A 102,025-nucleotide genomic window follows, 5' to 3' on the forward strand; every position below is an offset into this window, starting at 1 on the left:
CCCCCCGCACATACTCACCCCTCCACCACCCCTCCACCCTCCATATATCCCCTCCACACCCTCACCACCCACCCCTCTTCCAAGTATCAGAGCCCTGTATGGCCACCAGCCTTCCCCATCTCTTCACCCTGCAGGCCACATGCTGCCCATGGCCCTACGGGCTCACCAGACAGCTGTGTGCACTTCTCTGGCACCATTCCATCCCTCTGCCTCTCCCGCCCGCCACCGGACCAGTCTCTGATCCATCCATGCGTCCAACAAACACTGACTGACCAGGCACGTGGCCCCCGGCACTGCAGGCGCAAGGCTGTGCTCTCAGGAGCTTCCATGCCGACAGCGAGGGAACTGTCAGCTGAGTGGGGTGGGCACCCAATCTGAGGTAAGGGGCGGTGGTGTGTCGGGAGGTGGGGGGTATGGAAGCTTCTTGGCAGGGCAGGGGGCAAGTGGCAGGTCCTGAGCGAGGTGGGGCAGGATGCCAAGAGGAGGGCCGAAGGCAGGAGGGGAAACGGTACCAGAGACAGTCCCACAACAGACCTGATAAGTGCCTGCTGTATACCAGGAGTCGGGACCCCAAGGAAGAAGCCAAGGGCTGCCTTGGGACAGCTGGGTCTGGGGGTGAGGAAAGGGTCTGCCTCTGCATCCAGGGCTCCTGTCGCCTGCGTCTGCCTACACCTGGAGGGGTAGGGGCTGCACCAAAGTCAGGAGCTGGAGTGAGGGAGAGGTGGCACAGACACCCCCACCCCTCACCCCTCCAGGGCTGCAGCCTAGGGCTCCCTAGGGCTCTGGGAAGGCCCAGGCTGGACAGGCCTGAGCAGGCATCCTGTTCTACCTGCCCCAGCAGATGGCGGGCCAGGGCTGACATCCTCACCTGGCTTGGCCATGGCTGCCCAGCTGGACTCTGGCCCCGAGCTAGAGCCCAGCCCCCACCGCTGCTTTTCATGCCTGGCCGTGAAGGAGAGATTCTCGTTGAAGGTGCCCACCCAACATGGACCTCAACGGTGCTGGTTCAGGAAAGCTCCCTCCCCTTAGGCATCAGTCCCTGCTGCTCTGGGTCCTCCCAGGCTCTGGCACCAGGCCAGTGGAACCAGCTCAGGGAGGCTGTGAGGATGAGGAAGTGCCATCCCCTGGGCCAGCCCTGTGCCCCCCTCAACTGGGGGTCTGCAGGCAGTGGGAGGTGGCCCTCGGGCTCAGGAGTCAAGCGAGACCCTGTCACTTGCCAACAGGGTGGGTGAGGAGGGCTCTGCCTCAGTGCCACATCCCCTGGGCAGACATGGTACCTGACCCAGGGTCTTGACTCCTTTCACACCTGAGAACACAGAGACCAGGCCCCCACTGGCTCTCAGTCCATGGGGGTCAGTGGCCCTGGCCTCTGAGAGCCACACTCAGAGCTGCGTCGGGTGGAGGGTGGACACCCGGGTCCTCCCTATGCTGCACCTGGGCTGGAGTTGCAAATTCTCATGACCATGGGAGCACCCTGGTGGCTGCATAATGGATACCTGGCAGAGTTACTGCTTGTAGCCCTAGGTCCTGGGCCCAGCTGAGACGGAGCTGGAAAAATTGGAGTTTAAACCAAGGATGAATCCAAAGCACCATCCTCTGCCTGTACTGAGACTTGGCCAAGGTCCCCAGGAGAGCAGAGTGAGCCATGAGCCCTGGGGTAGGAAATGAGGTCCTGGCAAATCCCGGGGGTCCAGCTGAACCCCACCCCTTCATGAGCATGGGGAAGGGGGCAGGAAGGCCTCTCCCTCACTCGCATGCTCTCTGGGCATCTCATTTGTGCCCACGAGGTTCCCCAGGCCACAGAGCCTTTCCCTGGGGAGAAGGGGGCCCTGGGACCCTGGGTGGGCTCCCAGGCACCTGACCACCACCCTCCTGGCTGTGGAGCGCACCAGCCTTTTCACCCCTGGGGAGGGCAGGGCCTGAGAAAGAAGGGTAGGCCACATCAAGGCTCTTGGTGTCGCAGCTGTGCTTGACCCTGGGGCCCCCACCCTAGCCAGAATGCCTTGCCCATGCAGCAGAGATAGTGTGCGACTGAGACACAGATAAACTTGCCCGCCCCAGGACCTGATTAACAGCAAATCCCAGGAAGTCCCCGCCCCATCCTGAAACCCCATCTGCAGCCTGTCTCGGCCTGGGCAGTGACCCCGCCCATCCGGGCAGGCCTGGCCCCGGAGGCCACCACCACTGGCACACACACGTTGCCCCTCCCTGGGGCCCCAGCTTTCTCCACCCACTTTAGTGGGGAGCTGACTGAGGGGTCCTGGAGCTGCCCCTGCCCCCAGGGCCTTCCCCACCTGACTTGTCTGTGACTGGGCCAGAGCCAGTGAAGCAGCAGGTCCCTGGGTGAGGGGTCAGTGAGGGGGCTGACATGATTTCTCATGAAGGTGGGACAGGGAAAAGTCAGCCCACCCCGGAGGCCCCCAAGGAGGAGAGAGGTCCCTGGAGACACTGGGGACAACAGGAAAGGCAGCTAGGGCATGAGGACCTCCCTATTTCCTTTCCTTAAGCAAGGCGGCCCGCCTTCCCACCCTCTGGTCATGTCCTGGGGCCCCATGGCAGCATCTCTGGCTCAGATGGGAGGTCAGGGTAGGAAAAGCCAGGGGACATCAGGGTGGGCGGCTGGAAGAGAGTCAGGCCCCCGGGGCATGTGGGGTCAGCAGCGTGGGCACCAGGGCCTTCAGATGCTCAGCCAGCCTGGAGAACAGATAGGTACACCGAGGCAAAGGGGCCTTGGCTGTGGTCACCTGCAGGTCAGTGGCAGAACTAGAGGCTGCACAGAAGGGTAAGGAGAGTGGAGGCAGACACCCCTGGCCATGGCGGGGGGAGGGGGATCGCGAGCCTGGCCCCAGGACAGGAGGCTGGCTGGGCTGCAGTGGCCACAAAGTGTGGGCAGGAGTGGCCCTCAGTTGGCTGGGGGGGGGCAGCGTGGTGCCATCGGGCAGATGACTCAATCACAGGCGAGCTTTGTCGCTGGGCGCTTGCCCGCCTGCCCGATCCTCCACCCGGCCCAGCCGCAGGCCGCACGCCCCCACCCCCCCCACCCCCGCCCCAGCCAGCTCCTAGCAACCTGCAGCCAAGCGTGGGCAAATGTGAGGAGGGCTGGGGGCTCCTTGCCACAGGGCCTGGGAACGGTGCAGGGGTGGCCGTGGGGTGCGGCTGGGGCGGATCCATCCCAGGCCGGGCTTGGGGGATGCCTGCCCAGCCTGGCCCGTGCCAGCCCCGGAGGAGCGCATCCTGGGAGTGGCTCCGGGCTGGCACCCTGGCAGAGGAGGCGCCAGGGCTGGGGGCCGGGGGTTTTGTATGCTGCAGGCCCCCTTCTCTTCCTGGGCCCCCACCCGGCCGATCCTGTCAGAGCCTTAGAAAGTGAGACAAAGGCCCGGGAGGCCCCGGGAGGGCCAGGACAACGGCAGGAGATGGGGTTTTAATGACCCGACTATAACAGCGGGAGTGGAGGCGGCTCCTTAACCCTGTCGGGGCCTTGCCCTGGGGCCGCCCACCCCCAGCCAGGCCCCCATCACTGACCCTTTAAGATGAGGAACGAACAGAAAACCTTGTCTCCGAAGACACAGGGCCAGGGACCAGGGGCCAGGGTCCCCAACGCCTCCACCCAGACACCTGTGCCCCAGGCCCCTGCCAGAGGCACTGGGTGAGGCTGAGGCCCCGTGTAGCAGACGGGTCCCTCGTCCCTTCCCCTCTGCGTTTGCAAGCTTCCTGCGTCCTGACCTCGGACTCGGAGCTGAAACCCCGGGGGGAGTCACCTGCAGCGTGGGAACACGGGGGCTCTGCCACCCCTCCCCAGTTCCTTCTCAGAGCTCTTCCTCACACAGAGGGGGGTGTGGAGCCCCTAGTGGGCCGCAGAGTGTGGCAGAGATGCTGGAGGTGACAGCCACCTGCTCACTTCCTCGTTCAGGCCTCCAGTGGAAGGTGCCCCCAGCACCCTGCCCACTGCCCTGCCCTCGTTTTTAGTCCTTCCTGCTCCCAGACCCTGGGGTTCTCAGAGGCACCACCCGCCCTTCTATATCCCTCGCCCATCCCATCCCCCACAAACCGTCTCCCACCCCTGCCTCAAGGTGCAGAATTGGGCCTGGGCCTGTCATCAGCTGCGGCCTTGGACTTGCCATGTGACCTTGGCGAGCCCCTGAGTGCCCTGAGCCTCACTTTTCTGGAGGGCCAGGTGTCCAGGGACCTAGAGCAGAAGTGGAGCCGCAGATGGAAGTTTTCAGCCACACAGGACAATCCACAGAGACCGCCGAGGGTGGGGGCCGGGAGTGAGCAGCCCCCCAGGAGCCCAGCACGCTACGGTTGTTCTTTTTTTTCTTTTTTCTTTTTTTAAAGATTCTATTTATTTATTTGACAGAGAGAGACACAGCGAGAGAGGGAACACAAGCAGGGGGAGCGGGAGAGGGAGAAGCAGGCTTCCCGCGGAGCAGGAAGCTTGATGTGGGGCTCGATCCCAGGACCCTGGGGTCATGACCTGAGCCGAAGGCAGATGCTTAATGACTGAGCCAGCCAGGCGCCCCACCAGGGTTCTTCTTGAGGGCAGCGGGGGGCGGAGGCATCCCTGGGAGCACCAGACAGGGCCCCCCCCACAGGTGCCAGCTCTCTGTGGAGGAGGGCCTGCTTCGTGGCCTGAGCCTGCGCATTCCATCCCGCACCAGCGCCACACTCCGGTCTGGGGTGAGGACAGGGGCCGAGGTCACAGACCCCAGCACACGGAGAAGGACATGGTTTCAGCTACTGCCATAGAGCCAGCTTCTCCCGCTGGGCTCAGGACGGGGTTCCCGGCCGGGGGTTGGGGGGGCAGAGGCCAGGCCCCTCTGCAGGGTCACCTCTGCTGCTGGACCTCAGTTCTGACACAGCCCACCACCCACGTCTCTCCAGGAAGCCTCCGCCGAACACACTGTGGGGCCAGGTGGACGCAGGGAGACCAGCGAGGGGCACCCGGGATGGCCCACAGAGTGTGGGTGAGGCCAGCCAATGGGGTGTCCAGGTGGTTGGAAGGTGGACAGACTCAAAGAGGACTCAGGGACTGGGCCTGAGAGCCGGTCAGGTACAGAGCTGCCAGTGCTTGAGCTGGGCAGTGAATGGGGGTCGGGAACAAAGTGTGACCCCGTCAGGTTCAGGCCATCCGGTCAAGATGCCCACTGGCTGCGTCCAAGTGCAGACACACATTCGTATGTTCATGGGCATTCCCTCTGTGTGTGCACCAGTCCAGAGCTGGGTGGGTGTGCGTGGCAGGGGCTGACGCTGAGGCATGCAGTGTGTGTCCACGCGTGGCGGCAGCCGCCCCCCGCCACCCCCCAGAGCGGTCAGAGTGCCGGTCCTCCCCTGGGACCCCCGAGTTGGGTCCACACAGCGCGCCCGCCCTCGGGACATTGAGCTTCAGATGGGCTCGAGGTCCCCACGCCCTCTTACAGGCACCTTCCTTCTCAGGGTGGGGGTCCTGGGAAGGCCACTCAATGAGCGTCCCCTGAATGGAGCCATGTCCTGGCCTTGGGCAAGCTGTCCTCAACCCGGGAGCCTCCAAATCGGATGGTGTTACCGTGACTTGCCTGTGTCCTGTCTCCTCCGAGCAACCTGTGCTCCCAGGAGGGGAACAGAAAGGAAGAAATGAAACAGCCCCTGCAGGGGCCGCCCCGGCCTGCTCACCTGCGGACCGGGCCGGCCAAGGTGGGGGCGGTGGCCGCGGGCTGCCGCAGCACAAACAGCACAGCTTGTTTTCACCCACGGGGTGCCAGAGGGTTTCCAAAAGTCTTAATAAGGAACGTGGCCGGGGCGGGAGCGTGGCGGCTGGGCTGTGAATGGCGCCTGTGAGCGCCGGAGAAAGGCCGTCCTCCGCGGCCAGCCAGGGGGGCCTGGGATAAATGGCCCCAGTCATGCCGCCGGCCTGGCCCAGCGCGAGTGTGCTAAGTTGAAGCTATAAATTACCCGGCCGAGGCCAGCGCCACCGCAGCGCGGGCGGGGTGGTGGGGGGGGCGCGGGCGTCCGTAAATCGGCCCTTTCACCACTGGAGGCCGCGCACGAAAGAAAAACTTTGTTTTATTAAAGCAACATCAGGGTTGTGGCCGCCCGGCTGGGAGGCGCCAACAGCAGGGCCGGGCACTGGGCAGGCAGGGGGGGCTCCAGCCGCATCCCAGGGCCTCAGAAAAAGGCCCCGTCAGGAGGGACCAGCTCCAGCCATGGGGGCCAGGGTCGCTCCTCCACCATGACTGGCCGACCCGCACTGCAGTCTCTCTGGGTGGCTCCACCCTGGTGCCCCACACATGGCCTGGGCCCCTACAGACCCCCCCCAAGCCAGCCTGTGTCCACCCCCCGAGCGGGGCTCCTGGGTGACCCACCTCCATCCCCAAGAGCTGCATCTTCCCTTCCGTGTCTGGCTGCGCAATGGCCAGTCTGGGAGCAGAGAAGGAGTGGACGTGAAGACCCAGGCCCTGTATTGGCCCCTAGTGGGGTCAGGGCGCTCTCTGCTGTGGGGCCACAGCCCCAGGCCAGCCCTCAGGAGCAGCGCCCTGCCAAGGCTTCCACTGACTCCCGGTTATCCCAGCCTCAGGGTCACAGGAGGCTGGCAGGGCAGCGGGGGGAAGGGTCTTTAAGAGTTGCCTAGGATAATTTTTAGACAATTAAAGTGGAAATGAATGGGGGCCTATCTCTATTCCTCCCACGGATGGCCAGCAGTAGCCTCTAGTGTCCCACAGACCCCGGCATGGTGAGTGGGTGGAAATTCTGGGGCCTGTGAGTGCGGGTTCTTGCCACATATCGACCCCCAAAGGAAGCCCCCCGGTGGCCCCCAGCCCTGCCCCTGAGCCTTGCCCCTGCAGGGGCTCCCCTGGAGCAAGGTCCTCTGCCGACCACCTCTGCGCCCACCAGCCTCCTCCAGAGCCTCCCCAGAGCACCCCAGCCCCGTGAACCACAGTGGGGGCTGCAGCCCAAGGCCCACCCTCCCTCCCCTCGCATGGCTGCCAGAGGACGGGGCTGTGCGGTTTCTCCCGCACCTGAGTCCCCCAGCAGGGTAGGTGCTGGTAGTAAGACCTCAGGCAGCAAATCAGGCAAGCAAGAGCTTGCTTGGGGCAGACGGTCATCTGGCTTCTCTGTTGCAGGCGCCATTGGCTTTGGACGGCGCCCTCTGGACTTTCCAGATGCCTCAGCTGAAGCTGGGGCCTGTAGGTCAGGGTGACGACCCCCTCTGGGCCCAGAGCCCATCTGCCCCCATGTCCCCATCAGGCTGGAGTGTTCTTCTGCTTCAGCCAGGTGCCCACACTCCTTAACTCCCCATGTGGACTCAGACACACAGGCTCCCCAGCTGTTGAAAGGGATCCCCAGCGGTCACAAATGACTGATGCCAACCCCTTGGGGCACCAATAAACCACATCTGCCCTCCAACCTGGGTGGGAGGCCCTGCGAGCAAGACTGGCCGGGGGTGGGGCTGGCCTCCTGCCTGGACACAGATCGCAGTGCCTGGAACAGACCCGATACTGGGGTCCAGGTAGCGAGGGGATTTTGGAGGCATCAGGCAGGGAGGGCACCGGGAGGAGGGCCCTCCTGGGTTGAGACCTGAAGGACAAGAAGGAGCCAAGCCTGAGTGGCCCTGAAGTATGGGGTGTCTGGGGGCCCAGTGGCTGGAGCGGATGGAGCGACGGGGAGGGGGGCAGGAAACAGAGGGCCAGGGCACAGGGCACCAGGGGTTCTGGCCTCATGGGCAGAGCAGGCACCTGAGCCTTGGCCCAGAAGCCACAGAGCCACTGCAGAAGCAGAGTGGCACCTGGATACAAGAGGGAGGGCACAGGTGGGGCAGCACAAGCCCCGGGGTGGCACTGGGGTCGGGGTCAATCCTGGGGGAGGGCTGAAATCCCAGGCCCTTGGACTCAGCCTCCTGGCCCCTCAGCCTGCCCTGGGGCTCCTCCTTGCCGCGATGGGCAGACCCAAGCATGGGCCAGGGTGCCTGGGAGGTGCCTGGGCCCCCTGGGATCATCCTGCTCCCAGCCCGCCACCCAGGAGATGAAAGGCCCTGCCTTGGCCCTGCCCTGTTCGGGCCCCCACAGTGCCCTTTGAAGGCTGTGGGAATGCCCGCAGGGCAGATGGGGGCCAGGCACTGGGAGGGGGGCTGCTGGTGTTGTGGCGCTGGCCGAAAGGGCCTCCTGGCTCAGCTCAGGCCACCTTCCCAAGGCCACACTGTCATGGCCTTGCTCTGTCAGAGATGCCAGGGGGCACCATCCTTGACCGGCCACAAAGGGCAAGGCCTGTGACCATGCCTCAGTCTCCCCATAGGTACTGCCAGTAGAGACAGAACATGAGGAAGCAAGACTCCTGCCCACTCACCCTTGCAGTGTCGGCCTCGTGGAGGACAATGGCCCAAGGAAAAGCAGGCCTCCCAGGCCCCTCTGTAACCTCTACTCTCGGGGCTACCACCTCCAGAGCCCGGGTGTGGAGCTTGGTCCCTGCCCTCTTGTGGCCAGGACTAACTTCGGAGGAGGTGCGCTACCCTGGGGTGGGGGTGGAGGGGTGGGCAGCCTCCGCCATCACTCCGCTCAGCTCAGGCTGGGAACCCCTCTGGCCTGACCCCAGCTGCCATCTGGGATGGAGGACAGACTCGAGAACCTGACAGCGGGGGCGGGGCCTGTTGCTCCCCGGGGCTGGGCTGCGGCTGGAATGTTTGCGTTCGCTGTTTGCCTGAGGGGGGTGGTGCCCGCTGGGTGGGGGGGGGGCCTCCTGGGGAGCCCCTCCGGGCTCCTAGGGCCCCAGGCCCAGCTGAGTCTACAGCTCAGTCAGCTGGGGTGGGGGAGGGACCCTCTGAGTCGGATGGGGAATTCCAGGGCCGGTTTGGACACAAAAGGGTCCTTCCTGCCTCCAGCCGGCCCCCTCGCCTCTTCAGGGACCCTCTGTCCCCTGGACCGGGAGACCCCAGCCCAAATAGTTGCTCAACCGGCTCCTCCCCCGCCCAGCCCTCCCGGTCCCGGGGCTTCCCAGCCCGGCTCGGAGATTATGCAAATCCCCGGCGGCTCCTTAATTAAATCCCTAACGAGGCGCTGGGGCCGGGCCAGAGGCGGCGCTGAAAGCCGGGGTCACGCTCCGGAGGGGCCCGGCCCGTCTGCGACGTGAGGGCCCCCCGCGCCCCTCCCAGGCCTGGGAACCGCCGCGCAGCCGGAGGGGGCGACTGGGCCGGCCCTCCCTTGCCCTGCCGGCCCCCCGACTCCCAACGGGGAGGCTGGACCCCAGCCCCACCCGGCGACTCCGCCCCGGGCCTCAGTCTCCCCGGCTGGGACGGCCGGCGCCCGCGCACCTGCGCCGGGTCCTGCGGGCTCGGGGTCCCGGGGGCGGGGGCCGCCGGGGTCGGGGGCGTGGCGGACGGGGGCAGCGGCCCCCAGCGCCCCGCGCTCCCCTTTCAGACGCGGGTTGTTGGGCCAACAGCCCGGCCGGCCGCCTGAAAGGCCGGGATTAGCGCACATTAGCGGCCCTTTGAGCGGCGCCCGGGGCGCCCCCTTCCGCCGGCCCCGCCCCGCACAGGCCGGACCGCAGGCGGGGGGCAGGGGGAGGGGAGGGCCCGGCTGGCCGGCGGCGGGCCAGATTCCCCCCTCCGGGTGTCAGGCCTCAGGTCAGGGCTTTAGCCCAGTGTGGAGCCCAGGGGGGGCGGCCGGCACCGAGGCGGGCGGGGGCGCCTCTGTTCCGTGGGGTCTGGACGCCCAGCCTGCGGAGGGGCCTCCCGCCCCCAGAGCCAGGGCAGACCCCGCTGCCGGGAAGCCCTTGTCCCCCGCCTCTCCCACGGCTTCCAGGGGGGTGACCTGGGGAGAGCCCCAGCCCCTTTTGGTCCAAAGTGCCCTCCGCGTGGGCAGCGGGGGTGCTGCCTGCTGGACTTGGCTGGCTTGGCGCAGGGTCCCTCAGGCGCCACGCAGCGCCCCCTAAAAGGACCGCAGCGCTGTTCCCGCGCCCACCTCCAGCCCTAGCTTCTAACCTCACGGATCCAAGCATCTCTTCCTCCCAGCAGCCTGCCTGGATTTTCCCAAACTGAGCTCCACGCCTCTGGGTCTCCAAAACTTTCTTCTTCTCCTGGAACCCCTGGCTCAAAGATGACCTGGGTGATCCGTCCCCCAGCGCTCAGCTAGAGGCTCACCCTTTTCTCTCAAAATGATCCTTGAGTCCTGGGACCAGGGAGGAGGCTACGGATGGGAGAAGCCCCAGGCCCCACCTGGGCTCCGGGACAGTACCGTTGCTGAGTGCCGTCGGCCCGCCACACCCTGTCCCAGACACCTGACCCGGACTGAATGGGGACACTGAGGGACCGGGTGGGGAAGCAGCCAGCAGTCGGGGTCAGCCCCGACACCCAGGGCCCCCTTCTCGCTCTCACCCAGCCACCTGCCTGTCCGGGGCTGCCGCTGGCCCTGGGGCCTCTGCCCAGCACGACCAGGGCCTGGACGGGTCCGGCTCACACCCACCTGCCGCCAGGACCCACATGTGTATAGGCACATGCTCGCACATGCACGCACAGGCACCGCAGCAGGGCCCCCACCCTGGGAAGAGTAAATACCTTCTCCAGAGGAGGGAACCGGCCTGTCTCCTGAGAGAAAAAATGTGGCCAAACCAGACCCAGGAGGCCTGTGGGCCCCTCTCCTGCTACCACCCTGGAGTCACGATGGCCTCTCAAGTTTGGTGGTAAAACATTGACAGCCCCCTCCTGCACAGACCTGGTTCCCACATGGGCGGGTGTCGTGGGGGAGCGTGGGGCTGGGCAGGTCTGTAGGACACCGCAGGTGCTAGTGTGTGCGAGTGCACTCGAGGGGAGGGCCCCTGGGAGCTGCCCCTGCCCCCTGCCCGGAGGAGGGACGCTCAGGGCCTGTAAAGGCCCCCAGGGCTGCCCCATCTGCTCGTGGGATCCTGCCTAAAAGAAAGAAGCTGCCTTGCCCATGGGCCCACAGCTCTGCTGCCTGAGTCCCCTCACGCCCCCTCCCCCCGCCTCCCGCCACCCCCCGGGGCCCAGATGGCTCAGGACCAACTGCAGACAACCATGGGGCCTCTGGGCCTTAGGGGAGAGCCCCTGGCTGTCGGGGGCCCAGAACAGAGCCTCCCTGGGTCCTGGGCCCCACTGGGGTCACGAGTCCAGGAGCCCTGCCTTTGCTGGCTTTGGGAGGTCGTGACTGCCTCTCACCCCTTTGCCTCTGGAAAGGCAGGAGAGGGGCAGGTCCAGAACCCTCCCCTGCCCAGGGGCCCCCACCCGCCTGGCCGGGACAAGGACCGGCCAGGCCAGATCCTATGACTCTGGAGAAACCACACGGAGCCTGGGGTTTGCATCGGGAAACCCGATCAACTAATGACAGGGTTGGCGTGGGGGTGACCGGCGGAGGGCCCCACCACGGGCCTATCAGCAGCAGAGGACCCCCATTCCCTCCACGTCCCACTGGCCGCAGATGCCAGAAGCCAGGCCTCAAGGCCTCCTGCACCATCCTCCACTGTGTGTTTGCCCTGGTTGGGCCCCCAGCCTCTCACTCAGCCTGGCCACCAAACCCCCTTGGCCAGCCCATACCAGGCCCCCCTGCCCTGAGGACCTTTGGAGCTTCTGGAACTGCTCTTCTGGAAGCAACCCCAAGAAGGGTGTCAGGCCAAGGGGAGGCTGTGCCCCCACATTGTCACCTGCACCCTTCCCTGGGCCAGTCTGGCCCCGCTGTCCCAGGCCTCCAGGCTGCAGGCCTCCCAGGTGAAGGCCTGGGAACTCAGGTGAAGTCAGGAGCTACAAAGGGCCGCGAGGGTCCTGCAGCCACTGGACCCTGTGGACGTGCCCATGGGGACCACCCATGTACATGCGTGGGCTCAGCCCAAGCCTCCTGGCGCCCTGTGGGGGCTGCCCCTCTGTTGGGGTCCAGTGTCCAGCACCGAGGCAAGGCTATAGGCAGCTCCTGGGGGGCCTGAGGCGGCAGCAGGCCTGCGGGATCCCCAGGGTCCTGGAATGGCCCGCACACCCGTGCCCCCACTCAGGAGGAGAAGCTGAGGTGGGCCCTGGCACTCGGCCTGTGCCCTGGGCGCTGCGGCAGTGCGGATGGAAAGCCAGCCGGGTGAGCACAGGTGGCCTCCCAGGACTCCCGGACGCAGGACGCACGCTGCAGGTCCAGCCAGGGCGGGCACCAGAGCCTCCCTCTGTCGCCACAGCCCAGGCGGGCAGCTTTAATTACCACTCGCTGGGCCCACTGAGCCGAGATAATCTGGGCCCGCTGCGGGCGGCTCAGGGAGGTGCCCCCTCCCCCCACGGCCCGGGCACAGGGTCCCCAGGTTCTCACGTCCTGCCGGCCCCAATTAAAGCGAGCTCGGCAGGGCTGCCGCCGCACTAATGAGCTCCATGGGCTGCTGGGCTCCGCGCCAGGGGGGCGCAGGAGCGGCGGGATGGGGGAAGGGGAGAGTTGGCTTGGGTGGGGGGACTGGGGACCATTCCAGAGCGGAGACCCAAGGGCCTTCCCTTCTCTGTGTCTACCTGCCCAGTGGAGCTCTGAGACACCCCCCATGAAGGAGAGACATCTGACTGCGGGGAGGCCCTCTGTCCGCGCAAAGCCCCCCACCGCCCACACTCAGAAGTCAAGACATCCTCACGCCGGGCTGGAGCCAGGCAGGGGCCCCGGGCCGGAGGGCGAGTGGTGGGTGCCGCAGGGGTGGGTGGTGGGGCAGAGGCAGCAGGGAGGTGTGTGTGCAGGCGGCTGGCTTGAGACACAGGGGGCTCCCTCTCAGCCCTTCTCCCTCAGAGCACGAGCCCAGGGCCCCGGGGGAGAGAAGTGAGGGGTTGATGGGGGGAGGCCCTAGGGAGCTCTAGAGGGTGGGTGTCAGGACCAAGGGAGTCTGCCAGAAACTTCTGAGGCCAACCTGGGACGCTCAGCTCAGACTAAATGGAGCAGCCCTGGGAGGTCCCTGGGGGGACTCTGGGCTTTGCAGACCTCCCCCAACCCAGGGTTTCAGATCACTTGGGAGCTAGGGTCTGAGCAGGGCACACAGGACTCAGTTGGCAGAGGGGGATGGGGCGGGGCAGGCAGCGATGGCTGGCTGGGGCGTTTGGGGTCAGGGTTACCAGGAGTGGTCCCCACTCTGTCTGCCCATCCTGCACCACCTTCCCCTCTTTGGAGGCCGGGCTGGGTGTGCAGACCCCCTGAGGGGCTGGGACTGCAGTCCACCAGATGGGGGGCTCTCGGTGCTGGGGCCTCGAGGGTCCACTGGGGCCTCTGGATCTGCCTTGGGGTGCAGCTGCCACTCCCACAGTCCACTCTAGTTACAGACTACGTGAGGCCCTGGACTTTGAAGGGGGAACAGGGGCCTTGGCAGGCAGACGTCCAGAGAGGAGCAACAGTGTGTAGGGGGCTTGGCTGGGAGCTGAGGCCGCGGCTTCCTGGCCAGCCTTGCATGTTGGGCTCCCCACCCCGCTGACCTGACCCCTGAGGGGAACCCCCGGGGGGCCAGGGCCTGATCAGCCTGACCCTCCATGCACACGCTGTGCACACGTGTGTGGACATGGGGCCCCGGGACAAGCACAGGCCTCAGGCCCGGCCCCCCTCAGGCTCAGGGCTCAGTGAATATTTGTGGTTGCAGCCGGGGAAGAGGCTGACAGCGCAGAGTGATCTGGAGGCTGTGCGGTGACCCAGTTTACTGGAAAAGCCGGAGCCCGGCGGAGGGTTTGGCCAAAGCCAGCTCTGGGTCCTACAGAGGTATGGGCACTCTGACACATGTTCCCAGAGATCCAGCGAAGGCAAGGGATCTTGGGACAGGCCAGCCCATCTCCCAGGGTGGGAAACACAGGCTGGAGGAGGGTGCCCATGCCCACTGCCCACAGGGCCAGGTGGGGGGTCCCGGGAGCCAGACTGGGGAGCTGGGCTGGGCCTGGGCTGTGGGCAGGGGCCAAGCCTGTGTCAGTCCGGCGGCCGCGCTGTAGCTGGGCCAGCCACCCTTGGACTCCTTCCACCTTTTCTGCTCTGGTTACTTCATTTGACCCCGGGTTTGAGGCCAGGCGGATGCAGGGGCAGTTCGTGTTCTCGGAGGCAGGGGACCCCCTTGGCCCCCAAGTCTGCTCCATCCTTGCCCCTTGCCCCTCCCAGGAGCCTCCCCGCCCTGCCGTCCACTTGGGGCACGGGATTTTGGCGCTCTGGGGGCAGGGAGGTGCGTGGCAGCCCCGCACGAGCCAAGGGCAGTTTGAGCCTCTGAGAGAAGCTGATGGGAAGGGGGGCAGGCTTCTCATTTCCACCCACCCCTCCCTTGGGGCCTGCCCCTTCGTACCCGCCTCCCTGCGCGGCTGGAGCCTGGAGCCAGCCCTTGTCCCCTGCACAGCCGGTGAGCGCCGAAGGTGCTATCTGTGACCGCCGCAGAATGAGTCCGTCGCACCCAGGGCAGGTGTCGGCGCCTGGGACGGAGCCAATTGGAAATCCAACCCTACCCCCCCACCCCTACCCGCTGCAGACCTGGCAGGCCTTCCCCTGAGATGAGAGATTAGCAGGACCCTTGTCCCAGCCCCTCCCAGATCGATCTGCCCTGGATAAGGTGGGTTCCAGGACGAGACGGGAGCAGGGGGAGAGGGGGCAGGACACAGTACAACAGGACGGGAGGGGGCCCTCCTTGCTTGGTCTCCCAGTACCCGATTTCTGGGAGGCCTAATCTCACATCCCAGCTCCCTTCCTGCTCAGGTGGCAGCGAGATCTGGGTCAGGACGGGGGCCGGGAACAGCGGTGCACCCCGGTGTGGGCTTACTGCTCTCACACCACCCTCCCTCGGGCACCCTGGGCCCACACGGTCCCCAGGGCGTGACCACGACAGGCCAGCTTACACACTGCTTGCGGGGCCTCTCCCCACCCGTAGCTCCCCCTGGGGGCCTCCAGGGTCCCGTGCGCCCTGCTGCCCACCCAGCTGTGCTTCTTCACCGAGCACACACATCCTCATTTCTCGGGCCGCGGCCTGGCTGGGTCTGCTCTGGGAAGCCCCTGGCTCCAGACCCTGCCCCTCCTAGCCCTCACTGCTTGTGAGGGGGGCTCCCAGGGGTTCCATGGTGGGTAGAAGGCTGCGTCCCTGCCAGGAATGCCCATCTGCTCTGATCCCCCATAGCTGAGTGTGGGCAGTGGGGTGCTGGGCCCTAGGAAGGGGGCGAGGTGGACATGGGAGGGACTCAACTTTCTGGAGGCTTAAAACCCACCCAGAGGCTCAGTCTGTTCTCCACCCCCAGGCACAGCCCTCCCTGGGCCAGGCAGCCTGAAGCTCTCCGCGTGACCTCTAGAACAGCTCTCCATCCATGCTCTCTCCACAGCCCTCCCACTGGCCACCGGGTCCAGCCACCGTGCTGCTGACCTCGACAACATCAGCACCTTCCTTGCTGCCCCGCCTCCTGTTTCTCTGAGTCACACAGCTGACGATGACCACCTCCCTCTGCAGCCTCGGTCCAGGCTGGGCTCTCACTGGGGGGCTTTCTGCCAGTGAGGCCTTCTGCTTGGGGAGCCTCTCCCTTGTTCTCACTTCATCCCCACATCTTGGGGATTTGCCTGCAAGACCTGGGCCATTCACGCACCTGCTACCCTTCTGTCCGCCTAGCTGGGCCACATACACAGTGGGCGCTTTCTGAACACCACCCTGGACCGACCAGAGGCCACTCCTGGACTCGGCTGGCCTTCCCAGACCTGCCCCCTTGGGCTCAGGGCAGCCTCCATGGCCACTGAGTCTGGGCTGTGGGTCCCATTGGCTTTTGTCAGTCATTTCCAGTCCCTGGCATCACCCAGGCCCCAGAATAAGGCCAGAAAAGAGGCGGCGTGGGACCCAAAGGTGGCCCACCATCCAGCTCCGACATCCCCCAGGACCCCATCCCACTTGGACTCTGTCCCCAGGTGCTGGCCTGAGCACATCAAAACCACACAGCTTTGTCTTTAGGAAGGCATGTCCTGGGCCACGTCAGAGAGTGGCCTGAGGCCGTGGCCTGTGGTGTCGGGTGGAGCGGTGCGGACTGGGCAGGGGAAGGCTCACGGCAGGACCCCAGGGGCTCCCTGGGGCCCCATGCAGGTCACCCAAGGGACGATGCCCACTTTCCGCCGTGACCTCTCAGCTTGAGGCCTGAGATGGGCTGGCAGTCACCTTGGCTAACAGCCCCACGTGTCAACTTGTCGTACAGCAGACGCTCCCCAGGAGGACAGACTGCTGAGCACTCAGGTCCGGGGACACTGGCCGATGAGAGGCCGAGTGAGGCACCCACAGCCCCAGAGCTCAGCCCCTGTGGGCTTTGGTTAGGTCAGTCAACCTCGGCCTCACAGGATGTCCCCAGAGGGAGCTAACATTTGGGACTTAACTGCAGGCTCCCGGCTGGTGCCAGTCTGAGTCCTGAGCTGTGTCTGCACCTGGGGCTGTCAGCGCCCTTTGCGAGATGGCCCCCTCCCCTGGGGCGAGTCCAGCCGGGGCCCCAGGGACCCGGTGCGCCGCATGCCGGGCCCCGGGCAGAAGGGCTCCCCCACGGCTTCCTGCCCCAGCTTCGAAGACAGCAGTCACCGTGGGGGCCACCTGCAACCAGATGAGCACAGTCAACCACAAGTGGACAAGATTGAGAAGCGGCCACTGGACAGACAGCCCGGACCAGCGCCAGCTGCCCTCACGCTCCGCCAGGCGGGCCACCGACGCCCCCGCCTCCTGACTCTTGGTCTCTTCCGCCCACGAGTGGGCTGTATGTGGTCTGAGGCCGGGGCCGGCTGGAGCAGCGCCTAAGATGAGGCGGCAGGTGCTGGGTCAGGGCGGCTCACCAAGGGCCCAGGCCGTGCGCGGGAGGGAACGTGCGCCTGCCCCAGCCTACGAGCTGCCCTTCTCTGCCCATTTCTCCCTCCAGCCACAAACACCTCCATCAGGAAGCCCTCGGGGAAAAAGACCGCCTCCGTGACCCGTGATCCAGCTCGGTGTGGTGGCCTCCAAGGCCCTCCCCCAGTATCGGCCCCGAGGGTAAGCCTCACAGGGCAGGGGTGGGGTAGTGTCCTGACCTCGAGGGACCTCACCCCACGAAGGATCAGACAGCCTAACCCCGAATCCTTCGCCCTCTGAACACGCTCTCATCTGTGTCCCACGTGCGGTGAGCCGTCCACAGACCCACGCCGCTGTCTGCGAGACCCACCAGAACTGACCTCCTGCCGCTCCCGCTGGGACCCTGCGCTCACCCTCCTCCCTCACAGCCTGTGGAAAGCCTTACTCAGGCCCTGTCCCCCCGCCCCCCGCCCGCCTTGGCCAGGCCCCCAGGGCTCGCCTTGGTAAGGCTTCACAGCCACCCCCTGGCTGGCCTCCGGCCTCTGCCCCCTTCAGTCTCCTCACGTCCTCAGACTTGCCAGCAGGGCCCAGCCTCAGGGGTCTTGCCGGGGCTGTTCCCTGGGCCCGAGGCACTGTTCCCTGCACATCAGGGTCATGTGGCCTCAGCGTTTGCTCGGTGCCCCCTCTCCCCACCCCCCACCCCGCTCTGGGGGCCAGGTCTGGGCTTACTGGGAGCTTCCAGGATGATGTCAGAGATCTTGCTGGCCACGGGAGCTAGAACTTTGCTCTTCTTCATTCCCCCGTAGGGCTTCTAGGGCTGGGGGGCTGGGTCTGTGTCCCCTGCCCATGGGTGTTTGTGGCCTAGGGTGAGAATGCTCAGGGTCCCCCTCCCCCCGGCTGGCCGTCCCCCCCCCCCACCTCCGGCCTGGACCACAGCCCCCACCCCCACAGACACACACACTAGACTTTCCTCAAACACAACCCCATTTCCATTTGTACCACACTGATTGTCTGTGAGGACAAAGGCCCCTTTCAGGGACGTCAGAGGTTCAGCAAATAAATAAATGAATGAAGTCTCCCAGAGGAAGAGGTGGTGGGAAGGGGCCGGGCTGGGGGGGGGGCAGACTGGCATCCTCCCGTCAGCTGTCCTGGCCCCTGGAGGGCACCCAGCCTAGGGCCAGAGAGGGTGGCCCGGGGGCCAGGGGACATGCCTGCCCAGCCTGGGGGCCTTGAGCTGCCCTGGGGAGGGTTCGGGACAATGAGGCCCAGAATCAGCAGCCTCACACTGAGGGCTCCCACAGAGGCTTGCGGGGCTCGGTCTGGTGTTGGGTTTGTCCCCCAGTGCACCGTGGGCCCTCTGCGGGGGAGAGGATCAGAGACCCCAAGCCCGGGTGATGGGAGGCGGCAAGCCTGCCATGTGGTCCCCTGTGCTCCTGCAAGCCAGATCCCACCCTCACTGTGGACCTTCCTGGGCTCCCAGCTTGGACCCCCAGTCAACTCAGCCTCCTGGCGGATCTGAGCTCCTCAAAAGGCAAGCAGGATTTGGGGGCCCCCACATGCTGCTTTCCAGGGTCCCCTGATCCTGAGATCCCCAGCTCTGGGAATTCCCTCTGCCCAGGTCAGGCCTTCCCGAGGGCTCTGCGCTCCCCCCGGCCGAGGCCTAAGGAGCCCACAGAGGTCAGCGAAGCCCCCACCTCAGCTTCCTCTGTCGGCACCCCCAGACTCAAGGATGCAGAGACCACACCAAACCCCAAGGGTATGGCCCTGAGCCCCCCGCGGTCCGGCCCTGGCCCTCTGATGCCCCTGCAGTGGGGATCCAGGAAGGGTACTTCACAGAGGGGCCTGGCCCAGCCCGTCATGGAGACACTCAGGGTCCCCCAGGAAAGTAGATTCCAGGCAGTCCCAGCCCTGGCAGGGACCTTGTAGGGGGTCCTGCTGTATGGCCCTCCAGCACAGACAGAACCAGAGCTGGGCAGCCAGTAGAGAAGGATGGAGGGGTCCAGGAGGGCTGCCTGGAGGAAGGGGCTGGAGGAAAGGGCTCCAGGAGAGAAGGGGCTGGCCTGCTTGATTGGCTGCTGCCCCAGTCCAGGCCTGGTCCAGCCCCCAGGGCAGTGCTGACTCCTGGCTATTCTGGGGACAACAATGGCCGGCATTTAAATTCCAATTGAGTCGGCCTGAGTGGCCTCGGGCGTGAGAACGGGAGCCCCCACCCCCAGCCTGAGCCCCGCCCGCCACATTCCTGCCTCCCCGGAGATGGCCATGGCCAGGCCGTCGCCAGGGGGCCGGGAATGCAGCACTCAATGGCCAGGGACAAGGGCCCATTGAGCAGTGACGGGCGGGATTGAGCTGTCATCAGCCCTCCGGCTCAGGATCCCCCTCCTCCGTCCCACCCGCCCCCCAGGGTTTCCAATGTCAGCTGCTGGGGGGACCCTGTTCAGGCCTTCCTGGGCCCAGAGCAGGCACAGGGCGGGCCTGGGTCCTCTGGACTGACCAACTGACCCCATGGCCTCTGTCCTCTCATCCCTCCGCTCCTCAGCTAAACCGAAATCGGCTGGCGTCTCGCTCCTGCCCGGAGCCCTTGGCGCGACCCAGCGCCCGCAGGAACTGAAGGCTGCGCCCCCCCCCAGCCGGGCCTGCTGACCTCGGCCTCCCCTCGCCCACCCCTGCTCTCCACCTCCCCCCGCCTGCCCTGTGGCCCCCGCCCTGTCACCCGCTCTCATCCAGACCTACCTTCTCCCCCTGTGCGTTCTTCACCATCCACACCGTCAGCCCCACCGAGGCGGGATCCCGTCTGTCCCGTGCCTGGCCGTCAGGGGCTCCGCAAGGATGCAGGCAATCAGGGTTTTAATGCCAGCAAGCACGGCCAGGACCTGTCCCCCGCACCCCAAACGGGGCACAGTGCCCTCACGGCAGCCCCGTTGGAGCGATGAAGGTGGTATGGAGGCAGGTCTGTCCTGCCCCATGTGGGCCCCAAAGGCAGGGGCCCATCCCATGAGGCAGCCCGGGGCCCAAGAACTTGACCCCCTCCTTGGATTTCTCCTCTGCCCACGGAGACAGCCACGGGGCGGCGGCTGGACTACGCAGTGCGCGTTGGTGTCTAGCCTCACCTGGACAGGACCCTGGGCTTTGCTGCCCTCTGTGGCAAAGCACAGCCCCTCCTCCCCTCAGGTCATGTCAGCGGCCCCGTCTCGGGCCAGGAGGGCAGGATGTCAGGCGGGATGCCAGGGAACCTGAGCCCGGGGAGGGTAGTCCCAGGGGGCAGTGGGTGCCTGGGAGGCACAAAGCCCTGGGTGCCAGGGCCCCCACCTGGGAGAGAACTCGGGGAAGGGAGAGGGCTGGCTCAGTGCCCATGGGCAGCAGGTTGTCCCCATGAGGACACCTCCTTCTGTCCTGCTTGGGAAGATGAGCTCACCCGCCTGTCTCCTGGGTGCACCGGGGGCTGGCTGAGAGGGCGGGAGAGAGGCGGGGGGGGGGGCATCCTTGGCCAGGGTGGACAGCCTGCCAGGGCTGCCATACATCCCAAGCAGGCATGGCAGCCCACCTCCCCCAGACAGGGGCCGGGGAACCCCAGACAAGTGAGGTGTCGTGGTGCTGGGGGCCAGGTCTGGGCTTACTGGGAGCTTCCAGGGCTGTGCTCTAGAGGGCAGGAACTCGGTGCGTGGGGTGCCTGTGAGCCCCCGGTGCCATGAGAACGGCCGGGCATACCACGGGCACTAGGAAGATAGTTGTGCACTGAATGCACGCACGCTTCGTGATGTGGAGCCGAGGCTCGCTCACGGCACTCTCCACCCTCACCCTGCACAGGCAGTCCAGCGGGGGCCCAGGCCCCTCGAGTAGGACTCTCCTCACTGGCCTCGCAGAGGCGGGGACCCCTCGTTCACTTCATTTTTGAGGGGAAGCCCTGGGCCAGCTGGTCTAGAGAGCGGGGGGTGTGGAGCCCACAGGAGGCTGGGCCACCAAGAAGTCACCCCCCCAGGGCCCCCCATCTCCCACACTCATCGGGCCGGGTGGGAGCATGGGTGGTGGCTGGGCCTCGGCGGTCGAAGGCCCACACGCCCCAAGCCCACCTGCTGCCCAGCTGCCTCAGGGCCTCCCAGGCTCCCCATTGCCAAGGGGTCACTCCTCCTCCCAGACACCTCCAGGCACGTGTCCAGGCTGGAGCTGGGGTTTAGGGTGCCCTGGGGGGAGGTGGTCCTGAGACGCCCCTGCCCACGGCCGAGAGTGGCGGCACCTAAGGAGCCGTGAGGGGTATGCTGGGGTGCTGGGAGGTGGAGGGGCAGAGCTCCAGGGAGAGGGAGCCTCCCGCAAAGTCCCCAGGGTAGAGACGAACCCTGTGTCTGAGGCCTGGCCAGCAGGAGGGCGGCCTGAGAGCTTGCTCTGTGAGCCCCACGGGTGCTGAGCCTCAGCCTGGAGCCCGGGAGTCGCTAGGCTCCTGAGCCGACTTCAGCAGGGCCCTTGGCGGCCTGGGGAGGCGGGGTGGAGGGGCGGGCCCGGGCTCAGGCGCGAGGAGACTTGCCATGTCTGTGGTAGGTGGCTCTGGGAAGAGACAGTAGCCAACAGGGCTGGGCCCAACCAAGAAGTGCCACCCCAGCCATGGCCCCACCTTACGCCCAGGCCTGGGCCAGCTCCTTGCGCCCCAGATGACCTGGCTTGGTGCCCCTCCGCTCTCCCTTGCCTGGAGTGAAATCCAGGCCTCAGCGGCTCTCCCCTCCGGGGCACAGCGGTAGGCTGGGGGCCACAGGGGCCGAGGGGCACACTGTCTTCCCAGCTGACCCCTCCTGTGCTGCTCTTCCCTGGACCTGGAGAGCCACGGCAGCGTCTGCTCGCTCTCTTTGCCCTGGCTTCCAGGGAGCTCAAGAGCACTAACTACCCGTCCCTACGTTCTGGAGTGTTTCTGTTTTCTTAGCCTCAGTAAATCTAGTGTGAAAAAGCTGTGTCTTCTCAGCAGCTGAGAGCTCACACCCGCACAGCAGAAGTGTCTGGTGCCTACTTCCCAGGGATAGGGATGCGTTTTCCTTCCATCCGTGCCCCCAGGCCCAGATGGGGCAGGGGCCCCAGCAGAGCCCCCTCCTATACCTACAGCCCCGGCCCTGGTCAGAACCAGCCCCTGAGAGGTGGGCTGGGGCCCAGGTTGTCAGGCAAAGCTTGTTCTCAGGCCCCAGGGAGGGCTTGGATCCCACTGGGCCCCCAAGGGCATCAACCCACATAAACACACACCTCTCCCACCTGCACCTCCCTTGTCAAGGACCTGGGGACTAACCTGAGCCCCAAGATGCCTCCCAGGTGGAAGGGGCGTCCTGAGCAGGGGTGAATTCCCTGTTCCTCAAGGGCTCGAGCTGACACCATCCATGTCCAAGACGCCGACAGGGTTGAGACGGCAGGTGCTGGGCTCCGTGAAGGGTCACGCCCCGAGTGGGGAGTGGGACCGTGGCAAAGCCCCAACACCGGGCATCCCACGTGTCTAGCCAAGGTCTGCCTGCCTAGATGCTCCAAGAGGGCGGGGCCCTGGGTTTGGGGGAGCTGGCTGGGGGCTCGGCGGGCCTGGGGCCTGGCAGGCGTCCCCGGGAAGGACGGCTGTGTTCAGGCCAGTGTCAGTGGGCCGCAGTGCTCCTCGAGGGCCGCTAATCCTGCCCGCCTGGCAGGACAGATGCGTCCTTGCTGGCAGGTCCGGGCTCCAGCTGGCCGCCGCACACGGCCCGGATGTAGGGTGCCTTGGCCAGGGACTGGTGCACATCCTGGGGCCTCTGGGAGTCCCGCTGGAGCGGAGAGTGAGCCGGGCGCTCACCCTGCGCCAGCCAGCTGTCCTCAGGACACACTCACTGCCCCGGCAGCCCCCGCAGCGTCCCACACAGCTGTTCCGAGCCTGGGCAGCCGAGTCCTCTTCTGGGGACGCAGGTCTTGACTCTCAAGGGACAGAATCCTCCTAGCCCATCTTGAAACTCCCTCCATTAGCCCCAGAGCCCCTCCATGAATGTGGGCTTGGGCTGGGGCTCAGGGGGCTCAGCTGGTCCCCTTGGCTTGGATGAGGGGACCCCAGTGGTCCAGGACTGTGGACAGAACCTTTGGGAGCAGGGCTAGAGACCTGGGGGATGGTAGGGGGACTGGCTGAGACCTCCATCGCAGAACAGACCCCCTTCCAGGGCCAGCCTTGGTGAACTGAAGCCCGGGACCCAGATTTGGCCAGCCTGTGGTGGGGCCAGCTGTGTGGTGAGGGCCACTTCTCTGGCCATAGCAGGAGAGGGAGGGCTGGGGTTGACCAGGGATGTCTGCCACACGGCAGGCTGGCACATGGTGGCCTGCACACCATAGGGGTGACCCCCAGCTCTAACACCCCTGAGACCTCAAGACCCCACCCCAGGGAGCCTTGGTCTTGCTGGCCCAGGGTCTGTGCGTCAGCTAGGCTGCTAGTGGTGGGTGAGTCCTGCCTGGGCCTCGGGGCCTCGGACGCTGCCCCCTCCAGCGTCTTGGTAGAGGACGGTGGCTAGGGTCTGACTTCATGGGGGTGACTCCTTCAGGGCTGGAGAGAACAGAGTTGAACCGCAGGGGCTGTGGGAAGGGTCTGCGGCAGGCCCCTCCCCTGCACGTCCCAGGCACTCTGATGAAGACCCAGTCTCCAGCCACCTCATGCATCGAGTGGCACCCTTACTGTCCCTGTTCTACAAACATGCCCAAGACCACGCAGTCAGGGCCAGCCGAGCTGGGACCCCTGCACCCAGTGCCTTCTGGGCTGGGACCACTCCTGAGCCGGGGAGGGTGGGGTCCGGGCGGGGGCTCTGGGCAGCCCGGGGTGAAGACACCGAAGCCCTGGGAGCACGGGCACATTTGGAGGTCAGGAAAGCAGAGGGGTCGCAGGAAAGGGGCAGGGGGCTTGCCTCGCTCCCCACTCCTGAGGGTCGTCTTCAGGTGCGGAGGGCCAGGCAGGCTGGGGAGAGCCTGAGTGGGGAGGCCTCCGGGGAGTGGGCCGGCCCCCATCGAGTCTCCACCTGCCCGACCCCGCCGGATTTCTGGCGCTACCAGTTCTGTGAGCTCGCGGCAGCATAGGGCCCCGGAACCCTTTAAGCTCTTTACAAGGAGAACATGCTGTCCGGGCCGCGTGTGCGTGCGTGCATGTGCTGGACAGGGTTGAGGCAGGGTGGGGACGTGGGAATGAAGAAATGGTTAAGGCTCTACCAGCTCCTGGTTTCAGAGATCAGCTGTTTCCACCAGCCCTCAGCGGGGTGGACGCAGCAAGGGGGCATGAGAGGGGCGTGAGAGGGGACGGCCCCCCAGCCCAGTGTGCTGTGTGAAAGGCCTCACTCTTCTGTGCCCAGCCACTCTTGACTGTGAAGGCAGAAGGCAGCCCACGAATGGTCGGGGAATGGAGGGGATGTCTGGTGGCAGTTGGGGGGTACCGCCACAGCCCTTCCTCCTCTGTACCCCCACCCTCTGTGGGCTGGGCCTACACCACCACCAGTAGGATAAACCTTGAGCACTAATGAGTCCCATTACTGAATGCCTGGAAGCTTCTCAGAAGCTGCAAAGGGGACGAGGGCACACCGTCCGTGCAAGTCGGGGGTAGGGTGCCTGGGAGGGCAGCTAATGAAGACAAGCGGCATGCATGCAGAGGAGGAGTGGCTGTTCTTGATTTGCTGTGTGCCCCAGGGCAGGCGGCTAACCTCTCTGAATCAAAGCAGATTCCTCATCTGTCTACTTGAGACCATTCCTCTCTTTAGCCCCAAGACCCAAGGGGCTGGGAGAGGGAGCCCTTTCCTAGCTGCCCAGGGTTGGCCAGGATCCCCAGGCGACCCAGCTTTTGTGGGCTAGCCTGGGACATGGACTAGTCTGGAGTCCACACTGGCCAAAGGTTTCCCTCAGCCAGGTCAGGTCCCCGGGGTGGGGGGGAGTGGGGGCCACCCAGAGCCCTGAGCAGAGACTGTCAGCTGAAGCCTCTGACCCTGTTCCTGCCCCCAAGTCATGAACACGTGAGCACACATGCACACATGGAAAAGTGTGCACCCAGGCTTGGCCTGGGCCCAGGGTGTGCTGGGATCTGAAGCCCCTGCCTTCGCTAGGTGCGTGCTAGGGCGGGTGTGGGGAGCCTGCCCAGCCTTGCTCTGACCCAGTTTTCCAGCACTGGCAGTGGAGGCTCGTAGAACTTCTCCTCAGCAACGTGGGTGCCCTGGGCCCGTGGCATCCTGTTGGGGTTAGCCAGCTAGCTCGGGGCTGAGGCACAGGCTGCTGCCTGGGGACACACATGTGCGCAGACATGGGCTTGTCTCAAAGGTGTGTCCCCATGTGCCCCGCCTGCTGGGAGTAGGCAATCCTCCCAGGAGGTCGGCTGCTTCCGGGACCCCCTATATCCTGCCCACCTCCCCTTCTACCTCGGGATGAACCAACACATCATCCAAAGACCAAGCCCTGTGGCCCTCCATTCCCACCCGACCTGGCAGAGAGCTTCCCTGCTGCCCCTTCCTGGAAATCAGCCGGGGCCTATCTGCAGACCAGAGTCCAGGGAGGTCACGGATTTGGGGCTGCTAAGCCCATGGAGCCACAGGGGCTGGGAAGGCCTCAGGAGATGCCCCAGAGGAGGGGCGAGAGGGAGGGTCTGCGGGCAGGGGGGCTGCAGGAGTCTTGCCAGGGCAAGGGCTGCTGGGAGCGGGGGGAGGAGTGAGTGTGGAAGGGTGGCATGGAGCCCTGGCCTGCCTGAGAAGCCCCCTTGATCTGCACTGAGGCGGCACCCCCCCCAAGATAACCTGGACCTGGGAGCCACAGTCTCCTGCCCGAGCCGCCCTGCCCCCCCCCCCAACTGAGCTGGCCTCAGACCCTGGCCCAGGCGGTGGGAGGCTGGGAGGCTGGGGCAGGCGTGGCGCCCCATGAAGCAGGCCTGGTGGCAGGGAGGGGAGCTGGGCGTGCCCCTTCCCGGGGGAACTGCCTGGTCCCCGTCCTGGTCCCCCAGCCTGGTTGCATCCGCCCTCTCTGGCCCCGCGGGCCTGGCAGGGCACACCTCTCCCGCCTCCCTGAGAGACTCCCACTGCCTTCACCCTGAGCCTGGGGGCCCCAGGAAACCCCTCCCTGGCTGTGGCCCCTAGACCTGAGTTAGATTCTGGTGTGGGCACAGGTGTGGACACAGCTCTGTGTGGGACGGTAAGCCCGCTGCCCGGGCACCCTCTCCGGGACAGCTCCCTCTGCCTGGGTGGTAGTCAGCGTCCCCCGCCCAGGGGGCTATCCCAAACACGCCCCTGTCCCTGCTGGGCAGGCCAACTGGACAATAAAGTTGTCAGAAGCCTTGGGCCATGGGGAAGGCAGGCAGGCGTGGCAGGGGAGGGAGACTTGGGGAGGCCTTGCAAAGACATCTCTATTAGGGGGCCGCAAACCCTGCCCCGCTGCACGGCCTCCCAGGACTGGGCGAGCATGGGCAGAGGTGGCCCTCTGACTCGAGGCAGGCAGGGGACTCGCTGTCCATCAGGGCCCACGGGCAGGGCAGGCCCATTAGGCAGAGGAGCAAACTGAGGCTGGGAGCTGCATGGTGAGGGCAGTCCCTCTCTGAGAAACCCCCTGAGGCGCCGGTACCCTAGGTCTCCCCCCGAGTGGGAGTGCCCTGAGCATGTAGTTGCTGAGATAGGCCCCTTGTGAGGTGCTTCACGATGCTGTGCCTCGGTTTCCCCATCTGTAAAATGGTGCATTGCTGAATGCATTGGGCAACTTTTCAGTTTCAACAGACAGGCCTCCCGCCTGAGTTCAGCATGTGTCCAGGCTGGGCTGCTGCGGCAGCAGGACGGCACACTCACTCCCGTCCCTGGGCTTCCACGGGGGCAAGGTTTCCAGAAGCTCAGGGTCTGGGGGACCCACCCAAGCCCCGATCTCCTGGGAGGTTTCCTGCAGGAGTGTTAGCTTCAACCATCATCCTGCAGGGACTGGCAAGACCCCACATGAACCATACAGCCTCTCTCCTTCAAGGCCTAACAGCTGGGCATGGGGAGAAGCCCTTGATGGGCGAGCTGCTCCCCATCTCTCCTTCCCCGGGGCTGCAGAGGGTGGGGGTACGCTGCCGTAGGGCCCTGGATCAGCAGAGGCCAGCCAGGCCTTTCCTCCCAGAATCCCCAGAGCCAGGCCCCCTTCTCCAGGAAGCCTAGGGCCCCCACAGGCCCCCTTCCTCCCCATGTCTGCTCTGAGCACTTTCCTAGGGCCACCTCCTTCCTCCCAACCAGCCTCCACCGAGGTGCTGTCAGAACCCCTTTACAGATGGGAGACTGAGGCCCGTGCCCAAGACCACAGAACAGGGAGCAGTGGCGCTTGGGCAGATCCAGGACTCTGCCTCAGATGCCCGTCTCTGACCTTCCAGCGCCTAGCCCATCCCTGGGCCAAGCGTGGCGGCAGCCTCCAGCCCCCCTGCCCACAGCGTTGGCGACAGCCGGGGTTCCGAGCCGGCCACTAGGGAAGCCTGGAGTGGGGGCCGGGCCCCCATGCCTCATTCTCTTGGGCAGAAGGCCTGGGCAGTGGGGCCGGGGTGGGGCTGGGGATCGTGGCTCATGATGGGCCTGAGTCTGGCTGGGGGGTGCACGAGGAATAGAGGGCTCCCAACAGTGGCTGCTTGGTGAGCCAGCAGCAGGGGAAGGCCCAGTGTGGGGGCCAGGAGCGGGCACTCCTTCCAGGTCCTAGGTGCTTGCTTGAGGCTGGGGGGTCTGGCCTGCTCTGTGGGCTCCCTAAATGCCCAGAGAACACCCCACCCTTCCCCAGCTCCGTGGAAGTCTCCCCAGGGCAGGGCAGCTGCGCCCGGTCATTGCATACCAGGTCAGGCCACCTGAGCTTTCGTGCCTCGGTTTCCCCACCTGTCAAGGGGGGCTGATGATGGAGCCAGTCCCACAGGATGCAAGTTGCCCCAGTGCAAGCTCTGGGGGTACCCTGGCCCCAGCCTGGGCTGGACAGTGTCTACAGTCTCCAGCTAGCAGAGGTGGAGGCCTCCCCTGCCCACTGGACCCAGCTGGCCACTCTGACCTCGCCGGCTCTGGCTGGAAGCATGGCCGAGGTTTGTCCACGGGTGACCTGTGCAGAGACCAGCAGGGGCCAAGGGCCAGGGATAGAGGCCCTGAGGAGGGACTTTGGCTGAGGCTCAGGGCAGAGCTGGAAGGGGCTTCCTAGAGCAGGTGACACTCACCAGGAAGGGCCAGCAGCACCCAGGGGAAGGGGCGTTCCATCAGGGAGGGTGGAGGCCGCCCAGGAGGGAGGAGGGTGTGGCTGGGGTTGGCCCAGCGGCCCCTGAGGCCTGGATTCCTAATTCAGCCGGAGCCGGGCTTGTTTATTCTTGGCAGGAAGGCGGGTGGGGGGGTGGGGGGAGTGAAGACTTTTCAAAAAATAATAATAATAAAAACGCTCATTTAGAAGGCTCCCAAGACGTGCTGAACTCCAAAAGGGTCTTGGAAAAAATGCTGAGAAGGTTTAAGTGTAAATGGACCCAAAACACCATAATTAAATTTCCCTTAAATTTACCAGAGTTTGGGGTCAAAGAAAAAATAAAACTTAGGGAAAATACACTTGAGGTTTTAGGCAAATGCCAAGTGCTTAGAAAAATAGATTTCTGAGCTGCTCAGCGGCTACCGGCCTGGCCCCCGCCAGCCCCAGGAGGTGGGGAGGCCTTAACCCGGCCAGGGCCAGCTCTGGCCACTTCTCCCCGGCCCAGCCCCCCTGGGGCCCCTCCCCAGCCAGGCGCCCCGCCCACACCAGCTCCCTCCTGCCCCTCACCCCGGCCTGGGTCGGAGCCCAGCAGAAGCTTGAGCTCTCATCTCCCCCTCGGCAGCTCCCTGCCACCGCTTTCCTGCAACTACAGACGGCCCTGTTCTCCTTTCTTTGCTCATCTGGGAGCAATTACACTTTCCAAACCTAAAGTCAGGATTTGAGGTCTGGGGTCTGCGCGAACCAAGGAGTAAAGAGGCCAGAACGTCTGGACCGGGGTGTTACAGCACATCCCAGGAGACAGCCTCCCAACAGCGCATGATTATGGTGTTGCCCTCTTTGCTCAGCCTGCCAGGAAGCTCAGAGCGAAAATTAAGGCTCTCGTACAGCAGCTAGTGTTGGCCAACGGATTTTGGAATACTATCACTTCTCCATGTTCTTTAGAATTCCATTTCTGTTGTAATGAGCAAATCAACTGTGCTTTTTATTTTAATCCTCCTCAAATTTTCTGAGTACAAATTTAAAAAGCGGAGATTACCCCCGACCCATAGCAGCTGTGGCCTCTCTCAAATCTGTTTTTCTTTCTTTGGGGGAAGGAGGTCAGCTCAGCCCAGCTGGACTATGGAGAGGTACCTCCTGCTCCATCCTGTGGTCCCTGGGGCCCACCTCATGTGTGCCCTGCTGGCAGGCAGGGGTAGCAGTAGTTTCCGAGAAGGTGGAGATGTGTGTTGGGAGATGGAGAGCTCCCAGGGGGAGGTCAAGCAGTGCCCCGGGGGGGGTCCCCTGGGCCTCCCAGAGAAGGTGAACTAGGCCGAGACGTGAAGCTCCCTTGGGGCCTCAGTTTCCCCCATCAAAGTACTCAGCCCAGTGGCAGGGCAGAGAGAAGCTTCCAGCAGCAGCTGCATCTCTAGGCCAGGCACTCGGTCCCAGGGGTAGCCGAGCAGGAGGCTCTGACCAGGGGCTCTCCACGCCCTGGCTTCCAGGCCCAGCGCCGGCCTCAATGGGCATCTAGTGGGTGCTGCGGAAGCCACGGCCTACCAGGAGCGCTGTGGATAGCAGGCAGGATGTGAATTCAAGTCCGCGCTAGGCAGGGCGAGGTGAGGAGTGGCTGCAGGGCCCGCGGCTCACAACCTGCCTTATACCCAGGGCACTCTGCAGCCTGGCCCCCCTCCCACAGCATCCCTCCCTGCTCGCACCTGCACAGGCCCCAGCAAGCCGGGCTGCCTGGCTCTGACTCACTGACCAGGCTGGGCTGGGCCAGGCTGCCCACCAGCCCCCGACTCTCGCCCGAGGCCTCCTACACTCACCTTCACTGGGGACCTCCATGGCTGTGGGCCTTGGGAGAAGGGTGGCTGTGCGGGGGGAAGGGGCAGGGAGGCAGGCAGGGAAGCCTGAAGGGAGTGGAGCCACCCTAGGACCCCTACAACCCCACACTGACCCTCTGCAGGCTCTCCATGCCCACTGCACCTGCTCCCTGCCTGAGGCGCCCCAAGGGGGCCTCCCTCATGGGGTCCAGGAGGAATGGGTCTCAGGGCAAATGCTCCATCAGGAGAGCCGTGGTGACACAGTGGCGACTAATGGCTAATTTTTAGAAAGTGTCACTGAGATGTTGGGAAACGCAGCCCAGATGGCGACATGAGTAACAGGCTTAGTGTCAAGGCAAGCCCCTGCGAACGGTTGACTTGGAAAGAACAGTTGTGAACAATACAATTATTTTTTCAATGATAATAAAAGAGGCCTTCAAGCAATGTCCTCCCCTGGTGGCGACGGTGGGGTGAACTGACCCATTCCTTTGGTGCTGGCAACGGGCGGTGCTGGGGCCTTTTGGAAGCAATTTGGCAGAATCTGCGGAGAGACACAAGGACGTCCTGTTCTTGGACCTGAATGCCACCAGACATTCAGGAGAGGTCCGCGGAGAGGCCATAAGGAGGAGACCCCTTCAGACTGCATGCCACTGAAGGAACCAGCTACCGCAAGGTGTGTAGACAGCAGAATAAGAGATCCACATCCTGACCCCCCGGAACTGGGAATGTGACCTCACTCTTTGTGGTGTCAGTAAATTAAGCTCTTGGGATGATCTTGGATTAGCTGGGTGGGTCCTACATCCAATGGCAAGTGTTCCTCTAAGGGATGGAAGAGGAAAAGGCTGTGTGACCATGGACGCAGAGCGGGGAGCAGTGACTCCGCCACGAGCCCAGGAGCACCTGGAGCCTCAGAGGCAGGAAGAGGCAGGAAGGACCCTCCCCTGGAGCCTCAGAGGGAGCAGGGCTCTGCCCACACCTTGATTTCCGACTTCTGGCCTCCGGGACCGTGAGATACTACATTTCAGCCAACCGGTTTGTGATCATTTGTTACAGCAGCCTTCAGAAAGGAATACGGAGCATGAAGCACCCAGGGGTCAACCCAAGCCTGGCGTTGGAGGAAGAGGGGGACACGCTCCCGCAGGCCTGAGGAAGAGGGAGCTGGGCGGAGGTGCGAGGGCCCCTCCCCCCAGCAACCTCGCCTCTTGCTAGTGCTGCCCAGTGGCCAAATTCACACCGGGGCTGGACAGGAGAGTGCCCCTGATGCCGAGTAGGGTCAGGCTTGTTGGGACAGATAGAAGCATGTAGAGGCCACCAACACGGACCTACAATCCCCGTGGGCACTTCGGCCAAGGGAACAGCCCTGGGAGGCAAAAAGCAAGAACGGTTACTCACAGGATGGAGGGATGCCCACCTCTCAGAGACCAGGGGATGCAGGACGTTTTTCTCAGGGGCCCACGGGGGAACTGTGGGCCCCCTCCTGGGGGAGGACCTGCAGGGGACAAAACACTCGTTTCCCAGGCCTCGGAAGGGCCCTCTGAGAAGCGTCAGGCGCCAGGGACCGGTCCTACCCCCTGTCCCACTCCAAGCTGACTCCTGCCCCGCCTGCCGGTTCCGTCCACAAAGCAACCCGGAGGAAAACCCAGTGCAGTCCACACAGACGAACAGGGCCCACGGGGCCAACAACCCACACCCATCCTTGTATGTTAAGCAACTGATTCATTAAGTGACTGGTTAGGGGCGCCCAGGTGGCTCAGTCGGTTGAGTGTCCGACTCTTGGTTTCAGTTCAGGTCATGGTCTCAGGGTCGTGGGGCTCCGCGCTCAGCATGGAGTCGGCTGGAGAGTCCCTCTCCCTCTGCCCCTCCTCTGCTCATGCACATTCTCTCTCTCATATATATAGGATAAATAAATCTTTCAAAAAAAGTAACCGATTACTTAAGGAACTGGCTAATAGATTAGAGCTGTGCCTGCTGCTGTGGCCCCTGGGGTGATATCCCGGGAGGGGACCCAGGTGGGGGCAACCTGGGCTGTGCACTGGAGGGGTTAGGGGTTGGACAGCTCCGCTGAGGTTCAGGGGCCCAGGGCCGGCACAGGGGCGAGGGATTAACTAGAGCAAGCAATGAGAGCCGCAGGCAGCGCAAATGATGATCTGTCAGGTAGGCCCACAGGGGTCGCATGACGGCCCTTCTAGGGCCCTGAAGTCTGGCCTCAGAGGCTGGGTTGTCTCCAGGTTGGCGTCTTTATTTATTTATTTATTTTAAGATTTTATTTATTTATTTATTAAGATTTTATTTATTTTTTGACAGAGAGAGACAGCGAGAGAGGGAACACAAGCAGGGGGAGCGGGAGAGGGCGAAGCTGGCTCCCCGCTGAGCTGGGAGCCCGATGCGGGGCTCCATCCCAGGACCCTGGGATCATGACCTGAGCCGAAGGGAGACACTTAACCTACTGAGCCACCCAGGCGCCCCCAGGTTGGCGTCTTTAAAACACAGGCTGCCCCTGGAGCTGTGGGGGTGGTGCCAGCGCCCAGTCACAGAGGGGCTTTCATTGCCCATTTTCCTGATGAGCATACAGAGTCCCAGAAGGGAGGTGGTCCAGAGGCACTTGGGTGGGGCAGGCCAGAGCCATGCCTAAGTGTCTCCCCTCCCCTCTCTGGTGCCCCTCTGGGTTTGCCTGAAAGTAGAAGTGCCGTCTTCCTCGTGAAGGGGGTCACAGGAGGCGTAGTCACATGGGGTCTTCTCCAGCTCAGATCTGTCCCACCCAGCAGTGCCCCAGGACCTGTCACAACTCCACCAGCTCAAGCTCTGCCATCAGCTACCCTCATCCTTCCCCAGAGCCCGAGGGTTGGTGTCCCCTCTCTGAGGCCCCCACCCCTGCTCTCCATTGTGGTGCCTGGCCAGCACCCAATCTCCAAACTTGTCTCCTCCTGGAGGATTGCCAGTAACTCGGGCAGCTTAGCTACAATGGGATGCAGTTCGCTGTATTTCAGCCGCAGGCAGACAGGCAGAGACGCCCCTCACTGCCGGGCCTTTGCACACACAGTGCCCCCCGCCTTGATGCGCTCCTGGGCTTGTCCACCTGAGGACTGGCTGCTCACACCTGAGTTCAGCTTGGGCAGCTCCTTCTCCGTGAAACCTCTCTGACAGGCTTCACCCACCGAGACGCTCCCCTTCTACGTCCCCGCGTTCCGTGGCTTGAGGCCCTGATCGGAGGTCGGATGGCACCTGGGACTGCGAGGCCCGCAACTAGAGGTCCGCGCTCGGCCCCTCTGCGCGCCCGCCGGGCCCAGCGGGGCGACTGGGGGCCTCGCGCGTACGGCCCCGGCTCCCACGCCCTCCGAGACCGCCCGGCGCCCCCGCCCGGCCTCGCCCCCTCTAATCCCCTCCGCGGGCAGGGGCCAGGCGAGCCGCGGCCCCGCCTCCGGGCCGCCCCAGGGGAGGGGCGTGTCCCGCGCCCGGCGAGTCGGGGCGGGCGTGGCCGGGCCGGGGCGGGGCCGGGGGCGTGGCGGCAGCGGGCCAGCCCCCACTGGCTGCCGCGCGCCGGGCCGCCCGGGCTCAGTGCGCGCTGGCGGCGGCGGCGGTGGTGCGGACAGCTGGCGCCGCGCAGTCGTGCTCCGCCGGGCGCACGGACGCACCGGCGAGCCGACGCTGGAGGCACGGGGCGCAGGCGCTGGGCCGGCGGGCAAAGAGCCGGAGCAAGAGCCGCGCGCGGGGAGTGGGCGCCAGCGGCCGCCAGGTCTGTGCGCGGGCGCGGAGGGGTCGAGGCGGGCGCGCGGCGAGGCCAGAGCGCGCGGCGGGCTCACGTCCCGAGCGGTCTCTGCGGCGGGGCCCGGCCGGGGCGCAGGCTTCCCGCTCTGGAAAGTTTGCCGCCGCCGCCGCCGCCCTGGGAGGGCTCTGCAGAACTAAGGGAGGGAAGGGGGAGGAAGGGAGGGACCGCGGCGGGGAGGAGGCGGCCGGCGCCAGGCGGCCCGGGAGCCCAGGGCGGCGGCGGCGGGCGGGGCGGCCGGGGATCGTTGGAGCCGGGGCGCAGGAGCCCAGCCACCGCGGCTTCCGCCCCTGCGCGGCCCGGCTCCTCCGGGGTAACGAACTGCCCGCCTCCTCCCGCAGTCTCCCGAGTGGCGCCCTCCTCCCGCCGGTGCCAGAGCGGGGCCATGGGGGGCAGCATGCCCGCGCGCGCCGCCTGAGGACGTCGTCGCCCTAGCCCCCGCTATGGGCGCCCCGGCTCGCGCCCTCGCGTTCTGCGTGGCGCTGGCGGTCGTGACCGGCGCCGCCTCGGGGCCCCCAGGCATGGAGCAGCGCGTCGTGCGGAGAGCGGCAGGTAAGGAAGCACCCGACGGGTACCGGAGAGGGGCGTCGGGGCCCAGGAACCGGCTTCTTGGGTGGGTGGGTGGGTGGGCGCCGCATCTGAGTGGGCCCGAGGGCGCGCCCCGGGCTGGCCCTGCGGAACCAGAGCCCGGGTTTCTGCCGCCCTCCCTCCCCGGGAATCTCGGCCAGAAGTTTGTGGGGCTCCTGGAGCCTCAGGGCTACCACCCAAGTGCGAGGCCACGGCGGGGAGCTGGACGCGCCCGCGGCGTCCGTAGCCACTGCCCCCCGCGGTTCCCTAGTGGGGCGCAGCCTGACCCCGGGCAGCATCGGGAGAGCGCGGGGGCTGCGTTTCCCATTCCCATTGTTCTGCGGGTCCTCACTGACGGAAAGTTCCTATTGTTGGTGCCGCAGTCCCAACCCGCCTCCGTCCCGGCTCATGGCTTCGGCCCAAAGCGAAAGACCGCACTTTGGAGGGAGGGTGTGAGAGAGTGCGTCAGCCTGCCACCCGGGCCCTGCCCCCCAGTGGCCTGCGCGACGACGCAACACCGTCTAGTGCTTCCGCTCCCCAGCCCGGTGGGTGAAGGTGTCTGCTCCCCCAGGGTGCGCGCCAGACGCCAGGCTGGGCGCCGCGAGGTGAGAGGGCGGGTGTCTGAGGGACGTGGAGCCGTGGACCCCAGCTGGCAGTCAAGGTCGGGTGGGCGTCGAGGGTCCGCGAGGGGCCCGCGGGCCGAGCTCCGGGGAGGGGCGGGAGCGCGTCGGTGCGGCAGGCCCCGCCCCGCACACGCGCCGGGGCCCTCGAGGTGCAGCGTGCGCGGCCCCCTGCCGAGCCCGCCGTGCGCTCCGGGTGGTGCCGCCCCGCACACGCGCCGCCAAGCTCCCGGCTGTGCCCCGAGGAGAGAGCCGGCCCCGGGAGACAGCCGGCCCCGAGGAGAGAACCGGCCCGGGGTGGGGGTGCAGCTGGCCGGGGAGAGAACCGGCTCCAGGGGACAGACGGCCCGTAGGAGAGAGCCGGCCCCGGGGACAGACGGCCCGGGGGATAGTTGGCCCCGGGGGGACAGCCGGCCCCGAGGAGAGCGCCGGCCCGGGGGACAGCCGGGCGCGGGGGCCGTGCGCACCCCCGCTCCATCCCGGCGGCCTCGCGGAGGGAGGCCTTCGCCCGGTGAGCTCACGCCCCACCCGGGCGGGACCCGAACAGCCGCTCCTTTGTACCCGGCACGGCCACAGACCGCGCATTGATGGCGGCCGCGGCGGCCTCGCAGGGAGGTGTGAGCTGAGCGGCGGCGGGCGCACCGTGCCAGGGAGGCGGTGGCCGCGGGCAGGACGGAGGCAGATGGCGGCCCGCCCCTCCCCGCGCCCCCGCGCCCCTTTCTGCGGCGGCGGCTGCAGCGTCCCGGAACAATGTCATTTTTTTATGAATGAAGTGGGCCCGGCGCTTGAATGTGTGTGTCATTCAGCGGCGTGACAGAGGCCGTCGCGAGGTCAGCGCGCGCTTTTAGCGCCTGTTCAGGCGGCCCCAGCTTCCAGGGGCGCCGAATAGGCGGTCGCGGGGGGAGCCCCGAATTAGCATTCGCATTCAGATAGAGATATTACTCGCTACGGCCGAGGAATGTCAACTAGCCCCGAGGAGGGCGCGGCGGGCGGGGCTCCGGGCCCCCTGCGGACCCCCTGCGGCGTGCGGGGGCGGGCATGATGGGGGGCTCCGTCCTCCCTCTGGGAACGCGCCGCACCGGTGAGGCCGGTCCCGGGGCTCAGGCCTGGGGCACAGCAGCAGGAGGGACCCCAGGGCGCAGAGCCTCTTTCCCCCACCAGGGCATAGCTGCCCCCTTCCCCCCGCCCCGAAGTAGAGGGGCTGAGACAGGTAGTGAGTTGCTAGGTCAGTGAGCTTTTAATCCGGTTCGCTAAGGAGATGGACCAGGCCGTAAAAATTCAAAGGCCTCGTGAAATTTAGAATTTCCAGCTGACACTTTCTCAGGAAACATAAATTAAAAAGCCAGACTTGGCTGGGGTCGGGGTGGGGAAGGTCCGGGCCACTGGACTGACCTGGGCAGCCTTCATCTGCACATGGGGCCAGTGTTCTCTGTGAGGGGCCTTGAGCGGGGGTACTCCCCTGCTGCCTGACCCCACCCAGCCAAGAGGGGTCCCCTGGGAGTGCAGGGCATTTCCCAGAAAAGCACTGGTTGCAACCTCCCCCACCTCCTGCTCATCAGGGTTGGACTTTGAGCCCCACAGGCCTCTGGGTGGTTCATTAACCTGGGTGAGCCAGAGGCTGGACTTCTGACCTCTACCCCTGCACTGAGCTGAGAAGCACCCCTGCCCCCAGGGCCTCAGGTCCTCCTTGGGGCTGCTCTGGGGCCTGGCTGTGCCCCATTTCATAACTGGAACTAAAAGGGAACAGGAGCCCCAGCAGACTTGGGCTGGAGGGGCAGCCTGGCAGGTCTGAGTGACTTACAAGTGAGTAAGCAATGAGGGGGGATCTCTTCTCGATGGGAGGGGAGCTCCCTGACCCTACATCCTGCTGGGGGCTCTGGGTACCCTCCTCAAGCCCCAGTCACCTTACTTTTTTGTGAGGACAGGTAATGGCAGGGTTCTGGAAAGGTCAGGCTGGGTCATCCCATAAGCCCACATTCACTTGCCTGATCTCCAGCCCCCCCTCCTTTTTTCTAACTTTGTTAATGAAACTTTTCAGATAGTTTCCAGGTGGGAAGGGGGTAGGTCACATCTTCTGCCTCGGCTTCGGGTCCCTTTGAGAAAACCCATGTCTCTTGGGCTGTTTGGAAGCATGTACGACCCATACTCTGGAGGGCAGTGAAAGCTTCATCAGACATCCGGAACCAGACCCTTTGTTCTTCATCCTACCCCAAACCCCAGATCCCTTGGGGGCAGCCGGTCCAATGGTTCCTTTGAATCAGGTCTGAATTTGATGCTTGTTCTTTGGGGTCGCCCCCAAGGCCCTTCTGAGGAAGTGTTGTCCAGCCCCTGTGCACTGGGGGGCCCTCAACTGTAGTGACCTGAATCTAGGAGTGTGTCCTGCCCGTCAGGGGTCAGGGCCCGGGCGGCAGCCCTCCCGAGCAAGCTAGCTCTGGCCATGGCCTGGTGACATCAAAGGTGACGGTTTGGGTCTCTCACCCTTGCTCTCCCGGGACCCAGCGCTTTCACGGCTGGGGTGGCCTCCCTGGCCTTCCAGTGGGATTTTTGCCCTGTGTCCCAGTGGGGAATTGAGGCACGAGGCCAGTGAGTAGCAGAGTCAGGGGGACCCTGTGACTGGGAGACAGGCCCGCAAGCCCAGCTGGGCCTTTTCAGGACATAGTACCCCTTGGGTGGTCCCACGGGCTGCCCTTGGCCTAGGGCCCCCGAATGAGCTCCGCCCCCTGTTGGGGTGGGGGTGCGGGTGGGGGCGGGCATTCCACCTGTGCCCACTCCCCTCAGGCACGGGGGCACCTGCCGTGGCACACAGGACGGCCTCTAGCATGTGTGGACCCCAGCACTTGTGTGGGTGTGGGTAGGGCTCCCTTTTGTTGATCAGGGAAGACTCCCCCCTAGAGCTGCTGGGGGTGGGGGCTGAACAGCATGTGCCCCTGCCGCTCCCCAGGTAGAGCCAGATGGTGGCTGGGTTAGCGCCCACCCATGCCCATCACTTTGGGCCCTGCCCATCCTTCTTTGTCCTCCTGCTGACCCCATCCCCTTGGCCACTGCTGGCTCACCCCCAGGGTCCTCCGTGGCTCAGGGTGGGCCTGGTGTGTCAGCTCTACTGGAGGCAGAGACTCTGCTGCCCTGGCCCGGGGGTCCCTGGCTTCGGCCCCTGGGCAGGTCAAGGGCTGGGCCTCAGCTGAGTGCAGGGTCCATCCAGCAGCAGATGGCTGGCCTGGGGGCTGCTCTGTGTCTCCTCAGTCCCATGCTGGACAAGGTTGAAGTGAATACTGTGTGGATGGTTGACCGGCCGAGCCTGCCCAGACCAAACCGGAACCAACCACTGTTGCCCTTGGGCCAGGGCCTGGGGCTGAGGCTGCCATGACCAGCCTGTCCTCAGCCTTCTGGGGGGCCTCAGTCAGTGCCCAGCACTGGGTGGTCCCCACAGGATACAGTAGCCAGGACTGTGGGGCTGGAGGTCAGAGCAGAAGTCCCCTGACTGTGGGGCCCCCGGGGATGCAGACTTGGAGGATACTCCAGAGACCCTCCTGGTAGGCACGGGGCTGGTAGGCCCGCCGGAAGTGGGTGGGCAGAATTGGGACTGTCCAGGGAGCCAGGGGCTGGTGTGGCTAGAGTAGGCAGCTGGGCCCTCGAATCTAGGCCATGCGTCGGCAGAATGACAAGTGATGGTGTAACTGACCCAGCCGGGTCTGGGGAAGGAGGCCTGGGCAGCGGGACCACCCACCTCTGTCCCGGGCCCCAAGCCCAGGCTGCCCTCCTGCGCTGGCCATTGTCTGGCCCTGGCAGGGAGGCCTGGGGGTGATAGTCAGCCCCGCCAGGGGTATGTCCCAGAATCTCAGTGTGCTAGGCAGCCACTGGGCCGGGAGGAGGGCCCTGGGGGCTTACGTGTGGACATCCGCCCTTGGGAGCATCTTCTACCCCAACTTAGCATTTGCACGTGAGGTGGGCCAGGTCCCCTTAGCCTGGCTCGAGGGTTCCCACTCTGACCTGCTCACAACCTCCCACCCCTCCCAGCTTGTGTCCTTAATCTGTGAAATGGTGGGGGGGGGGTCCCAGGTCCCCTTAACCTGCTGGCCTGTGAGACCGCTGCCCGCAGCATCTTGTCTCTACTTAGGAGTGTTCTTGCTGTGTGTTTAGTGTAGTGCTGAGGTGTAGCTCACGCACACGACACTCTCTTCTAAGTTGGGGTACAGGCATTCCATGTCCCTGAGACCCGGCCTGGCCCCCGAGGTCACCGGCCCACAGCAAGTGCTGCCTAGCCGTGGCTGCTTCCTCCTTGAGCTGGGGAGTGTCTGTTCTCTGGTCCGGAAGTGCTTTTGCCACCAAGATGAGAGATGGGGGGCAGTAAGTGGGACCCCTGCCCCCCTCCCTGTTCTTCCTGCCTCGAGCCTCCATTCTAGGCTGGAAGCCAGAGGTCTGTGGAGCACCTCTGCCTGCTGCCTGGTTTTGTACGGCCTGTAAGCTCAGGATGTATTTTGCATTTCTAAGCGGTTGGAAAAAACCAGAGGAAGAATGGTACTCCGTGGCACTCTGCAACCTGAATTCTCAATGTCCACGAGTATGGTTTGGTGAGCGCGCAGCCGACCCCACTTCCTCGCGCGTCATCTGCGTCGGTGCCACAACGGTGCGGTTGTCCTCAGGGCGCACACCAGTTGGCAGGCCTGGGACACTTCGCAGGACAGCAGGCTCCAGATGCGGTGGCCCTTGCCTAGGCCTCTGGGCCCCAGATGCCCCCACCACAGCCTTCGCTGCATGTCTGGGCAGTGGTCCTGCCGTGGGGCCTCCCGGGGGTGCCGGGCGCCCAGGATTCCTGTTTCGGGGGCTCCTGCCTTAGGGTCATTATCTCCTCCACAGAGGCCCTGGGACCTGAGCCCGGCCAGCAGGAGCAGCTGGTCTTTGGCAGCGGGGACACCGTGGAGCTGAGCTGCCATGCGCCTGCCGGTGGTCCCACGGGGCCCAGCGTCTGGGTCAAGGACGGTGTGGGGCTAGTGCCCTCCGACCGCATCCTGGTGGGGCCTCAGCGGCTGCAGGTGCTCAACGCCTCCCACGAGGACGCGGGGGCCTACAGCTGCCGGCAGCGGCTCACTCAGCGCGTGCTGTGTTACTTCAGTGTGCGCGTGACCGGTGAGTGCCCCGGGGCCGCGCCCCGCCCCGTGTGGAGGGTCTTGGTGGCCGTTGGGGGGGGGCACCCCGCAGGAGGTGCTGCGTGAAGGGGCTCCAGCCCTGCCCGTGGGGGGCCCCCACGGACCCGGGAGGAGGTGGAGGTACTGGGGTGTGGGCCCCGGGCCCTTGCCTGTTGGGGGGCTGACTCCTGAGCACTGCCTCTGGCCTGCATTTCAGATGCTCCATCCTCCGGAGATGATGAGGATGAGGAGGACGAGGCTGAGGGCACAGGTGAGCCCCCGGGCCCCGGGGTGAGCCCCCGGGCTCCGGGCACGCAGGGCTGGCTGGGGCTGGGGGCCTGCCTCCCCGGGGTGGGCTTGCTTCCTCGCTGCCAGCCCTACGCTCATCAGGCAGGTAGGAGACCGAGAGCTGGGGGCCGTCCCCCCGGGATCACACTGAGCGTGGGGGCCCCTCACCGTGGCGGCCCTGAGCTCTGGGTGGCAGGCTGGGGGGGGGGCACTGTGTGGAAAAGGTGAGACGGGGAGAGGCCGAGGCGGGGGCAGTGAGGTGGCCCAGCCGGGCTGCTGTGGGTCATCGGACTGAGGGCTCAGGGGCATGGGCGGTGGGAGTGGAGGGTGGCTGTGGGCTCTGGGGACGCCAGCTTTGGGCACATGTTCGTCGTAAAGGGGAGGCTGTGGCATTTGTGGGGAGCAGGCCGCGGGTGTAGGGGCAGGTGGGGTGACGGCATGCAGGTGTGTAAGCCCGGCGCACTGGTGGGTAGACTTGGCCCATCACGGAGGGGCTGGTTAGGGGAGGTGGGGGGCCATGAGAGGTCCAGTGGGCAAAGAGGTGAGGGGGAGCCCACTGGGGAGGTGGCGCTGCATGGGGATGTGGGAGAGGAGTGGCCCTGGGAGAGGAGCCAGGCGCCGGGGCGCGTAGGTCGGCTCTACCTTGGGTGTGCGTGCTGACAGAGGCGTGGAAGGGCCCTTCCTGAGGAGCCACCTGGTTTCCTCTATTTTCCCTTTTTCCCTTGGCTGCCAGGAGTTCAAAGCCAAGCTCCAGGCCCAGTTGCTCCTGGAGCCCCGGCCACCCTGGCCATGTCAGGCAGTGCTGGCCCCCCTCCGCCACCCCCACCCCGGCACAACCCGGTGGGCTCAGGGCCTCCAAGGGTCACTGGCAGGCTGTCCTCCACAGACACCGTCCAGCAGGGCTGAGCCACCATGGTCTCAGCCTGCCGGTCCCGCTCAGGGTCTCTGCTCCCTGCCTGGGCCTCAGCGCCCTCCTCCGCCAGCTGGCTGTGTTGAGGGCAGCAGGGCAGGGGGGGGGGTGAGAGGGGCATCTCTCCCCTGTCCTAGGGGAGGCCTGTCCAGCCTCCCAGGGCAGGAATGCAGCCCCCACCCCAGTAACAAGGAAGGATGGAAACCAGTTAGGGTGGAGGATGGGGACAACCCTGAAAACCAGGAGGGGGCAGGGCCTCCCGGATGCCATGTCCCCTCCCCCTGCCCAGCAGGCCCTGGAGTGCTCTAGAGGGTGACCCTGGGTCTCAAGGGTTCTAGCAGGCACCTGACCATCTTTGAGACTCTGGGCTCTGCAGGTGGCTGCGCCTTATGTCCCGCTCTGCGGCTTCCAGGTCCTGGCCTTGCTCGTCCACCCAGCTGGGCTCTGTGACCTGGGCTGACCTGGTTCCGCTTCCGGCTGGGTCTCCACCTCAGTGGGCTGGCCCCAAATGTGCCTCCCTGGGTTGGTGGGTGCTCCCCTGGGAGATACCCTTGTGTCTTGAAGGCTCCCAGGTCAGGGGGTATTGTTCCGGACCCTCGGGCCCCCTTGGCTGCCGCGGTTGCTTGCGGGAGGCGGACAGGGAGGGGAGGGGCATGTGCTTAGCTTTGAGAATGCCAGGGGGCGATGCCGGGGCTGTCGGCGGCCTCGTCCAGCCAAGGCAGAAGTCCTCAAAAGTCCAACACTCCAGGGGCACCCAGGTGGCTTCAGTTGTTAAGCGTCTGCCTTCAGCTCAGGTCATGATCCCAGGGCCCTGGGATCGAGGCCCGCATTGGGCTCCCTGCTCCGCGGGAAGCCTGCTTCTCCCTCTGCCGCTCCCCCTGCTTGCGTTCCCTCTCTCACTGTGTCTCTGTCAAATAAATAAATAAAATCTTTACGGGCGCCTGGGTGGCTCAGTTGGTTAAGCGACTGCCTTCGGCTCAGGTCATGACCCTGGAGTCCCGGGATTGAGTCCCACATCGGGCTCCCTGCTCGGCGGGGAGCCTGCTTCTCCCTCTGACCCTTAGCCCCTCTCATGCTGTTTCTCTCTCTCTCTCTCTCTCTCTCTCAAATAAATAAATAAAATTAAAAAAAAATCTTAAAAAAAAAAAGTGCAACACTCCGTACACAGGAGGGGACACGGAGGCTGGAGGCGTGGGCAGCCTGGCGGCTTCTGAAGGGGGGTCAGGCGGGCCTCTGCCCCCACCCTGGTTATGGCTGGCATGCACCCCTCTGCCAGCAGGGGCCCCTTACTGGACGCGGCCTGAGCGCATGGACAAGAAGCTGCTGGCGGTGCCGGCCGCCAACACCGTGCGCTTCCGGTGCCCGGCCGCCGGCAACCCCACGCCGTCCATCTCCTGGCTGAAGAACGGCAAGGAGTTCCGAGGCGAGCACCGCATCGGGGGCATCAAGGTGGGCCTAGTGGCGGGCGGTGCTGGCCGGCGGGGTCCTGGGCCACTGTCCCCTCACGCACACCTGCCCACAGCTGAGGCACCAGCAGTGGAGCCTGGTCATGGAGAGCGTGGTGCCCTCGGACCGCGGGAACTACACGTGTGTCGTGCAGAACAAGTTCGGCAGCATCCGGCAGACCTACACCCTGGATGTGCTGGGTGAGGCCCTGGGCTGGCGGGTGTGGCCTGGCGGGTGTGGCCTGGCGGCGTGGGCCCCGGGCGGCCCCTAACCCCGTCTGCCCCGCAGAGCGCTCTCCGCACCGGCCCATCCTTCAGGCAGGGCTGCCTGCCAACCAGACGGCCGTGCTGGGCAGCGACGTGGAGTTCCACTGCAAGGTGTACAGTGACGCGCAGCCCCACATCCAGTGGCTCAAGCACGTGGAGGTGAACGGCAGCAAAGTGGGGCCTGACGGCACCCCCTACGTCACCGTCCTCAAGGTGGGTGCCACCCCTGGCCGGGCGCCGGCGGTGGGCCGCTGCACGGGAGCCGCTGGGCCTGGCCCTGCTGGCCCCCCGTGGCCGGGAACCGGGAAGGCATCCCAGCAGGGAGGCTCGCTGGGTCAAAGGGTTGGCAGGGGGCGGGGGGGTCGGCATCAGACCGGCCGGGGAGAAGTGGTGGGGGGCTCGGCTCCGCACTGGCGGGCTGGGGGGTCGGCTCGGGAGTCTGGGCCCAGTCCCGGCATGTGAGGCAGGCAGCACGTGGTCCTGCGGTGAGTCCTCGGTTTTCCCGTCTGCCCTAAGGGTCAGCCTCAGCCCTGGAGGTAGGCCTGCAGACGGCGCCCTGGGCCGGGGTCAAGCTCAAGGCCCCAGGGCAGGCAGGTGGCCGCTGAGCCCTGGCACGGCAGGCTCTGGGCCCGAGGTGCGGGCAGCCACGCCTTCCGCTGCCCTGATTCGACACCATCCGCGTGCGCAGAGCATGGCTCGCGGTCTGCCTGCCTCCCTCCGCCCTCGCTTTGTTCCCACGGCCCTCGGGGCGGGGGCCACCCGAGTTGGGATGGTTGCGACACTCTCTCAGCCCAGAGAGAAACATCTGTTGCTCATGGGGGTGGGGAAGCGGGCGCTTGGGCTGAGAGTGGCAGTGCAGGCCCGACTGGAGAGGCCGCCGTGGCCCCGCTGGGTGAGAGCTCCACACTCACGGGAACACGCTTGCGGAGAGCCGGGCCCCGCTGGGACCCCAGGGCTAGGCAGCCGGAGGGCCTCTCGGGGGTGTGCCTGCAGGGCCACGCTCTGGGCTGACGTGGGTGGGCGTGCAGAAGGTGCATCCTGTGAAATCACGGCCCGCCACGGGGAGGTGCTCCCGTGGCCTCCAGGCCGGCCCCTCCGTTCCCCGAGGCCCGCCCCCGTGGCGGGGTCCGCTCCGGGCCCCGCGCCCACATGGCCGCTGAGGGCGCGCCTGAGCCGGGTCTCTTGTCCCCGCAGTCCTGGATCAGTGAGAGTGTGGAGGCCGACGCACGCCTCCGCCTGGCCAATGTGTCCGAGCGTGACGGGGGCGAGTACCTCTGTCGAGCCTCCAATTTCATAGGCGTGGCTGAGAAGGCCTTTTGGCTGCGTGTTCACGGGCCCCAAGCAGGTAACGACTCTGTCCCACGCTGCCTGGCACGCCGAGCTCCAGCTCCGACGCCCTGGCCACGCGCCCACCTGCACGCCCCCATCCTGCTCGCTCCCCGCCCCGTGGCTCGCGCTGTGCTCCCGGCGGAGCCACGTCCGCGATGCTGGCGCCTCTGGCCTCCACTGTGACTGCCCGCTTCGAGCCCCCGCGACCTGTGCTGACCCCGCCTGCGCTCCCGCCACACCCCCAGGAGGCCTCCGGCCTGGCAGAGGCTGTACCGCCCGGCGTGAGCTTCTGCTTCCACCCCGCCCCCACCCCACCCCGTGCGCGTCTCTCGCTCTGCCTCGCTCGCTCTCACCTGCTCCTGCCCCGGCCCCCACGGCCGGCTCCCTTGCTGTCGGTCTGTCCCTCGGTTCACCCGCCCCCCCCGCCCCCCCCCCCCCCGCCCGCCCCCCTCCCCGGCGGCCCCCCCCCCGGTCCCCCCCCCCCCCCCCCCCCCCCCCCCCCCCCCGTGCACACACTAACCTTGCACGCCGCGTTCGTGCAGCACGCCGCTGGCTGCATGCCTGGCGCTCACCTGGGACAGAGGACTCGCCGGTGGAGGGACTGGCTTCGGGCTCTGTGTGGACGCACGAGGCGGAGGACCCTTGGCGCCATGGCCGTGGCCGTGGTGGCGGCAGCGTTTTCCTTGCAGCCTGGCTGGATCGTCACTGCGTGGACTCTGGCTGTGGTGCCCATGGCAGGTGCTGGTGCTCGCCTATCGCGCTCTGTTCTCTCTTTGTAGACGGCGGGCGCTAACACCACCGACAAGGAGCTAGAGGTTCTGTCCTTACGCAATGTCACCTTTGAGGACGCGGGGGAGTACACGTGTCTGGCGGGCAATTCTATCGGGTTTTCCCATCACTCTGCGTGGCTGGTGGTGCTGCCAGGTACTGGCTCCTGCGGCCTGCTCTGTTCCCGTGCTGCCGGGGTCGCTGGCTTGGGACACTCCACAGCTGCCAGGGACAGGCAGGGGACCCTGCGGCCTGGGGCCACCTTGCTCCCCGGCGCTCCTGCGCCAGGCCGATGGCTGGTAGGGGAAGACAGTCGACACGCCGTGTCTTGGCTCAGAGGGGCCCCCCTGGAGCCCCCCGCTCCCAGCCAGGTCCCCGACAGCCTAGGTGGTAGCTCTGGAGTCGCCCCGGGTGGCGGGTGTCAGTGCTGCTGGCTCTGCTGGGCTCTTCTCTCCTGGGTGTCCCCCTGCTGACCCAGCGTTTCTGACCGCAGGCCCCTCAGTGTGCCCCCACCGGGGCTCTGAGCCCCTTTCCCCATGCCCACCGTGCCTCTGGCCCCGGCCCTGGCCGGCCCGTGGGGGCTCCCGTGCGGCTGGGCCAGGCCTGCAACGCCCGTGTCTTTGCAGCTGAGGAGGAGCTGGTGGAGGCCGGCGAGGCCGGCAGCGTGTACGCGGGCGTCCTCAGCTACGGGGTGGGCTTCCTCCTCTTCATCCTCGTGGTGGGGGCCGTGGCACTGTGCCGCCTGCGCACGCCCCCGAAGAAGGGCCTGGGCTCGCCCACTGTGCACAAGGTCTCCCGCTTCCCGCTCAAGCGACAGGTAACAGAAAGTAGATACCAGGTTCCGAGCCGCCTGGCCTCCCGGAGCCCCCACGGCCCCGCCTCCCGGGCTTCTGAGCTCAGGGACGCCCTGCAGCATCTGAGGCCCGGGGCCTGCCCAGGGATGCGGGTCTGTGTGGCCACTGAGCCAACCCCGCTCTTGTCCTTGCGGTGCCCCGGGTCCCTTGATCTCCACGTAGCGCTAGGTGGAGGTCAGCCAGACCTCCCAGGCCCTGGCCAGCCCGCCCACACAGGCAGAGCCGCATCCTCGCTGACCCCAGCTACCCCCTCCCCCCCACCATTGTTTGGCCCCCACGACACCAACCTGTCCCTGCTGACCCAAGCAGGTGTCCTTGGAATCCAACTCGTCCATGAACTCCAACACGCCGCTGGTGCGCATCGCCCGGCTGTCTTCTGGGGAGGGCCCTGCGCTGGCCAACGTCTCCGAGCTGGAGTTGCCCGCCGACCCCAAGTGGGAGCTGTCCAGGGCCCGGTCAGTGGTGGCGATGTGACCCTGTGTGCTGGGGCCGGGCCCTGACCCAGTGGGGATCGGGGGCACATGTGGGGTGTGGGGGGGGAGGCACCACTCAGAAACCTGATTGGACTCCGATCAGAGGCGGGTAGGAATCGGCTCCATGCGCGGTGTGGCTACTGCTGGACATGGGGCTGGGGCCAGAGGAGGCTGAGCCAGGGATAGATGCTCCCGGGGGTGGGGGCACCCCTTGCAAAGTGCTCTGTCTGGAGGGCCTTTGCACAGAGTGAGAGGCTGCAGGGTCAACGGCCTTCATTCTCACGAGCAGGGTTGTGGGAGCAAGTATGGAGGGCTTCCTGGATGCGTTGGCACTGGGCCTCCGAGACTGCCTGGGATGGAGCCCGAGGCAGGTGGGAGTGCTCACTGCCTGTTCGTGTCTACCGCCAGGCTGACCCTGGGCAAGCCTCTCGGGGAGGGCTGCTTCGGCCAGGTGGTCATGGCAGAGGCCGTCGGCATCGACAAGGACCGGGCCGCGAAGCCTGTTACTGTGGCCGTGAAGATGCTCAAAGGTGAGGGCGGGGGGCGGGCCGTGGCAACGGGGGCCCGGGCGGGGCTGGGGCACAGTGCCTGACACAGCCTCCCTCCCGCGCAGACGATGCCACAGACAAGGATCTCTCGGACCTGGTGTCTGAGATGGAGATGATGAAGATGATCGGCAGGCACAAGAACATCATCAACCTGCTGGGGGCGTGCACTCAGGGCGGTAGGTGCTGCGGGTGGGTGAGCAGGTGGGGCTCACGGGGCCCCGAGGGTGCGGCCCTCCTCTGAGGCCCCTGTGCTCCTAGGGCCCCTGTACGTGCTGGTGGAGTACGCGGCCAAGGGCAACCTGAGGGAGTATCTGCGGGCCCGGCGGCCCCCAGGCATGGACTACTCTTTTGACACTTGCAAGCTGCCCGAGGAGCAGCTCACCTGCAAGGACCTGGTGTCCTGCGCCTACCAGGTGGCGCGGGGCATGGAGTACCTGGCCTCACAGAAGGTGAGCGGGGGTGGGAGGAGGGGCGGCAGGTCCCTCAGCCAGCCGGGGCCACGTGGGAGCCTCACTGCCCCCTTCTCCCCCCGCCCAGTGCATCCACAGGGACCTGGCTGCCCGCAACGTGCTGGTGACCGAGGACAACGTGATGAAGATCGCGGACTTCGGCCTGGCCCGTGACGTGCACAACCTTGACTACTACAAAAAGACCACCAATGTGAGCCCAGCTGGAGGGGGGTGGTTGATGGTGGGGGCAAGGAGAGGGAAGCCCCCCCCCCCCCCGCCAACAAGAGGGCACCTGGCCCCAACGTGCCCCCTTCCCCCTCCCAGGGCCGGCTGCCCGTGAAGTGGATGGCGCCCGAGGCCTTGTTTGACCGAGTCTACACCCACCAGAGTGACGTGTATGTGGTCTCCCAGATCCTGGGGAGGGCCAGGGGGTCGGGAGCTGCAGGGGGTGCAGGACAGAGCTGGGATCCTCCCAGGCCCTGGCCCGTCTCCCCTGCATTCTGGCGGGGGGTGCAGGGCAGGCTGACTGTCCTGTGCTCCCCACCAGCTGGTCCTTTGGGGTCCTGCTCTGGGAGATCTTCACCCTGGGGGGCTCACCGTACCCCGGCATCCCCGTGGAGGAGCTCTTCAAGCTGCTGAAGGAAGGTCACCGCATGGACAAGCCGGCCAACTGCACACACGACCTGTGAGTGTCTGCGCCCTGCGACCACCCTTCCTGACACTGGTCCACGGGGCGGCTCACCCCCCCACCCCCCCGTGGCCTGGGAGCTCCCTCAGCAGGGTTCCTGAGGGGGACGGGTGGGAACCCATTGCAGGCTGGGCTCCGGTGGGCGCCGGGCCGGAAGCCTTACCCGAGCATGTGGCCCACAGGTACATGATCATGCGGGAATGTTGGCATGCAGTGCCCTCCCAGAGGCCCACCTTCAAGCAGCTGGTGGAGGACCTGGACCGCATCCTCACTGTGACGTCCACGGATGTGAGTGCTGGCCCCCCCCACCCCCGTGCTGTGTGTGGGGGACGCAGCACTGACCGCCGCCCACCCACAGGAGTACCTGGACCTGTCCGTGCCTTTCGAGCAGTACTCACCAGGCGGCCAGGACACCCCCAGCTCCAGCTCCTCGGGGGACGACTCTGTGTTTGCCCATGACCTGCTGCCTCCAGCCCCACCTGGCAGTGGGGGCCCGCGGACGTGAAGGGCCACCGGCCTGCAGGCCGAGCCCCCACCAATGTGAGAGCGGATGCCAGCTCCCTCCCGCCCCCGCCGTGCTGCTGGTGGAGTGCTGTTGACCACTGGGGCCCCCTGGCCCGGGTCTGAGTCCTGGGACAGACGGACAGACGGACAAGACAGCTCTGTGCGTGTGTGTGTGTGTGTGTGCGCGTGTGCACACGCGCCTGTGTGTGGGTGTGAGTGAGTCTTGGGGCCCCGGCACGGGGATCCCCGGGGTGCCCGCCCTGCTGTACAATGACCTCCTGGCCAGCGGCGCAGCAGCACCAGGGGGACGAATGTAGAATGTAAAGGGGTTCCTTCTGGGGCCCCTGCCCCAGGCTCCCCTCCCCCCACCGGCTGCCTCCCAGGGAGCCCCGGGGGTATGGCCTGGCTCTGGCATGCAGTGTAGGGTCTTGGGCTGAGCCTGCGGGGTCGCCCCTCTGTGGCAGGCCCCCCACCCACGCGACACCTTGTGCCTGGGGGTGAGTGTGAGCACGCAGCCCCCCACCTCCAGCCTTCCCCACGTCCCACCCTGCTCCTTGGAGACGGAATTACGGGTACCTGAAGGCAGGAGCCTTTAACTTCTCTCCGAGAGGTTCATTCCAGAAATGAGTGTACATTTATATAAATAGGAGCTGTGTGTAGGATACACACATATATATATATAAATACCTATACGGAAGAAGGGCTGGTGTCACAGGCACGGGACCCCGGGGGCCCAGGGAGCCCCCCGAGGGATTTGCTGTGGAGACGAGCACAAACACCAGCAGATGATGGAGGGGCTTTTCTGGCAGTTTTGTTTTAAAAATTGTACCTGGACCTGTATATTTGTAAAGCTATTTATCAACCCCCAGAACCCCTGTCCCTGTCTCGCCACCGGCCCCCCCACGTTCATAGTGTTGAGACAGCCGCGTGGCAGAGAGGTTTCAGTTTTAACTTATTAACAGCTGAGAAGGGTCCTGCTTCGTTTAGAGGCCCTGCGGGGGACGTGCATCGTGCTGGGCAGCACCCCAAAGCCCAGCCCGTTCCCTGGCGCCCTTAAGGGCCATTCATAGTTTGAGGTGATTCTAGTGAGGATGTTTTATTTCCTTTGGCCTTCTTTTGCAGGGGAATTAGATTTCTATAGGGTTTTTCTTTAGGAAATTTATTTTTGGGGACTTCAAGGCAAGCTGGTATTTTCCTCCAAGTTCTAATTGCCATGTGTTCTGGGTGGGGAGGCAGCTTCCAGTGGGGGCCAACCCTGCACGCAGGCTCAGATGTTATTAGATGTTACAAGTTTATATATATCTATATATATAATTTATTGAGTTTTTACAAGATGTATTTGCTGTAGATTTAACACTTATTACGCAATGCTTCTAGACTTTTATAGCCTGGACTGCCACCTTTCAAAGCTTGGGAGAGAAAGCCGTGAATTCAGTTTTGTTCCTTTTTGTACTGTTAATGGCCCGCGTTTGGGGGGCTGTTTTTTGCTCATCAGCTGGCCAGCCGGGCAGTTGTTCAGGGTGGTCTTTGTTCTCAGCGGCCCCCCCACCCGCCTTACGGGGGCCAAAGGTGGCGGCCCAAACTGGCAGACATGCTTTCCAAAAAATAAAGAGAGACGACTGGTTCCCATCCCTGCTCTGTGCCTTCTTGTTTCCTGCCCTTCTGGAACCCTAGTTCAGCCTGGGACAGGCCCTGTCGGCTGCCCTCCCCGCCCTGAGGAGGGAAGGGTCTCCAGCTGCTACGGGCACAGACTGGGACTGGCGGCCTGGGGTCACAAGCCCAGGTCCCGGCTTGGATAGGACAATCCTGGGCAAAGCCAGGGTGAGGGTGGTCCGCTGTGTCCAGCTGCATGGGCGTCCCAACGCTGGCAGGGTACAACCTCAGGGCCATGGGTGGTCTTCATGCATTCATTCATTCATTCTCCACCTCAGTCTGAGGTCCCCAAGGGCAGAGAACACCAGGAAGGGGGTGTCCAGGGGATGGGCAATGAGAGCATCCTGGGCTGTGCAAGGAGGAAGGCCCTGCCAAGCCGCCTGGCTGCCCCTGGCTCGTGGGCTCTAGGTGGGCTCAGGGGGTCCTGTGCGGGCACCTGCAGCGGCTTCTGAGGCCTCCCCCTCCACACCCTACCTGCTGGCATCTGCGGTTAGCTGGGGGGGAGGAGGTGGTTTATAGCTCCCTGCCCACCCCCGCCACAGAGCTGCATGCTAGCAAAGCTCTCACCTGGCCCCTGATTCAGCCAGACCCCGGGGGGAGAGTGCTGTCTGCTCCCGGAGCCACACTCCGGCTCCTGGACGCTTCCCTTCCCCATCCCATCCCCTCCTTGGGCTTCACCCGCAGCTCCTGCTCTCCACCACTCCTGGGACTTTGGGCAGTTGCTGCATGCTGACCCTCAGCTAGTTGGGGCACTGAGGACCCAGTGACAGGACCTGGCCCCCTCTGCTCTGGAGTTCTCGGTCTGAGGGAGTGGGGGACACGGATCGGGGCACCCACCCACGCTGCACCGGTGGGGGTAAGTCTGGGAAGGCTTCCTGAAGGAGGCGGTAGTGCCCAGGCTAAGTGGTGAGGCTAGAGAGGATTCAGGGACAGGCGGCCGAGCACAGCCTTGGCCCAGGTCCTCTCTGGACCCCAGTGCTGTGCAGGGCCGACTGTCCGTCTTTCCTCTCTGTCGCTGTGGACACCTAGTCTGGTCTGACCGGAGGGGACCAGCCACTGTGCTGGGTCCTCTTTTAACTCTGGCTTCTCAGAAACTCGCTCCCCCTACAGCTGTGTTCAACTCACTTTCCAAGTCTGGGGCCGCCCTGGAAGGGAGGATCTGAAGCCGGTGCCGTGCAATACCGCGACCCCACTGGGGGAAGCAGTCCTGGCACCCGGTCCGGCCTCTGCCAGAGACCCGGTGCTCTTTGTGTCCCCAGCGCTCTGGAGGGATGGAGGCCAATGAGGGCGTGAACCCCAAGTGCGGGAGTGCGGCCTGGGGCCAGCAGCACCCCAGGCCTGCGGGGAGGAGGAGGGGGCAGCCCAGAGGGGACCCGCGGAGGGGGGGACCTGGCGGGGAGCCCTGGGGGGGGGGGGAGGAGGTGGCCGGCGCGGGGGGGACCCGGGGGGGGAGCCGGGAGGGGGGGAGAAAGGGGGGAGGGGGCCAGGAAACGGGGAGGCGGGCGGAGCGCGGGCCGGGAGCGCCCTCTAGTGCCCGCCCGCCAGCATCCCCGCCAGGGGCGCGCTCGGGAACGGCGGTCAGGCCCCCAGGGGAGGGGCCGGTCTTCCGGACGCCGGACCGGGACCCCGGGCGGGACGGGGGCGGCCAGGGGAACGGACCAGGCCGGCAGGCTGGGGCACTGGACAGGCAGGCGAGGGCAGCCGGACCGTCCGCACGGCCGGGGAGCCTCCCCGCCCCTCACCTGCGGGCCCCACCTACTCCAGGGCCCCGCCCCTGTCAGGCTGCACCTGTCCGGCGGCCCCTGCGGCCCCGCCCTTCACCCGCCGAGCTCGCCTCCTCCTGCAAAAGCCTGGCGGGCGGTCTCCGCGCAGTCTGCGAAGTGTTCTCTGAGCCCCGGGCTGGGTGGGGTCCGCCCCAGCCCCGGGGCCCGCCTCAGCGGCGGCTCAGGGACAGGCGTCCGCACGCCACCTGCCCTCGGAAGGTCGCGAGCTCCCCCGTTCTTGGACCTCCAGGCCCGGCCCTTCACCTTTCCCCATCGCTGCCTGGCTTGGCTCACCTGGGCTGAGCGCCTCCACACCCTTCCTGGACCCCGCAATCTTATTCCTGACCTGGGGGCTGCCGCACGCCTGTGCTGCTAGGCCGGACACCAACCGTGCACCCCCCGTCCTCTCCCCGGGCGGGTGGGCACACAAACTTGGCCGCAGCTGCCAAGGTCTTCAGGGTCGCAGCCCCCACACTGAACACCCTTGCAGGCCGGCCGAGTGGACCCGACCACAGTGGCGCAGTTTTAAATCAGGTCCTCATCTGGCTGCCTCTCCTTAGCCCAGAATAGCCCCTGGCCCTCTCCCGTCTTCCCGGAGTTTTGGGGGGGGCACAGCTATGTCCTGCTGGAAGGTCCTGCTTTCTGGATATGCCGGTGCTCCTGTGAGGTCGTCAGACTTTGCTCAGTGCGCATCTGGGGCAGGAACGCTGTGGGGGGGGGGGGGGAGCAGAGCAAGGGGCACACGGCCAGCAGCCCTCACCCCCAGTTGCCCCAGGGAATGGTGCCCAGGGTCTGGGAAGCAGCACAGGTAGCTTCCAGGCCCACCAGCTGAAATCCTCCCTCAAGACCTTGCGGGGATGGAAGGTCCTCCTGAGAAGACTGGGGAGCGCCTCTCTCTCCTGGTGGGAGTCTGCACCAGCTGGGCAGCCAAGACTGAGGACCGCCACGGGGCGGGGTCTTCGTTTACAACCAATTCTCGGGGCGGGGTCTTCGTTTACAACCAATTCTCGGTGTTTCATACTCATTCTGTCCTCGTTCTGCTCAGGAGCACCCCTTCCCTGGGACTGTAGAGCCACCTGCCCCCACCCCCCGGCGCCCTCCCGGATCAGCGTCCCCAGAGCCCTGGGGTCTCTTTGTGGCCTTCTGAACCTATCACCCGCAGGTTTACACGGACCCCGTCTCCACTGTCCCCGGCCACTGACTCCCACGATGGCGTGTGGGTGCCTGCCAGGGCTCCGCAAAGAACCTGGACAGGAGCCGTCGGCTCAGGGCCCAGGCCAGGGGGAAGGCAAGGGCTGAGACCCAGCAGCCTCCCCCCACACCTGCACCCCCCAAAATAACCTCTCCCACGTGGTTCTGGAGCCGCGTCTGAGCTCTCAAGACCTACGGGGCAAGGGGAACGTGGCCAAGGCTGGCCTCCCTGAGGTGGGATGCTAGTGAGGGTGGCCCTCAGGCAGGGTGTCCGGACTCAGCAAAGGTGGAGGGATCCCACACAGCGCCCCACGCAGACGGGTGCCAGTGAAGGGGTGAGGCCACCTGAGACAGGGTGGAGGTCACCTGGCTCAGGGTGGGAGGGTGGGGTGGTCTGTCTGCTGGAGGGAACTGGGGGGCACGGGGGCGGGCATCATTGTGCCTGCCCTGCTGCCTGGGGGCCCTCCCTGCAGGGGCTCAGCTCTCTACTTGGGTAGAGTGCAGGCAGCCCTGAGCTGGCTCTCCGGGCCCTGTCCAGGCTTTGGGGAGCAGTCTGCAGGGCAGGGAGGGCCCCTGCATCATCCGGGACCCCCTCAGTGGAGTGCACAGCCCTTGGGCAGCACCGTCCCCACTCCCAGGAGTCTTCAGTCTTTCCCAAGAGAACGGGGCCCTCCTAGGTGGTCCTTCAGCTGGGATCCCAGTCCTGCCAGGTCGGGCAGCGGCCTCCTTCACCAGTCTGGACAAAGCAACCACCGCACGGTGGACAGGTCACCACAACAGTGCTTTATTAACCCTTCTCCGTACATCACCCTGAAGGTCTAGCCACCGCACGGGGGTCAGGCTGGGGGGCACAGTCTGACGGGACGTGAAGCCAGTGCGCACCTGAGGCCACAGGGGCTTGAACTCCGCGAGGTGGGACGTCCGTCGGGAACCTGGCCTCACGGTGGCACAGCCACACCAAGGGCCATGTGCCACCCCCTTCCGCAGTGAAGGTGGAAGAGGGCCCTGAAGCCCAAAGCAGACACTCCCAACAATTCTGTCAGCTTCCACCTTGACTTCTGATGTGCCACATGGTTCAAAAATCTTACTTTGAGTGTTACGGGAACATTAATTTGGCATTTTAATAAAAACACTATTTCTAAAAAAAGACATTTGTACACAGCTGGTGGGGGGTTTCTCAGGTGGAGCTGGCCCAGGGCACCACTGTGAGAACCACTGCCTGGATGTTATTCTGCAAAATTACAAAGTGCCCTTCACTTTTAAAAAGTCTGGGTTTTGATATTCCAAAAGGGCTCCAGAAGCCACACACCGTTTTCCCAAATCCCAACTAAAAGAGTGGGTGTTTAAAAGGTGGAGCGAAGGATGAAGCACATGCTAAGAACTCCTGTCTCCTTTCCAAGCAGGTGTCGACATCACAGGCTGCTTCTCCTCAAGAAGAGCAGAAAGGCCACGGGAGCAGCCGCGTGACAGCAGCGGTCAAGGCCCAGGCGCCTCTGCAAACCTCACGGCACAGAACTGATTTCTAGGTCTGCTGCCGGCGGTGCACCTGGACACGACGCTCAGCTGCAGCGAACAGTTCAGGACAGGAACATCCCACGCGCCCCCGAGGGGGGAGGCCTGCAGCAGGGCCACTGGCAACGTGGCCAGCCCCGAGGGTCCTCGACAAGCCCGGCAGCATCTGGGGGCGAGCGACTCTCCTGGAGGGCGCGGACAGGCGGGCGGTGCGGCGGGAGCGCCCAGCCGTGCCAGTGACCGCGTTGTGGGGATGCCCAGGGCACCCGGCCGGGGCAGCGAGGGGGAAGAAAGGATTTGGGCACAGCTGATGGGGCGCCAAAGCACCACTCACTACAAAGACAACTGCCATCCGCGGGGCCCACAGGCGGCCCAAAGCTCACAGACACGCGCGCTTCCTACGGCTCAACCCCCGCCACTAACGGAAGTGTAAGGTAATTCATAAATATTTTAATTAAGCATCTAAAATATATTTCTCAAATAATCGAAATAAAAACCCTTTAGAATCCAACTGTTACTTTACAAAGGTTTACATTTGAGAATACATAATCTTACTCCTATTTCGTCAAGTTTCCCCTTTAACGGCTGAGTCAAAATTTTCAAGTAATTTAGAAGCCATCCTTTCTGGGCCCTCAGCCCATCGCTTCTCGGTCTTTTGGCTAAGATCAAGTGTAGTATCGGGGCCCTCATCCTCCTCTCCTGGCTCACCTGGCCACCCTGTTCCTAGGTCTTCCAAGCCTGTGCCTGCATTCCCCAGAGAGAACGTTCTTGCCCGTAACGGACCCAGACTTTGAAGAACGAGTCTGACAGAGCAGAGCCCACAGCACTCCTCCCCCACCGCCCCCGGGCACCCCCGACCTGAGCTGCCAGGTGCTGAGGTGGCCAGACGCCAAGCCCACGGAGGCCGCCCTGCTCCAGCCCCCGGGGTGCGCCAGGTGAGCCCGACACTCCAAAGCCTGAGTGTTGGACCGCCCCCCGCCAGGGTGCTGCCTTTCTGAAAGCCCCTCAGAACCCCCCACCACAGGACCAGGAGTGCAGCCACTGGCCTGCTGGTCCGGAGGAGCTGGGAGCAACGCCATGGCAGGGGTATGTGCGCTCAGAGCGCCCCACGCCGTCCCTGGACACACAGCGCAATCCGTTCCCATCACCCACGGGGGTGACAAGGTGCCGACAACCCAAAGTGGGAAACTTTCTAAAAGCCACAACAGCATGATCAATTAGTTGAGTGGAAAGGCTTAATTTCCAAGGGCTTCATTAGTACCCCTCCCAGCGTGACTCTCGTCAGCTATCACAGGTCAGACATGCGGTGGTGTGTGAAAAGTCTGTACTAGTTAACTGGTTCAAGGGTTAGGGGAACATCAAAGGTTAAACCGGGCAAGTGCGGACACACACGACAGGGGGCTTGCACAAGGCACCCCGTTCCTGTCAGAGAACTGTGGTTTTCAGAGGCCACGGGATCCGCGTTGTTCCAGAGACGGCTTTGGAACTGTGCGTGAACAGGTGCCACGTAGGCTGGCTGATGGTCAGGAATCCGAGTCCGCAGACTAACGGGCACGTCTTCTCCAGAGCCCAGGAGCGCTGTTTCTCTAGTTCCCATCTGCACGCCTCAGGCTCCGCGGGCACGGGGGGTCCACACGGCCGGTCCTTTCTCCTCCGGGGACAGGAGCCAGCAGGGTGCGGCCCACACAGGGCAGGGGGCACCTTCCGGGCCCCGCTCCGGAGCCAGGAGGCCCGTGTGCGGCCACGACTCCCCGGCCACTGGCGGGCTGCACACGTGGCCACCACGCCTGGGGCCGCGGCAACACCGTGCCACTGAGTCCAGACGTGATTCCCTGAAAGGGTTTGGGGATTCCAGACTGAATGAATCTTCGTGGAATGATGAAATTAAAGATTACCTGACTATGGAAGTTTCTGATTTATTCCAGACAAAATACTAGATTGTCGCTAAGAACCACCCCAAAGCCGTCTCTGGCACAGCAGGGCCCGGCAGCCGGTGCTGCGGGGCGGGGGCCGGCGTGGGGGGCGCGCCCTAATTCTTCAGCTCAGCGGCCTCCTTCCCAGCCTTCCCCTTGGCCTTCTTCTCCTCCACCTTCTCCTCCTTCTCCAGCATGGCCACGATCTCGGCCACCTGGCTGGTGGAGATGTGGATGTCTTCCTTGTCCACCAGCTCGATCACCTACGCACACAGGAGAGGGACGAGCGGCTCAGGCGCGGCCCTGCCCCCACGCACTGCTTTCCCCGCAGAGCACGCAGCGGAGATGGAACCCAGCTCCTTCGTCCCAGCAGGCGGGCCCCCGGGGCCCTGCAGCGGCCCTGGTTCCCCAGGATCAGGCCCCCATCCACCCCCAGGAGGCCAAGAGGCTCCAAAGCCCCAGGCCAGCTTAAAGCTAGGAGGCAGGGGCGCCTGGGTGGCTCAGTCGGGGAAGCGTCTGCCTTCGACTCGGGCCATGATCTCGGGGTCCTGGGATCGAGCCCCGTGTTGGGCTCCCTGCTCGGCGGGGAGCCTGCTGCTCCCTCTCTGTCTGACCCTCCCTGTCTGTGCATGTGTGCTCGCACCCTCTCTCTTCAAATGAGTAAGAAAATCTTAAGGAAAAAAAAAAAAAGAAACAGCTATGACGAAGAGGGACTCAGAGAGCAGGAGATGTGTGAGGATGTGGGGGTGGGGGAGGAGAATGCGGGGGCGGGTCCCCAGTTGCGTCCCCGGTCACGGCCGGGGGGGCCTGCCCTGGACAGAAGCTCCTCAGGAACATCTCGCCCCCGAGACTCCACCAGGGCAGAAGATCCAGGCGTGCAGGGCACGGGCATCTGAGCTACCATCCACACCATGGAAGGGGCCCAGGGAAGGGGCAGCTGACGTGGGCTTGGGCCTCCCAGCCTCTGCTGCTGGCAAAGGTAACGCCTTGACTTTCAAGTGGACCACAGTCACTCAGCAGCTATGCTTCGTAAACATGAGAAAAATCACCAACCAGATGGACAGACTGGAAACTGTTCAAACACCCATGAAGGTGCTCTCCCCTCAGACACTTCCTTACGAAGGTGGAATCCCATTCCCAGTCTCCTGGGCTGCCCAAATCTTGGCACCAGGGACCCAAGTGCTCCCCTGGATGCCCCCTCAGGGTTCAGGGGACCCCTGCTGGAGCCTGGCCCAGAGGACGGCCGGACACAACTCCTCCCGCCCCTGAGGTCTGCCCCCAGGCGCCCTGCCGCTGCCGCATCCCCCGACCACACCATGGCCCCACCAGAGGCCACAAGAGGCCAAGTGTCCAGTCAAAATGCAGACGGGCTGCTCTAGGTGGACACCCTGAGACAAGGGTTTGGTGTGAGGGCAGAGACGGGGCTACACGTGGAAAACGTCCACCCCCAGAGACAGCCGTTGGCTGGGCCAGGCAGTCCCGACCCAGCCCCACAGCTCACCTTGACGAGGTCATCGATGTTGATCTTGCCATCCTTATTTTCATCCAGCGCGGAGGCCAAGCTGATGAGCTTGTTTTCTGGAATGTGCTTGATTTGCTTCATGGCACTGATGAGCTCGGTGATGCTGATGACAGTCTCCCTGGGGGTCGGGGCGGGACACAGCCTGTCTGTGGCACGGCCACACCCACAGCCTCACCAGGCCTCCTATGGGTCAACCCTGACCCAGGCAACTGCTCCCTCCAGGGCTCCCTGGCCCCTGCCCTTGGGAATGCCCATCCAACCCGGACACAAAACCAGAAATCTTCACTTGGTGCCAGGTCTCCCTGTGTGCTGCCCCCTAGCACGCCTCTCCACCGCTGAGCAGGACAGAGTACGCCACGGCTCCCGGGCAGTGGTCCTCAGGCCCGTGTGTGCCGTGGTCTGGGCGGTAAGGGCCGAGTACGGCTGTGCTGCCTTCTGACCAATGAGGGCAGGTGGGCTGACACAGCACAGCAGGTCAACTCAGGAAGGACACAAACCTCGTCTGGGGGTGCAGGTCCCCCAACCCGAGGACAGCAGGAAGCCTGCAGCCAGCCCACCTGCCCCCTTGGAGATGCGGGCACTCAGAGCACAGTGCCCAGCCCAGGGGAGCACCATTCACCAGCCTGACAGCTCCTCACTCACACAATAACCTCCAGAGCGGGGGTCGTCACTGAGCGCCTGCCTGTGTGCAGGGGGTTCAGGAAGAGAGAGGCAGCAGGGGAGGGCCCAGGGGTTCCCAGGGGAGCTGCAATCCTATGTACGAACGCACGAAGGGCAAGCTTGATAGCAGTCTGGGGACAGGTGTGGCCTACGGTGGCTGGGGGGTGAGGGCTGGGGGGTCCAACCTGGACCAAGCCACAGGCATGGTCCTGACAGTGGCCAAAGTGTGCGTGTGCGTGCATGTGCGTGTGCATGTGTGTGCGTGTGCGCGTGTGCAGGAGAGAGGCCCCCAAGAGCTCCTTCAGTAAAATGGTTAGTGACAAGTGGAGACTGAGGTGCGGCTGGGCTCTGGCTGGAACTGCTGGGTCAAAGGTCAGGGGTCGGGAACCATGGCTGAGAAATGCACCCCAAGGTCAGCACATCCCCGAGTCTCCCTGCGCCCGGCGTCGGCGCCACACTCACCCCGCAGGCTGCTGCTCAGGGGTGGGGCCTGGCTTGCCGGCCTGCTGGTCTGCCTCCAGCTGGCACAGCAGGTTGTCTATCTGCCCGATCATCTGCTGCACCCTCTTCGTCAGCCTCTTGCTGGCCGTAGACTCCTCCACGTAGATCTCTTCGCCGGTCTTGGAAAGCTCCTTCTTGATCTCTTGCAGGTCCTAACGAAATTATTCAGCTATAAAAGACTGTCTTAAAAAAAAATAAAATAAAAAGGAACCATACAACTCTGTTTACCTTGTAAAAGTAGTTAAATTAACCCAAAGGTAAAGAGTTCCAGGTGACGGACAGAGCTGCATAGTCGTATCTGCATCCCTCACACAAATTACTCCTATTTTTGCAAACTCAAATACTGATTCTGTAGCAAAGGAAATGGCATCTATTTAAACCTCATCTTTCTTCATATTTGTTAAAAGAATAAATAAATGGATGAAAGAATCAAGGAACAGAAAGCGCCTTCTTAAGCCCCGATCACGACCGTCCCCGTGAGCAAGCGCTACAGGGAGCAACGGGAGGTGGGGCTGGGCACCAGGCACAGGGCTCAGCATTTCTGGTGAGCACCTAATTTCCAACGGAGAACCCACCATGGCAGCAGGCTTGCCATGAAAATGGTTCATTATTTTTACCAATCTCAAAACTAGTCATCTTTTCCCAAGAGATCTATGAAAACATAATTCTTTTATGAAGTAGGCTCCACACCCCACGAGGGGCTTGAGCTCACGACCCTGAGATGGAGTCACACGCTCCAACCGAGCCAGCCTGGCGCCCCAAAACAGCTCTTTTAAATCAGATTCGGAAGTACTGTTTATAAAACACACAGGTTTTCCTTTAAAGAAATAATAATAAATGAAAAGAGCTAGTGTGTAAGAAGGAAGCGTTTCGGGGAACTAGGCCCGCAGCTAGGATTCCATTTATCAAGCGACCAGACACAAGGTCTGGTACCTTCACGGGCCTACGAACTGCCACGGCGAGTGGCCAGGAGCAAAGGGCCCGGCCGCACGGCGGCCCAGCCACGCAGAGACTGCCGCCCGGCCCAGGAGGAGGCGGAGGGCGCCCCCGAGACGCCGCGGCGCACCTCGCTGTAGTCCTGCACATCCTCCTTGAGCAGCTCCAGCTCCTCTTTCTCCTTCGTCAGGGACGACTTCTGCTCTTTCAGCTTCGAGCAGGCGTTGCTGAGTATGTCGATTTCCTCTTTTGTTATTTCCTCTTCCTGCAAAGCAAGCACCCCAGTGGAAACCCAGCTGGAGGAAAATCATCACTGCCCTCCCACCCCCCGCCGGGACTCGGCAGCTCCTCTGTCCACACCGCCTGCTCCCGCCAACGCGGGGCAGAGGCCAGCGGATACGTGCGCAGTCCCCGTCCCCACCCCCATGGCACCCCCGCCACGTGCGTATCGGACACACACGCAAGCCCGGGAAACCATCACCCCCTTACGGAGCCCCGTCGGCCACCCCAAACCCTTCTGTCCCCAGGCCAGCTTAGAGCTGCCCCCCGGCAGGGCACACAAGCACATCCCAGGCCAGGAGCTCGCGCACACAGGACGCCGTCTGCCCCCTCACTCAGAGCCCCGCTCGTGTCGTTCTGTGCCTCCAGGGGCTGGAGAGCAGCCCGTCCTGAGCACAGGCCAAACCAGCTCCTGTACCGTAGGCTATCCTAGCTCCTCTGAATTTCCACGTGTGTTTTAGAATAAGCCTGTCAATTTCCACACAGAGCCTGCTGGGACGTGATGGTTTTGAATCTATACACTAGCTGCAGAGTGAACACCTCACCAACAAGGACCCCGGCATCCACAAGTGCAGGACATTCGTTCGTGCTAACCTCAACACCACCATAGCATCCGGCGTACAGCGCTGACGTGGCTACTTTCAGACTCACCCCTAAGTGGCTCACTCTAGGGGACAGTCAGCGATAGGCTGAAATTCCAAGTTGACTACTCGTCACCAGCACAGAGAAGCAGCACTCGTTTTTAGCGGCTCACATCCTCTGCAAACAGGCAGTTTCGCTCCTTCCTTCTGATTGTGTGGTTTTATTCTTTTTCCTACCTAATGGTCCCGGCCAGAACCTCGGCACACTGCTGAGCGGAAGCAGTGAGCGCAGATGCGCTCACCAGCGCCCCGCCGTCAGGGGCCCAGCCAGCTGCAGCTGTCTGCACAGAGGCTCTTCGTCGGGTTGAGAACGTTCTCCTCTCCTGGCTCACTGAGAAATTTTTTTTTTTTTATCAGGAGCAGATGCTGGATTCTGTGAAGTGCTTTTTCTGCGTTTATCGAGATGCTCATACATGGTTTTTCTCTTCATTCTGTTACTATGCTCGTTACACTGACTGTTGTTTTGTATTCCCTGGACAAGACCCATGAGATCAAGATGTGTTAGCCTTTTTACAGAACGGCTGCATCTGATTTGCCACAAGTTTGTTAAGAATTTGTACATCTGTGCTCCTGAAAGAGGCGGTTGTGCAGTTCTCTCCTAGCGGTCTGGCATCAGCTAAGATGCCATCATCTCAGAACAAGCTGGAAACGGTCCCCCCTCTTCGGCTTTCCGCAGCCTGTGTCGCACTGGAAGGATCTCAGCAGAACCTGGCCTGTGACACCACATGGGCCTGGCTTTCTCTGTGGAAACGCTTCCAGCCACAGCACAGTGTCCCTACCAGAGGCGAGCTATTCGGGTTCTCTGTGCACCCCCAGCAGACGCTCAGCACAGCTGACACCTACGGGACTGCACTGCAAACGGGGACAGACATACTCGTTTTTCCCACCCCTTACGCTAACTTTCCAGGGAACAAAGACTCTTAGCTGTCAGTTTTGTAAAGGTCTGTGCTTCTTGCTAAGAAATCCTCAGCAGTCCTTAGTTCTCCTGACAATTCTTTTTTTAAAGATTTTATTTATTTATTTGACAGAGACACAGCGAGAGAGGGAACACAAGCAGGGGGAGTGGGAGAGGGAGAAGCAGGCTTCCCGCCGAGCAGGGAGCCTGACATGGGGCTCGATCCCAGGACCCTGGGATCATGACCTGAGCCAAAGGCAGACACTTAATGACTGAGCCACCCAGGCGCCCCATCTCCTGACAGTTCTAAATGTCCTTTCACATATAGGCCGTTAATCTGTTGGAAATGGGATGCATCTATTTCCGTGAAGAAAGCCAACTGTCCCAGCCCTATTTAATGACAGGTGCCCCTTCTCCCCGAGCTGCATTCCATGGGCCCAGCCAGGCTCCATCTCTGTTCAGCTGTGTCCCAGCCTTGCACCCCCTTAAAAATGACCCTGACCCTTGCCTGGGTCACCCTTTGAGCCCAGCGTAGCCCCAGCTTCCTGGGACCCTCTTCCTCCCAGCCTCCTTGATGTGTCCATACCAGCATGTATCTCTTTCCAGGATGGCCCTGGCCTCCCTCCTCACTGTTCCACCCACTGTCCTCCATGCAAACACACGGCCTCTGAGGATGACAGACCGTCTTCGGCAGCCGCACCCGCTCGGATGTGCTACCCCGAGGCTTCTCGCAACAACAGTCTAGATCCTGTCTGAGACCCCGCTTTCCCCGCCACCTGCTGCAGTGGGTTCCTTCCTTCCCCCATGGACCTGGAGAAGGCTGGCGTCCCCCACCCAGCTCCTGGCAGCTCCACCCTGAGACCCCCGCAGGGGAGCTTTTTCTTCCAGCTCTGCCCCACAATTGCTCCTGCCAAGCCACGGACAACCTCACCCTCCCCATTAGCGGTCAGTCTTCAGGCCTCCCCCACCTGGCCCTCAACACCCCCGACGAGGCCCACCCTCCCCGGGACACAACCTCCCACCAGGTGTCGACGTGTTGGGACCGCATGAGCTGTCCCTCCACAGCCTCGTCTCTCCTCCGACCTCTGAACACGGAGGCCACCGTGTTCCAAGCCCTCCAGGACCTCACTTGAAATCACCCCCCTCACCCAACATGAATCTGCAGCCCTGGTCTCTCTCCTACTCCAGCTGCCAAACCAACGTTGCCATCCGTCTACATAGATTTCCCATACCCGACACCTGGGAGTTCAAGACAGGAGGTGTCCTGGGGGGCGGGGGCAGGCTACACCAGGACAGCAAGGCCCCCCGGAGAAATATGTGACTACAGTGCCCAGCACATCAGGCTGGGGTCACACCAGCGTCCCTCCTCCCCGCCGTGCAGCCCGGCCAGGAAGGGGCCTGGAGGCCTGCCTTCAGGTGTGGATCCCCGGCCACTGGGAGCACAGAGGGCCCGGGGGAACAAGCCACGGGCACCTTAGCCTTCTAGGCGCTCAGGCCCAGAGCTCGGAGCACAGGTTGCTCTTGTCACAGCACAGTGGGCCTCCCGAGAGCATCTCCAAGCTGCGGCATCACCCTCCGCACCCCACAACCGTCTGCTGTCACCCTAAGCCTGGCCACAGCGCCTCAGAAGTCCCCGCCCCACAAGCCAGCCCCCTCTTCACCCTCCTGTTGGGCTTCAACACGGCCTGCATCCCGGGTGTGCGTGCGCAGTTACCTTCAAGCCTTCTAGGACAGGGGCCGTGTCCTTCAGGGCCTCTGACGGCAGGGTCACTTCAGGCACTTTGGGCTGCAGCTCGGCCGCAGGCCTCCCCGCGGCAGCCTCTGCCGCCACTTCGGGCTCCACTTCCTTCTGAAATGCAAGGCCACTGCTGACTCAGTGTCACCTGGCGCCCCGGCCACCATCCTAGAGCATCGGCGCCGGCATAGACCGAGGACGCGATGTCAACAGGCCGGCTGTGCGCCAGTGCAAGTTTGAGAGACCGGCAGCCGGCATGTGGGGGGTGACCCCCGCGAGCCGTCACTGCAGGACTCTGAAGGGCGCAGCTGCGCTCCCAGGTCCACGGAGGCCCCTAACGCGGTACCAGCATCAAACTCCATCTTCAGTCCTCCCCTGACAACTGCACGAAGCCGCCCCACGACTTGCAGAGCAAACACACCCACCGCCTGGGCCGAGGGGCCCAAAGAGAATGTGGGCACTCAGTCCATCGGCCGAGCCGGCCGTGCTGGGGGACTGGCACCCAGACCACGGAAGGCCAGCCAAGTCCTGTCCCCCGGGCAGAAAACAGGAGACGGACTCCGGGGCCCTCCAGACGCGGTTCCACAAGGAGTTTCTAGAAAAGCTGGAGCAGACAGCCTTTAGCCTGTCCCAACGCCCTGTGGGGCTCCCCCCGCTCTGCCCGGGCAGGCGCACGGACCTGCCGGCTGCTTACCGCTGCCTCGGAGAGCCTCTGCAGCTCCTTCTCCCGGTGCTCCTGCTGGATGGCTGCCTCCTCCTGCAGCGTGGCCTCCAGCTTTGCCTTGTTGTCCACCTGCTCACCCTCCACTTCGGCCACCTTCACCTGGGCTTCCTTTGCCTACAGACAGGGGACACCTGTGAAGGAGGTGCCTGCGGCCCAAGGGCTCGTGGTGGCACAGCAGGTTTGGCCGCGGCCAGAGAGGCCCGTGCAGCACCCCCGCCCGCCTGCACTGCCGAGTGGGAACGCCACCTGGGGTCGCACTCAGGAACCCCGTCGGCTGGAAAGGCTGCAAGGCAGCCTAGGGGCACCTTCTGCACCTGTCACAGGAGCCCTCGATACTCAGAGAAAGGACCGATAAGACAGAAGTGGGGGGGGGAGGCGCGCATCCCCAGAAGCGAGAGGGCCCCTTCCAGAGCGAGCCGTAGAAGCGGTCTCCTGGCAACACGTACCACGATCTCCGGGAGTGTCTGCAGTGTGGACTTGAGCTGGTCGGCGGGCGAGAGGGTGTCTGGGAGGTACATGGCCCGGGACAGGATGAGCAGGGACGTTGGGATTTCCTGATGCAGGTGCAGCTCCAGCCACTGCAATCGGGGGTTGAAGACACACACTCACCTGCTGGCCGCGTCCCATCGGCCTCTCCTGGGACCTGGACCCTGGAATTTTCCTCTCTTCTGGTTTGATGGGGGAGGGGGACTTTAGTAGATGGATGCACTAGATCACTCAAGGAAGTTCTCCCAAAAACAAGAGTCCTCAATTTCTACAGGGCCCACCTACTGCCACCTCTTATGACCTGACGCCCGCCTCAGCCGACCGGGCCCGAGACGCCCCCAGGGTCGTGAAAGCATGGAGCGAGGCAACCACTCTCTCTGCTAATGAAGCTCTTCACTTGCTACTTTTCAAATTTAATTTTACATTTTTCTGGCAGGGGGCAAAAGAAGAGAGAATCTCTAGCAGACTTCCTGCTGAGCACAGAGCCTGACGCAGAACTCGATCTCATGACCCTGAGATCACAAGCTGAGCCAAAACCGAGATTCGGATGCTCCGCTGATGGTGCCACCAGGCACCCCTGGAAGCTCCTCACATCCAAGCGCCACAGACACTGCAAGGGTGGTACCTGTGGGCTCAGAAGGCTCTCAGGGCTCTGCCAGCCTCGTAAGGGCCAGGCGCTGTTTGGGGGGATGTTCGTGACACAAAGACAGTGTTCAAACGGACCAGGAAGATACGACAAGGTCTGGACAAACTGGACGTGGGACAGAAGCGGACACGAGACGGAGAACACGTGACCAGGAAAGCCCAAACACTCTGATTTCCAACAGTGTCCTGCACTCACACGTGCCCGACTGTGCTCAAAGCAGGCTGCCAACAGTCCTGGGCATGCCCGCGGAAGACACAGGGACTCAGCCCATGGAGAAGGTTCCGCCGGGGGACTGCACACTAAACAGCACTTGTGTTGAAAGAAGGGAAGCAGGTGTTGACACACCTTTGTCTACATGTGGAGGACAACCCCCGGGGAGGGAGCCGGTCCTGCAGGCAGAGCTGGAGGGGGGCCGGCTGGCACTGGGCATGCGTTACGTCTTCTGATGTTACAGCTCAAGTGCCGTGAAATGTCCCTTCTCCAACCTCTAAACTACTCAAACTGATGCCGGCTGCCGCGCTGGCCTCTGGATGCTGACCAAGGGCCCCTGAGCCGCTGGAGAAAGCAAGGCGCAGCTGACAGAGACACTCAGGATGGGCTGGCCTGGGTCCTATTTACCCAGAGGTCCCTGGCCTCAGTTACGAGTCATACAGGGATTTTAAGGGAAGTTCACCTCGTCCTCCTCTGTCCACACAGGACCAGAATGGGACAGTAAGGATGTTAACATCAGCCGAGAGCACGTGAGAGAGGTCAGAGCCGCGAACACGGGCTATGTGAGCACACAACAGAACCAGCTCACCAGGCACCCTCGTCCAGGCCCGGCTGCCACCGGAGTTTGGGGAGAGTTTTTCCACAAGCAGCCCATCTATGCCAGTCGGATGGAGGGGAAGCCCTTGAGCCACACACCTGCTTCAGCTGGTCCTTCAGCCGATCCTCTGTGACACCGAGGGCCCGCATGCCTCGTGCCCGACACGCTGACTGCAACTCCTTCACATTCAGGCTGTCCACCCCTTCCTCAGCGATCAGCTGTAAAAGAAAGTCAACTAAGTACACGTGGAAAGGTCATTCCAGGGTTATGGTGTCTCACTGTCAGACACTTTCCTAACACGCCTTGCCAAGCACAAGACGAGCCAGCACCACCAAGGCCTCAGCTTCGGGTCTGCAGGGACCAGAACGGACAGAGGGTGGGGACCCTGGGGAGGCTCACAGTGGCCAGGACCCCACCTCAGCCCAGGCCCCGCTCCCTGCGCCTCACGGTCACCCCAGCGTTCCTCCCCACCCCCACGGCCCTCCAGCCACCCAGGGCTTCTCAGTGTCCGCAGCACAGGAGGAAGGACAGAGAGCAGTGCCTTCCCGACCTTCTGAAGAGGTGTCCTGGCCTGCGCCCGAGCTCACGGGGACCCAAGGGAGAAGACTGCACCAGAGTTCTCGTGCCAGAGGCCCCTCAGCCGGCCCCACTCGAGCCTCAAATGACCCCGTGAGGCAGACAGCACCGCCACCCCCCGTCTCTGAAGTAAGCTTTCCGTTCTGAGATGACTGTAGGGCAACATGCAGACATGACAGACGGGGTTCCTCCCCCGGGGAGCGCCGCACAGACGATGCTGACAGTCGTAGCCAGCACAGCGGCAAGACACCAAGCAGGAAACCCTTCTGTCCCCACGAGGACCTCGTGCTTCACAGACACACGCCCCCCTCCTGAGCCCCTGGCAACCACTCGTCTGCTCCTCGTTTCCGCTGGACGGGGAGCTACGACTTTGGGGTCTCCTGGGAGACCTGTGCACCTGCTCCTCCCTAACTACAGGCGGCGCTGCGCCGGAGACCACCCTGCTTTAACCGTTCCCCCACTCGAGGGCAGCTGGGTCTTCTCAGTTTGGGGTTGTTATGAAAAAGCTGGGTTTTGTTTTCATTTCCCCATCTTCCTGTGGGTTCCGTGGTTCCATGTGGACTTGTGTCCCGTGCCTGCGTGGTACGCGCAGTGGTTGCTCACCGTCCACATCCCCGCCCCAGTCCCAGCGATGACACCTCAGCCGCCAGATGCCCCTTGACCTGTCCCCCTCACGGCACACTCATCGCAGTGTCTCCTGCTTCCACGGAGAGCCACCCCACACAGCCGTTTCCGACGCGGCCACGGCACTTGGTTAGAGGCGGACGAGAAGGAGGTCTACTGGATTTACCACGCTCTTTTGTCTTCGTGGTCCAGGCCTCCGAGCACGGCGGACCCGTGAGCGACACCGGCTTCAGGTGTGCAGGTCCACGCGCGCTCGGGCTTTCTCCACACAGGACAGCCCTAGTAGTATTTTCAGTCTTAGCAGTATTTTCTTTTGTCTAGCCTACTCTATTGTAGGAATACAGCATATAACACATATCATGCACAAAACAGGTGTTCGAGAACCGTTTATGTCATCGGTAAGGCTTCTGGTCAACAGCAGGCTCTTAGCAGGTAGGTTTTTGGGGGTCAAATGTCACACACAGAGGGCCCAGCTGTGCCACCTGCTTGCTGACCCCTGAGGGACACAGAGGCAGGAGCTCCCTTCAGTTGTGTTTTTTTTTTTTCTAAAGATTTTTTATTTATCTGACAGAGAGAGACACAGCGAAAGAGGGAACACAAGCAGGGGGAGGGTCAGAGGGAGAAGCAGGCCTCCCGCCGGGCAGGAGCCCGATGTGGGGCTCGATCCCAGGACCCCGGGATCATGACCTGAGCCGAAGGCAGTCGCTTAACGCCTGAGCCGCCCAGGCGCCCCCCTTCAGTTGTGTTTTAATGGAGTCAAATCCTGTCTTGGGCATTTTGTTTCTCTTTCTGGGAACCTAACTTGAAACACTACGGAGCCGAGGGTCGTATAAAAGGCGGGCCTGCGAGCCTCACACAGCTCTGCACACGCCCCCAGTGTACTTCTACTGCCTCTGGGTAATCCCCTTCCCAACACATCACCGCACCTGCAAATGCCTTCCCTACTCTTAACACCGCTTCAGCTGTGGATAAAGAGACTAAAAAGGAAATTCATGCGCAGGTTTCGTGTGCGCTGGGGGAGCTGCGGGGCCAGCGTCTCTAACCCCACACTGTTCAGGGTCGAATGTGGCCTTTCCGAGTGGAGGTCCTCCTCTAGGTTGAGGCAGATCCGCTGGTGCCAAGTTCTCTTGGTTTTCCTCCTTCGGACAATGTCCTGATACCCCCCTTTCTTAGAGAACATTTTCACTGGGAATAGGGCTCGGAGCTGACAGGGATTTCAGCACGTGAAGAATACCGTTCCCTGCTTCCAGCCTCTAGGTTCTGAGGAGCACCTTCCCTGGGGGCCGGAAGCCGTCCTCACGCACTGCTGTCAAAATCAGCTGTCTTCAGTGTTGTTTCGTTTGACGATGATGTGTCTTCACGTGGATTTCTCTGGGTGGATCCCACCTGAGGTTCACTCAGCTTCTACACTTTGCTGATTCAGGTCTTTTACTGAATCTGAGAAGAGTTCAGCTGTTATTTCTTCCAGCACTTTCCCAGCTCTGCCCTCCCTCCTCTCTTTCCAGAACCTGACAAGTATGTGAGATGCTTTCCTCTGGTGCCACAGGCGGCTGAAACCCTGCTCGCCTTTTTTTTAAGATTTTATTTATTCATTTGTGAGAGAGCGAGCGTGCACAAGCAGGGGCGAGAGGTAGAGGGAGAAGCAGGCTCCCCACTGAGCAGGGACATGGGGTTCGAGCCCGGGACCCTGGGATCATGACCTGAGCAGCCACCCAGGCGTCCCTTTGCTTATTTTTTTAAACTGTTTTCTCAGATGTTCAGGTGGGTGATTTCTACTGTTTTATCTTAAAAGTTCACTGTCTTCTGTCCTCTCCTTTTTGCTATAGAGCTCATCCACTGAGCTTTTCATTTTGGATTTTATTTTTCACTTCTAAGTTTCCATTTGTGGGGCACGTGGGTGGCTCAGGCGGTTGAGCATCTGACTCGGTTTCGTCTCAGGTCGTGATCTCAGGGTTGCAGGATCGAGCCCCAGGTCGGGCTCCGTGCTCGGGGTGGAGTCTGCTTCAGATTCTCCTTCCCCTTCTCCTCCCGGCTCACACTCTAAAATACATAAATAAAATCTTCAAATAAAAAAAGAATCCCATTTGGTTTTTCTTCGTTTTCTCTGCCAGGACCATGCTTCCTTGTGGCCATCCAAGGGCTGCTTCACAACCGTCCTCTGGGTCTCACGTCTCTGCTATATCTCCACTGGCTACCTTTGCTTACCCACTTTGAGAACCTTCCATTTTTCTTCTTCTTCTTTTTTTTTTTTTAAAGCTTCACATGGAGCCCAGAGCAGGGCTTGAACTCACAGCCCTAAGATAAAGACCTGAGCTGAGAAGTCAGACGCTCAACCGACTGAGCCACCCAGGTGTCCCAAGAGCCTTCTGATTCTTAACATGAGGAGTGATTTTCAATTTAAACCCAGATGTTTTGGGTGTTAAAAATGAGATTCTGGATCTTGTTTCAATATTCGATCTTAGCTGGCTCCCTCGGACAGCACTCTGGCATGGGAGTGGTGAGTGATGTTCTAACCAACTTTTACAGATTTTGCAATTGATGATCTGGCATCTATTGATCCGAACGAACAAGCCTACATGGCTTAGATCCCCCCGTGGCCTGGCTTTCATGGGAATGCAAGAATCTGGTTTCAAACCCTCCAACCACAAAGCCTGAGCCCTGTGTCACTTCCTGCGGCTAGCCACTCCTCCTACCGCACCAATAATAAAGGCCAGGTCCCAGGTCCTCCCTCGCTCCTGCTTTCTGGTCCCCAGGTGTGTCAAGGTCTCATTTGGCCCTCAGTGGCGGCTATGCCCCCATTTCTAGGGCAAATGTGAGTCATAAGCTCCCTTCAATGGTTCACTTCTCTGTGTTATCTCTTGGTTACACCCACAAATGACATCCGTGGCACAGTTTGGAATAGGTAGGGTGCTGGCTCGTTGCTGCCAGGCCCCCATTCAGCCTCCACTGAGCCCCGGGGGAGGCACTTCTGTTTCTGCTGAGGTAGTGGGGATTCGAGTTCTAATTTTCCACCAGGGCTCCCCATACCTGCTGGGCTAGGAGGGGCAGGCAGCCCACCTGGCTCTGGACACCATCCCAGTGGGGCGCAGGGGAAGGCCTGGGAGTGGTTAGGTGAAGTGAAGGCCCTGGCCCCTGCTGGTGTACGGACACTGCACCCCGGGGAAGGACGGCAGCTCAGCACCATCAGCCGGCCTTCTTGGACACCGTCCCAGCTGTGACACCCTGAAGAGGGTGGAGGTCTCAGGCCTCAGCCAGCAGTGCACATGGAGGGGTGACGGCGTCTCTCCGGTATCTCCTGGAGTAGAGCAGGTACTGTCCCAAGTCCTCTGTCTTGCGAAGCAGCCCCTTTCCTGTCCTCTGGCCAGAGAGAGCAGGCTTTTGTTAGGGGGTTTTTTGTTTGCTTTTTAAAAAAGATTTCAGTTTTAAGTAATCTCTATCCTGCACGTGGGGCTCGAATTTACAGCCCTGAGATCGGGAGTCACAGGCTCCAGCGACGGAGCCAGTGGGCGCCATCAGGGCTCTGAAAGTCTGCACACATCAGCAACCTCTTCATTGCTGCCTCTTCAGCCCCAAGGCACAAAGACCCACCTGGTTGGTCCTGGGGTCCCAGGGTCTTCTCCCAGGCTTCACAATCTTATCACTTAACATCCACATCCAGGGGAAAGGAAGCCCATTCCACCTTCCCAACAGTGGATGTCTTGCCGCTGTCCTACGTCACAGGCCTTGTCCAAGGTCGCAGAGCAGGCGAGTGGCCAGGGCTCAACCCCAGGCGACCTGCCCTCGAGCTGCCTCTCCACAGGTGGGGTGGCAGGGAGTGAGGGCAGCCACACGGCAGCCCCCCTTGCTCTGCTGCGGTGGGTGCCCCGAGCACGCTCCTAGAAGACCTGTACCACGCCGGAGAAAGGGTTTCTTCTCATCCTTTCAGAAACACAGTGATGCTCTGCTACCTCAAGCTACAACGAAGAGCCGTTCTCATCCAACCCACTCCCCTGCTGAGAGCTCCTAGAAAGGCGATAAACCACACACGATACACGGCAGGCAGCATCGGAAAGCTAACGCAACTAGGGCTTGGGGACAGCGAGATCACGTGGTCGGAGACGCCAGGCAACCACGGAGGTGTGGGCTGCCCGTCTGTGAGCCACTGGGGACACGGCAACTTCGACCAACTTTTAGGGCAGGGCTGAGAGTCCAGACCTGGGGCCGTGGCTGAGAGGCAGAGACATCTCGCCGGGCTGAGAAGATGACAGCCGGAGTCGAGAGGCTGCTGGAGCAGACAGGCCTCAAGGGCCGCCGCCCAGGGAGAAGGATGGGCGGGGAACAACCCTGCTGTCAGGCACTCCGGCTGAGCAGCACAGAGTCGAGGAGTGGGGCAGAAAATCTTCACAAAGCAGAGGGGCCTCCGGGGCCCTGCTACACATGCGGCACTGTGGGGAAGGGCCTCGGCCCGGCTGCAGGCCCGGCCCTGACTGCGGCTGTGATCCCCAGGTGACTGGGCCCTCCACAGCAGAGGACACTCGGGTGGGCCCCTCCCGGAGGGAGACGGTGATACCCGGAAGCTCGGAAACTTCCCACACATGTGTCTGCATTCAGGCAGAACCAGACGCCGCAAACACACAAACCCACGAAAACAAACCAAAGGCCTCCAGACCACAGCTGTCAGAATAATCAGACAGGAGCGTAAAGTGGAGCACGAGCGGTCGGGGACGGAGACTGAGCACCTCCGAGGTGTGCCTGGAGAGCTGTGGGAACACCCGACACCGGAGACTATACGGCGAGAAGCGCCAGTGTAGGACAAGAAGGCGGTTTTAGGAGCTCCTCCCAAGAGAAGTGTCCTGGGCTGTGCGCAGGTGGGAGGGCTCAGCGCTCAGCGCAGCCCTGGGAGTAATCTGCTTGTGGGCCGGCACCTGCTTTCCCTTGGGAGCCCCAACTGTAGTCACTCTTTTTATGAAAACTACCAAAGATCTGGGACAAAAATCCATGTTAAAAGATGTTTATTACAGCACTGAGTAGCAAAATATCAGCGAAAGTGATGGTTAGGAAGTTATGATGCATCCATGTAACAGTTACGACACGTCCACGTAATGAAACAGGCAAAATCGTTGCCAGTCATCCTTCTAACAAATACTCAGCGACGTGGGCAGGTCTCCTAATGTCCTGCCAACTGACCACCTGTTGGGACGGTTCCAGCGTTATTGCAGCAAACGTGCACATGCACCCAGTGTGTGCACACGGGGCACAGAGTGGGCGAAGAGCCACGATCTGGGAACGACAGGGCCACCAGAGCTTTAGAGTGAGGACACTGCTGCTTTTGCAACCAGAAACCTAAGGCACCTGGAGAGGCAGAGCCGCAAGTGCAGGCCGCTCACCTTGTCGTCAGCCTTGATGGACCGCAGCCTCATGGTGAGCTGGAAGCGCAGGAAGTTGTTGGTGCCGATGGACTGGAGCTCCAGCAGCTTGCACAGGGCCACCAGCTGCGGCCGCGTCAGGTTATCCAGGGTCAGCTCATCCTCAAACAACTTGGAGAAACGCAGGATCTCCTCATTGCTGGGTCTCTCACCCGTCTCTCGGATCTGCGGGAGCAATCACGTGGGTGAGCCACCGGGCGGGGCGTGTGTGTGTGCCTGCGCTCCCCGGCACCACCCATGGACTTGGGCCACAGGCCTCAAGTGAAGAAACAAAGGAGGATCAGCTGAAGAGCCCCAGACCATCCACACCCTCCGTCGGATCTACCTTGTCATTATGTTCCTGCTGGGGAGCCACCCCTCGAGGGCTCCACGCCCTGAGCAAGCCTGCGCTGGCTCCCCGTGGAGGACGCCTCCACGCAGCACGTGGCCACCTGCTGCCCCCCTCCTGCCCGTGCCAGCAGAGCCACGGCTGCTGGCTGGCAAGAGGCTCCCCACCGTGGATGTAGCTGGGGAGCAGCCCCCAAGCCTGGCCCTCCAGCACATCACCACTGCAGGGTCTTAGTTCCTCATCTGTCAAACTCTACCTCAGGCCCTGGGGCTGCTGCAAAGTCTGGAGACACAGGCAAACAATGGTGAATGCCAGCGAGGTTCAAGTTCTCAGGAGAGCAGGCCTGACCTCACTGAGTACAGGGCCAGGGCGGGGCTCCTGGTTACACCCCCTACGGCACTAGCCCACGCCTGTCGGGGAGCCCCACTCTTGCCGTGTACCGTAGAGCAGAGGGAAGAAAGAAGTGGGACATGCCCCCACATAAGACGGGGCGGCCCTGAGGCTCTACCCAGCACTTGGGGCCCGTGGGCTGAGGCCACCAGGGCCCCGAAGCATCACAGCACCTTCTGGAAAAACACGGAGAAGTCTTTGGTGGCGCTCCCCTTGGCTGCCTTGTTCTTCAGGGCCATCTCCTCAATGGTGTCCTGCAGGAACTTGGCCAGCTCCAGCTTGACGCGCAGCTCCTTCTTCAGCCTCTCCTCCTGTGAGGTCAAAGAGGGGGCACTGCACTTCCCTGGCCCGCACCCCGGCCCCCCCACGGCCTCCCTGGCTGGCACCAGTCAGAGCAGTTGCTCCTAGTCCTCTGATGGGAACCACAGCACGGAGTTCACAGTAGCCCTCAACCCAGTGCCGCCACATCTCCCTGAATGGCACTCACTCCCACCCAGGACCCAGCTGCTACGCATTGAGACTTTCTCTTCCATTTCATGGTTTTAAAAGATACTTGTGTGGCCTCTTGGAGCAGGGCTGGCCAGTGACGCTTCTAAGCTGTGTGGTGTGGAGTGAAGTCCATGGCTCTTACCCCCATGCACAGCCTCAACCTGTGGCCTGAAGAGCTGGGCTAGAGGAACCGTATTCTAAAGCACGTTTACAGAGAAGCATGTCCAGAAGCATGGCTGAGTTACGAAGGAGACACAGGACATCTGAACGTCCACCTAACTACATCCGCATCCGCCCTGCCCTGAGCTCGCCGCCCCCGATGCCCCGTCACCTTGATGGACTGGGTCTCGAACGTGGACGGCAACATATTGGGGAAGAGCTTCACAGCGACAGGAAGCAGGAACTCCATGAATGGCACCACCACAAAGACCAGGAAGGGGACCAGGCGAAAGAGGTCAGCGCATATCCGGAGAAACTGGGAAAAGGCCGAAGGGGTCAGAGGGTGAGACGACAACGCTGCTCACGTGACGCTCAGAGGCGCGACCGCAGGCAGCACCTGGCAGGGGTTGGCAAGAGCGCCAAGTCCCAGGTGGCTCCGCCGACTGCTCCCAAAGGCGGCTCTTCCTCCCGTGTCTAAACGACGGAAGACAGCCTTCAGAAAGGAGGGGCGGAAGTTCGCCCTAGCAGTGGCCCCCCCGTCCCTTCGTGCCCCGCCCACTGCGGGGGTCCTGCTCTGCAGAGACAGCCTGACACAGCCACGGCGCTGCCCACCAGGCCTGGGTGCCCTGGGACGGGAGCAGCAGGTTGACGACCGGCTGTTGCTGGCGCCAGCAAGGGCCACCGGGGAAGGCTGTGGCCATGCCGCCCACCCCAAACAGTCAGCACAAGGGAAGAGTGTTGGCTGTGTGTTTCTCAAGATGGCCTGACTTAACCCTGCACTACACAGCAATGATTGACAAACATCCAAGTGCTTCATCAGTATAATCAACTACCGCTGAAGCCATTAAAGAAACGCACAAGTTGAAATCATCAAAAATCCCTGAAAGCGGACCCTCCCTGCTGCACCCCCAGGCAGCTCAGCTTCCTCTTCGCTCACGACCAGTCAACTGCGGTTTGCACTCACAACTGCCTAGGCTCACAGGCACCAAAGGCACTGTCTGTGTCTGTGGGTCTGTGTCCACTGTGTCCACGTGTCTGTGTCCACTGTCATGAACTAGACGTGCTTTCGAAGAGCGACGTCAGTCCTAGAAACGGCTTCGTTTCAGCCTCATCTGACACTTAGGATTCGGCTCGTGGTCCATCCCCGCTGGAGCCCAGCTCCTCGAGTGCTGGCGGTCCCTCTCATCCGTCAGGAACCACCGGGCCCTCGACGGTGTGCGCCCTGAGCTTGTGGATGACACACCTGAGGCTTTTCTCCCTAGACGGCACTCATCTGGCTCTTCTCAAACCAGTCTCTACTCTGCAGGTCACAGAGCAGGGACCCCCAACCTGAACCTATCTCCTCATTACAAACCTCGCACGTTCACTTTCCTATTTATTGTCAAAGAGATTCACGGATTCCTATATTTCTTCATTTGTTTACAATTCATTACTATTTTTATTTTTATATTCAAATGGTCCAGGAGTCAACCACGGAAAGATCCTTCAAGTTGATGTAGTTTTTGACATTTGTCCATTAATTTTTTTGTCAGTAGTTCTATTGAGGTTGAGACTCTCTCTCCCTCCCCCTCGGCCCCCCCCAAACAAAACAAAACAACACAACCTACCACAACAAAAGATACCAGAATAATGGGCTTTGGTAAATCTGTAAGACACAAGACCAATATATAAAAGCAGCCACACTCCCGGGGCGCCTGGGGCACAGTCAGTTGAGCAACCAACTCTTGGTTTGGGCTCAGGTCCTGATCCCAGGGTGGTGAGATGGAGCCCCTTGTAGGGCTCTGCGCTGGGCGGGGAGTCTGGGATTCTCTCTCTTTGCACCCCCACTCGTGCACGCACGCACGCGCTTTCTCTTTCAAATAAATCTTTTTTTTTTAAATTTTATTTATTTATTTGATAGAGACACAGCGAGAGAGGGAACACAAGCACGGGGAGTGGGGGAGGGAGAAGCAGGCTTCACGCCAAGCAGGGAGCCCAATGCGATGTGGGGCTACATCCCAGGACCCTGGGATCTTGACCTGAGCCGAAGGCAGATGCTCAACTGACTGAGCCACCCAGGTGCCCCTCAAATAAATAAATCTTAATCAGTTGTACTTCTATATATAGTAGACCCTTGAACACCACAGAGGTTAGGGGCAGTGACCCTCCCACCCAGTCAAAAATCCACGTATAAATGTTGACTCCCCCAAAAGGTAACTGCTAAGAGCCTCCTGTTGACAGGAAGCCTAGTGAGGGCACAAACAGGCGACGAACATGCATTTCCTGTGCTGTACTCTTACAATAAAGCCAGACCCCCCCCAAAAAACTAAGAGAATCATAAGAGAAAGTACATTTGCAGATTTGCAGTAGTGTGTATGTTTTTTATATGTTTATACATTTATTAAAAAGTCTGCACATAAGTGGATCCACACAGTTCAAACTTGTGTTGTTCAAGGGTCAACTGTACTAGCAATGGACAACTGGAAACTGAAATTTCAAAGACTCCACTTACCTACAAGAGCCAAAAGATGGAAGAACCCAAGTGTCCATGGAAGGACAGACCGATGGATAAACAAAACGGACACACAATCCACATGGTGGAGTGCTATTCAGCCTCAAACAGGAAGGAGACTCTGACACCTACCACCACCTGGATGAACACTGAGGACACTGTGCTGAGTGAAGTGAGCCAGCCACCAAGGGACGAATATGCTGTGTGACATGACGCCTGCAGAGGAGTCAGATCACAGGGCCAGGAAGTAGATGGTGGGTGTTGGGGGCCGGGGAGAGTGTGGGGAGCTAGCGTTTCGTGAGGGGCAGAGTTTCGGTTTGCTAAGATGGAAGAGTTGTGGAGATGGAGGGTGGGGACGTTCACAGCAATGTGAAGGTATTCGGTGCCACAGAGGCACATACGTAAAAATGGTTAAAATGGTAATTTTAGATTGTGTATTTTACCACAATAAAAGATACCATTTGTAATAGCATCAAAAAATATGACACCATACAATATTGCTAAAAGAAATGAAAAAAAATTGTTTTATTCCACATTGGCAACCCCCAGAAGGACCCCCCTTGTTTATTTTCGAGTCTTTCCTTACTTTCCGACACAGGCCCACCCAATGTGGTATACAAGCCCATCTCGTAGCACCGTTGGTGAGCGCTGTCTCTGAGGAGTCCTGGTTCCTCCTTGTGGGGCGGTTAGAAGCCAAGGGCTGGGGGACCAAATGTCACGCCTGCCACACCTGGTCACCACACTGAAGGGAGCAGAGGCTAGAGTGGATAACAGTCTAACAAAGCCAGAGACTGTCAGGAAATAATGCCTCAGAGAGAAACCGCGGTAACTCTCGATCACGTGCCTGGTGTCAAAGAATGGACCAGCAATTTCACCATCCTAAGAGGATCACCACATGGTGAGTGAGCATCAGCACTCTTAACGTGCTCCACCTGAAGCCAGCACTTGGAGGGAAAGCTCTGGAAGGAGGGGCCATGAGCACACTGGGGAGGCAGAGCATCAAGCCCCCCCCCATCTCCCCAGAGACCCCGGGAGCCAAACAGGCCCCAACTGCACCCCTCCACAGAGGTCTGCGTCAGATGTCAGCCGCACACTGGCCGGGCTGGAAAACCAGGACCTGGAAGCATCTAGAGCGCATGCAGCTAATTCGAGCAAGAACGGAGGCCCATGACGGCACCGTCTCTGCCCACACAGCCGCCTGACACACCGTCAACAGATGCGCGCTGTGACTGTGGACACTCGGCGCTGCCACTCTGAGTCATTTCCGTGGGTAAGCCAGATCTCCTGTGACAGGGCACAGAAAGCACTCCCTCCACCAAACACTGCAGGTCCACGGGGCCCAGAGTGAGAGGGCAAAACTACTCTCCAGATACTTGTACCCCACAGGAATCCCAGAGAGTTCTGTCATTCTCTACTTAACACGATCAGCAAGCATCCAACAGCTGAATGACCTTAAATTCACATTTCAAATGTACCTCCCGCTTACACAACACTTACACAAATTATTTTACAATTTCTTCACCTTTGTAAACATAATTTAACAGTCACTTTTCTATAATTATCAGGACTGCCAACGTTTCGTTCAAATTCGAAGTACCTATAAGGCCCTAAACCGAGGGAAAAAAGCATTGCTCCACAAGTCCTCTCCTTAAAGCTGGCAACACAGATGGATGCACGGCCTCAGCCAAGCCCGTGTCCACACTGGGACGTCGCCCTGGGACAGGCTCATCTGCTCCAACTCTGTTTTTTCTTAAAGTTTCACTGTCTTCAATGAAGTAGCAAACACATGCACCTTTCAAGGCAGAATGGGATGGGGGGAGGAGCAGAAGGGAGTCCAGGTCATAAAGCATTAACGTGTGCACTGTAATCAACACCCAGTGAGCACTAAGAGCATGATTCTGAAATCCCAATGCCACTGCTCCTTCCTCCAATCCTCAACCTGCTCCCTCTTAAAACAGCATCTCAGGGGACACTCCAGCCAGTTAAAACAATGACCCATGTTCTCCATGAAGTTCCTGAGAACGAGTATAAAATCAGAAGCCAAAGTAACTCTCATACATGACAGCCAATTCCTAAGATCCTCTGAAGCTCAACTTCAAGAGAACAGACATCACTGCACCTCTCCTTGGGGAATCTGAGGGTGCTGAGAATGGAAAGCTGCCCCCTGCCCCTGGGGACTCACCAAAAAAAAAAAAAAAAAAGGAGCAAGAGGGGAAGAAAGGTCAACGGCGTAACCATCAGTTATTTCAGACAAAATAAGAGACCTAGAAGGTCTGGGCTCCTGGAAAAACAGGAAGACTTTTTTAAGAGCTGGCTTAAGGATGGCATGGGGCACCTGGGTGGCTCAGTCGGTGAAGCGTCTGCCTTCTGGCTCAGGTCACGATCCCGGGGTCCTGGGATGGCGCCCGTGTTATTCGGCTTCCTGCTCAGCGGGAAGCCTGCTTCTCCCTTGGCCTCTGCCCCTCCCCCCAACTCATGCTCTCTCTCGCTCTCTCTCCTAATAAATAAAATCTTAAAAAAAAAAAAAAGAGCTGGCGGACGGCAGAGAGAGCTGGTGCACCCCATGCTGAGCCAGAAGCTCGGGCAGCGGGGGCAGGTGAGTGGGCAGGTTCTGGAGCTGAGGACACACGTCCGGGCGCTCCGGCAGAGAGGCAGTGCCGCCGTCAGCGTCTCTCATAGGGTCGAAGGCTGGTTTTTCTGTGTTTTGTTTTGTTTTGTTTTGAAACCAAAAGTAGCAGAAAAAAAGCTCTAAACGTATTTTAAAGCACCTAGGAGGGGAATGGACCAGGAAGTCTCGCGTGCCCATTACCTGCCTGCGCTCCCTGCGGGTCAGGCTGTGGCCATGGAGGATTCGCCAAAGCATGCGCGCAGCGATCTTGGTGTCAATCCAGAGCAGGCGGAAGCCGTGGTAGTAGTGCTTCAGCTCGTCCAGGACCCTCTGCCCCAGCGACTTCTTCACGGCCACCTCCGGGGGGGGGCTGTACACAGGGCCTCCCTCCTCCAGCTTCTTGTTCTTGTCCTTTAGGGACTTGAGGGACTTCTCCACCACAGAGTCATCGCCCAGCGGGGGTGACGAGTGCCAGCAGCGCAAGGGAAGGAACGGTGGCCCTGAGACAACCAGACTGGTGGAGGTGGGGGCCCACGGCACTCCGGCCGCCAAGCACACGCGCTCAGGCCTCAGAGTCCAATAGCCACGGGGATCGGTTCTGAAGGAAAGGCGCACAGGGTGGACGGGAGTGCAGCAGCGAAATGGCACGTTCCTTGAAAAGGGAAAAAGGAAAACAGCGAGATGAGGAGCCAGCCACTGCCTACGACCTCCCAGCACCACATACCGACGAGAGTGACACAAACATATCACAGCTACACGCACACTCAACCTTCCTGGCACATGGAACAGCCTCCCCACCGCTTCCCGTTGCTCAGAAAACACATCAGGAAGAGGAGGAGCTGCTTGCAAGGGGCTTGTGCAAGAGACCAAGGGCAGCCAGTCCCCGTGGGCTCATGGACGACACCAGGGCACCAAGGAGTCTGGGGTTAAGGGACAGGCTGGACACAAACAGCAGAAGCCTGACCCCTGGACTAGACAGACCCAACCTCAGGGCAGATCTCCCATGTGGGTTCCGAAACTTGGGGAATTTGGGGTGGGGCCGGGTGGAGGACGGGGTCCTTTCCCCTACCAGGTGACTGTCTACAAAGACCTGCAGCTCTCGAGCAAGTCCTGAAGTCAGTGAGGACACTCGAATCAATGGTGACCCAACCCTGTGTGCAGTCCAGCAAAGACGTTTGTGCAAAATGCCCAAATCCCAACAAATCACGTCCAGAGCCTACTCCTCCGTCTCTTCCCCGTGCTGCTCCGTCTGCTCAGCCCAGAGCTGCAGCACCTTACCTGCATGGCTCTCAGAACCCCACCGTCTTCTGTGTGCTTCACCTGTCCCACCGGAAACCTCCTCCCTCCCTGGTGCACAAACCCACTTCTGGGAGGCCACAGGCTCCCAACTTAACCTCAGAGGCGTGTGCTTATAAGCAACACGCCCCGGCCTCTTCCCATCTGCTGGATCATCTCACCACACCTGGCGCAACACCAGCAGTGAGGACCTGAGCTCTACAGCTGCCTGTCCCAGTTCAAATTCCAATCCACTACTTATTGCTGTGAGACCTTGGGAAACTTAATTAACCCCTCTGTGCTTCAGGAGTGTCCTCTGTAAGTGGGTGCAGTACTATATATGAAGTACCCAGAACAGTGTCTGGCACAAGCAACACCTACCAGAAAGGTGGCAGCTACGATTACTCTCCCATCAAAGCAGCTGAGGGCTAGAAGGAAGCTAGTGAGTGTCTAGTTTAGCTGCACCTTTGACGGATGGGGAATATCGAAGGACAAACAGGGACGTGCCCACCTCAGGCACGGGGCACCACCGGCTTCCCGTTGATCAACCCCGTGCTGGCCTCCCGCCTGTCTGCAAGGGCAGGGTCAGTCCTGTGCCATGAACCCCAGGTCCCCACAGTCAACACCTGAGCGGGAAGGTGGTGGCCTTGAGCTCACCCTGCTGGGTCACAGCTGGAAGGGGCAGGCTGCACGGCCCACAGCAGAGCTGCTCAGCCACGTGGGGCTGTGAGACTGTGGCCACAGCCTAGGCCCTCTGGGCCTCCGCCTTACCTCCCAGTGCGGGCGATGACAATGCCCACACACAGGAATAAACCTTACCTCCTATCCCTGTCAAACTTAATTATCCCAAGTTCCAACCCTCAATTAGCAAAAGGAAGCAAGTGGCTTCCCTGAGAAGGCATGATTTCAGCAGCTGCAGGCGGCGGCCCACAGGCAAAGACAGACTCGTGAAAACAGAGCAAGCACAAAAGCACCTGGTGTATCCAGCTGGGCCCGGTGACGCTCCAAGATCTGGCCATCTTCACGCACACTAGAGACTAGCATTACTAGCAATCTAGCCAGAAAGGTTTAGCTATTTTCAAAAAGCATAAAATTGCATAATCTGTTATTTTAAAAATATTCGTCAAAATAACACTAATCTGCGCACGGCTGGCTGTCTTCCCATGGGCAGCTGGGCCCTGCTCTGCCCCGGCTCGCGAGAGCCCCTGGCTCGGCCTTGCTCCGGGGAAGCGCGCACCTGCCCCACCCACAGGGTCAGGAGGCCCGGGCTCTTCTGCTTTTCCCCGTCGTTCCCTTCCAAGTGGGGAAACCCACTCCGGGCAAAAACAACGTGTCAACAAGAAATTCGCAGTCACTAGCGGACAGACTGTTGGCATGAAAGCTTGGGGGCTCCTATCGAAGCTGCCCGTTTTACTTTAGGGTGCTGATGCCTACGTCCACCTCAACACACACAACCTGCGGCCACCTTCAAGAAAAGAAAAACTAAGGATACCCTGGCTGGCTCAGTAGGTAGAACATGTGGCTCTTGATCTCAGGCTTGTGAGTTTCAGCCCCATGCTGGGTGGAGAGAGGACTTAAAAATAAAATCTTAAAAAAACAAAGAGAAAAACTAAGTCATGGGGCCCCTAGGTGGCTCAGTGGGTTAAGCATCTGCCTTCAACTCAGGTCATGATCTCAGGGTCCTGGGGTCGAGTCCCACATCGGGCTCCCTGCTCAGCAGGGAGCCAGCTTCTCCCTCTCCTGCTCCCCGTTTGTACTTTCTCTCTCTGTCAAATAAGTAAATAAAATCTTTTAAAGAAAGAAAAATTAAGTCGTGCCTGGCAAAAGAACACATTCACGGGGTCAGCATTTCCTGTGCCTTGTGGCATCAGCTGCACAACCACAGGGTGGCATGGCAGGCAAAGGGACCCACACCGGCTCTCCCCGTGGCACCTAACTCTTGTCAACGGCAGAACTCCTGTGCCCACCTGACTCCTAACATGTCCCGTTCCTGAGGGGACAGCTCACCCAGATGATGACCTGAGGCTGGGCCAGGGAGGATAGCAAACCTCCACGTGCCACCTTCCGTTCTTCAGGGACATGATGCCGGCAAGGGCAAAGTGACACCAGCAGCAAGAAGGGAAGCAAAGATTGACAACAGAGCAACAGGTACCAGGACCAAGAGGAATGATTCCCCAAGTGCAGGCCATCTCTCTGCCCAGAGACAGGAGGTGAAACAGCACTTGCCTACAGGACAAGGGGCCCCTCTGTCGGGGAGCTGGAGATCACTGCCTGCAATATCTCAACCTCTGTCAGAGCCCTCGAGGCGCCATGACCGCGCACCCTGTGCCAGGCGCACTCCAGGGGCCGGGGAAACAGCTAGCACCACCATTTGGCATCTCGGCAGCCTGTCTCATGAGCACTCGCACTGCACCAGGCTCCGGGACTAACGGGTGAGTCTGCTTATTCCCAGTTTTAGGTGCTCCCTTGCTGTCTTTTATTTTTATGATAAAGGAGTCAAGAACAGCGAGACAAAGCCCTGACACTGTCTTGGATCAGAAACTCCCACCTGCTCACGCTCTGGGGTCTGGGCCATTTTAGCCGGAGACTGAGATAGTAAAAGAACCAACAGAGAGAATCACACTGGCCTCAGGACAACGCGGACTTCTGGGGCTGGACCCACTTATGTGCGGAGGTTTTCTGATAAATGCAGGACAGTCCATGGGGCGCCTGGGCGGCTCAGCTGGTCGAGCGACTGCCTTCGGCTCAGGTCGTGGTCCTGGAGTCCCGGGATCGAGTCCCGCGTCGGGCTCCCCGCTGAGCAGGGAGTCCGCTTCTCCCTCTGACCCTCTTCCCTCTCGTGCTCTCTCTCATTCTCTCTCTCAAATAAATAAAATCTTAAAAAAAAATGCAGGACAGTCCTGTAAGTACATTTTCCTTACGATTTTCTTCTGTCTAGCTTGCTTTATTGTAAGAACGCAGCATATGATACACGAGATGTGTGCGAACCGACTGTTTATGTTCAGCAAGGCTTCTGGCCAACAGCTGGCTAGCAGTTCAGCTTGGGGAATTCAAGTCGTGTGTGCATCTTCCACTGCCCAGGGGTCAGCGGCAGACCCCTCCCTGCATTGTTCAAGGGTCACCTGTCCTTATCCATGTGGCTCAGTATTTCTTATACTGAGCCATCAAAAGGAAAAGCAACATGTCCGGGATGCTGAGCTGATAAAGACTTCAACTCTCACCTGTAATCTCTCATTTGAAATGTAGGTGTTCAGCTAAACAGCTTTATAGTTCCCACTGCTCAACATTTTTTTCCCCTATAATCTTTTATTTTTAAGTAAGCTCTGCAGACAACTTGGGGCTTGAACTCACAACCCTGACAACAAGAGTCACCTGCTCCACCAACTGAGCGAGCGGGTGCCCCGCATTGCTTAACTTTCCAAAGAAAGTGCTTAACTTTCTAAAAATTATTAGCTTAAAAAAAATTTGTATTAATAAAGCAGTTTTTGTTTTAATATGAATCTTAAATGCAGGTACATTTGACTCTTAAAGGTGCTTGAAAAATTCAACGTCCATCCCTAATAAAAACATTTTAGTACAGTAAGAATAAAAAGGGCAGAGAGTACTGAAAACAAAAGCTAACATTACACAGACCAAACACTGGACGCTCCTGATCAGCTGGAGTGATGACGCAGCTGCTCTGACGCCAGGCCCGGCAGCGGACGGAGCGGGCAAGTGGCAGGAGCACGGGCACCAGGAGCCTCACAGGGCGCCATGCCCCTGCAGGCCCCGCCACCGAGGACAGATGGTACTGTGTGAGCGAGAGTATGAGAAACGAGCTGTGAGAAGTGGCTGGACACAAGAAGACTGGTGACTTACATGCCAGCAAAAATCATTTAGAAAAAGAATGAAAAAGGAGGTCCACTGACACCAGACCCAACACATCTGGGCACCATCTGGGTGCCTATTAAAGGTAGTGGGTGTGGCCCAGATAAAGAAAATGACAGACCTCTTCCTGAAACAGAGAGAAGGTCTTACTAAAGAAAATAGCTTACCCTCTGGGAAACTGTGGGCGCCCTTTAAGTTAATATTCCCAAATGATTTTATGGTTTTTTTTTTTTAAGATTTTATTTATTTGACAAAGAGAGAGAGAGAGAGACAGCGAGAGAGGGAACATAAGCAGTGGCGGAGGGAGAGGGAGAAGCAGGCTTCCCGCTGAGCAGGGAGCCCGATGCGGGGCTCGATCCCAGGACCCTGGGACCAGGACCTGAGCCGAAGGCAGATGCTTAACGACTGAGCCACCCAGGCACCCCGATTTTTTGTTTTGAGGACACTCCAGTTACAATCTCAAAAAGACCCACTTTAAAACTGAAATAATTCAAAAGTAAACCCAGAAGGACTGTCCAGAAAGGAGGTGTTCCAGGCCTGGTCCCCTGCAGATAAAAGCCAGCAGGAGGACTCACCAGGGTAAATGTCAGGCGCAGGGCACCCAGGCACAACAAGCACCCCACGTAAGAGAAAAAGGCACGGGAGGCCCCACAGGCTGCTGGGGTGGCTCGCTGGCAGCACGCCCTCCCCTCCCCCACCCCCGCGGTGGTTCATGCAGGTGAACCAGTCCAACACGGCAGTCCTCTAACCTGCCTTAGAGGTCAGTACCTAGAAACCAGAGACTTCACACAGAAACCCAGACTTCCAGCTTGTCTTGAAAAAAACCCGAGAGCTGGCCTTATGAGGCTACATCCTTTATGGCAAGTATGAGTTGCACCCCGGGATCACCAGCCAGTTTCCAGCCTCACATTGGGCCCCATGGCCCTGAAAGGCTACCCGCGGATTACAGAGTTTGCTTTAGAATTATCTAGAAACGCACACTTTGGCAAGAGTAAAGATGTTCTATGCACATTCATCAATGGCTCCACATCCTAAAGAGTTCATGACAACATCTTACACTGGTCAAAAGAGAAATCTAATTAAAATCAAACCCGGGGGGGGCACCTCGGTGGCTCAGTTGGTTAAGCGGCTGCCTTCGGCTCAGGTCATGATCCCCAGGTCCTGGGATTGAGCCCCGTGTTGGGCTCCCTGCTCAGCGAGAGCCTGCTTCTCCCTCTCCCTCTGCCTGCCGCTCTGCCTACTTGTGCTCTATCAAATAAATGAATAAAATCTTAAAAAAAAAAAAAAATCAAACCCAGGGGCACCTGGGTGGCTCTGTTAGTTGAGTGGCTGACTCTTGATTTCAGCTCAGGCTGTGATCTTGGGGATGTGGGATGGAGCCCCATGTTGGGCTCCACACTTAGTGTTGAGTCTGCTTGGGGTTCTCTCTCTCTCTCTCCCCATACCCGCTCTAAAATAAATAAATAAAATAAAATAAAATAAAACCCATGATTGGGGCCCCTCGGTGGCTCAGTCAGTTAAATGTCTGCCTTCGGCTCAGGTCATGATCCCGGGGTCCTGGGATGGAGCCCCACATCGGGCTTCTTGCTCAGCAGGAAGTCTGCTGCTCCCTCTCCCTGCTGCTCCCCCTGCTTGTGCTCTCTAATAAATAAAATCTTTTTTTTTAAAGATTTTTTTAAACTTATTTATTCATTTGAGACAGAGATACAGAGAGAGAGAGAGAGAACATGAGCAGCGGGAGAAGCAGTGGGAGGGGGAGAAGCAGGCTCCCCACTGAGCAGGGAGCCAGACGCGGGGCTCTATTCCAGCACCCTGGGATCATGACCTGAGCCGAAGGCAGACGCTTAACCATCTGAGCCACCCAGGCGCCCCTCAAATAAATAAAATCTTAAAAAAAAAAAAAAATTAAACCCAAGAGCCAGGTGGGAGTACTCTTGCAACAGGCAGGGGCCAGCAGGGACTGCTGCTTGGAGGGGGTTTGAAACAGACTCTGTTGTGTCCCCACCATACCCTGCATGTGTGCCAACCCCACTCCACAGAGATACTCACACATGCAAGAAAAGCCTCGCAAGCCCGCTGTGTTTAAGCACAATTTTGCTTTACCATCAACCAAGTTTTCGTGTATGACTTACATAGTTTTTATTTTAGGGAATTAAATCTGTTCCAGGAAGCATTCTCCAGAAAAGTGTTATAGCCAAGATGAGGTGACAAATGAACCATCTCAAATGAGTAAGAAAACTCAGAAGACCCCGTGGCTCCGTGGTTGTGAGGGGCACTTGGGAAGAGGTCTGCGCTCTCCAACTGGAAGAATCAGAGATGTTCAAGGAGAGAGATGGGCTCTACTCTGGGGCAAGAGGACAAGGGCCTGGGAGTCAGGAGAGAGGTCGGGGAGCAGATCACAAGGAAACTATGCTCGGGGATGCTGGGCAGAGGGAACGGTGGGTGGGAGAGCACAGGAACCGAGGGAAGTTCGAGTCCATGTGCGACAGTGGACAGGGAAGTATGGATGCCACTGCCTCCAGGAAGCCCTCCAGCCTTGCAAAAGCACCACCATGAGGAAGGGCTAATTCTACCACATTCCAGGCATGTCCCCAGAAGCAGGTGGGGGAGAGCCCTGTGGCCAGCAGTCACTCAACACGATGCTCCGTGAAGGACCAAATGGGGTTCAAAGGAGGGTCTAATGTGTTCACTGACAGAGTCCAACACCTACAATGCTGCCTGGCGGCGCATCCTATGTCTCTTTGCACAAGTACATGAAAAGCCATCGACGACAAGAGCCGCAGGAGCGTGGAAAAGCATACAGTGCACGGGAAGCACACAGCACTGTGTTGAAAAACAGACATATGAAAAAAAGACCAGAATAAAATACATGGAAATGTAATAATATTTACAACAAGTACTGGAATTATGAATGTTTATTTTCCAAGGATCCACTAACGTATGAGGTTATATATTTCAAAATGCAAAAATAAAAGCTAAAAAGAAACAAATACAAAGAACAGGAAGGTAGAATATACCATATCCCCAAAATCAGGAGTCACACATCAATCAAGCATTTTCAAGCTCCCACTTCCATGGGACACACAGTGACGCTGACTTACAGGTGGCTCATCAGCCCCGCGGTGCCGGCGCAGCGGAGACAGGCATGACCTCCCAGACTACCTACGACAAAGACGGGGAGAAAACAAGATGTAAGTCTCAAACCAGGGGCTGTAGACCAATACCACCTTTAGAGTGTCCTTGGCAGGGTAAGTTTCTAGAAGCCTGTTCTGAGTGTTCGAAGGTTTCAGAGTGTTGCAAGTGAAGGGTCTGTCCAGTTAGGAACACGGGGTCTTGGGGTAGCCCTAGGAAAGAGGGGGAATCTGAGGCAGCCCGTGGCTTCAAACACCACAACCAGGGACACCAGGCTGCACCAGCCAAGGGTCCACAGAGCCCAGGCCTGGCGATCTCCCCAGGCAGGACCACTCCCTACTCGCTCCAGCTGATGCCAGGTTGCACGGGACCCCAAACGCACAGACAGCCCCACAGAGCAAGCAAGGGCCCCATCCAAACAACCCAACACCTTCTCTGCCCACAGGAGGGAGCAAGGGCTATGAGAATTATTGGTAAAACAAATGCCAAGAGCAAGCTCTTTCTTGGATAAACACTATCGATGAGTGTAGAGCACACTTTTAGGATTTTGATGCATTTTTTGACACTTTTTCTAACTTAATGTGGTTTCCGTAGCATAAATTCAGAGTTCGTTCTCATGACCAATGCTCAGGCTTACCTGTGATCAAACCCTGTGCTGTGGAAACCACCTGTGGAGGGAACGAGACAGATACTAGGGGCAGCGGGGCCAGAGGCACCGTGCTGACAGGATGCCAGGCAGCAAGGCTGGAAAGGCAGGCTGGCATCCTAAGACCCTCCAGCCGCAGGAGAGCACAGAGCAGGTGCAGCGTGCTGAGGGCTCACTCCGACAGCCAGTGGGAGAAGGGAGGGGAGAAGACGGGCACAGCAGGGGACAGGTGCCAGCTCCAAGCAGGCCAGGCAGGGGAGACCCGAGCTGCTCCCGGTGGACCCTCTGGAGACGAAGACTTCCACTTGTCACCTCATGTATCTCAAGTGGAGCCCAGGGTCATCACAGGCAACTTCTCCTGTGTAGAAGGCTATTCCCATCAAAATTAGGACAGGTGACAGCCTTGTTTAAAGCAGGGGTCTGGGCTCCCAAGTGGTTACCATGATTCATCATCTTTTACATTTCAAACATTACATTTTTAGTCACACCAAGCCCTTCTCACCCCAGTTGAGGACCAAACAGAAGTGTCCCAGACCTGGGCCAGCCCCGCACCCCAAGAACATAGCTCAGCAATGGCTCCTGGTCCGGCACCTCCCCCCCAGCAAGGAGACAAGCTGTGGCAGCTCCCACAGCTCCCTGGCCTGCCCTCCTATCACTACGTTGTGTGAACACTACGTTGTGTGACCTGCACACCCCCTACCCTACCTGGCCCCTTCCCACAATCTCCCCACTCTGAAGGCTGCCCCAGCCCTCTAAGGAGCCCACTCCAGGGGGATGGGGTGGGGAGAGGGCTCCAGGATATGGGCCACAGATGGGCCATTCCCTCCTTCTAGAAGTCCCTTTAATTTTTTTCCCCCCCAACAACCAATTCTACAACTCTCTGGCCCCAGCTGGGCAGCCTACCATTAGGTTCTGTCTGACCCTACCCGGACTTAGTGCATACCCACAGGTTATTAAGGGCTCGGTCCCACAAGACTGCTCCGCTTCGGACACCCGCTGCAAGTAGGGTCCTCAGGTCACCCACACTTCTGCCAGCTACAAATGTGAGGGCTCCCACCACCACTTTCAGCTTTATTAATTCTCTGGAACAACACAGAACTCAGGAAAATTCTCTATTTCCTATTACAGTTTATTATAAAGCACATGAGGAACAGCCAGATGGTGAGGTACATGGTGCAAGGTGTGGAAGACTCCTGAGTGCAGGAGCCTCTGTCCCTGTGGGGTTGGCGTCTACAGATGCCACCAAATTCCAAAGCTCCCCAAGCCTCCCTATTCAAGAGTTCTTTTCTTATCTTCATTACCTAGACGTGACTGATTATACCCTAGGCCACTGGCAACTGATTTCAATCCCCAGACCCCCTCCCCTCCCTGAAGGCTGGGATTCTACAATAGAGCTGAACAGTCCTCAAAACTGTCAAGGAAAGCCTGAGAAACGGGTCACAGCCGAGATTAAAGAGAAATAACAACTACATGTAACGCGGTGTCCCGGATAAGGTCCTGGGATACAGCAGGACATCAGAATTAAAATGTGCGCAATACAGGAAAGGTACGAATGAAAGAACAAATGCGAATACAGAGTATGTAAATAACAAAGTAAAAAAAAAAATCAGAATAAAATGTGGGACAGAATAAAAGAAATCTGAATACAGTATGCAGCTCAGATAATACCAATGTACCAACGTTGGTTTACTAACTGTGACAATGAGCCACACTGACAGAAAAGGTTAATACTGGGGAAATGTGCTGCAGAAAAGGGCCACTGCGCCCAGATCAGAGTGTTCTGGAGGGTCCGAGCCTGGACTCGGAGTCCAGGCCTCTGGGTCTCCAGGCCTACAGCAAACCCCGTGTCTGAGCCACTCCCAGCCCCTTCCTGTATGCTAAAGAACAGTGCTAACTACAAGAAACACTTGTGCTCCCAGAATATGATACAACCACAACAGCAAATCGTGGACTACTACAGCAACCTGAAGTGGCCAAGTATTTTTATTACTATGCTTAGAAGAGATATAAGGAGAACTCTAACAGCAGAGGGACCTGGACACCCAGACTATTCACACAGTCACTTCCTGCTGCTCAGTGCCCTTCCCATGGCTCCAAAGTGCTAAGCAGCCAACCAGCCATTACTGTTAAAAATTACAAGCATTCTGTTTCTTGGGGGTGTTTTTGTGAATTGTAAAGCTCTCTGAAATATATTTCACTTGAGTCTCTAATATTCATAAGAGAAGTCCTAATCTTAACAGATAAGGAACAAACTCAGAAAGGTTAATATGTAAAAAGAATCAGAAAAGGGGTCTGGGCTACTGACACGTGGACCCCTATGAGCCCCGAGTTAGGTGTCATCTCTGCGAAGACAGTATGGTCACCGAGGCTGCGGATAGCAAGGGACCTGCCTGGGGCCATGCCCAGCAAGGCCTGGGGCCCCTCTACAGACCCCCAAGAGTACTAGGAGGACATGGGCCCCACGGACGCCTGCAAGTCCGCAGACCCAGCTCGTTCGTGTCTGCCAGACCCTGGCCATTTCTCCCCAAGAGTCCTGAACGTGGCCCAAGGGCACGACTGTCCTCGCGAGCCAACACCACGTTCCGCCAAGCTTCACCACGACAGGAGCTCCCCAACAACCCTAGGGCTGACCGTCAGCGCGCTCCCTTCAAAAAACTTTCCCAACCCCGCTCAGGACGCCGCGACCAGCAGCCGGGGCGGCTAAGGTCACAGCGCGAGTGAGTCACAGGCCGCCGCCCCGCGCGCGGCACCCACACCCCGACACCGGGCTGGCCAGGGCGGGGCTGAGGGGCGAGGCGGCCCACGGTCCCAGCACGGCGTGACCCCAGTCCGGGGCCGCGTCCGAGCACCCCGACCCACCCGCGCACCCACCCGAGGGCCGCCGGGCGCGGCGGTGCCGCCCGGCAGCTGGGGCCCGGGGCCCGAGGCCCTCGGCCGCCCGTCCGGACTTCCGGCCCCCCGCTCCCGCCCTCCCAACGCCCCCGGTCCGGGCGCCAGGCCTCGGCCCCGGTCCCGGCCCCAGGCCCCGGGGACCCGCCGCCGCCTGCCCCAGCCCCCGTCCCAGCCCCCACCCGGCCCCCGCCGGCCCGGCCCCCGCCGGCCTCGGCCCCCAGCCCCGCGCCGTCGGCGGGGCGCCGGCTGCTTACCCCTCGGGGCGGCGGCGCGGGGCGGCGGGAGGCGGCTGGGCCCCCGGCCGCGGCAGCTCCTCAGTAAGATAGACGCCATGTGCCCGGTCGCGGCGGCCGCTCCGGCCTCCTGCTGCTGCCTCCTCCCGCAGGGGGGCCGCGGCTGCTCGCCGGCCCGCCGGCGCCTCGGCCCGCCCGCGCGGACGGCTGAAGGCGGCGGTTGGCTCCCGGCGGCGGACGCTCAGCTCAAGGACCCGGCACCGGTGGCAGCCATGTCCCTGCACAGCGTCCGGCGGCGCGGGGCGGGGCGGCCGGGCCTCCGCTCCCATTGGGCCCCTCGGGCGCCCGCCGCCCGCCAAGTGCGGGGCGGGCTCGCGCCGCCGCGGACTACGGGTCCCGGCGTGCCCCGCGACGGCCGGCCCCCGAGGCCGCGCGGCATTCTGGGGCCTGTCGCGCCGGCCGCGCACGCGTGCTGGGCTCTTTCGTGCCCGCAGCGGCGGCGGGGCGAGGCGGAGAGGCACCGGCCTCTTGGGGCCCTCGGGGGACGGCCTCGCGGAGGGACGCCGACGGGCCGGCTTGCGTGGCCGAGCTCCTGCTAGCTGTCGGTCCCGTTCCGGGCCAGCGCACGCAGTCTCGAAGGGCCCTCCCCGGGTCCAGGCCCAGGGCGGCGCCCCCATCTCGCGGCCTGACCCGCCCAGCTGAGCGCTCCCACGCCTGCTCCCAGAAGGCCTTCCACCCAGCCCGGACCTTTGAGCCCACGCCCCTCCTTTCCTAAGACGGGGTCATGTTCGCGACGGTCGTGCGGGGACGGATGAGGTGACGCAGGGAAAGCAGCCCGGGGGAAATGGGGTGGGCGGCCCCTGGGGCCCAGTGGACATGGTCTCCCCAGGCAGGCCACTCTCACCTGCCTGCACTCCCAGCCCAGGGGCACCAGGCTCCTTCTCGGGACTAGCCACCCTGCTTTCCCCGTCCCATGCTTTGCTGGGAAGGCCTTTTGCCTCCTTCTGGCCTCATGTTCACTGATGTAACTTTAATCCCAGGTTACCGCTTGGGGAAGGGCCGGCAGTGCATACTCAGCGCAGATCCGTTCTCTGGGCTGCAGAGTGTGGACCTCCTAATCTTAGCAGGCTCCCCGCTCTTGAGAGAATGAATTTGGTTGAATGGCATGTCTCCCTAGGAGGCCCAGCCCTCGCCATCAGGAAGAGAGCCTGCCTGCAGTGGTTTTCCTTTCCAGGACTGCCAGATGCTGGACTGGGTTGGGCCTGGAGTCCCCATCTGAGGTGGGAGAAAATGGAGCTAGGTAGCGCAGGGCACTTGGGAGATACAGAAGTGCTTGTATTGGCACTGGGCAGTGAGCGCTACAGACGTCATACACAGAGTTAATCGAAGCAGGTCGATGCCTGAAATTGAGGCCTCTAAGGTCAAAAAAACCATAAAGCCAGGCTCCTTTCCTATACATCCCCAGGAGGCAACGGTGGGATAAGGAAGGACAGTTCTTGTCCCCCATCCCAGGGTCAGGTCTGAGTCAGGGCAAATAGGCGCTCAGGATCAGACACGACCGGCCTTCCAACGCCCAACGTGTAGGAGAACGCTTGTGTCAGTACTAGTAGCTGACATGGGCCCTCAGCTCCCAAAGGCTCTGTTCCAAAGCCGTCAAGGGGCAGGGAGGGAGGCTCCACAGAGTGGGTGGGAATCAAAGCTGGTCCCTAACAATGCTGTTAGTGTCTGCAGGACTTTGAAGGACAATGGATGGGGGGAAGGCCCCATCTGCCTCTGTATTGCCCAGGAGGCCAGGTGTGAGGAAATAAGACAACAATGCTCACTTGCCCTTGGCACCATTCACCTGTGGCTCAGCTAGGTTGCATGAGAGAAGGAAAAATAGGGTCTCTGTAGAGGGGGCGCTTCTGAACACCCGTCTGTGTTGCTTTCTGCAGCTTCACTGCCAGGGTGGAATTTTGGAGAAAGTCATTTTTAACAATACCTTTATTGGTTTTTCTTTTTTCTTTTGTTTTTTAAGGTTTTATTTATTTATTTGAGAGAAAGTCAAGCATAGGGAAGGGCAGAGGGAGAAGCAGGCTTCCCGCAGAGCAGGGAGCCGGATGCAGGGCTCGATCCCAGGACCCTGGGATCATGACCTGAGCCGAAGGCAGACGCTTAATGACTGAGCCACCCAGGCGCCCCCCCCCTTTATTGGTTTTTCTAATTAGCTAAAGAACATGTGCTTGTTATAAGCATTTTAAGTTTATAAAAATAAATATAAAGCGGCGCCTGGATGGCTCAGTCGGTTGAGCATCTGCTTTCGGCTCAGGTCATGGTCCCAGGGTCCTGGGATCGAGCCCCACCTCGGGCTCCCTGCTCAGCGGGGAGCCTGCTTGTGCACTCGCGCGCTCTCTCTAATAAATAAAATCTTTAAAAATAAAAAATATAAAGAAACAAGTAGAGGGGTGCCTGGTTGGCTCAATCCATAGAGTATGCAGTGCTTGATCTTGGGGGTCACAAGTTCAAGTCCTACATTGGGCATAGAGCTTACTTAATAATAAAAATAATAATTAAAAAACAAGTAGAAATCTGGGGTCCTGCCAGCCTGCTATCCATACCCTTAATGCTGCGGGAATGGCTGCCTTCCTGCCCCCCACCTACTCATGCAGCAGTCCAAGTGCACAGAATCCTGGCACAGTGGGTCTGTTTTTATATCATGGACTCTGGGTTTTTTTCTTCTCTTTTTTTACGGGCCTTTTTCTTTTTTCTGTGCTCCCCACAAATTGAACATAATCTTCCATAGTCGGTCCATGTTTACACAAATGACAAGAGTCCAGAGAAACAGAGTGGGATATTCAGGCAGCACAAGTGCCCCAGCTAGGGAGGTTAGAGAATCTGCCTAGGGGTGAGGTCAGGAGTCAGGTTAGGGATCTGGTGGCAGGGGGAGGGCCATGTTAGACATTGGGTTAGAGAATCAGGTTAGGGGTCAGGTTACGGATCAGGGTATCAGAGGAAGACTCAGCTGTGTGCCGTGCTGCAGCCAGGATCAGTCTCAGAGCAGGTGAAACTGGATTTGACAGGGTTGGAGTTTTGCTTAGAAGTGTGATGAACGAAGAGAGGGACAGTAGAGTTTAAGATGTGTGCAAAAGAGTGGCCATAAGGCTTGACTGGGAAATTTAAACTGGGGATGAGGGGAAGGGAGGAAAAGGGAGCAGCTGAGGACAGTGGAAAGTGGCAGGACCACTGGCCTGTGGGGGCTGCTGGTCCTGGAGGGCATTGGGAGTCCGGTACCACAGCAAGTGAGCTGGCAAGAGAGGGATGCTCACAGTGGGTGGTGGGTGGCCTGCATTTATTGGCCATGGCAAGGCTAGAATGTGAGCCCATGAGAAGGGCCTGAAGTGAGGCTGGAGGGCAAGGCTCTTGGGGTGGAAGAGCCAGACACCTTTGAGCGCCATGGGGAAAGGCAGGCCTTCCTCCAGTTGAAAGCAGCCTTAGCCAGGCACACACAGCAGAAGGAGCAGGTACTGACCTCCAGCCCTCTCTTGCTGTTGGAACAACCTACACAACGAAGGTGGTGGCCCGGACTAGAGTATGGAAGAGACATTCATTTGAGACCTTGAGTACACAGGAATGATGTCTGTGGGGCTGAGACTAAGCCTACTCGCTCCCACAGCAGCGCCCATTCTCTGTCTCCGTAACAGAACCTTGAGTTTCTGGGTTTCCTGGAAAACACCATTCAGCAGCCTCCCTTGACCCTTCTGCTTCTGCCTGCCAAGTGCTGTGGGTGATGGGATGGAAAGGACGGACCCTGGACTGCCGACCTTGGACTTGTTTTACCTAAGAGCGAGAAAACATCTCTCTTTTCTCAGCCACGGTTATTTGAAGGGGTTTCTGTATATAAAGCTGAACTTAATCATAACGGATTCAAGGACATCCTTAGAAGCTAGATTGCTTGAGTCAGTGTGCCTGCCAATGTATATTTTTGTAAACCTTTAAAATTAAAGGTTTTATTTATTCATTAGAGAGAGAGCACAAGCAGGGGAAGCGGCAGGCAGCAGGAGAAGCAGGCTCCCTGTTGAGCAGGGAGCCTGACACAGGACTCAATGCCAGGACCCTGAGATCATGACCTGAGCTTAAGGTAGACGCTTAACCGAACAAGCCACCCAGGTGCCCCTCATTTGGTGCTTTTTAACAGCTTCTATTTTTTCTATTGAAGTTTCTCTTCATTCGTTAGACCACATTTTCCTTTAGTTATTGAGTATCTTCAAACACCTGCCTTAAAGTTTTTCTCCGTCAGACCAAAAACTGGGCTTATGGTTTTCTATTAATTGGTTTTTTCCCTTGATAGTGGCCGCATCTCTTTTCTTTACATGTTGAGTGATTTTGTTGTTCGTTAATTGCTGTGGGTGATAAGCTATAGTCTCTAGATTTTGTTCTCTCTCTTTGACAATGACAATGTGTGCTTTCCGATCATTGAACACCCCGCAGCTTCTGCCTTCCTTCCTTTGGATTCCCACTCTGGGGAAGCCAGCCCCTGTGTTGGAAGGATACTCAAGCAGCCTGTGGAGAGGCCCACATGGGGAGGAACTGAAGCCTCCCGCCAATGGCCAGCACCACCTGAGTAAAGCTGTTTCCGTAGCCTATCTGCAGCCCCAGCCAAGGTTTTGGATGGTGGCTGCTCTGGGCATCATCTTGTCTGCGACCACAGAACTAGCTGTCTCGCGCATTCCCATTCCTGACCAAAGCAACTGTGTGTGATGATATTTACTATTGTTTTGAGGTGACATGATACACAGCAATAAATAACAGACGTGTCTAGAGGATGTTTTGCTATAAGATGAGGCTCCAGTTCCCAGGGCATGGATCCTAGAGTCTCAGCTGCATGCCAGGGACATTCATGGGCTTGAACGAGGTGTCCACTCTAGCTAGCCCAGAGCTCCCACAACAGTTGTTCTCTGGGAAGTCTGGGGGCCTCACCCCAAGTATGTGCAGCCCTGTCTTCAGCCAAGGACAGTGGGACATCTTAGACTCCCCTGGACACACTTGCCGGTCCTCCAGTGCCCTCTCCACAGATTCCAGCAGCAGCACTGGCCCCTCAGCTCGGTCATACGGTGTGCCCTGGCTGGACCCCATCTCCCTGTGCCATGGCAGGAGACTACCACAAAGACAGAGCTGGGTCGGGGAGGTGTACCTTGCCAACGTCCCTTCACTGGGGATTGCAGTCCTGCATTTCCTGTTTTTTTCACACCTGAAAACAGCTGCCTCGTCTGTTTTGTCCATGTTAATGGTTGTTGACAGTGGGAGGGCCAGACGGCTCCAGGATTCTCTGTTCTAGCCTCAATCAAATTTGTTTTTTAAAGACAAATCTTTCTACATTTGTGGGAAAACTGGTGAGCTCTGAATCAAGCCTAGAATTTAGTTAGTGGTAATGGACTGATGTCAGTTTCGTAGTTTTGATAAAGCTACCATGGAAATGTAAGCTGTTGAGACGAGGGGAAACAGGTGGGGAAACTTATCTGTGCATCTTCTCTGTAAATATAAACTTACTACAATAAAGAAATAAAACGATCCCTCTGAGTAGGGGCAGGAGTGAGGGAAAGAGACGCCAGGCTCTGTGTCTGTGGCTGCGCACCAGGCTGGCTCGGAGCGGCCGCTCCTGCTGTCTCTAGTCGGTCCCCACCTCCGGCCGGTAAAAGGCCAGTCGCTCGTCCAGAACAAGTGGTCCAAAGCGTTCCACAAGCTTTTACCAGTACTCACACCTAGCGGCACGCCCAGGGTTTGGGAAGTTGCTGTTTTGGGTTTTAATTTCTTCCAATCTTCATGATCAGAAAAAGAAGCGCTACTTTAGCACAAGACAATGTTTCTTTAGCCAAAGCCTGAGTGAGTGGGCAGCGCTGGCCGCGGCGCCCTGACTGGTGGTCCTCGACCTGAAGAGGATGGGGGTGCAGGGGCCACCGGAGGGGTGGGCGCGGCATGGCGAAGGTCGCCCGTCTTCTTATCACTGCCCTCGGTTCTCAGGCATCGCTTCCTCCCCTGCCCTGGAGCCGCGAGACTCACCCAGCCAGCGGCCGAGACAGCGGTACCCCGGCGGCGGAGAGTCGGAGACAGGAAGCGGAGGCCGGGAGCAGGCGGTGGGCGGGGCCTCGCGGCGCGTGGCCAATGGGGCGGGGCCGGGACGGCAGGAGCTCCGCGATCCCAGCTGGGGCAGGTCCCTAACCTCCGCCCGCCCGGAAGCCGCCTCCTTATTCCTCGGCCAGAACGTGCGAGCTTGCCTGCCCAGCTGCACCCGCCCCGCTCGGTTTCCACCGCCCACGCGGCGACTGCCCGGGCCATCACCCGGGCCAGGCGGTTTCTCGAAGGAATGCAGCGGGGCAGATGGGAGCACGTGCCCTTAGGGAAGCAGCCATTCCTTCTTCCCAGCCGCTCCGGCAGGGGGTTACTGCATTACTGCTACACTGTGCACACGGAAGCCTCACACCCTTGCCCAAGGTCGTGCAGCTAGTAAGAGAGATGTTGTGGGTTCAGCTGTGTCCCCCAAAAGACATGTTCAAGTCCTAGCTCCCCTGCCTGTGAATGCGACCTTGTTTGGAAACAGGGTCTTCGCAGATGTAATCAAATTAAGAGAAGTCCATTAGGTGGACCCTAATCCAATGACTGGCATCCTTAGGAGAAGGGAAAACAGGGGCCCCTGGATGGCTCAGTCGGTGGAACATGCGACTCTTGATCTCAGGGTTGTAAGTTCAAGTCCCACTTCAGGTGTAGAGATGACTTAAAAATAAAGTCTTTAAAAGAGAGAGAAGAGAAAATAGGTGGACACACAGGGAGGAGGCCATGTGAAGACAGAGCCTGGGAGTGGAGTGATGCTGATAGGAGCCCAGGAACACCAAGGCTTGCCCACCATCAACAGAAGCTGGGAAGAGGCCAGGAAAGATTCTCCCTGAGAGCTTCAGAGGGAGCGTGGCCCTGCATGGGCCTCGGCTTCAGGCTTCCAGCCTTCAAAACTGTGAAGCAATAACTTTGTGTTGTTTTGTGGCACTTTAGTGGGGCCCTAAGGAACATGTTCAAGGGGAACCAGGCGTAGAAGACTGGCTGTCCAGCCTCAGGAAGCAGTGCCACCTGGAGATAGAGCTGTGCATACCCTCCAGGAGAACTTAGCCAGCCTGGGAGGAGTCAGGGAAGGCTTCTGGAGAAAGGACTATCCCAGGTAAGATCTGGCATGGGGACAGAGGGAGAAGTTCAATTTGATACCTGCCTAGGGTGGATGTGTGTGGCTGTCCAAGGGGTGACATCCAGTGGGGAGTCATCTTCAAACTAGGAGCTCTGGGGAGAGGGCTGGGCTGCACAGGCAGAGCTAGACGTCCTTCCTATTCCTGAAAGTCCAACACAAGGCTGGCTGAGGAGTGGGTTTTTTGTGAGGGGCACTGGGGAGCCATAGCACGATTTTAAACAGTTGAGTGACACGGTCGGTTTTGTGGTTTAGAAAAATTCTGGTTGAATGCAGAGAATGGACTGGCGGGGGAGAAAGCTGCCTCCTACTGGAGAGAGGCTGGATTAGAGGGGATGTAGGAAGCGGAATTGCTGGGGGGTGGGGGTGGAGTTCTAGGCTAGCTCAGGTGGAATCTCCAGGAAGCAGCTTTTGGGGGCAAGATGGGTGGAGGCTCCTCAGCCAGGGTTCAGTCTGCATGTCCATCTTCCCTGCCTGACAGGGACCCCCACGCAATGGAGGGTTGGCCAATGTGACCTAAGGAGCCTTGCAGTGCTGCCTGCTGGCCCCAGCTCCTGGGGGCTGTCCTGGCGGACTGAAGTGGCCCTTGGCCAGGTGGGAGATGAGGCAGAGCCAGGCTTTGGAAAAGGCAAGTTTCCAGTCTGGAGAGCAGAGTGGGCAGGGCTGGGAAGGGGCTTCTGGGAAGGTGGGGTGGAGGGAGGCCCTCTGCCCCTACTGCTCTGCCTGGGCTGGGGGAAGGGCCTTTATTCCTTCCTCTCCCTGGAGGCAGGGGCCACCTGGGGCATGGGAGGAGGGGTGGCTTAAGACTGCCAGTTTCCACTTGGAAGCCCTCTTTATTTGGCCAGGGATGGAGAAAGGCTGGGGTCAGAGTGCATGCATCCCCATGGAAACAGCAATGAGCCTGGCCCCTCAGGGACCCTGGCCCTGGCAGGGGATGGGGCTCCTTTGGCTATAAGAGGACTGGGCCTTGCCTTTGGCAGCAGCTCTTACAGGGAGGTCAGGCCATGAGCTGCAGGACCTGTGGCAAGGAGGAGCAGGGGGGCAGAGAGCGCTTCAGCCAAGGCTGCACTGAGAACAAGGAGGGGAGCTTGCACAGTGCCTTCTGGAGCTGCATGCCCAGAGTGGGTGGTTAATGGAAAGCAGGCCACCGGACAGCACAGCCGCAGACCTTGTGGCCAGGGGACTCCCCACGAATCTTGATCTCTTGTTCTGTTGCTGTGGGACTTGTTCCAGGTCCAACAGGCAGGCCTGCAGTCCTCTGGTCCTAAAGGCCTTGCCCAGCTTGGCCTTGGCCTGAGAGCTTGGGTGGGGGGTGGTGCTGTGAGAGCTGAGATGGAGGGCAGCTGAACTCCCCAAAAAGGCCAGAGCAGGACAGCCCTCCATCATCTGTATTCACCTGCCTTTGAGTCCAGAATTTTCGTCCAGAGAAATGACAGGAGTCTCAAAGAGACACAAACGAGGTTCAGTCCCTGCTGCTGCCATCCTTGGGTGGCCAGGATCTCTCTGGGCTCACCGGGCTTGGGGCTTTGCCTCTCAGGGCCCTCACCCACCTGCCTGAGTCCTGTTTTCCAAGAGCATGCTTTCTCAGCCTGTAGTGCCAGGGAACTACCCAGGCTCTATGAATTTCCAAGCTCTGTATGCACTGGAATCATTACCCCAGGGACAACAGCCCACCTTTGGGAGCCTCACCTGTGAGCACCTGTGGGGGGCCCAGTCATTGGAAATATGGTCCCCACAGGGCCAGGGCCCTGGAGTGTGCAGGGCTGGGGGCTGTCCTGCTGGCCAGACTTGCTGAAAAGGGCTCAAGACCTCCATGAGCCAGGCGAGGATTGCACTGGGCGGGGAAAAGACCAGCCAGCCCCAAATAAGTTTCTTAAGGAAAATCTAAACAGGCATTTGCATGTTTTGAATAAATTTGCATATGGATCACACTATTCTAAATGCACTTTTTTTTTTCAGAAGAGATTTAATTCCAAATCTGTGAAATCAGAGGAGATATGGCAGGATTTGTCCTGTACTGCAGGATTTAGAAGGTGCAGTTTTCAAGTTTGTGCCTTAGAAGTATCCAGGGCCCGGAGAGGGCACCTATTCTTCCCACAGCCAGAGGGATAATATGGCAAAATGCAAATGTGAATAAGCCACTGCCCAGATAGATGCCTTTCCAGGAGCTCCCTGTGAGTTCTGGCAGTGACTGCTGGGGGAAGGGTCTCTTCTGGTTTCTCAGGATCTCCAGCCCCTTGCTAGGGCACAGCACACATTAGGACCTCACATATAGTTCCTGGCTGAAAGTGAGCAATTCCATAATTCCTTTCAGTTGAGACACTGGGGAGGGTCTCATCCTTGCCCCGGCTTGCCCTATGCTAGTCCCTGGTGGGAAGCAGCTTGTGGCTGGCTCAAGATGGGGAGTTTGAAGGGCCAACTTCTCTGTAGTGTCTCCTATCAGAGTCCTGCTTGGGAGGAACTGACCATGTCTTTGTACCTCCCTCCCCTCAGTCACTGGATGTGGCTGCCCTGGGAAAGGAGACCCGTGGTGAGATGGCTCTTTGCAGCTGAGGCCGCCTGTAGAAGGTGGCAGCTGGAGGCTGAGCAGGAAGACCCTGTTTGGAAGGGGATCTGAGCGGCACATCTCCGTGCCCACTCTACCAGCCCACTGTCCTTACCACAGAGTGATCTTTCCGAAGGTGTAGCATTCCTGGAGGGGCCTCCCTGGTAGCCTTTTCTGCCCTGCCCCTTTGCCCCACGGCAGCCTCAGTGGAATGGGACATCCCCCAGCTGACCACAGATGCCCCACTCCACCCAGCTCCAGGCCAGACTCGAGTCTGCGGGGTGAGGGCCATGGCTGAATCCACACCCTGCAGATATTCTGCAGGAAGACTCCCAACACCATCGTGCTGGCCAATCCTCCTCCGGCCTGTTTTCCATGCTCCCTCCCATTGTTTGGGACCATCTAAGCCAAGTCTGTAATGTAGGTTCCAGGAGCGCAGGCGTGCCTGTGTGTGTGTGGGGGTGGGGTGGGGTGGGGTGGGTGTGTATGTCTGGGGGGGGGGGCTCCTATGGGGCTTCCAGCTGGCTTTCCGTGTGCAGGGGCAGTTGGAACTTGACCTCCGCCTTCCCCGCGCCACCGCGCTTCCTGTCCCGGGCGCCTTCTTCCTGCCCCCGAGATCGGGGCGTGGGTGACCACCTGGGTGCCGGGTTGGCGGTCCTCGTGAGCTGACCCCGCGGTGCCGCACGCACTGGCCCCACCGTACGGCTGTGTCCGAGGGGCACGTGCGCGCGCAGGACGCGCCGACTGACTGGGAACGAGCGGCGCCAGGGCCCCACGTCCCCGCTCCACCGCCGCGCGCCCCGGCTGGGGTCGCGATCGCGCGGGGCCGGCTCGCGGGCGGCGATTGGGCGCGCGGCCGTGACGTCACCTCGCGCCCGCTGGCTCCGGCCTCGGGCTCCCGGCTCCGGGCTTTGGGTTTAGCCGCCGCCTGGCGCGCGCCCGGCCGAGTAGCGGGAGCGGGACGCGCGCTCGGCGCTGGTCTGAGGCGGCTCGCGGGGTCCCGCGGCCCCGGCCCCGCGGCCCCCCCCCCCCCC

General features: G+C 61.0%; 2 protein-coding genes across 11 annotated transcripts; one reads left to right on the forward strand and one right to left on the reverse strand.

Annotated features, from left to right (window-relative positions):
* The first annotated feature begins 33,232 nt into the window (after positions 1 to 33,232).
* FGFR3 (fibroblast growth factor receptor 3) lies at positions 33,233 to 49,885 on the forward strand. 8 transcript variants are annotated; one of them, XM_073891303.1, is made up of 18 exons: positions 33,233 to 33,399; positions 33,771 to 33,981; positions 39,471 to 39,740; positions 39,957 to 40,010; positions 42,214 to 42,386; positions 42,460 to 42,583; positions 42,672 to 42,862; positions 43,844 to 43,994; positions 45,373 to 45,563; positions 45,907 to 46,055; positions 46,482 to 46,603; positions 46,687 to 46,797; positions 46,880 to 47,070; positions 47,159 to 47,281; positions 47,395 to 47,465; positions 47,618 to 47,755; positions 47,941 to 48,046; positions 48,117 to 49,885. In XM_073891303.1, the coding sequence occupies exons 2-18, from the start codon at positions 33,873 to 33,875 to the stop codon at positions 48,261 to 48,263; spliced, it is 2,421 nt and encodes an 806-aa protein (XP_073747404.1). In that variant the 5' UTR covers positions 33,233 to 33,399; positions 33,771 to 33,872; the 3' UTR covers positions 48,264 to 49,885. The 8 variants fall into 8 exon arrangements, with proteins under 8 accessions (XP_073747404.1, XP_073747405.1, XP_073747407.1 ...); XM_073891304.1 differs by having other exon boundaries at positions 45,910 to 46,055; XM_073891306.1 differs by lacking the exon at positions 43,844 to 43,994 and adding an exon at positions 44,758 to 44,902.
* Positions 49,886 to 53,631: 3,746 nt separating this feature from the next.
* On the reverse strand, positions 53,632 to 91,596 carry LETM1 (leucine zipper and EF-hand containing transmembrane protein 1). Of its 3 annotated transcripts, XM_025887077.2 has the most exons (14): positions 91,264 to 91,474; positions 87,441 to 87,501; positions 79,399 to 79,849; positions 74,271 to 74,414; positions 73,624 to 73,761; positions 72,694 to 72,897; positions 66,226 to 66,345; positions 64,634 to 64,765; positions 64,158 to 64,301; positions 63,443 to 63,577; positions 60,044 to 60,178; positions 58,939 to 59,129; positions 57,796 to 57,934; positions 53,632 to 56,557 (listed from the first exon to the last, which is right to left on the reverse strand). In XM_025887077.2, the coding sequence occupies exons 1-14, from the start codon at positions 91,340 to 91,342 to the stop codon at positions 56,411 to 56,413; spliced, it is 2,220 nt and encodes a 739-aa protein (XP_025742862.1). In that variant the 5' UTR covers positions 91,343 to 91,474; the 3' UTR covers positions 53,632 to 56,410. The 3 variants fall into 3 exon arrangements, with proteins under 3 accessions (XP_025742862.1, XP_073747412.1, XP_073747411.1); XM_073891311.1 differs by lacking the exon at positions 87,441 to 87,501 and having other exon boundaries at positions 63,443 to 63,574; positions 91,264 to 91,596; XM_073891310.1 differs by lacking the exon at positions 87,441 to 87,501 and having other exon boundaries at positions 91,264 to 91,596.
* Between the last annotated feature and the right edge of the window lie 10,429 nt (positions 91,597 to 102,025).

Source organism: Callorhinus ursinus, unplaced genomic scaffold, assembly GCF_003265705.2.
Source record: "Callorhinus ursinus isolate GAN/ISIS: 27379988/994484 unplaced genomic scaffold, GSC_fseal_2.0 scaffold4, whole genome shotgun sequence".
In the NCBI taxonomy this organism is placed as follows: Eukaryota; Metazoa; Chordata; class Mammalia; order Carnivora; family Otariidae; genus Callorhinus; species Callorhinus ursinus.

What these genes read in the sequence shown, in the direction of transcription:
- FGFR3 (XM_073891303.1), top strand. Translation starts at nt 33,873, where the DNA reads ATGGGCGCCCCGGCTCGCGCCCTCGCGTTCTGCGTGGCGCTGGCGGTC. An exon ending in CCTACGTCACCGTCCTCAAG is followed by an intron (nt 42,863 to 43,843) that starts GTGGGTGCCACC and finishes TTGTCCCCGCAG; the next exon opens with TCCTGGATCAGTGAGAGTGT. An exon ending in TCACTGTGACGTCCACGGAT is followed by an intron (nt 48,047 to 48,116) that starts GTGAGTGCTGGC and finishes GCCCACCCACAG; the next exon opens with GAGTACCTGGACCTGTCCGT.
- LETM1 (XM_073891310.1), bottom strand. Translation starts at nt 91,571, where the DNA reads ATGGGAGCGGAGGCCCGGCCGCCCCGCCCCGCGCCGCCGGACGCTGTG. An exon ending in CCGCGCCGCCGCCCCGAGGG is followed by an intron (nt 79,850 to 91,263) that starts GTAAGCAGCCGG and finishes TCCCTTTTCAAG; the next exon opens with GAACGTGCCATTTCGCTGCT. An exon ending in TGAAGGACCAGCTGAAGCAG is followed by an intron (nt 64,766 to 66,225) that starts GTGTGTGGCTCA and finishes CCCCGATTGCAG; the next exon opens with TGGCTGGAGCTGCACCTGCA.